This window comes from Cajanus cajan, chromosome 9 (assembly GCF_000230855.2).
Source record: "Cajanus cajan strain Asha chromosome 9, NIPB_CcT2T_4, whole genome shotgun sequence".
NCBI lineage: Eukaryota > Viridiplantae > Streptophyta > Magnoliopsida > Fabales > Fabaceae > Cajanus > Cajanus cajan.
Window position 1 is genome coordinate 7,308,583 of NC_138525.1, and position 144,179 is coordinate 7,452,761.

The 144,179-nt window shown below is 31.8% G+C and overlaps 10 protein-coding genes, 2 long non-coding RNA genes, 2 other non-coding genes and 1 pseudogene across 18 annotated transcripts; 9 read left to right on the forward strand and 6 right to left on the reverse strand.

Annotated features, from left to right (window-relative positions):
• Positions 1-5,910: 5,910 nt before the first annotated feature.
• On the reverse strand, positions 5,911-12,184 carry LOC109788032 (WD repeat and SOF domain-containing protein 1). The gene is made up of 17 exons (XM_020346667.3): positions 12,008-12,184; positions 11,809-11,898; positions 11,581-11,692; positions 10,613-10,640; positions 9,742-9,840; positions 9,580-9,643; positions 9,443-9,477; positions 9,268-9,342; positions 9,061-9,156; positions 7,963-8,026; positions 7,670-7,723; positions 7,407-7,492; positions 7,264-7,324; positions 7,109-7,173; positions 6,825-6,930; positions 6,428-6,516; positions 5,911-6,295 (listed from the first exon to the last, which is right to left on the reverse strand). The coding sequence occupies exons 1-17, from the start codon at positions 12,071-12,073 to the stop codon at positions 6,133-6,135; spliced, it is 1,353 nt and encodes a 450-aa protein (XP_020202256.2). The 5' UTR covers positions 12,074-12,184; the 3' UTR covers positions 5,911-6,132.
• A 5,304-nt stretch (positions 12,185-17,488) lies between these two features.
• Positions 17,489-23,667, forward strand: TOPP4 (type one serine/threonine protein phosphatase 4). Its single transcript, XM_020346672.3, has 4 exons — positions 17,489-17,864; positions 18,509-19,068; positions 19,169-19,391; positions 23,212-23,667. The coding sequence occupies exons 1-3, from the start codon at positions 17,666-17,668 to the stop codon at positions 19,355-19,357; spliced, it is 948 nt and encodes a 315-aa protein (XP_020202261.1). The 5' UTR covers positions 17,489-17,665; the 3' UTR covers positions 19,358-19,391; positions 23,212-23,667.
• Positions 23,668-25,570: 1,903 nt separating this feature from the next.
• Positions 25,571-32,723, forward strand: NEDD1 (Transducin/WD40 repeat-like superfamily protein). The gene is made up of 10 exons (XM_020346686.3): positions 25,571-25,940; positions 26,080-26,192; positions 27,652-27,912; positions 28,013-28,117; positions 28,437-28,502; positions 28,633-28,854; positions 30,062-30,622; positions 31,333-31,962; positions 32,119-32,289; positions 32,366-32,723. The coding sequence occupies exons 1-10, from the start codon at positions 25,787-25,789 to the stop codon at positions 32,471-32,473; spliced, it is 2,391 nt and encodes a 796-aa protein (XP_020202275.1). The 5' UTR covers positions 25,571-25,786; the 3' UTR covers positions 32,474-32,723.
• A 1,872-nt stretch (positions 32,724-34,595) lies between these two features.
• Positions 34,596-41,692, forward strand: DFB (DHFS-FPGS homolog B). 3 transcript variants are annotated; one of them, XM_020346684.3, is made up of 16 exons: positions 34,602-34,858; positions 34,993-35,138; positions 35,360-35,425; positions 35,653-35,762; positions 36,036-36,096; positions 37,181-37,264; positions 37,380-37,436; positions 37,589-37,649; positions 37,825-37,871; positions 37,990-38,067; positions 38,565-38,729; positions 38,809-39,105; positions 39,955-40,033; positions 40,283-40,435; positions 40,571-40,722; positions 41,251-41,692. In XM_020346684.3, exons 1-16 carry the CDS (start codon positions 34,846-34,848, stop codon positions 41,308-41,310), a joined length of 1,629 nt encoding a protein of 542 aa, XP_020202273.1. In that variant the 5' UTR covers positions 34,602-34,845; the 3' UTR covers positions 41,311-41,692. The 3 variants fall into 3 exon arrangements, 2 of the variants coding, with proteins under 2 accessions (XP_020202273.1, XP_082920200.1); XM_083064074.1 differs by having other exon boundaries at positions 34,603-35,138; XR_014429832.1 differs by lacking the exons at positions 40,571-40,722; positions 41,251-41,692 and having other exon boundaries at positions 34,596-35,138; positions 39,955-40,111; positions 40,283-40,422.
• Positions 41,693-42,560: 868 nt separating this feature from the next.
• Positions 42,561-42,633, forward strand: TRNAA-AGC (transfer RNA alanine (anticodon AGC)). Its single transcript has one exon. It is a non-coding gene; the product is annotated as a tRNA-Ala (tRNA).
• Positions 42,634-42,668: 35 nt separating this feature from the next.
• Positions 42,669-43,855, reverse strand: LOC109788050 (putative glycosyltransferase At5g03795). Its single transcript, XM_020346692.3, has one exon. The coding sequence runs from the start codon at positions 43,698-43,700 to the stop codon at positions 42,798-42,800; it is 903 nt and encodes a 300-aa protein (XP_020202281.1). The 5' UTR covers positions 43,701-43,855; the 3' UTR covers positions 42,669-42,797.
• Positions 43,828-43,901, forward strand: TRNAV-CAC (transfer RNA valine (anticodon CAC)). Its single transcript has one exon. It is a non-coding gene; the product is annotated as a tRNA-Val (tRNA).
• A 288-nt stretch (positions 43,902-44,189) lies between these two features.
• On the forward strand, positions 44,190-47,635 carry LOC109788040 (Integral membrane Yip1 family protein). Of its 2 annotated transcripts, XM_020346680.3 has the most exons (6): positions 44,190-44,483; positions 44,993-45,032; positions 45,148-45,231; positions 45,814-45,979; positions 46,297-46,570; positions 47,088-47,635. In XM_020346680.3, exons 1-6 carry the CDS (start codon positions 44,427-44,429, stop codon positions 47,277-47,279), a joined length of 813 nt encoding a protein of 270 aa, XP_020202269.1. In that variant the 5' UTR covers positions 44,190-44,426; the 3' UTR covers positions 47,280-47,635. The 2 variants fall into 2 exon arrangements, with proteins under 2 accessions (XP_020202269.1, XP_082920201.1); XM_083064075.1 differs by lacking the exon at positions 44,993-45,032.
• Positions 47,636-50,234: 2,599 nt separating this feature from the next.
• On the forward strand, positions 50,235-58,092 carry P5CS1 (delta1-pyrroline-5-carboxylate synthase 1). Its single transcript, XM_020346669.3, has 17 exons — positions 50,235-50,677; positions 50,831-50,992; positions 51,652-51,929; positions 52,367-52,517; positions 52,616-52,780; positions 52,867-52,944; positions 53,279-53,368; positions 54,271-54,357; positions 54,465-54,551; positions 54,637-54,733; positions 55,403-55,506; positions 55,598-55,673; positions 56,580-56,730; positions 56,899-56,967; positions 57,205-57,271; positions 57,352-57,422; positions 57,728-58,092. Exons 1-17 carry the CDS (start codon positions 50,339-50,341, stop codon positions 57,801-57,803), a joined length of 2,148 nt encoding a protein of 715 aa, XP_020202258.1. The 5' UTR covers positions 50,235-50,338; the 3' UTR covers positions 57,804-58,092.
• A 415-nt stretch (positions 58,093-58,507) lies between these two features.
• LOC109788035 (uncharacterized protein At2g39795, mitochondrial) lies at positions 58,508-59,852 on the reverse strand. The gene is made up of 3 exons (XM_020346670.2): positions 59,527-59,852; positions 59,068-59,405; positions 58,508-58,951 (listed from the first exon to the last, which is right to left on the reverse strand). Exons 1-3 carry the CDS (start codon positions 59,788-59,790, stop codon positions 58,792-58,794), a joined length of 762 nt encoding a protein of 253 aa, XP_020202259.1. The 5' UTR covers positions 59,791-59,852; the 3' UTR covers positions 58,508-58,791.
• Positions 59,853-69,655: 9,803 nt separating this feature from the next.
• Positions 69,656-70,349, reverse strand: LOC109788033 (uncharacterized). The gene is made up of 2 exons (XR_002238665.3): positions 69,911-70,349; positions 69,656-69,823 (listed from the first exon to the last, which is right to left on the reverse strand). It is a non-coding gene; the product is annotated as an uncharacterized LOC109788033 (long non-coding RNA).
• Positions 70,350-79,376: 9,027 nt separating this feature from the next.
• Positions 79,377-83,045, forward strand: LOC145951909 (CRM-domain containing factor CFM2, chloroplastic-like; annotated as a pseudogene). Its single transcript, XR_014429837.1, has 7 exons — positions 79,377-80,027; positions 80,544-81,012; positions 81,094-81,224; positions 81,801-81,921; positions 82,465-82,534; positions 82,634-82,729; positions 82,821-83,045. The product of XR_014429837.1 is annotated as a CRM-domain containing factor CFM2, chloroplastic-like (transcript).
• Positions 83,046-93,317: 10,272 nt separating this feature from the next.
• Positions 93,318-94,582, reverse strand: LOC145951727 (uncharacterized). Its single transcript, XR_014429610.1, has 2 exons — positions 94,514-94,582; positions 93,318-93,536 (listed from the first exon to the last, which is right to left on the reverse strand). It is a non-coding gene; the product is annotated as an uncharacterized LOC145951727 (long non-coding RNA).
• Positions 94,583-123,154: 28,572 nt separating this feature from the next.
• Positions 123,155-127,495, forward strand: HAG2 (histone acetyltransferase of the GNAT family 2). Its single transcript, XM_020382989.3, has 10 exons — positions 123,155-123,314; positions 123,401-123,442; positions 124,371-124,480; positions 124,592-124,660; positions 124,818-124,856; positions 124,938-125,014; positions 125,162-125,258; positions 126,104-126,185; positions 126,291-126,451; positions 126,575-127,495. The coding sequence occupies exons 1-10, from the start codon at positions 123,236-123,238 to the stop codon at positions 127,235-127,237; spliced, it is 1,419 nt and encodes a 472-aa protein (XP_020238578.1). The 5' UTR covers positions 123,155-123,235; the 3' UTR covers positions 127,238-127,495.
• A 1,192-nt stretch (positions 127,496-128,687) lies between these two features.
• Positions 128,688-132,142, reverse strand: LOC109793605 (mannose-1-phosphate guanylyltransferase 1). The gene is made up of 5 exons (XM_020353077.3): positions 131,984-132,142; positions 130,450-130,582; positions 130,052-130,114; positions 129,713-129,952; positions 128,688-129,614 (listed from the first exon to the last, which is right to left on the reverse strand). The coding sequence occupies exons 2-5, from the start codon at positions 130,558-130,560 to the stop codon at positions 128,943-128,945; spliced, it is 1,086 nt and encodes a 361-aa protein (XP_020208666.1). The 5' UTR covers positions 130,561-130,582; positions 131,984-132,142; the 3' UTR covers positions 128,688-128,942.
• Between the last annotated feature and the right edge of the window lie 12,037 nt (positions 132,143-144,179).

Consider the following 144,179-nt stretch of genomic DNA (forward strand, 5'->3'; position numbering starts at 1 on the left):
ACTCATTAAAAATATCGTGTATTTTAAGATAATAAATATTTACAAAGTTCCTTTATAATACTTTACGAACAATGTATTTATTATATTTTTTTTTATTAAAATAAGGATTTTCAATTGTCGAAATGCATTAGGTTCGACTTTTCTCTTAGGAAAAAAAGTCAACTAGCAATTATTAATATTTTATAAAGGTATCTTACAAAATACTTGTCACTCCGTTCCGCTTTTAGGAGTGATGTGAGCTTTTTATACACAAATTAGAAAATGCAATATAATTTCTATTTTTTTTAAATAGTTTTGAAGTTTTTGATTATATCATTTTTATTTTTTATTTGAAAATAAATAAATATTAATGGTGATATATAAATTAATTAAAGATTAAATAAGAAATAAAAATATAATTTTATCTTGAATTTTAAAAATGAAAAATAAATAAAATCAAAATTCTTCTAAAATTACTTTTACTTGAATTTCAAAATAATACATTATCATCAAAAATAATAACTAATCTTTATCAAAGATGATAAACTTATAAGTAAATATTTTATCTCCTAACATAATCTATTATATACCAAAAAAAATACAAATCTTACTATTTATGTCCATAATATTGGTATATTCCCATTAATTTAATTAATTAAATCATAAGACATCCCATTAGTTTAATTAATTAAATTATAAGTAATAAATTAAGATTATGAGTTTGCAAGTTTCACATTTTCTGTTGTCTTATCGCAAATGGTTTTTGGTAGTTCACTTAAATGGCAACTTGACTAACTTTTATCTTCTTTTCTTTTTTTTTTTTTCCAAATTCCATTCATACGCTGCGAATATAAATCGCTCTCCGTTTATTCCTTCTACCAAAGCAAACACTTTTGTTCTGTTTGTTTTCTTTATGACATGTCATTCAATAAGCAAAAAAATTAAAGAGTTTCCTTCACTATACACTATTCACACCTATTCAATAACTTAATTACAAGATATAGAAATTCATCCTCTTACATGGAAATTTATTTATGGTGCGTTTTGATGAAAAAATTTAAAATTTTAAATAATTTTAAATTTTAAAAATTGAATTATTTTAATTTTAATTTTTTTTATTTTTTAAATGATTCATTTGAATAAATTAATTTGAATTTTTAAATTCTTATTTTAAATATGGGAATTTATTTTTTACAATGGATAACATTGATTTTATATTCAACATTAGTAGACATAAGTAATAATGACTTATATCCCTTAATCAAGTTGTTTATAGTTCTAACATTAATCTTGAATATGAAATAAATTATGTTGAGAAGTGAATATTAATCTTGTAAGCGTTCACAATTTTCGAAAAAGATTAATCATTATTTTTAATAATAAATACTTCATATTAATATCACAGTGACCAATATATATATATATATATATAAAGATTTTAAGATTAAATTTTAGAAAAATAAATATTTAATAAATTTTGAAATTAATATTTAATAATTTAAGAAATATTTTAAATATTCAATAATTAAGAAATAGGAGAATAATAATAATAATATATATAAGTGAAATAAAAAATTTGAAATTCTATTATTTTAAGAAATTTTACAAATATTTAAATTAATTTTTTATTATAAAATTACTCCATTTCATATAACAAGAGGTTTAAATTGAGATGCTGCAAAGCGTTATATTATTTTGACTTAAAAATGAGCATAATTGTTGCGGGACTAAATTATAGCTGGGAAATTAATGAGCAATGCCAAAGGAAAATGCCCAAGTTGGCCAACCAAAAAAATCATTTTATTCCAAAGTTTGGATGGCCAAGAAATGCATATATGGGTATTCTTCATGCTGTAACTGACTTTTTAGCTTTACATCCAAGCAAACAATGCTAAAAAAAATCATAATAGTCGCATGTAGTTTTGTTCCAAATTAGTTGCTAATTTTTCAGAAAAGAATCTTTGCATGCTATCTATAAGCATTTGCCTGAAAAGCAAACCGATGTGTTAGCTTCATCTGTTATAGTAACTGCACCACATAAAAAGAATACAAAAGTAGAAAAGGAAAAGGGCTTCTCAGTCTCTGTGATCATTGTTGTAAAATTGTAAAAGGGGCACTGAAAATGAGGAACTTCAAAAGCCAGGACTAAAGAAAAAGCATTTTCCAACCATGCCTCCTTCCTTTTTCTGGTTCCATACATATATCATACAAGAACTTCGCTTTTGATCACCAACCTAATAATTGGACTGTGGTAACCAACAATCCTGTGACATTTCTCTTAGCCAGCGATATTACCATAAAGTTGGGACCAATTACATTGTGCCCAACACAACATAGAGAATTAATTTCCAGCAAAAGGACTAATTGGTGGAATGTCTTGGCACCTGGTCAATTTTTTTTATTTTATTTTTATAGACTACAAGTATCTTTTATAGGAAATAATTATATTTGGATTTAGATATGATCATTATGAGTGTAAAACTCTCTCTTCAAGTTGTTAATAGAATTATATATCTAAAACTTAAATTCAAAACTACTCATTAAGTTAAAATATGTATCCGTTGATTCACGTGTTTGTCGATCTTTCACATCTACTTTAATTTTTATTTCTAAAATTGACATGATTTGTTGGAGTATATAGTTTTTGTTTTTTCTAGAATGTTATTTTCATTAGAAAAATTAATAAAGAAACAAAAGTAGATAATGCCTTAGTCTCTTTCTCTCCGTTTGTTTACATGAGAAATAGGTGCAAGCATCAGGGTAAGCCAGGGAGAGATTTGGTGGTGGAAGATCAAATTATGTGACATAATTAAAATAGCACCCAAGACTAGGGCATGTGCCATTGGAGCTTCAAGAACGTTGGCAATTTTCACTTTTGAACCACCTGTTTCATAGGAATAAAGTGGATGTCTGTTTTTAATCTCAAAAGGGGATTGTCTGTCATCTTCAAACAGTTTTGTGGCCTATAAATTACTCCTCTGACCTAAAGTTTTGAAGCATATAAGATGAAACATATTATGTGGCAGCCTTAATGTTTCGTATGTAGCTACTATCTAGACAGAAAATGAGCAGATTAATATTAAAATGGAAGCAAAAGGGGAAATGAAGCCATTTCAGCCTCAAATCTCATCTTTAGATTTTCTGTACTTGAAAGAAATAATATCCGAGTCAGACCACATGTTGGGGAGCACCTTGAAGATACGTTTTCCCACTTTTTTCTACTTAAAATGGTAGCAGCATCTTGAAACTTCAAGAGGAGCTACCTTGTTCACAATGAAACTATATGCTCTCCCATGTCTTTTTTATTTTTTATTTGGAATGTCATTACTCATAATCCAATATCCATCGAAAATATGAAATCTTTAAAAAAAAAAAAAAAATTTCATAAAACATGCTTTTAGTCTTGCCAGCTTTTGCCAAGTACCCATTACTAACTAATTTTCACAGGCAATTTCAAACTATAATAACTTTTTTTTTATTATGAATATGATCTATACACTACCAAAGCTGATAATCAAAGACTAGTTTGTATTCATGAAATATAATTTCTATTAACCAAGTATTATTTTAACACAAATAAAAATCAAACATGAGAGTATCAATTCGACTCTTGTGTTTTAAGACAAATTTTATAATCACTATACCTAGATGTTTGATTAAACTATAAGAACTAAAAATGATTGAAAAATATAAATATAAGGACTAAAAAATCTATTTTAAAATATAATAAATAAAAAGTAAAGTAAGTAAAATTATTAAAAAAAAAAATTAATAGAAATGTATGTCGCTAAGTATGAAATATTAGATCTTAAAAGAATCAACTAATTGAATGTAAACATCTTTCAAGGGCCGTTCAATTATGACGGAATTGTTGACCAGAGTAAAAATTTGTGCTTCACAGTTTAGGAGTAACAATCAAATGCAAATCACATTTTCATTTTATTGGCATAATAACGTAAAGAAACAAGATACTTTTGTGACGTACCATATTGGAGTGTTTTTTTTTTTTTTCCCTTCTTGGTTGACATATGACCGAGACAAACATAAACTTGAAAAAATTGAAGTCAATGGCATATGATGGTGTTAACAGAATTTTGCTTTGTCAAATGAGCACAGAACTGAAAAAGAAGAAGATAATAAATTCATTACAAGAAGAATAGGGAAGTGAGAATAAAAAGGAAAGAAGGACGGAAAGCAGCGCATATATATGGACCAAAGCTGATGAGCTGCTTTGGTTTGAAGAATCATAAAGACTTGCAATTTCAATTTTGTTAAAGCAAATCTATTTTGGCAGAATCCCCTTTTTCAGTTTAGGTTTGGGCTATACTTTAGGAAGTCCCATTCTAAATTAATGGGTTATATACGAATTTCAATTAAAAATTCAAAAATATGTCATCTATCAATGAGAGAAGATTATATTCACTAATTAAACTATTAGTGGGTTGTCAAGGCTACCTTAACTCTACCATCTATTTTGAAGAATGTATACATATTTTAATGGCTCCGCATCTCATTTAATAAGCTTCTTATTAAATAAATAGTAGAATTTATTAAAATTTATAATGTTTAATAAATTTTGGTCAATAATAAAAAATATTAGAGAAAGTTAAAATAAATGTGTTAGCATTATTTTTTCTTTTAATCATTTTATAAATTTGTTTCTAATCGAATTTGTTATCTCTCAAACTCTTTCTTTTCCTAAGTTGTTATTAAATCAATGATGATAATGATTTTTCTCTTTAACAAAGTAACTTCTATTTCTTAATTTTTTTTTCTCTTCATTTCTTTTTTATGCACTTCTTCTTCCGATATTTTCTCTTCTATACTAAACATATTTTAAAAGACATGCTGATTTTTTATTTGTTGGATGCAATAAAATCAGGTACCTTGCCTAAAAATGTTTATATGCATGTATCTATAAATAAAATTCATCACGAATAATAAATAGATAGTTTATATTTGTAAGTGATTGATATGGATATTTTTTGTTTATTAATAAATGGAGCAGGGACGAATATTAATTACAAGTTTAAAAATTATCAATCATTTATTTTTAATATTTTATTTTTTAAATAATTTTAAATATTCATAAATACCCAAAATATTTATAAAATTTATAAATATCTACCAAACGAATACCTATGCAAATAAGACAGATATGGGACAAATTTTTATCTTATGGAACAAGTACAAATATTTTCCTATCCATATTTTCCTATCCACCTCATGAGATGCATTGCCATCCCTAGTGACAATGCTATTTTGAGTGAGTATAAATTTTTAGGAACATATTAATCCAATTTTGTTAACCTTTTTCTTACGTCATGTTGCATGGATGAAATGTGACTTTTACCTTGTTTGTTTAGATTCTACGGTTACATATTTGCATAAATTTTGCACACCATCACTAGAGATGGTAAAACGAACCATAATCGATTTAAACATGCCAACCCAAAAACCCTCGATTCAATTCCAACTTTTAAATGAAACCTAAACCCAATAAAAAGCCCTTTTTTTAGAATATCGCAAACTAAATCAAAATCGGATCATAATCAAGTTGGCCTTATAATAGTTCGTTTCTAATTCAAGCTCAAGATTTAAAATCCAAGTGATGTATATTCAGGTCAGCCCTACAAGTCCGTCCATTATGCCACCTCTAATCACAACGTTAAAATTACTTTAAATGCATATATTCATTCAAATTTGGAAAATCTAGTGTTAAAGTCTTAATTATAGCCTTCCCAACAAAATATAAATACTAAAGGGAAGGGAGGTGTTTAAAAATTGTAGTCTTAAATCAGTTGGAAGAAGCATCCAAAGAATTGGTATGTACCGTGAACAAGAAATACTACCAAAAGTGTAATCTGCCATTGAATCAAAAAATACAATAATTTGTTGCGCAAGGACATTAAGCAAAAGGAGAAACTGAAATCCAGAATAAACCAAAATTTCTTGCATTATAAGCTACTCGTTCCAACAATATGCTACGTACATAACAATATAGGATGCCAGACTATACTAAACATGCAACACAGCTATCCAAGCATAAAACTGTAAAAGCATGCATGCATGCATGCTGACATCAGTATAATAACACATGCCAACTCATAAATATTAGCTGGATCTTTTTTCAGGCACCGGCTGAGAAAAACCTTACTCAACTTCTTTGATAATTCTTCGTCTCCGTAATGGCTGTGTTTTGATACTCCCTGGAGCACTATGAGCTTTCCTCTTCTCTTCCTTCCTTCTCTTAGCATCCGCCATAACATGCATTAATTTGGAAGCTTTGTATATTGGTCTTGGCAAGTGCCTATGTCTGTTGAGAGCATAACAACAAAAAAGAAAAACAATAAGCACATGCCATGAACTGTTTTGCAAAAATATATAATTTATGACATAAATGCTTGTCAGGTATGGTTCCTAAAAATAATTGTTTGATGAATCTTACTTTGCAATGCGGCTAATTTCAGGGAGGTGCTTATATCGTTTCTTTATGGCCTCATGATACTCATGCTTCTTCCGTTCCCTTGGGAGAATCTGTAGCATAATCAATGAAACTCAATTAAACTCATATATTTTGGATCCACCAAGTTCTACTCCTAGAATAACCTTGTCATTTTGATACTTCAGGGATTTGGAACCATGAACAGAAAATATAGGTCTTCTTTTATACTAGATGGTGTCTAACTGTCTATCTCACTACTAAAATGACAGCCATGTTACGAGATACAGTAAGTAGATCCAAATTCATGACAAAATGGAAAAAATTATATAAACAAACATCGAGATTCATCCATTATTTGACTTGAATCTCAGCAACGCCAGAGGTAAGGAAGAAATCTTACAACTCCAAGTTGCTCTGATGCTTTTGCCTTCCAAAGCCTAAGGTTAGTGTCATCACTTCCTGAAATCACATAACTTCCATCGCCACTGAACTTGACACAAAATACCCTGCATAACAAAGGTAAAGTTCAGCCTACCATAAGATAATAGAAATCTTTCAGTGGTAAACTCCACAAAAACAGAAAAAAAGAATATTGTTACATGTCCAAGGTTTACATTGGTTCAGAAGTGACGTCAGTAATCAAACACAATAGTATGTTTGGTTTCATTTATAAATTATGCGAACCTTTGCATTCTCTTTGTATGATAAATCTCCTTGCTGTGACCACCATTAAACTGGAAAAGTCTCACCTACAAAAGAGAAATCACTACTAGATATGAAATCATTCTCTAAGTTAGACCAAACGTCAAATGATTAAAGACAAAATTCAAGGAACTAACCGTTCTATCATAAGATCCAGTGACAAACTCCCGTCCAGTTGGCGAGTAGTCAATATCCATCCTGTAGAATGAAACATGAAAATGTAGGTATGACAAATTCTAGATTTACCAAAAAGACAATATTTATAGAAAAATCATCTTACACTGCAGAAACATGATCTTTGTGTACACATTTAGCTTCATCTAACTTCCTAGCGTCATAGCTATAGCAGTTACCATCTTCATTTGCCTGCATGGCAATGAAATTTGTTATAAGAATATAAAAATATCACTATTGAATATTGATACTATTATACAACTATATAAAAAGACATCTCAACCCAACAATATCTCATGTTAGCCATAACCAAAACCCTAAAAGATAATAGCTTCAGAACCATCAGAAAAATTCATCCGATAAACTTACAGCTGTAAAATTTATGGGTTCCATTGGGTTCCAAGATATAGAATTGGTTTTGGTCTGCCATAATGAAGTAACGGTTAGTATAATCATGAACATATTTGGAGTCAAACGAAATGATAAAACATTTCAACAGTTAAAATGTTGTTGAGAAATGTGACAATGATAATAGTGTGCAATTAAAAAAGCAAATAAAATAATAGGTGGCTCATTTAACAATAAAATTGATGACTAGAAATAACAAAATCAAAAACTGCGGCCATGTGTCAAAATTTAAATTAATGATAAGAAGTAATTACCATCATTATCATTTTCCTCACTGGGGAAGCCATGCGTAAATCATACAGAATTATGCTCCGATCACTAAAATAAGAAAACAGGTTAAAATAACAGGTAATTCACACACACGAGAGAAGTACATTAAGCCTACTAAAAATTTTCCTGATTTATAAAGTGGATTAAAGTAAACATTATTTAAAATCTAAATAAGTAAAACATCAACAACAAAATGCATACCATAAGAAACATAAACTACTCCCCTTATTATATATTATTATGTTTAGCTAAAATATACTTTTAGTCTTTTATCTTATTTTTAAGATTCACTTTAGTTTTTTATTTTGGAACATGATTTTAAATTCTTTTTTGACTTATCTCCCTATCTAGTAAGCTTCTTAGAAAAGCAAGCCTTGAGTCATATAAATTATAAATAAAAGACTCTTAAGCTTCAAAGACAGAAAAACTCATTTAAAAAAAATCAGAATAAAGAATTTTCTCTCATTCTCTCTGTTTGGTCTCTCTCAAAATCTCACAGGATACTTACATGATTTTATTTTATAATAGTTTAGAGCATCTTAGATAATATCTTTCGAATAGTTCCCATATTTAAATTCCATGATGTGTTTCTTTATTTAATTAGGGGTACGAGTCATATAATTAAAGCTTAGAGCTCCGTCTTTTGGATTATATTCATCACGTCATTATACAAAATAATTTTATTTAGAATCTCTATTTCTCATTTCCTTCTTCCTTATAATTTCAACAAAAACCAAGAACTACTAAATTAAGATCAATGTCAAACTTGCAGTGAGTGGATTATCTCAAACTTAGGAGCGTATTTAAATTACAGTTTTAATCATGTTTGACAGTACCATGGCTTTAATCTAGGAAATGGAACATTGAGATGTGATACTAAAACAAGCAGGAATAGCAACTCACTAAAACAGTAGAAAAAATCAACAGTGGAGAAAAATACAAAATTTAATGAGATTGGCAAACAAACACTAAACAGGCAAAACAAAGAACAAAAAAAGACCAGGATATCTATTGGGGAAAAAAAAAACTAATCGTATCATGATCAATACTGTAGTGCTTGCCCTACAGGAAATCTCGCATACCTAGCTGAGGTGGCCAAGAGATTTGGTTCTCCAGGATTAAACCGGACAGAAATTACTGTATCTGACCCCCATTCAAAACTGTTTATCGGCTGAGACCTGCAGAAGGGTAGCAACAATAACATGAAATGGTGAAATAAAAATAAAATTAGAAAAGTCAATTGTGATTCTAGTAAAATAAGTAGAGCAAACAGAAATTGATATTAACACCTGTTGTGATTCCATATATCGACTTGAGCACCAGCTGTGGCAAAATGCTCACCATCCCACTGGTGATCAACACCCCTAAAATTAAAGAAAGTAAAACAATGTTCAGTGAACATAAAAATATAGTTAAATAACAGCTTCAATATCTACCTCTGGGATAATTCACTCCAAAACTTACCAAAATGCATTTTTCCAAACATGAACACTTGCTGGCTGTACAAAGCAAAAATAATTCATAAAATTGAGTTAATAGTATACCCACTGGAATAAAACCACAAAAGGCAACAGTAAAAAAATACCAGCACAATATTTCACCTCGGCAGTGCTCTTAGTTGAGTCATCTGACTCCATAGTAGTAGGAATATTCCAGAGTCTGATACTGAACACAAATTCGTTACATCAGAAAAATTAACTATCAAAGGCTAAATATGAGAGCTTGATATAATAGGGGAAAAGATTGAAAAGGTAGATTCTTACGTGCAATCAGTTCCACATGACACAAGAATGCGTCCATCTGTAGATGCTGTCAAGCCTCGTACAGCACCTTGGTGACCAGGAAACTGACAAACTGTTCGTCTTTTTTTTTTTTTCAAATATAGCGAGCAACAATGTAAGGTACATAGTAAAGTCCCAAATATTGTAACATGAAAAACCTGTTCTTTCTTAATATTTAGTTAAATAAGTTGATGCATAAGCCAATTAATAATCAATGTTTTTTCTTATGCATATAGTATATATATATATATATATGATGAATTATTAAATAATTTATTCATTTATAACTACCATTTTTCAGAAAGTCAATATACCATCAACCAGAGAAATAATAAGAAAATCTCAAGTCATATTTGATTCAGCAAACTAGGGATCATTCATAACTAATAAGACATAAATTATTACTTCTTTTGAGATAATATTGTCTATGTTCATCCATAAAATATAAACAGAAAGTTAAGAAAAAAGAGGCAGCTCAGGTGCTGTTAAATTTTGTTTCTTTTTATCTGTCATCTTAGATATTCAAGACAATATTAATTGTTGTATTTTCATATATGCCCTCTAACTAATTCTTAAATACTTTACACATTTATCATAAATGAGAGAGAAATAATAGTAAAGGTCGTACTAGGAAGTTAAAATAATTTTGATATAAACAAGGATATTAATTACATTCCTTAATTTGTGTTATCCCCTAATTGGTCACTGGACACATAAAAAAAACGGATGAAGTATTACATAGAAATGTTCTCCATTTCAAAGAGACTACAAAATATCATGTACTTGATTCAAGTTCCTGGCAGAATTTTTTTCATTTTGAGAAATAAAACAAAATAACAAAGAAATTTATTACCTTGCAGCTAAATCCCAAAGACGAATATCTGCAAACACAACAAAAACAAATGTTACAGGTTTCTTGATACGTACGCAACTCAACTCATCCAGCATTGTATGAAAATAACAATATACAGGGGATTGAACCTAATGTGCAACAGAAGGGTAATGCACTATACCTAACACTATATAGAAGGAAAATCAACGAAAAATTGAACCAAAATGAACCAAAAAAAAATGAGGGTGAAGTTACAAGACATGGATGAATAGCAAAAGCGAACGGATACAAAAGACATTTCCCATACAATTATTTCTTATCTCTTTAACATGGAAATATTTTATGAATGATTCTTGTATATGATGTATTGTGCAAAGAGAACCTTACTAGTTTAAACAACTATGTTTCATAATCAGCAACAGTTACACAGCAAGCATGAAAACATTTACTAGCATTTTTGCCACACATAACAAGAAGGGAGGCTTCAAAAAGTTAAAACAACTATAGTGTAACACTAACCAGCCCAAAAAAATTTGATAGAAGTTGGCCAAATTTTTACAAATATTAAAGGGTGGTTGTTGGATAGATAAGTCACAGTAATGTTGACTACTCAGTACTCATATATCCAAGAGTCAATATTCACTAATGATGTCAGTTGTCAACTCTCATGTTGCTAACTTATTATGACAGAAGAATTCTGGTTGTCTAGTATAGGATTTCACGAATCTATTTGAATAACAGTCTCCTCTTCTCAATAACATTTCTAGTCCTCCTGATCCAAAGTAACTACTTCCTGAATTTAAGATTAAGAATTCATAATCAACCCACCATATTTTGAAAATCCACAACATAGCAAAATAAATTTCCTCCTCTTCTCTTCCAACCTTCACCATCTCCAAACCAATACTACAATTCAGCCATTACTTCCTACAACTGCAAGCACACATAAAGCTGCAGGGGGCATAGCTAAATCAGGAAAAATGAAGTACCTCCATCCATTGAACCGGAGAATATCCCTTTCAACTGACTAGGGTTCTTCGCCATACACGAAACAGCGTCCACATGCCCATCCAGTGCTCCAATGAATGGTCTTGCAAAAATCTAACTCCTCAAATATTAAAAATAAACATAATAAGCAACACATAAACTTCAAATCCAATAAAAACACACTGATTGCTAAGCATAAAAAAACACACACACAAAAAAGGAAACCATGCCTTGTCCAACTTCACTGCATTAAGGGCACGCACATACTCCACCGCCTTCTCTTGAGGACGAAGGCTGGGATCGTAATTCCTGAACACCCTCTTTTCCGAACGAAAGGGGCAGCGTTAGAAAAAGCAAAAGTTTGTAAATTTGATTGAATTGAGCAATTAGGAGAACACAAGTAATGAAGGGTCGAGTGCTTTGAATCACCTGAAGGTCTTGACTTCGTTCTCGGGTGAACTCATCGACGGAACGTGATATGACTTTGACCTTCATTAGAAGCTGCGGAGAAAGAGACAGCACTCGCTTCAACCTCCGAATTAGACAGCACTCAAAAACCCTAGGATGATGACTGGTGGAAGCAATGCTCGAGGTAGAAAGGGTTTTACAAAATACAGCGTCTTGTTTTCGTTTCAGACACGGATACGGGTCTACCCGATTAGTCCGATCCGATTCACTAGGAAATTAAATATATCCGTAAAACCTCCATTTTGATTTCTAATTGTCTATAGTAAGGATAAAAAAAATAATTTTTAGTGAAATTAATTTAAAGTGACGTAATTTATATTTAAATTAATATTTTAGTATGTGTAAAATATATATATATATATATTGCAATAAATTATATATAAACTAAATATAATATTTGCATATATAAACTATATTTAAAATTTATATGAATAGATAATTTTAAATATTAAATTATATTTTAAATTTTATAATAAATAATTTATATTATAATAAAAAAAATATTAATAATTTATTTTAAAATATTAATATTTAATTTATAAATAATTTTGATAAAAAAAACTAAATTAGATAATAAATTAAAAATATTTATACGAGAAAAACACTTAAAATACTTTTACACAAAATAGTTTTTCATGTTTAATGTATAAAAGTTGATATTTAATTTTTTTAATATTTTAAAATTAGATTAAAATTGTTTTTTATTTCTGAAATTAAAAAAAAAGTAATCCTTGTAATTTAAAAAAAATTAATTTATAAGATCACAAATAATATATTTGAAAATAATAGTTAAGATAATTATACATCATCAACTTGTTTAATATTATATTTTTACTAATTGATGAATTTTGTACACAATATTTTTTATTGATTCATCGATAAAATATGAATATAATAACTTAAATATATATTTTTTTAAAATTAATAAACTAAAAAAAATTAATTTTAAATTTAAGAGACTAACAACATATTTAAACCAAATATTTTTATTATAAAAATGACTTATTAGTGAACATATAAAAATATTTATTCAATATATAAACTATTTTAACTCAAACTTCTTTATTTCTCCCTATAAAATTAAACATGTGAATTTACATTTACTTGTAATTTACCTAAAATTAGTTAATTAAATGAAATCAAACATGTGTTATATATGTTAACCAAAAAATGAAAATAACTATCAGTATAAAACAATAAATAAATCATACACAATAATTTATAATTAAATATATGTATAGAAAACATGAATAAAAATATTGTATTTGTTTGTAAAATAGTAACAAATATTATGTGGAAGAAGAAAAAAACAATTGTGGAGGTCAAGTTTGGTTAAAAAAAAAACTGGTTGGATTTTTCTTTTTTGAGGAAATGTTGAGGAAGGAAATTCTTTTATTTGGTTCACATGGACAAAATTTTTTAAAATCGATTTAATTTTATAATTTTAAAATTTAAAATAAATATAAAAATATTTTATATATTATACTATAAATATTTTAAAATCTCTCATTTCTTCTTTAAATTCTCATGAAGAGTTTTTCTTTTTTTTGAATTCAAGGGCTAAAAATCTGAAGAACTTAACATTAACTTAAATAAACAGCAGCAGAAGCATCTGTAAGTAACAACGGAGAAACAAAAGATGAAGGATATGAGAACATGAAAAAAGTGATAGTTTAGAGCTCCACTCCCTTATCTCTTTAACAAGGTCAAAGTATGGATGGGACTTGGAGCAACCTTCATTGGTTCACAAGTGTAACCGCTGTAGTGGAATCAAATTCCACTAATACCTTCTGCCTCAAGTTCCTACCAACCAGAATGCGCATTCCATGTAAAATCGCCCACAACTCAGACTCAAGAATAGAGCAGTAGCCTAATTTTCCAGGAGAATCACAGACCACTCCTCCACAACAAGCCATACTACCTTTATTGACAGCCCCATCACAATCTAATGGTGTTTTGATGCATGCATTGTTTGAGTTCATTCCTCTGCTGTTCTGTATGGTCACGGAATTTTGGAACTATAGTGGCTTTGATGGTGATAAAAATATGTTGGTTGCATATTGCCACTTTTGAATGATTAATTTTGTTTTGTATATTTGTTATAAAAAAAAATACCTTGGGAGTCTGCTGGACGACTATGCATGTTGTTTTGATGTTCTAGATGAACCGCTCTTTGTTTGAATTTTCTTGGCAATTTTGAGCATTTTTTTTTGTGAAATAATGGTGGGATTATGCTCCTTTATATATATGTTGGAATGTTTTCACGTGAAACAAAGTTGAATTGGTGGCTAGAATACGACTAAAGTATATGGCCAAAATATGACTTACTACGTATTAGATTGCACAATATGTATTCGGATGTCCATATGCATTAATTGTCACTGGTCTTGATTTGTTTAAAAAATATATATATAACCATTTTTTGGATAAATAAAAACATATGAAAAATTCGCGTCACTTTGTCAGGAACATATACTTTAAATTTGAAATAAACAAGTCTTTCTTGAATTAGTTTTTAGTTCAATTTTTTAAAACAAGATATTGAATTCGTGTATTAAAAAAACCGTAATTTAGATTTGGGAAGAGGCACCAAGGTTCAATACCGCTTAACATAATTGATAACCACTTGTTTTATTTAAATAAATTATTTATACTTTAGTAAAAAATAAACTATATCAAGAGAATAATATATATCTTGTGTGCTGATAAAGTAGATATGAATTATATTCATATAAAATTATATATAATTATAAGAAAAAAAAGTATTAAGGGATGCTTGAGAGAGGACAAGTTTTAGTTATAGAAGAATCTTAAGTTAAAAATATTAGTTTTTCATTTTTGCATGTATTTTAAAAAAATTATAGAAAATATTGTTTATTAAAATCATTTTTATCTTTTTTTTCACAAAATTGTTCTTGAAAATCCAATTTTTTTGACTTAGAGAAAAAATTTAATCATACAAAAAAATTATAGCATCATTTTTTAAAATATAATTTTAAAAATTAAAAATATAAAATATATAGTGAATTTATCTTTTTTTCAAAAAAATAAAGTTAAGATTCATCTTCTTCCAAAACATGTCTTTCTCTCACTCTCTCAGCCTTTTTTTTATTTTTATTTTTTTATTTTATGTGTTTCATTATTTCACCTTCTGAAGCTTAATAATATTATTAGAGCATGTCTTGTCCGTACATATTAATAGTATATGATAACACTTTTATTTTTTTAAATAAATAAAATAATATAAACTTATATCTTTTTTGTAAAGTATTTTTTTTGTTTTTTATTAAATTCTTATTTAAATAATTTTAACTATAAGTTATCAACTTTTTTAAATAGTTTAAGTTTTATTGAATATAAATATTATTATATGTAAAATTTATTTATATGTGTAATTAATTTTTTATTATCTTAAAATTAATTAGATAAAAAATTTGAATGTCATATTTATAATAAAATCTTAATAAAAAAATATTTCAAAAGAGATTGTTTTGATTAAATATATTTTTTAAAAAATAGTCATGTATTAAAAAATATTATTATAATTTATTAATTTCAAATCTATACCAACATTTCTAATAAGTTTTATACCAAAGAAATTTTAACTATTACCGCAAACTTTGTAATTCTTAAGAATTCTAAATCTAGGATAAGAAAAAAAAAATTCTCTAATCAAATATTTTAAAAAGAGGTTCTTCTATAGGTATTAGTAATCAACAAATTTGATTGATACTTTAGATTAATAAATGTTAAAAAAAAGTATTTAAAATTTAGTTTTTTAAATTTTTTTATAGGTTTGGTATTTTAGAAAAAAAGTCGAATTGACACGCATATGAGCATGAAGATCCTCTCTCTGGATTATCAGAAGATTTTTAATCATGCAAAAATATTGCTTGAAATCTGGATATGTTGGGTTCAACATTTATATTTTTAGAATTCTGAAACTATGTGTAGTGAATAAAATTATGAAAAGAAATAATGGTCTTGAATGAGTATTCTTGAGCTTCTTTTATGTTCTAGGGATTTTTCACAAAAAAACAACCTAGCTTCTGATCAATATTTTTGAACAAAAGATGATTTAGACATGTTTTTGAGGCTCCGTAACAACGAATATCACCTTTAGAAAATTAAAAATAAGTTACGTTACAAGCTACATCAATTAGTATATTATTTAAAGATTTTTATTACTTCATTTTGTTACAAAACCTGCTATTAAGTTGATTTTTTTATTATATAATTCATATATACAAAACTTTATACTATGAACTTAAATTTATTTAATTTTTCTCTGCTATATACCAAAATTGATATAATATATATTTTTAACATATACGAATAAAAATAAGAACTCTTTATTTATATAATTATTTAATTTCAATTATTTTTAACAAGAAAAATGGTAACATATAGTCATGAATATTAGTTGATTCGGTAGAATCATAAAAACCATATTAACATATTAATGGTACAACTATGAGTGTAATCGACTATTTTCTGTCATAATAATTTTTTTTACACTTGTAACAAATCAATTTTTTTTCAAAATAGTTATAAATATAACTTTTAATAGTTATTATAAAGAATTGATTAAGTTATCTTTTGATATTTTATCTTATTTTTTAATTTATTTTAGTTCATTATTTATTAAAATATTAATTTTAATCTTTTATCTTTTATATATTTAGATCAATTTGATATTTTAAAATAATGTATATATATTTTTAATTTTGTGACATAATTTTAAATTAATTAAAAATATGAAACTTATAATATTAGATTTAACTATATTAAAGTTATGAAATTCAACTAATATTTAAATTTAAAATATTTATATATATTAAAAATAATGTGAACAATAATATGTTTCAAAAAAATAAAAATAAAATTATATAAAATTATATTTTTGAATTTTGAATTATTTTTTAAACTTATTTTTATGTAATTTTTACTATATTTACAATATTTTATTTTAAATTTTAATTACATTCAATAGTTTTTATATAAATAAATTTAATGATACATATTTAAAGTTTTAAATCAATTAAAAGATAATTTAAAATTATGTTTTACAATTATTATTTCAAAATATTAAATTAATCTAAATTTAATAAATAAAAGACTAAAATAAATTTTTAAAAATAAATATAATAAATAAAATAAATGATAAAAATATATTTTATCCTAAAAAATTAACAACCAATCAATAATTACCATTAGTATAATTTTAAAAAATTGACAACTAAAAATAATTTTAAAATCTACGAGTTTACAAAAATATCCAATGGAATTAAAAAAATCAGTGCATAGGGTATTTGTTTTTTGTTTTGTTTTGTTTTGTTTTATTTTTTATTTTTAAGTAAAGAAGGGTAGTTGTTAATTGTTATGTTATCTGCTAAATAAATAAAAATAATAAGTAATAATAAATATATATGGGATGGTGAAAGAAAGGTAACAGTGAAGAGAGCAAAAAACACAGAGAGACAGAGTAACAGAGAGAGAAAGAACCAAACCAAGTAAAGCTCTTGGTTGGTTCACCCCTTTGCTTGCTACCGTCTGTTGTGTTTGCTCTTCAGAACCGCAGAGAAGAAGAAAAACAAGGTTTTGTTTTGATCGGCTGCGATGAGCTCACAGGGGACAGTGATTGATGAGGCTGTTCTTGATGACATAATCCGCCGCTTAACGGAGGTCCGATTGGCCCGACCCGGCAAGCAGGTTCAGCTCTCCGAGTCCGAGATCAAGCAACTCTGCGTCGCTTCCAGAGACATCTTCCTTCAACAGCCCAATTTGCTTGAACTTGAAGCCCCCATCAAGATTTGTGGTACCCTTTTCCCCTTCTCTCCTCTATTTACCTCCCTTTTCTGTTTAGGGTTTGAAAATGCTTCTGGGTGTCCTTTGTTTGTAGCAAGTTTGAACCTTTTAGTTTTGGGGTATCTTTGGCTGGTTCAAAGTAAATGTGGGTCATCCTTTGGTTTTAGGGCATGAATATTGTTTGTTAGCTTTTTTGTGGTGAGCCGTATATGTTTGATGTATAGACACCTTTTATCTTGGCTGCTGAGGAACTAACACATCCCTCTTCTTTTACCTGGACTAAGGACTGCCATGAAAACCACAAGGGGAGTTTGGTTTTTAACTGAACACAATGGCATTGAGTGATCCATGTGGCCAACTTCACTTAGTGGGAAAATATTTGAAAAAATTCAAGTCCTGCATTGACTACATATGACATTGATACCATCTTAGAATTTGGGTTTGAGTTTAACTCAATTGCAAAAGCTAGCACATGAGGTTAGGGTTGCACTCAAGTTATGTACATTGTATACTATTTTTGAGTCATATCACTAGTGGGACTTCCAACAGATAAGACATTTTGTTTTGTTTTTGTTTGTTAGCTTTTCTGTGTCATTTAACATTGCCTGTATTGTTATTTTATGGCATGGTTGAGATCTCTCTTTGCTTTTCCAGGTGACATTCATGGACAGTACAGTGATTTGTTAAGGCTATTTGAGTATGGGGGTTTGCCTCCTAATGCGAATTATCTCTTTTTAGGGGACTATGTGGACCGTGGGAAGCAGAGCTTAGAAACTATATGTCTTTTGCTTGCATATAAAATCAAATATCCAGAAAACTTTTTCCTGTTGAGGGGTAATCACGAGTGTGCTTCCATTAATAGGATTTATGGGTTTTATGATGAATGTAAGCGGAGGTTTAATGTGAGGCTTTGGAAAGCCTTTACCGACTCTTTTAACTGCCTTCCTGTGGCAGCCCTTATAGATGATAAAATATTGTGCATGCATGGTGGTCTTTCCCCTGAACTCACAAACTTGGATCAAATCAGGAATCTAATTCGTCCAACTGCAGTTCCGGACACCGGCTTGCTCTGTGATTTGCTTTGGTCTGATCCTGGTAGGGATGTGAAAGGTTGGGGTATGAATGACAGAGGAGTGTCCTACACCTTTGGCCCCGATAAGGTGGCTGAATTTTTGACAAAGCATGACTTGGACCTCATTTGTCGTGCTCATCAGGTCACTATATTTTCTTTTTCTGACAATACTCATTCAGCTTCTCTAAGAAGGGAAAACTTATGATACTTTACTGGAAACTTACTTTATAAATCTTGTGTAGGTTGTAGAGGATGGTTATGAATTCTTCGCCGATAGGCAACTTGTTACAATATTTTCAGCTCCAAACTACTGTGGCGAATTTGACAATGCTGGTGCAATGATGAGTGTGGATGATAACTTGATGTGCTCTTTTCAGATTCTTAAGCCTGCAGAGAAAAAAACAAAGTTTGTGATGTCAAACAAGATGTGATGGTTGGCACATCACTGTCACATAATTAACTAAGGTTTCGTTACTGTTGCTTTTATTTCATATGGTATAGTGCACTGGTTGAGCATACATCACTAACTGCACAATATCTTTCATACGAGATTTCTGGCTTTTGTGTTGTTATTCTGCTTTTATTTCTGAAAGGAGGGATGGTTCTTATATTTCCTGAAAATTGATCAATTACTTCTAAAAACAGAACAAGAAAGAGGATATTTCGATCATTTTTTATTTTTATAAAGGGTTTGTATTGATTTACTTATAATGATTGCACCTGTTAAAAACCAGACCTTTTTAATGGCAAGTATTGAACAAGAGTCAAACTATTAAAAAGCTCAAATTTCAGCTTAATATATAAGGTCTAGCTGTAGATTCGAATTTGATTTATCAAATAACAAATATCATTTTCAAAGCAAATCATATAACTGTTATTGCTGCATTGCCAGTGTCAATTTTTTATCTTATGATTTTGGGATCAAGTTTTGTTTTAGAAAATCCAGTTAAATGACTAAAATCTTTGCTTCAAGGCTCATTAGCATAGGACATTTGTGAAGTATCAAGTATGTATTAATTTATGAAGGTATTTTGAGACTCCTTAGATTTTGATAGTGACTGAAATCTGTGTTTAGTTTGTGTCATTAGTGTGTGTGTGTCTCTCTCTCTCTCTCTCTCTCTCTATATATATATATATATATATATATATATGGTGTAACTGTTTCTGGTCTTCACTTTTAGTGGATCATTATACCCTTGAGAAAAAAAAAACCTCTCATATTTTGTGAATAACCATTCACAACCACTCTTAAATTGTCTTTCTTTAATTTTTTAAATTTTTAAAAATTAAGAGGCACGAAGTGCCTCTTTTCCCTACTAGTTAAGAAAAACCTTATTTGCAAATAAATATTAGTTTGTGAGAATAACAGAGCTGGTAAAGGAGATAGTGAAGTGAGAGGTAGTTTGCTACTTGCGTAGTGTTTAAGAAGTTTTTGAGCATAAATATATAAAACTACCAAATAAATTGCTACTTGTCCTAACCAGGACACTATTTTATAAAATACTAAATAGATTACAAAAAGGTGAAATATATTGCTGGAGGGGCTGCAGGGCTGGAGAGAATCAAAATTCCCAGTTTTTATTGTCTACTTTGAAACTAACCAATCCCCCTAAGCATATACAATGAATTACAAAATGCTACTCTTGTTAGGTAAGCTAATGTAGACTGTGACCTACTTAAGTGCATGTGGTCTCTACCTATCCCATCCAAAACTGCCGGATTTTGTTGGAGGATGGTGCTTGATAGAATCCAAACCAAAGATAATTTGTTGAGAAGAAATATAGCCACTAGATCTAGCTTAGCTTGGCCACTTTGCAATGAATTTGATGAGAATTTGGTGCACTTTTTATTTACTTGCAAGGCATCTTATTCTATTTGGATGTATATTTATCGATGGAAGGTGTTTTGACAGTTTTACCATCGTGTCCCTCTACTCATTTTTGGCAACATTGTGCTAGGAGGAAAGATAAAGTCATGAGGCATGCTTGATGGGAAATATGGGTAGCGAGTGTGGTCCATTTGGAAGCATAAGAATGAAGTCATTTTCAAAAATAAAAATGCTGACATGACCTCTTTGCTGGATAATATCAAATTTGTCTCTTGGAGTTGGCTTAAAGCTGAGGAAAAGGAGTTTAAATGTAATTTTTTTTATTGGAAATCCAAGCCGTTGCTATGCATCAAGGTTGTCAGGAAGGTTATACGGCGGATGGCAGCAAGGACCTTTAAGTGTCATACTGCCATGGCGGACAAAATATATATATATATATATATATATATATATATAATATGATGCAAAAACAGAAAAATAACAAACACATTTATTAAAACCAACAATATAACAATCTAAAGTTCATGGCATTATAATCTAGTGATAGTCATCATAAAAAGACATAAATTCCTAACCAACAAAAGGATTAAATAGCCATCAAAACAAAGAAACAATGTTAAAAAACAGCAAAACATAATGACAATTCCTAAAATTATTTTGTTTAATCCTCCTCATCCTCATCAATGTCTGCATAATTAATTTCCATATGATGATGTTGGTCATTTAAAAATCCTTCAGCTTCTTCTCCATCTAAATGTATGAAATTAGCATTTGGCACTAATTCCTCCTCCTCACTGCTAGAATCTTCCGATGCCTCAACTTCTTCAACCCTTTTCCCTTGTTCTTTGAAGCTACTCCTTTGGCTCTTTTAGAAGGATTAGTAGATGTTCCTACTTGCCCCTCTCCACGTGCTCCTCTCCTTTTATGATGGAGGGAGAAGGTGCAGAATCTGGCGCAGAGGGAGAAGGAGAGAATCACATGCGGAAGGAGAAGGAGCAGAGTAGAATCTCGCGCGGAGGGAGGAGAGAATCACGCGCAGAGGGAGAAGAAGCGGATCAGAATCGCGCGTGCGTGGTGGTTGTGTCGAAAGCGGCGACGGCATAACTCGTCGGAGGAGGTGCACCATTGACGTTACATGGAGGAGACAGTTTTTCAAAACTTTAGGGTTAGGGTTTTGCCGCGAACCTATTCAGGAAAATGGAAAAAAAAATGGAATGCCCAAACCCAATAAAAAAACTGGGCCCAAACCCAAAATAATGGAAAAAAAGCCCAAAACGGGCGCCATGACCGCCGGAAACCACCACGCCATTATCACCATAACGGTCGCCATATGCAAAATGGCTGACTCGTGCCATACAGAGGCCAATCGACCATAACAGAATGCGGCCACCCCCGCCATGGTGCTGTTATGGCGCCGCCATAACCACCATTTAACAACACTGCTATGCATCTTTGGGCTTAGAATCTCACCAAGGATCCTCTCTATTTCTGGGGTGGCTTAGTCTCCTAATCTCAGACTCGTGTACTTATTATTGTAAGGTTGCCTTGTTTTTGTAGGGGAAAGAAGGATTATCACTCAATGGTTGGGCTTTGTGTTTGCATGTGTTTTATGGTGTTGGTTTGCAGGGTTTTTCTGGGATTTTTATCTCGGCATATGCATGTTTATTTGTATATCCTAAAATGCTTTATGCGTAAGTTTCCTTGTATATGTGTGTGTGTGTGTGACCAATCCCCCAAAGCATAAAAACAAAACTCAAGTGCAGTTCTTTTATTGTTGTTACTGCTATTTTCTAATCAAAGCTAGACTTTGGTACTGCCTACCAAGGTGAAACTCCCATTTTGATTGGAGAATAACATCAAAAGTATCTAAAAATTGCACCTAAGTTTTTTCCTAAGCATGAAATGAAAACGAGCATGTCTGATATCTACATTATTCATATTTAACAAAAAAAACAATGTTGTCAATTTTTGGCTATCTTATCAAACCGCCAGTGGTGTTTAATGATCAATGCTTTGCTTGTTCTGATGACTAATATATATAAGTGTTATTCCAAGCATTTCATGGAAATATATCAGCCCATTTGCCTTGACAGTTTGTAGGACATGCCAGAATCCTCTCTACAAACCTGGTGATAACTAGAAGCTGCTTTGTTCTGTGATTTTTCTGATATTTCCTATGCACTTTTGTTACTGTATGTGGTAAATGTAGTTTGTTTAAAGTTTTTCGTGGTCTGGAATATAACAACCAGATCGAACTGAACTATGCTTATGATACATTTTATCTGTAAATTGCTACATTTTTTAATTGTATATTGTATTCATCTGGTCCTAAGAGTAAAAGTTCCCTCACTTGGCCCCCATTATTGAATGCTAAAAGAAACCCCTTTCTTCTCTCTTTTCATGTTAGCATCTATTTTATTAACTTGTTCTGTCCTTTTTCCATTTACTCTGGTACAGATGTATTCACCTGGTTGAATTAAATCCTGAAGATTTAGATTGCTGCATGGTCTTAAGTTCTATTATCTATTCTGAGGTGACAACGATGGACGATCAAGTTTACTGCTACAATATCCAGTGAGGAATGAGCATAAGGTACTGGTTATATAGGATGTTAAGCACTGGTGGATGGCCATAAAAGCAAAGGTTTTCTTGTCTTTTTATGTTTCATAATTATTCTACAGCACAATATGTACATATATGTGTTGTAGATGATGATGCTATGGAAATGACCTTCTTTGCTCTGAAAAGCCCTCTTAGACTACAAATTTACATTGATAGAGCAATTTGCGTTGATGATTCTGTCCAATTTTATTTAGTTAGTAAAGGTGCAATTGCTGGATTTCATGGTTTGGTCTTGTTTTATGTGTGTTGATTACGCTTGAGGTTTAATTATTGAAAAATATTATTTGTTGATCTCCTTTTAGACAAAGATCAATTATTCAATTAATTTAGATTAACATTCAGCAATTAGTATATACAATTCTAATTCTTATGTATGCATGCGGTTGGTGATTCTTGTCCCTGCAAATAAAGGGTGAAATAAATGCATTTTGTTTTCTGTATCTCAAATTTGAAATGCGCATTAACATGCTGTTAAAATTGAAAAGAAGCCTCCAATGTTAAATGAAAGTTGAAATATTTATAGGTTTATTATAACATTAGAAGACTTTTTGTTTTGTACATTACGAACGAGAATGAGGCTGCTTGATGAATAGAGAATCGGTATAAAGAATAGCTCGCTACTAACGGTTATTTATAGGAAGTTTTTTTGGTAAATATATAATATTAGCATACAAATACGTTATTTATCTCAATAAAATGAGTGTTTGTCAGTCATGTAAGTTAAAAATTATTTAAGAGTAACACTTGTGATTTAAGAGTAATATTTGTGAAGATTTATTTAATTTTTTAATAAATAAACAAGTAGTTAAAAATTATTATATGAAGTAAAAACTAAAAATATTAGTTCTATATTTTTTTTACCTAAACTAAAATTAGGACTCAATGATTTTACAAAAAGTTAAAATTTATAAAAATTTATAATTTATGATCAATATATTTTAAAAATAGTGTAAAGGATGAGTTCAACATAGTATTTGATTAAAGGAAGAAGAAGAGCACGAGGAGTAAAATCCTTCTTCATTTAATTTGTATCCCCTCTACCTCTAATATTATAAGAATTTTAAAATATTTTTAATATAATATCTAAAAATATTCTTAGTTATGTTTTAAAATTTAAATTGTAAAAATATAAAAGTAATTTAATTTTTACATTTTTTCACAAATAATATATATATATATATATATATATATATATATATATTCTCTCTTTCATTAAAATTTTCATGCCCTCTTCTCAACCAAGTAATATTTTTTAACTTCTTCCTTTTTCTTTTCATTAAAATCAATTATCTCAATCAAACAAACTTGAAGCAAGTTATATATTTTTTTTTATTTCTTTAAATTGATTCCGTCAAAGAAATCAAATGTACCCAATTTGTATTGGATTAAAATTATTATGTGGAGTTATATTACTAACTTGTATTTAGAAGAATAATATGTAAATATATATTATTTTATTTCAATATTAATTTTGTAATTTTAATCTAAGGTCATTTTATTACAGATTAAATAATATTTTTATTTAATACATTAATTAGTCCATAAATTTTGTTTTATTTATTGAAATTTTTTACTTAGTATCTAAATTAAAAAAAATTGTAATTGAGTTTTTACTTTTTTTTTGCAAGTTAATTCTCGTAGTGTGCTCACAATTTGTAAAATTTAAAAGAATTTTTTTTTACATCCTCATTGGGAATTATATTAGAATTATTATATCATCTCATCATTGGTACATATTATAATTAATTCTTTGAAATTCTCTATTATTTTAAAACTCTTATTATGAAATTACGAGAAAGAATTAAAATCTTATAAACGTGAAAATAAAAATCACTCATTCAAAATTTACATATTATAAATTGACATGTAACTCTAAGGATTAAATTATAAAATTATAAAAATATTATAAGGTAAGTTATTTATTTTAAGGTATTTGTATATAATTAAAAATTAATTTATGTTTAGTTAAGTTATAGAAAATGTTTTTTTGAAACTTCATTTCTCTCTAATAGTTACCCATTATAAAATTTAAAAAATAATGATAAGGATTTTAAAAAGATCGATGTGGTGTAAAAAACAAGCAAAGGAAAAGATAAAATAATTATTAATTAACTAAATAAAAACAAAATAAAAAAAAGCAAGAGGTACGGCAATTAATTGGACAGTAGTAGAGTGATTGAGAGCGGAGGAGATGATGAAGAGTATATAAAGGCGCCCACTCTACTTTTTCTTCGTTCAAATTTTTCACTCTCTTTTTCTCTCTCTTTGTTTGAGGGGTTGTCGTAGGGTTTCTAATTCTCACTTTTGAAATCTAAATCGGGAATGTAACCCTCGCAAAAGCACTTCGCCTAAATTCCTCAAATTCCAATTCAAATTCAAATTCAAATTCGGTCCATTTCTGGATCCGTCAATGGCGTTGTTGGCGGCAAGTGGCGGCGACACCGTCAAACTGTTCGACGCCTCCGCCGTGAAGCCCGGTGTGTATACGCCCGGCGATCCTTGCGCCCTCACCTTCACCCCTTCTCCCGGTTCCCAAGTCAATTCAGTCAAGTGGAACCACACCAGTGAGTCCATCTCTCTCTCTCTCTCTCTCTCTCTCTCTCTATATATATATATATATATATATATATCTATTTTTCGCTTTCTAGGGTTTGCATTTCCTCAAATTTTCGTCGATTCGCGGTTAATTTCGGTTTTTCGCAGATTTGGTTGTGGCCAGTGCTGGAGACGATAAGAAGATCTCGTTGTGGCGCAAGAATGGCCAAAGCATGGGGACCATTCCCGTCGCCGGCACTGATAGTGGAGATAACATTGAGGTCGATTTTGGCACCTGCTTACTTATTTGATGTTTTGTTTACAGTAAATTTAAGTGAAGCAGCAATGAATTGACCCAAAATACGCACAATGTAGCAATGCACGTGTTCTTTAAGAGAGAAAAACTCAAAAGTCTTTTACACATCAGAAACTTCAAATGAGGACATGTCTTGACTAACCACACACCCTACTACCAAATATATCATAATGCATAAATGTCATCAGGGGAGCTTCTGATTTATAGGCTTGCTTGGATAAACTTCTCAATAAGCACTTTTGGAACATAAAAATAGGAAGGCAAATGAGATAAGTTTCTCCGTAAGTTAAAATTTATGCATAAATTATAAGCTAATTTGTAGAAACTCTTTCATATTAGCTTCTCCAAAAACTTATTTTCATGTTATGCCTAAGTTAGTTTTAGCTTATGAAGAAATTTATTTTATTTTATTTTATTTTTTTTCTTTCTAAAAGTGCTTATGGAAGAGCTAACTAACACAGAACTGATAATGAAGGATGAGTTATATTTGATCGCTTACTCTGACAATACTTGACTACTCCTAACTCTACTCATAACTGCCAATCTGATAGTTATTAGAGTAATATCTAACTAGTGGAAAGACGACCAGTTTGCATGTCTTCTTTTTTATATTATTTTTTCTTATTATATATTCAAAGTTTTATTAATTACAAAAAAAGTGTGAAAATTAAAAATGTAGTAAATATGAATAGGTATGAGAATAATGTGGGAGACTGAATAAGGAATGAGATTAAAGTATAGTAATGGGTGATTTATAGTGGCTAAAGGGTATATAGGTCCAAAAAAGTGAAAACAAGCTAGTATCACCTTTATTAGATGTATAGATATAGATTATGCAAGATTTAGCTTCTCTAAGGAGAGAATATTTATAGAGTGAAAGAGTGTGGATTTGTTAATGGATGATTTGAATCGAAGCATATTGTAAGCATAACCCACTTTAAATTAGTGGTGGATAGGCATTTGCTTTAGAGGAGCCAAATCTAATAATACATGACTGCATATGCCGGTTATTATCAGTTTCCATCAAAAGTTTGCTCAAATTTAAAAGCCTTGTCTCAGTTCTATTTTGCATAGACATTATCAACAATTCAACATAAACTTGGGTGTGAAATTCTTGGCATAAGTTTAATGATAATGTTAAGGGAAAAGATGACAAAAGAATCTCCTTCATTATTTGATTCAATTAACTGAGTTGAACTTTGATTGTGCATGGGGAGGATACTCTCCCGTCAAAGTTGACTCTTTGGCGTTTTTAGAAGAAGCAATAGTAGCAGGGAGACCCCTTTGTGTAATGATTTTATTTCTTCTTTAGTGGTCCTTATAGTTCATAATTTTGGCACAATCAATCAGACAATCCTTTTCTTTTTGTTCTTCTTGTGTTGCTTCATGCTGCTTTTTTTTCTTAATTTTTTTTTTCCGGGCAGGAATCTATAATGGCTATCAGCTTCAGTAACAAGGCATCCAGATATGTTTGTTCTGGAGGAACGGGTCAAATTGTAAGGATATGGGATTTACAAAGGAAACGCTGCATTAAATGGCTAAAGGGTCATACTAATACTGTAACAGGTGTGATGTACAATTGTAAGGATGAACATTTGGCTTCTATCAGCCTTAGTGGAGACCTAATGCTTCATAACCTCGCTTCTGGACAAAAGGCTGCTGAGCTCAAAGATCCCAATCAACAGGTTTTTCTGCTTTGTTGAACTTGAACATTCTGCTTCTTGGTGCTTGGCTTTGCTTGAGTGTGTATGGACTAATCTCCCATCTTTGAAATTGTAAGACCAGATGTTGAGAGTTCTTGATTATTCTCGAGTTAGTCGTCACCTTCTTGTGACTGCTGGTGACGATGGGACAGTACATTTGTGGGATACAACTGGTCGCAGCCCTAAGGTATGCAATATGCTTACTTTATAAGTACATATAGCATATGCTGCAAGCTTCTATGAAAAATGAACTTGATTGATAATAAATAATAATAAAGATTGAAGAATAACTTAAATTTCTAACATCTTTCTCTTAATACAACCTTCGTAATTATATGTCTTAGCAATCAGTTTGGTATTATTGTAGTTTAATGAATTAAATCTTTCTGTAGTAAGTTCCTCCTTTCTTGCCTTTTAATTTTTATTATTATTTCAAATAGATATTTTTTAGTTGACAGTATATATTTTCTTGTCTCTTTTTCTTTCATTGTTTTTTAAAAAAAAAGGTTTCATGGATAAAGCAGCATTCTGCACCAACTGCTGGTATTAGCTTCTCTTCATCCAATGACAAGGTTTCATTTTTCATTGATAGTTTAAATTTTGTAATATATATAGCGAGACTGTTTCATCCATCTGGGAACTTTTGTACCTTTCTTTGACTTACAATGATTTTGCTTTCTGGTTTCTTTCTGCAATCAACAGATCATTGCTAGTGTTGGCCTTGATAAAAAGTTATACATTTATGATTCTGGATCTAGAAGACCATCATCTTGCATTTCTTATGAAGCACCTTTCTCTTCGTTGGCCTTTAGAGATGATGGTTGGATGCTGGCTGCTGGAACTAGCAATGGGCGTGTGGCATTCTATGATATTCGTGGAAAACCACAACCTGTTGCTGTTCTTCATGCTTATGGTAGTTCAGAGGTAATTTTTAGCCTTATCTACAATGTTTTTGTCTACACCTGTGTGGTTTAATGTATTTAAGCCTGTCAAGTTACCATTCACTATTTGCCTCATCTGACAATGAGATAGCTGCATGGCAGTCAAAAATTGCTTGATGTGTTTTGCATCTAACACTAGCATGAACTCAAAGGATTGTGGGGTCCACTTTAAATTTCCACAATTACTTCAAATTAGTTTGTTCTTGATCCCAAATGGGGAAAGTAGGCATTATAATCTATACAAGATAATGCCTTCTTAGCAATGCCCCTAATGCTTTATATATGTATGATGCTGATAGCAAGGTACCTTATTTATGTCTGTTAATATGTATGATGTATAAAATTTATGAAGATCTCCCTCCATAATTCATTGAACACTAGATTTATATATTTGTGGTGCACAAATATGTTAAGAAAAGGGGGTATTGGAATTTATGTTGATGAGTAACGTATAAATATTTACTAAGAAGGTTTTTTTGGTCTGTTATGACCTACAACTAATACATGTTTCCTAATTTTTTTTGCTCACTTGACTTCATCTTTTCATTTGACTAGTGATTCTAGATATGTAACTATGTTCTGATGAGACAGAGGGAGTACTGTGATTTGTGATATTTTGGCACAGTGAGGTTTTTAAACCTATTGTAGCATATATTACTGAACTGAAGAAGAATTATGATATTTAGGATCTGTTTGGATAAATATCTCTATAAGTACTTCTAGGAGAAAAAAATAAGATAGAAAAATGAAATAAGTTTCTCCATAAGTTAAAATTAACTTATGCATAAGCTAATTTATAGAAGTTCTCATATTAGTTTCTCCAAAAATCTTATTTTTAACTTGTGTATCAACTAATTTTAGCTTATGGAATTTTTCCTTCCTTTTTTTGTTGTTGTTATTTTAGAAGTGTTTATGAAGAAATTTATCCAAATAGTTCCTTAAACAGATGGGAACATGTGTTGTTGTCTCTGTTTTTTGGATGATTATGCAAATGCAAAAACTAAACTCCAAGAGTCTTTGCAAGTAGGGAAAAGGTGTCCCTAAAGTCATTTAACAATAAATAATTCCACCTTTAACACAATATGACACTTTTTTCAAATGAAGCATTCATCACTCAACGTTAGCTCACTGATTTATGTTTGTAAAATTAATGTCCTCATTTTATTCTAAATTATTATAGCATGCAACAGGCTGTTTCAAGCTTATGCTGGCAAAGGTCTAAACCAGTTATTGTTGATGAAAGAAATTGCACTGCTGAGACTGCACTTGTGGGAGATACAGTTGAAGATTCAATACTTATGCCTGATCCTTTGCCTTCTGCAACTTCATCAAACCTTTCTCTATCTACATCAGTGTCAGTTACTAGGAACTCTGGTCGGCTGGGTGCCTCCTTTGATGCTTCTTCACTTACATCATCCGGCAGTGGTTTTACATCAAGCATGCTAAATGCATCTGCCGGAGAAGAAACTCCACAACGAAACCATTTATGGCCAGGTGGAACCCTGTCAAGGTTGCATGCTCCGCGTGGTAGTTATAACTTTAAGGATGACATGGAGGTATTCTCCCCTCTTGTGGATGTTCAACCATTAACACCCTCACTATGGGATGAAAATGGGATAAAGAAGGATAATTTATTTGCTGATAGGAAGCCTTTGTTGTTTCCGTCATCTAGTAGAAGATTTTCAAATTCTGAGGAAGGAATCAGTGATAATCCAATGTCTGATTGGAAATCTGGCTCAACTGCCAAGCAGGTTATTGTTTCTCCTGGCTCTTATTTTGAATTTAACTGCTCTGTGAAATACTGATCTATTAAGTATTAACCTTCAATTCTTAGTGAAATAATCTTTATTTCCTGCCATCCACCCGACTTGGTTCAACCTGCAGGGAAGGCATGCTACTTAAGATTATCTGTTATGTTTTCTAAATAGTTTCTTGAAATCATTCCCAAGGTTTTGATGTATCGTATGTAGCTTGGCTTGAATTCTGTGTTTTGCTTTCTTGGGGAAGTTTCATGTGTTAGAATAAACTGATATTTGAAATAATTTACTTTTCTTTGATTTGAATTGATTTAAAAATTAAATATCACGTTTGGGACTTGTTCAAAAAATGGGATATGAATTGATTTGGAAATCTATTATGCTTGGAACTTGTTAAAAAAGGATTTGATTTATTTTAAATATTTTTCATTTTTTTACTTTTCCGCAAGGTTAAAAAAAGTAGTTTAAAATAGTTTATTTATTTAAAATCAAATCAAATTCTAACAGTTCCCCATCATATTTGACGTAATTTACAAATTTAAAGTAATAAAATCCATGAGGTTTTAAAAGAAAAATCATTGCCTATGTATTAACATTTCAAACATAATGTTTGAAAAATAAATCAAATCCCTTTTTTTCATATCAAACACACTTGCTATTTGTTTATGACCAGGCAAATTTTGACTATTGCAATCTAATTGTAGGATATAACTCAATCTTCCTTTCCACTTGTTGGCTCAACTCCTCCTCCATCATCAAAGAATGAAGATTCTTCTATCACTCCTCCAGAAGCCTGGGGTGGTGAGCGGTTAAGTGATAAATATGCTTATACACGTCAGCCTGTTAGTGGACCATCTCGTTTAGGGATGTTGGCTTCTGGTGGTCAGACAGCAGGATCCATGTTATCTGGATTGCAAGATACATCCTCATCTGTGGGTGTTAGCTCATATACCAGTTCAAGCCTAAATTTTGCAAATTTACGCACCAAGGATGCCTCTACAAGCCAGGAGACTTCCTTTGGGTTTACTGATCACATGTTCTCTACTTCTTTGCCTTTGTCTAATATCAATACAAAATCCAGCCTTGGACAAGCAAACATTGATTCCCCAAAAATCCTTGATTCCCCAAGAATGTCATCTTTTTCTCGAAGATTTTCTACATATGCAGAAAGAATAAGCACTACATCTACCTTCAGCGATGGGGTGTCCCATTCAGTTGGCTCACCTAAGATTAAGAAATCAGGAGCAGAAACCAGAGAAGAACTTCTAAATAGCTTACTGTTGAAGTCTGATACATCTGGTCCCACAGAATCTGGCACATTACCACTGACAAGTGTATGTTAATTTACAAATTAATTAGTTCTGAGGAATGCATTGCATATATCGAGTAGAAAATTTTCTGATTCTTCATCCTAGAATATTTTTTTTCTGTGGTTTCATTGATATAGATAGTGCCCTAGTGTTCTTATTCATTTGTCAAATTTATGGTAGGGAGTAACCTCACAACAGAAAGCATCTCAGTCAGATGCACAAGGATCTTCATTTACACTTCAGCTTTTTCAACGGACCCTGGAAGAATCTCTGGATTCCTTTCAGAAATCCATACACGAGGATATGAGAAACCTTCATATTGAAATTTTAAGACAGTTTCATATGCAACAGGTGTGTATCCGGAACCAACCAGTGAAGGTGATTTTCATTTATTAATTCCTCTCTAATTAATTGTCTCATGCCACAGACGGAATTTTCATCTGTAATGAATTCTTTTATGGAGAACCAAGCTGAGTTGATGAAAGAAGTGATGTCTCTTCGTAAGGAAAACCAGCAGCTGAGACAAATGCTTTGATAGGGTGTGAATAAGCTTTGCGACATTTTTGTTTGGGAGGGTGCCTTTGTCCTATCTTGTGGGGTCTTTTGTTTCTTTTACAAACTAACAGTTGGTGTATGGCCTTCTGTCGTCATCTTGATTGCTTCTCTTAGTTTTAGTTGGTGGTGGTTGAAGAAAAATATCATGAGAGAATTGCTTTGTACTAATAGGGATTTGAAAATGTACAGGATGGTGATTTTTCCAATTACAGGAGCATTGTTGAGTGATCTATTTCATGTTAAAAAACCTCACAATTGTGGCTTTTCCATCGAAATTCATTGAAGAGTTAGGCCATAAGTTACATCACTTTTCGGAAACTCTGATTTTGTAATCAAATTATAGGACCGCTTTGTCAATGAAAGCTTAAACTGTGATTTAAACCAAGTAAAAATGTACCGGAAATTAGTAAATGAATTATTATAATAGCTGAGCTGATAATAAATCAATTTAAATTTAATTAATTTTCTTAATGAATTTTGTGTTCTGTCGCATTGATATTTTACTCCGCATTGTCATGTACTAACTACTGTTTTCACTGATTTTTTATTTTATTTTTAACTTCACATTCAATTGTGTGTCTATCAAATTTCGCATGCATTTTCTTTATACTGGAGTATGTTTTTATCTTGACTTGACCTCGAACCTAGAATTGCTTAATCATGATGATGGAAGACCATAATTGGATCTGAGTTATGGTAACTTTGGTCCCGAGGAATATAATGTCATTGCATATTTAACTAATTAAAAATTATCATAAATGTGATTTTTAAAATAGTTATTACAAAAGTCAATATTTTTCCAATATAGATTATTGTTCATAATTCAATGAGAATGTAAAATAATAATAATATATTTAAATTAAGTTTATAAAACAATTTTAAGAACTAATTTAATAATAGAAATCATAGAATTAACATTACTTGATCAGTGTTTATTCCTCCTTTAGAAAAAGTATTTATTCCAATGTTCTTTTCATACGGTAACGAACTGAATTCATTTCCTCTGTAATAAAGTTATTTATTTCGAAGTTAAAAAAAACCAATTCTTACATAGTTACATTTTCCGATAAAAGCACATACATTAATTATAATACAAATCCAAGATTGTAGTGTCCATATTAAATGTTTCAACTATATGTTGTAACGGTGCAATTTTTATATATATTATTATTATCACCATAAATTATCACGTATGATAAATTTATTATCATAAATATTTTAATTTAACCGGTCATTTCAAGTTCAAATATCTTAAAAAAATATTTAGAAGAAAAATTTGTTGTTTATAATATTCTTATTTAGTTCTAACAAACTTTTTTATAATAAAAAAAGTTCTTAATATTTTTTTTTCTTTATACACAATCTTACTAATATAAATATCTATCGTTTCTGGTAAAATGTTGCCTAAAGAAATAAAAATATTAAGAGTTTAATGTGTAATATTATCAAAATTAACAAACTTACCATAATAATTTACTATTAGATAGATCACGATATAAAAGGAAAAAAAAAAACTTTACACCATTTGGACTTATTTTTTTCTTCTCAAATATTAGTCTCAATCTTATTTAATTAATTAAAATATTTATTTTATTATCTATAACAATTAATAAAGAAATATTATGTTTTGATATTTATATATTTTTTATTCTTTTACTCCTCAACTAAGACGCATAACTAATTATTGTAAAATTAATTACACATTCTCTTATTTCACCATCTATTTCTTCTTCTTATTATGTTATTCTTTTAAATAATAAAGGGTGAACATTTCTCCCATTAATAATAAAAAAGGTATGTTTTGTATTAGTAAGAATTACAATCACAACAAAATTTAAAGACAATCCTATAAATATTATCTCAATGTTTCACCAACTTTTGGTGTGTTTTTCTAATCTTATCTTCTAATTAACTATCATTTACAAAAAAACTGTACAAAAATATTAATTAGCTAACTAAAAAAATATTATTCTCTTTTTATCACTATAATTAACAAAATACACAAAATGTCTAATTCTCACTAGTTCTAGTTCTATTGCAATTAATTTTTGGAGACTCTAAATCAAGAAGGATTCAAATCCTTGGTATCCATAAGCAACTGGGACAATACACTCTGCCGCAGGGTAGAGATAGCGTACATATCAGATGAAGCTATCTTTCTTTCCGAGTAATTCTCTCCAACGAAAGCAATTGGTCAAAACAAAATAAAAACAAAAATGGAATTAATCTAAGACTCTTACCACAAACGACAACTTTTTCTATCTCCTTTCAATCCTTCAATCTCAACCCCACAATCTCCATTCACTTACACAGACACTTTCTGTTTCATTCACAATTCAAACCTCAATCGCCATGTCTGAACAGGGTATTCCCCATTCATCTCTTTCTTTCTGGGGTGCTTCAACTCAGCTTCAAACTTCAATTTTGATAATGATTGTTTATTTCCAATTATGGGGTCTTTTTTTTTTTTTTTTTTCCTTTTCTTTTCTATTTTTGCAGAAGCTGGCAAAGGGTCTCCAAAAGCTTCGTCTTTGAGTCCCTATGAAGAAGCAATGGAGGCCTTGTCATCTTTGATCACTAGACGCACTCGTGCTGATGGAACCAACATGGGGGATCAATTTGACCTGTTGTTTGATTACCTAAAGGTAAAAAGTTTGTGAATTGGGTCGCTTTTTGATGTTCCTTGAGTGCTTTAGGTATTTGTTCTCTGATTAGAACTGAAGTTTTGTCTTAGGAATTTATGTTGATTTTTAATGGAAAATTTTATTATGTTTATTACTAAGATGAAACTAATATGAAAAGTACTTAAGCAACTGGATATAAGTTTTGTCTTATTAACATTGGTGTTCATTATGCAATCCTATAGATGCTAGATTTGGAGGAGCCGATTGCAAACATGAAGATTATCCATGTGGCTGGTACTAAAGGGAAGGTAGTTTTACTTAACTTTGGTGGTTGCTTGGAAATGAAGCTATCATATGAAGTTCAATTTGTTTCTTGCAATAGTGATTGCTACGTGGCTGGTGTTTTGTGGCCTATTTTAGTTTGAGATAACTGATAAGCCTGGATATGGATTTCTGATCTATGTTTATGGCATGATTAGTAATTCTGTGCTTATTGTAATGATGGAAATTGTTTTTCTGAACTATGGTTTCATAGGGATCTACATGCACCTTCGCAGAATCTATATTACGTAACTGTGGTTTTAGCACTGGACTCTTCACATCTCCTCACCTCATTGATATTCGAGAAAGATTTCGTTTAGATGGGTGGGTGCTTCATATTCATATGTTGATTTGTTTTTTGCCTTTTCCTATGTATTCATCTACTCATGTCTATTTCTTTTTGAGTTAATTTGATATTTTTAATGGAGTTTGAATTCTTTGATTTTTGTTATGTGTTTATCATCTGCTTTGTGCAGGGTGCATACTGATTGAGCATATGAATTCTGATTAGTTTCTTAATCGACTTGTTCTGCTACAAAATTATTCATCATATTGTGCCTTAAGTTGCAAAATAATTATAGTTCTCTGATTCTGCAGTATGGAAATCTGTGAAGAGAAATTTTTAGCATACTTCTGGTGGTGTTATGATAGACTAAAGGTATATTTCTGTGCATAAATATTTCATTTGGATTTATATGACCAAAGGTTTTGATGGGGTGGAAAACTAGGTCATCCTTTTTCTCATTTTTTGATTTTGAACCAGAGCCTAATCTCCTTGCTAGTATATTTGTATTACTGGTTTTTTTTTTCTTCCAATTATATCTTTATATGTCTGTAAATTAGTGCACCAGATTCTCTTCGAGTGACAAAAAGTATATTTTGTGCTAATTATGTTGGTAGTTTTGAAGCTATTCCGTTGTTCTCTTTTGAGTTATTGCATTGATTTCAGAAGAAAATAGTGATGGAAGAACAAATAATTGGTTGTGTTTTGTACCCTTGACAAGTTTTGTATACTGGTAAAGCATACACTAGAAGAGGGTCTTAAATGTTATATAACTAGAGAAAAAGAATGAAAGGTTTGTGAGTGTTGAGGCTCTATCAATTTGAATATCGTCCGGAACAAAAACTATATGGAAAATTTGAGAAAAACCCAGTTTTACTTAACAATATGGTGAGTCTATAAGAGTCACCTTCTATTCTGCAAACTCACATTTTTATGACATGATAATCAAACCCATGTCCATCCTCTTGTTTGAATGATGTGAGACTTTGCTTGCATCCCAACAATCCTCCCCTCAAACAAGCTTTTGGACATCACCCAAAAGGCCTCTCTACCAATGGAGACAAGTGTGTGTATATAAACACATGTCCATCTTCTTGTTTGAATGATGTGAGACTTTGCTTGCATCCCAACAAAGGACCATCCGAAAGGACCATCCGATGGTGGCCCCACAGAGCTCACTCAGGCTCTGATACCACTTGTTGTGCACTAGGGGAGTTACCACACATATACACATGTCTCTATATTGGTTAGATATTGACCGCTTTGAGCCAAAGCTCTCACGGTTTTGTTTTTGGACATCACCCAAATGGCTTCTCTCCCAATGGAGACAAGTGTGTGTATATAAACCCAGGTCCATCCTCTTGTTTGAAGGATGTGGGACTTTGCTTGCATCCCAACAAACTTGATGTGCTTGCTCATAGTAGTAATGTAACTGGTCTCTAATTTTGCTGGTGCACAGGAAAAAACTGATGACAATATTCCAATGCCTACATATTTTCGTTTCCTTGCTTTACTTGCCTTCAAGATATTTGCAGCAGAGCAGGTTTGATCCCTGTGCTTTAAATTTCTGCAAAAAATTGTTCTGTATATATACTATTTTTTTTTTGTGTACGTTGTTATTAATGAATAAAATAATTTTTGTGTATATTTTTATGCAGGTAGATGTTGCTATAATGGAGGTAGGATTAGGTGGCAAATATGATGCGACAAATGTGGTATGTTTAATTTTCATTTGATCGATAATATGTTGGTCTCTAACATAACAAGACTGCTTGAGTAATGAGCACTGAATCTTTGTATATGTATTGATATTTTCTATTAAGTTAATATCTAGGAACAAGCTCATGAAGACATGTTGATATTTCAGGTTCAGTCACCTATTGTGTGTGGAATAGCTTCCCTTGGGTATGATCACATGGAGATTCTTGGTTAGTTTTCTATTTTTCAATTCTACATAATCATCAATTTAATGCATGACTATTGTGTTTGAAAATATATGCTTTGAAAAAATACAAATGTTTCAGAATATGATTGAACATAATGTTGCTATGCCACTAATTTGTTCAGCAAGTTGGGTTTACTCATTCTGGATTTTGTTAACAGGGAATACTTTAGGAGAAATTGCCGGTGAGAAGGCTGGTGTCTTCAAGGTAATTTTTGGAGTAGAATAAGATCTTTTCAAGATTAAAAATCTTTTTTGATGCCTATCTGCAATGTGCACTTTCTTCCTGATAAATTCCTTTTATTTATTTGTTGCTTTGTTTCTAGAATCGGATTCCAGCTTTCACAGTGCCTCAACCTGATGAAGCAATGCATGTACTCGAAGAGAAGGCTTCTCAATTAAATGTAAGTTTGTTCTTTCATGAAGTTCTTTGGCTTCTTCTGAAATAAGTTTGAATGACTCGTCACTTGGCATAACTGTATAATATTGACATCAATATCAAGCAAAGGGAGCAATTTGGCACTATGTATGTTTGTTTAGGATTAAAAGTGCAAATGCACTATACCATGTGATGACTTGATAGCAATTTAAAATAATGTATCTCTGTACATTTATTTATTCTGTCAAAGGGTGTTGTACAATTAAAACTTCATTATTTAGAATTCTTTTTATTATCTTGGATAGAGAAAAGGGCCTTCAATGTGATTCAGCATGTCTTGTCATTCTCATACTGCATTTCATCAAGTTGTGTCTTCATGCTTTGTGTCCTTTTCCATGTGTCAATGATCTTCTGAAAGCCAGGGTATACATAACATTAAATCCAAGTAGGTTTTCTAGCTACCTTCATTGGAAATGTTTGACTCTTTAGTCCGATCAGCTAAGCAAATCATGCCAATTCCAGGTGCCTCTTCAAGTGGTAACTCCATTAGATGCCAAATTGCTAAATGGTTTAAAACTTGGTCTTGAAGGTGAGCACCAATATCTAAATGCAGGTCTTGCCACTGCACTGTGCTTTACATGGCTCAAAAGGACTGGGCATCTTGGAGACATTTATTTGGAACAAACTGTAAGTTTTAAAAGTAGCTCTTTTTACAGCTTGATCTTTTATACCTTATTGCTGAACTGATTCATCTACCTGCATGAAGGACACTTTGCCAGAGCAGTTCATAAAAGGGTTAACAAGTGCAAGTTTGCAAGGAAGGGCTCAGATTGTTCCTGACCAACACATTAAGAGTGAAAGATCAAATGAACTTGTTTTCTTTTTAGATGGGGCTCATAGTCCTGAAAGCATGGAAGTTTGTGCAAAGTGGTTTTCTCTAGCAATTAAAGAATACAACCCAGACCAAACCTTGTTTCATCAGCAACGTGATAATTCTAAGTTCTCATATGAAGTAGTGAAGACACACCATGGCGAGAGAGGATCCCAGATAAAATCCACTCCGGTAGAGTAAAAATTTAAAAATCTTACTTTAAGTAGCTTTGTAAGTTTAATCACATATTATAAGATGAAGTTGGATACGTCGCTGTAGTCTGTAAGATAAAGCTATGCAATGTCTGTTCTGTTGAGCAGGTTCCATCCACAGATGTTTTAGCTAAGAATAACTAATGTTTAGAAATATCTGATGGCCTCAGACTCGGATAGAAAATCACCATTGAAGGAGCCTGTCATGTGTTTAACCTTATCTTCAAGCATGTAGATTGGTCGAAATAGAAACCATAGAAATACAGATTATCAATTTCTTCAAACTTAGACCTTATATTTTTAAAGTATATAACTTGAGACAGGTTAATGATCTTATTGGTAAGCTTACTGCAATCTTCTATTTAGGTATCAATTTAAAGCTGGCTTTCACATTAACTAAATCACCCATGGGATGTTATGTATCTGAACATTTTGCTCTTCTACAAAAGAGTGATAGTTGCACCTATGCTATTCATGCTTGTTGTAAATTTAGGAAATTTGTACACTGTTCTTGGTTTATATTTGAGTTCTACCATTAAATTCGGTTGAATTATCAGAAGAAATGAGATGCAAATGTATGCAAAGCTTTGACACGAAACACCCAGTTTTCATGTTTTTGCTTGATATCTACTGATTCATTTTATCAAATGAACCTTGCATCAGATATCAAGATAATCATATGCCATTAGCTATGTTTTAATATATATACTTTTTTTTAATTAGAAGCTCATGGGATAGGAGTGGAACTGCTACTCATTCTTTTTTAATCAAAATGATGTTTCTTTTTTTCATGAGATTTTTTTAGTTGAATTAATTGAATTACTTGCAGATATTGCTGTTCAATTGTTTGACTGTACGAGATCCACAGTTGCTTCTTCCCCGCCTGATGAAAACGTGTGCCGATCATGGTCAGTAGTTTCTGGTTTATGCTAGAACTTGATTCCCCAATAATGACAGTCCAAGGATAATCAAAGAAAAATTAAAGAGTAAAGTTATTGATACTTGGCACCTAAGTTACTTTCTTCTCTATTAGTTCTGTGATTATTTATGTTTATTAGGGGGAAAAATAATGAAGAACATTTTTCCAGCGACAGTTTTTTCCCTGAAGAAAGTATTGTTGTCCACGCAATAAAGAAATAATTAAATTGAAATTGTAGGTGTTTACTTCAAGAAGGCGCTCTTCGTACCAAGTTTATCTGTGTTTAATAAAGTTGGACCCCAGGCTTATACGCTGACTGATTCCAAAGTTGATCTGTCGTGGCAGTTCAATCTTCAAAGAGTGTGGGAAAATCTAATGCAAGGCAGCAAAGGTATTGATTAATGACACATATTGTGTGTCCAAAATTCATACTTAATAATGTGATTATTCAAGATTGTTTTATAGGTATGGAATAGAATTATTATCATGACTTAAATAATATGTTTGATATCACTTGGCTTAACAGGTAAAGTTACAGACATTGTTACTGAAGAACTAAAAGATGATATGGAAATGAGTGCCAGTAATTGTGAACATAGTGCAGTGTTTTCGTCATTGCCATTGGCAATCAAATGGCTCAGGGATAGAGTGCATCAAAATCAGTCAGTTCGTTTTCAGGTAAAATAGATTACAACTAAGAATTGCAAATATCTGGTATCGTAAGATATATAATTGAAGGTTTGTTTGGATAAGTTTCTTCATAAACACTTCTATAAAAGAAAAATTAAAATAAACTTTTCTATAAACTAAAACAAGCTCATGCACAAATTAAAAATAAGATTTTAAAGAAGCTAATAGGAGACCCTAAACCCTAAACATAAGCTAATTTTAGATTATGCAGAAGTTTATTTCATTTTTTTCTTCTTATTTTTCTCTTATATAAGTGTTTCTGGAGAAATTTATCCAAACAAACCTTTAATGAATGTAATTAGTGATGATTGTAGTGAAATATCAAATTCTAATACAGTATAATGTTACATTCATTAGTTGTAAATATCTAGTACGACATAATCACAGCTTTCTATCTGTTTGCATTGTTGTATGTTTTGCTCACATTTTTCCCCCTAATTTTCTTGAAATATATATGCATCCTTTTTATTATTAGTATAGAAATTTGACTGCAAATTTGTGTCGCTGATGCATCAGGTCCTTGTGACCGGCTCTTTACATCTTGTTGGTGACGTGTTGAAATTAGTCAAGAAGTGATTCGTTGAGCAAATTGAAGTTTCCTTCAAGATAGGCTTCCATTCTGATGCTGAAACAGACTCCATAATTTGGCATAAAGATGAGTTTTCTCTGGCATTGACACAGTTCATTGCAGAGCTAGTTGTGCACTTTGGTTCGGAAAATCCAACAGTGTCGGTGTGCCATCAACATTCAACCATTGGTTCACTCTCAAAGATAGAGACTCTTCTAAAGAAATGTACATTTATTTGATACATTCAACCCATTGGTTCTTTGTCACTTTTTATTTTTATTTTTAATCTTTGTTTCTTATGTAACAATCCCCATATTCAAGGTTTTTGTAATAGGTCCAAACATTCGAAAATTAGTTTATAATATTTCAAAATTTCAAAAATAATAAGAACTCCACAACAAATACTTATTGGAAAAGAAAATTGGGAAGTAACATAATGATACTTCTTTTATTTATTGAAATTGATCTATATCCTTTAACTTTTGAAAAAAAAAAATAGATATTGTAGTTTACTTTAGATTTTTTTTTAAAAAAAATTCTCTTATCAGTGCATATTAAGATTTTAATTTTTTTAAATACCGGTAATTGTGGTTGATTAATTGCTATACCGTTTTCAACATAGTAACAGTCAATCGTATGTCATTTCTAGCCCAACAACTCATTTACTTCATCCTTTGGGTATTTTATTTTTACTATTACACATCATTTGTATATTTTATTTTTACAATTTTAAGTATCTCATTTCTTTAACTTAGTAATCCTATAAATTTTATTAAATATAGGTTTCAGAAATTATCACACATTCTTATATTTTATCAACATTAATTTACGGTATTTATTATCATTTAATAAAAATATATTTTATTAAAAAATAAGTTATGCAGTGTTTGTATAAGTAAGCACCTGGTGCTTAATAGCAACTGCAACAACTGTTATACGCCTAAATGCTTTTTAAGCACCATTCCTAATAAGAACTCCGATTAGACTCCCGTACGAACAAAAGCTGGATAAGCACTTAGTGGTTATTTAAGCATGATCGTAACATTTAAAATAAACATTACTATATTTGAAGTTTTTGTTTGATAAAAAGCAAAGATGTTAGGTTATTTGTAGAATACGTTTAAGTATTATTTAAATAATACTTAAATTGATTATTTATCCCTCTTATTTATATTCCTCGATTCAATTCTTTATTCTTTGCGTCACTTTTTTTTTTATAGCAATTATGAGACTGACCAAAACACTATTCATATGTCATGGGGATGTAGCTCAGATGGTAGAGCGCTCGCTTAGCATGCGAGAGGTACGGGGATCGATACCCCGCATCTCCAATTTTTATGTTTTTATATGTCACGGTTTGCCAAAGTTCACAAAGTATAAATTAATTCTAGATTGCTGGAAAAATAATTACATTTTTACTTAATGCATTATTCAAATTACTTATACAACAAATAGTTGAAGGCAGAAACAGTATTAAATTCAGTCACATGCAGGATTAATTGTATTGCATCCTCGCGTATCGGACGGTATGGCGTCTGAGCCACAACTGATACATGACGGTGTTGAACGCATCGAAGGGCAAAGGAGGCCGGTTCCACTGCAAGTGCCTACTCGCGCCCACACCCAATTCTCTCATTCGCCCGTGCCGTTCCCTCCACGTGTCACCCAACACACGCTCCACTCCTCGCTCACTTCTTACAAACACCGCCATCTCTCCCCACCTCAGCACATCCATAAACGGCATGTCGTTGACGGCTCCCTCCGAAACCACCACGGGCACGCACCCCAACCGCAGCGCCTCACCAATCCACGACGACGCGCCGTTTCCGTACTCCACAACGCAAAACTCCTCAGCGCTTGCGCGCACTCGCCTGGCGCGCGCGTGGGGAGAGGGTAGCGGGGGCAGCGTGACGTCCTTGTGAGGGATAAACTTGTCCTTTCGCGTGGGGAAGCACGAGATTTGGACCGCGTTTTTCTTCAGCTCCACGAGGATTCGGTCCGGCTCGTGGGGGGTTCCTTCGCACGAGAGGTAGAAGTGGTCCGCGCCCAGGGTGCGGTTCCAGTACGGGAGCTCGTTGCGGACGCGTGTTAGGTCACGCGCGAGAGCGCGCGTGGAGAGGCCCGTGGAGAAAGGCACGAAGAAAAGGTGTGCCTCCTCGGGATCTTGTGTCAGGTACGTGCTGTTCTGTAGTGAAGAATAGAACAGTGACTCCTCTGTGGTCGCGAATTTGAGTTCGGCCTCGTTTGACTTGTACGTAAAAACTTTGAAATTCTTAACCATTTTCTCGTAATTCTGGAACACTGTGTTGGGTGAGATGTACATGTAAGGAGAGGAATTGCTTTCTGCTTGTGCCGCTACGACGGAGTAGCATAATATCAATAATACAAACTGAAACATTGTAGTACAGTGTTATCAGACTTCGGGAATTGTGAGGTTGTTGAAGACAAAAAGAAGGCAACAAAGTCAACTTTAGTTGCACATGCATCATACATGAATATCCTTTGTTATGTATATGCATCAACATGTCTGGGTGGTGTAGTTGGTTATCACGCTAGTCTCACACACTAGAGGTCCCCGGTTCGAACCCGGGCTCAGACACAATAGAGCACATTTTTGTTAATTAATTTAATTTGGGTAAATACATGGGCCTCGCAAACTGATCCACGCTGAGCCCAATTTTTTTCATCATTTAATATCTCAACGCACATGCCATGCACTTGCGCTTTTGCTGGAAAGCTAAACAGAAAGATGCGGAGCCCATAGAGCGGGCCCATTCTCGTAGCCCAATCACGCGAGCTTCGTTGGAAAGAGAGGCCCGTGTAAGAGGTAAAGCAAAAACAATAAGATTATTAAACTATTAAATAAATGAAGAAATAGGTAAGTGTGTGGCCCGGCGAATTGAAATTGAAGGTGGGGTCCAATCCTGTGTATCAGGGAGCACGCTATTTTGTTTGCAGTCCTCGTGCCCGTTCCTTCCAAACGACGAAAAAGAAAAACATAAGGTTTCTTCTGCTATCTAGGGCTCGATTCCATTTCCGACTCGGAAGCCTTGAATGCTTCTTTGAACTATCGAGCTTTTGTTCTCGCGCGTTTTTTCTTCTTCTCTGCATTGTACCCTATTCGATGGAGGAGTCTTCTTACACCGGTCTTCCCACTAGCCACTTGCTCGGTTCAGTTCCTGTGAGCGAGCATCTTTCGTTTTTCCTTTTTTATTTGCGCTTTTCACTATTCGCTGCAATTATTGCTTCAATTCACTCCCTGCATGCTTGATAGTGTTATAAAAATTAATTTCGTAATGGATTTTTTTACGATTAAGTTAATTGGAGTGGAAATTTAGCGGCAATAGAAGTGTAATTGTTTGATTATAGAATGATAAAATAGAAAGAGCTGTAAAGTCATTTCTAAAATAAGTAGGAGAACTGTGAATTGTGTTAATTATGCTTGTGGTTTTAATTTTTTGACATTAATTTGATCTCGTTCACTCGTGGCTTTCTAATTCTTCATGTTTTGATTCCTTTTGATTTAAAAATTTAATGGTTCTTGTAATTAACGGCTAAAGTTATTCTATTGATGAACTTGTCTGACCTAAATTATTGTTCTGTGTTTCTTTTTTGTTAACAAGTTCTGTTGAATGTGTTCTAATTTGTTTCAATATTTTTGGTTCTTTATTTTACTTGTTTGGTGCTCAGGCTGTCATTACTGAAGAAAATAATACCACGAAACATGTGGGTATGGAGTTATAGCATTGAACTTTTTTTCTCATGTTGAGATGTATATTATTTCCTACTTTTAATGTTTAAGTTCCTCTAAACAAATTGCTTATGAGCATTAATGATGCATGTAGCCAACAATGCGAGTATGCAAATATTCCCTCCCAACAATGGAGGAGACAGAGGAAGAGGATATCAAACTCTTGGCAGTCCTACTGGTATGTTCTCAAATTCTTGTGATATTTGTTTCTTTGTCTGCTTTTTTCTCTCTTCCCTCCCTCTTTTTAACCTATTTAACAATATGTAGTCTATGGCTGCTTCCTCATGACATGACAATTGCAGGTGTCTCGTTTGGTTAAAAGGAATTTTATTGGCTAATTAATCATACTTATTAATTTTAGTTTTTGATTATTTTATATTTTCTTATGTTATTCAGTATGGCAAAGTAATCAATTTTTTTTTATCTTATTACATCAATCATCAATTTCCCTCCAAACAAGTTAAATAGAACACTATATCCTAACATCAAACATTTCTAAATTTTAATTATGGTTTTATTTAACTAATAATTGCATATCTTAAATGGTTCCCAAAGTTGAAACCAATTGCTTTTCTGAATTTTGAATTATCTAAAGATTTTAGTTTCATCTATCTTTGTCCAAGATGGCAAGATTCACACCCTTGATTGATTCTATAATCAGATTTGTGAATAGTGGATATTTGTATTTTCTGTTTTAATTGTCACTTGCTGATATATTAATGATGCCATTTATTATTCTCTTGTTTGTTCATCCATGTAGAAGCTTTCGAACAACAGCCGGCAAACAACTGGAGGGGAGTCTTTAGCATCTCATCTTACACACAGTATTTCAATGTAGATACGGATGTTGTACTGACCAGATTGATAAGTTCCTTGAATCCAGTTGCTGCAGACTTTTTCAGCAAGATAGATGCTAACCCTGATTTGTGCGTTATTTTTTGTACCCTAATGCTTTTATACTTTCAAATATCAATTATCAAAATAGAATACTCATTTGGATTACATACTGAAATATGGTACTTGGGGGGAATTTTAATTTAATTAAGCTGTTACCATGACATTTTGGGAAAATGCCTGTCATTTTTCTTCCAGACCATTTTCTCTTATTTCCTTTAGATATTTGAGTTAAAGGAGACATTTGCTGAACATAACTAGATTTTCAGCACCCTTCCCCAAAAAGCATAAATAGTGCATACTAATGGATATCTAATACTAATGGTGCGGTTTTTTTCTGTTGTTATAGATATGGGCTTGTATGGATCTCAACAACATTAGTTTTTGTGCTTGCCTCACTTGGAAATCTGGCCACGTACCTTATTCTCAAAAACTCAGAAAACAGTACTTCTTGGAGCTTTGATGTCAGCTATGTGAATGTGGCTGCATGCTCTATCTATGGCTATGCAATTGTGGTCCCATTGGCATACTACTTCTTCCTTCAGTATATGGGTTCAAATGCTAGCCTTATAAGGTTTTGGTGCATGTGGGGGTATTCCCTCACCATTTTCATCTTCTCCTCTGTAAGTTTCTGCTTTCTACAATGTTGTAAATTGTAAAATTATTTATACCTCAAATAATATTGCACAATTATTTATACCGCACATATGTTCAGTGTGGGGGATGTGGGCCTGAAGGGGAAATTGGCATTGACAGTGCCTAAACAAGGTGAGGTGCTCATCCTTTAAAGGTCAAATATCCTTCAGGCTCAAACTCACATCAATCATTATGCAAATACGACTTAGAAAGAAAGGCTTAGGTGGTAATAATATTGCAATGAATGAATCAAATTGTCCAATGAATTTTTTTCTCATTTCTATTCAGCATTTATAATATATCAGTATATCACAATATCCAGATTGATCTGGATAACCTTGACTTCTTTTCACATGTTTGTTGTTACCATAAATTACGATTTAAGTTCAAATTAAAATTTTTTCAGTTGTGATTGGAAATTACATCACTAGCTCACTAATTATGCTTTAATTTTGTGGAGTCTTTGACATTGCTATCTAATTCATTTTCTTGGGATATTTTCAGTTTCTGTTGATAATTCCTGTTGAGTTTCTTCGGTGGATTATAATACTCCTTACGGGTGTTGCCTCAGCAAGCTTTGTTGCCTTAAACCTGAGGTCTTACATAGAAGGCAATGAGCTTTCAGCGGCAATTATTGCAGCATTTATCCTGCAAATAGGTTTGGCAATCTTCATCAAGGCTTGGTTCTTTGCGTAGCTAAAATGCGTTGCAGCAGTGAAGAATAAGACCCAAGCACTATCATCATGAGCTCACTTCATTGGCTAACTTTGTTCAAGACGCGAGTGGAATTGTCTGAAGCATAATTGGTTTGTGTATTTTGGAGTTACTAGAATGGAATGGGAAAGAATTGCAGAGTAGTGCGATTTCTGTGTCAGCTGGGTCTGAGTGTTCGTAACATTTTGGCCTAAAGTCTTGTGGTAGACCCAATACTTTGGAAGGGGATGGTCAATCATGATTGTAGTATCTGCGTATGTTTGAGCTTCTTGCATATTTCTGTAAATATACTGCGTCAAGATAATCTTTTCTTTAATCGATTTTTTTTTTTTAAAGTAGCTGTTTTGCGTGAAGCCAAGGCAATTTCCTGTACTGGTGAATCAAATTTTGCTCATTTGATCTACTATTTGAAATTGACACTGTAAATTGTAATATCGCTCCTCCCATAACACGCTTGCATCATGTTATTTTTAGTTGGAATATGTACTAGGTGGAGCAGTTTAATAGAGGTCTAACTCAATTGATAGATGACAGCTTTTTGTGCATGTTTTTAGGAGGGACCAAAACTGCTTAATCTTAATAGATGGATTCAATCGACTCTTTTGGTTGAGTTTATTTAATTATTTTAAAAAAATATTTAAGGGTTTATTTGATTTTTTTTTATTGAGTAAATTACGAATTACTTTCTTAAGGTATAAGCTATTTTAATTTCATACATGAAATTATTTTGAAATATATGGTTTTTTTGAGGTTTGGGTTAAAAAAATATTAAATTCTATTAATTTCAATATCATCTAAATTATGTTTATGGTCACTCATTCTCAATAAATTGGGCTAAATTACTTATTTGACTCTAGAGTTGCATTCCAAAGTTTAATTGTCTTGACAGCTCGATAGAAAATGTTTGTATAATTTTTAAAATAACAAAATATTTCATCATAGTTAGTTTTTTTTTTTATATTTAATTTGAGGGTAATCATAACAATTGGATAATTAATTTATTATGCACATGATTTATAAATTATAAGACTTGGTCTGCAATGTTGGACGATTACACGAAATTTTAAATAGAAAAGGCTAACTTAAATTCAGAAGAGAAAGAAAGTAATTTAACCAAGAACATGCCGATGGAATTTTGCAAGTCAACTCATACCTAACCCTAGACAGCAAATACAATTAGGTGATAGGGCTCATAAAAAAAAATTGGGAATACAGCGATAAACCCAGCTGGAGTGTATATTATTAATTAATTTTTAATTTAGCTTATTTGAATTTTACAGTTTTGGTTGCAGGACAGCAAGATGGCTACAGCATATTTTTAATTCAGCCAACAAATCCAACATTATTTTATATTCTTACCTTTTATAACTATCGGATGGTTACGCAGTTGCAGAAGATCCACGTGCATTCAAATGACAAGTTGACATATACTTATAAAGTGTTTTTCACTCTTTATTTTTAGTAAAAAAGTTTTAAAATATTTTTAATTTGCATTTAAATAGGCACTAAGTATCACGTACTTGGTAATCTCTTTATCCAAAGATAATAGCTTATTTGTATTTTTTATAATTTTCAAAATAACAAAAAATAAACTATTATTTTAAAATAATTAATATTTTTTTCTTGAACAATAATATTTTTAGAGGATTTTCTTTAATAGAAACATTTTTAATAATTCTTACGAAAACATTTTTATAAATTTCTTTTACTTTTAAATTTTTAAATTAAACTTTAATATAAGTTTTAACTTATTAATAAAAAATACGTTTATATCATAATATAAATTATTTATCATAAATTTAAAATATAATTTATATATTAAAAATTAATTCTATTTACAAATTTTACTTATAATAATTTTAATATTAAAATATTTATTTATTACAAAGTTTAGTCATGTAAAATAAAATTTACTGACACGTTTTAGAATACCTGTATTTTAAAATGCTTATATTCATTCAATTTGTAGAAATTGGAAAATTAAGATATATACTATTAGTGAAATTTTTTTTATAATTATCAGCTAATTATAGATAGTAAAATTTTATAGAGAAAGAAAAAAATATATATTTTTACCCTTGGGAGGTGAATGAGAGAAACGCGGCAAGTTGTGATTGGGCCGCGCATTTCAATTGGATTCCATGGAGAGGATTTCAGGATTTGGATCATCCACCGCTTGAAATAGAGCTCTCAATGGGTTTGACTCGGTGAGCCAATCCGGTCCATCACAGGTTCAAGTTAGGTTGAGTTAAAATTTTTTTAAAAAATTTAATACAGGTTAAATTTAAATCCGACTCATCCGGGTTGAACTCGTAATGAGTCAGGTTGGCTCACCAACCCGTGTTTAATTTTTTTTAAAAAAAAATATAATAATTATTATATTATAATGCAGTCTAACATGAGACAATAATGATTTAATATTAGATTATGATTTGTAATTTTTATGATTTTGGGTTGTATTTAAAATTTAAGATGATTTTAAATTATATTTAAAATTTAAGATGATTTTGGATTATATTTATCTATTTGAGATTATTTAGATTTAATTTGATTGTATTTAAAATTATCATTTAATGTTTGAGATAAATGATTCATTTATGAATATCTTAATTAAGAATCTCATATTTTTAAAATAGGTTTAAATTTTTGGGCTTTAGTTGTATATTAAGAAAAAAAAATTATTTTTTTAAAGGTGAGCCAACACATTTAACCCACCAACCTGTGTAGACTAAATTTAATTTTTTTGAACTCACTAATAAAATATATAAGTTAAATTAGTCCACCAAATAGTCAAGCCACGATAGGCCGGGTCTGGGTAACAACAGCTATAGTTTGAAATAAAACCGCATGGTGTGCAGTTATAAATCTCACCCTTATAGTTAATAAATTTAATTCTAAAACATTAACTTATTACGTAATAGTAAAATAAAATCAATGGACAAAACTGTAGACCATTTCCATTTCCATTTCCATCTCCATTTCGTTTTGCATCTGCATTTCTGGTTGGAACGTTTACTCCACTGCAGCATCGGCACTTAGACATGGAGGTCTTGGATCCTTCTCGAAGCTTCATGAGAAACGTGAAGCGCGTGATCATCAAGGTCGGCACCGCCGTCGTGACTCGAGAAGAGGGAAGGTTAGCGGTTGGAAGATTAGGCGCTCTCTGCGAGCAGATTAAACAACTCAACTCTCTCGGATACGACATTATTCTCGTCTCCTCCGGCGCCGTCGGTATCGGCCGCCAACGACTCCGCTACCGCAAACTAATCAACAGCAGCTTCGCAGACCTTCAGAAACCCCAACTCGAACTCGACGGCAAGGCCTGCGCCGCCGTTGGACAGAACAGTCTCATGGCTCTCTACGACACTTTGTTCACTCAGGTCAATTACTGTTACATTCAGTTTTTAGATGCTTTAATTTGCGGTGGAGGAACTCAATTGTAATACGGCAATAACGCTAGAATTGTTTGAGTAACTGAATCTAGGTTTTGTTCAACTGTAATTTTTTTTGTTATTTTGGTTTCGCGGTTTCAGCTTGACGTGACGTCTGCTCAGCTTCTTGTGACGGACAACGATTTTCGAGATAAGGATTTCAGGAAGCAGCTTACCGAAACCGTGAAGTCGTTGTTGGCGCTCAAGGTTATTCCGGTGTTCAATGAGAACGATGCTGTCAGTACTCGGAAGGCTCCATATGAGGTTTGTTGACTACGAGCTTGACCTAATTTGTTTCGCGGAATCGATGAGTTTGAATTTGTTCTCTGTAGGTGACATGGCGTGATGTAGACTCTAGCTGCGAGAAATATAATTATTGTTGTGTTAGGCTTTAATGTTGATTCTGTATTCGAGGTTCTTTCTGCTGAATATTTAGTTGGAATTCTGTCCCCAAGCATAAGCATATGAGTGTAAATTTTTAATGACTAAATATCATTAATCTTAAAATATATGTATAAAAAAAAAGTGTTACTGTAATTTTTTTTTCTTCAATAAAACTCCAAAGAAATAAATACATCAGTAGATGTATAGCTGCAACTGTACGTGGTAGTTAATTATTTATGAAACAAGGGTATTTTAGTTTGGTAAGATTATTTTATCATGAAAACTAGTATAATTGATTGTTTCTAACATGATAAATAAAAAGAAACGGAGGGAATAACGACTTGTATAAGGGAAATTAGACTCGTTTTTTCTTCTTGATCAGAAGTTTTATTTGTTTCTTTGGAGGTCAACATTTTTCATTTAAACTTGATTATTTTCAACTTGGAAGTTTAGTTTGGAGTCTGCTACCTGGAATGATTACTATATTATTTCTATTTGTACCAATTTAATTAAGAGTCATTAACGTATTTCCTGTGCAGGATTCTTCTGGGATATTTTGGGATAATGATAGTTTATCTGCTTTATTGGCCTTGGAGTTAAAAGCCGACCTTCTTGTTTTGTTGAGTGATGTAGAAGGTCTTTATAGTGGCCCCCCGAGTGACCCACATTCAAAGCTTATTCATACATATATTAAGGAAAAGCATCAGAATGAAATTACTTTTGGCGACAAGTCTAGAGTGGGAAGAGGTGGAATGACAGCCAAAGTAAAAGCTGCTGTTCATGCAGCTGAAGCCGGCATTCCCGTTGTTATTACCAGGTGCGCTGTTACACTATATTGCTGGGAAAGATTTTTACTCTACTGTATTTACTATGTAGGTTTTAATGAAAGCATTTTTTATCAGTGCTGTTTTGATATCTAAACAAATTGTTTCATTAAACAACAAACAATTTTGGAAAATGGCAAATTTGTTTAAATTGCTTGCACTTGTTTCTTTACTCCTTATCCCTTCAATTTCTTCTCTGTATGTCTTTTTGACCACCATATGTTTTGAGGTCATAAATTTAAATGAAAATTTGTGTACATTCATATAGAATGAGAGAATCACTTATGAAACCCCTCCTTTTCTTTTCATTTGTTGTTCTACCCCAAGAACACCATGAGATCAAGTGTATTATAAGTACACTGACTGTATTGGATGATCATGTTTGCAAGTTGGTTTGTCCTTGTTATTATCATTTTTTTTCTCCTTACAGTGGTTTTGCAGCTGAAAATATCATTAATGTTCTCCAAGGACAACGTATAGGAACTCTCTTCCATAAAGATGCACATGAGTGGGTCCAAGTAAAAGAGGTTGATGCACGTGAGATGGCAGTTGCAGCCAGGGAATGCTCCAGAAGGCTGCAGGTGTCTTTTTTATCTTCACATTTACCAAATGTGTGAAAGATCATTGATATTATTGAGCTGTTAGTGAAGCATCCTAATATCTTAATTTTACTTTGCAGGCAATATCTTCAGAAGAAAGGAAACAAATTTTACTAAAAATAGCTGATGCCCTGGAAGCAAATGAAAATGTAATCAGGACTGAAAATGAAGCTGATGTTGCTATGGCACAAGAAGCAGGATATGAAAAATCCTTGGTGGCTAGGCTAGTCTTAAAACCTGGGAAGGCAAGAAAGTTCACTTCTAGAAGAAATTGTCCATATTTTAACAAATTGAAGAGTTTATGATGATACACAACTATGATAACTGACAGATTGCAAGCCTTGCAAACAACATGCGAATTATTGCCAACATGGAAGATCCAATTGGTCAAATATTAAAACGAACTGAGGTAATGGGAAGCTGATCTGGAAAAATATATTTTGTATTATGGTAGTTTCAAGACACGGTTGCTGAGGCCACTTTCTAAGTTGAATCACCTTCCTTTCTGCATAGTATTAACCGCATATTCCAATTTTACATCTTAATAGTAGATAAGGTAGACTTGTGTTATTCATGATTTTGTTTAATGTAAATTTCATGTAACTGTTGCTCTGTTCTAAACTATGTTGTTTGTAGTGTTTTTAAGTATGAACAAATTTCTTATGGACACTTGTAATTACACCAAAAAAAATTGTGGCAAAACATTGATCTGTAATGTTTCTGACAGCTATCATTTTATTTAGCTTTCAGATGGGCTAATTTTAGAAAAGACATCATCTCCTTTGGGAGTGCTCCTTATTGTTTTTGAATCACGCCCTGATGCTCTTGTACAGGTGAATTAAGCCTTTTTCATCTTTTCTATCTCTTTTCACATTTGGTTTAAACTTGGTTAAGTACTTACGTTTTGCCCAGAGGAAAACAAGTTCCCCTTTAATTTTGTACTGTGTTCTGCATTTATATTTATTTGTTATCCTTGTTTATTGCTGTTTAAACTATCAGTCTCTGAAGGAGTTAGGGAAGATCTATTTAGAGGTGCTACCAAATGAGAGAGTTTTCAAATGAGCTTTGATGATATCAAGGTCATGGGTATGAAAATTTAATGAGATTTATATGGTCCTTAGCAGCAAAGTAAGAGTTGAAAGGACCATGCGTTCCTCTACTTGGGGCATGCAAGCAAAAGAATTGAATATTTTATAGTACAGACATATGAGCTTTTTGTATTTTGATTCACCCTGTTAACCAGTTATAGTAGTTTTTTTTTTTTTTGCTGGCATGCAGTTTTCCATAATCTTGAAACTGTTGTTTCATTGACTTCACTGATATTTTTTTTAATCTGTTGATTATAATTTTTGATAACCATTACTTCCATCATTCCATGCCACCGATGATGTTGTTTCTCTTTGCTAATGTATTGCAACATGTTGGTATGCTGGTGTCATATATTTCTCATTTCATTTTGTTCCCATCCTTGAGGGGTATCATATTTTTTACTTATGTTTTCCTTTTCCTTTTATTTTTTTAAATTTGTGCATGTTTCTTTTTAACCTGTGTGAATAGTATGAATAGGTTTGTAATTTATTAAATGAATATAAAGTTCTACTGCTGATCACTATTGATCTGTAATGGATTGATGTTATGGTATGAATGAACTTCATGAGCTTAAAGCAGTTTGATTGATTATCTCTGTATTATAAGCTGTTTATCTACATTTTTAAGTGGTAGTTCTTATCAACAGATTGCTTCTCTGGCAATCCGAAGTGGGAATGGGCTTCTCTTGAAAGGTGGCAAGGAAGCTAAGCGGTCAAATGCAATTTTGCACAAGGTTTGGTTTCAAATAATTTCTGAACTATTCTTGCTTCATTTTATTTTGTTTGGTAGTCGCCATTAATAAATAATTTATGGAGGCAATTCTGCATCTCTGAGATGCAGGTAATTACAGAGGCCATACCAGATACTGTTGGTGGAAAACTTATAGGGCTTGTAACCACAAGGGAAGAAATCCCTGAGCTACTTAAGGTGAATTATCAGTGGAGCTCAATTTCAATTTTGTAAACTTAATTCACCTTAAACATTGGCTGGCACCTTTCTATTTAACTTTCAGCTGGATGACGTAATTGATCTGGTGATTCCAAGAGGCAGCAACAAACTTGTTTCTCAGATCAAGAGTTCCACTAAAATTCCTGTTTTAGGTCATGCTGGTAAGACCATTATGTTTATGGTTAAATGTAGGCTTAATTTCACTTTACTCTCTTTTGTTTGGACTCTGATTTTGGTCTCTCAAATATTTTCAAGTCAATTAAGTCTCAAATATTTTGGTCCCTTTAAACCCTAAATCCTTTATTTTTAAAATGAATCAAATTTGGTCCTGCTGCTATTTTTTTTTTTTCTTTCCTTCCAAGACCAACAGATTATCATTTTCTACTCAAAACTCATTCATTATTCAAAGCATCAAATTTCACGTAAAATTTGAAAATCTCATTTTTTTTTCTCCTTTAACATAATCTAATATCCTATAAAATCCTTCAGATGATATCAATCTTTTTTTCTAAGGATCTGACTTTTAAACTTTCTAAATAATTCAGTGTCATCGTAAATCCCTAAATATTTGGATTTAAAATAATAATTTGAGGGTTTTAGATGGAAAAAAATTGACAACAAGGCAATTTTACTTAATTTTGAAAATAGGATGCAGTTGGTTTGAACAAAACTTGAGAGATCAAAATTGCACACGTTCCAAACTAAATGAACAAAATGCAATTAAACCTTGAATATAATATACAAGCAGTGCATGATATGGTATGGAAAATCATATTACTATTTTTATTTTTATTTTTTTGGACTAATAAGATGCACTATTACTAATTCAGATGGAATTTGCCATGTCTATGTTGATAAGTCTGCTAATGTGGAAATGGCAAGGCGGATTGTACTGGATGCTAAAATAGATTATCCAGCAGCCTGCAATGCCATGGTAAACTAAATGTTCTCAATGACTCTACAAGATTGGTAAAGCCAGCAATGTCTGCTGTACATAATTTCTGTTTATAAATTTCTACTTTTAGGAAACACTTCTTATCCATAGGGATTTGATAGAGAAAGGTTGGCTCAATGATATTGTTGTTGACTTACGAAATGAAGGTATGATTTCTGGCCATCTTTTCCTCTTATTTCTGGATTTTTTCCAACTACATAGACTGCATATACTAGTAAGTTGTAAGCTTGTAATACCATAAAACTGAATTTTGTAAAAGAACAAATTGGGCACTCGAGTATGTTTTCTTCAAATGCCATGAATACATCCTCTAAGGCTGGTTGAAATTTATTGGGTTTCAATTTTTATTTAATGAGTTTCAGGTATAATTTCATGATTCACAATAAATATCAGCATTTAAAAATACAAGTGTCTTTGGAAGAGTGTGTTAAGAATGTATTGCTAGCACTTCTCTTGAATTCTTTATAGCTAGTTATGGTGAGAGGAAAAAATCAATGCAGCTTGTTTTTCATGGTGCTAATGCTAACTTCCTGTATCATTTTGGACATCATTACAGTTCTAGTTCTGGATCCAAGTTATTGTGGACAAATTCTACGTGATAATTGTACAGAGAAGCACATTTTAATATCTAATGTTTAGTGGCTTTGAGTTTGTCTACATATTATCTAACTGGTGAATATTTAAAAAATGAGCATTTCCCGGTTAACTCAAGCTTTCATGTTTCAAAATGATCTTAGTGATATTGAATTGTAAATGTTGATTAAGACTTAATATCTCAACACTGTTTGCTATTTTTATTTTTGTCGATTAAAAAATATTCAAGCAATTGAAATGATCTTTTTAGGCAATTTAGGAATGAAAGGCAACTCCAAGGTTTAGTCAGTTGTTCTTTTATGGACTTCAGTTTACATCCTTACTACTCTGATGAGTTGTTTGATTGGCATCATTTTTAACACAAACTTATGTAATTGGAGTTGAACGAGGTACATTACCAATTTTAAGGTGTTACCTTTTGTGGTTTTGGAATTACTAAATTATGTAAATTTATGCAGGCGTTATATTGTATGGAGGACCTAGGGCAAGTTCTCTGTTAAATATTCCACGAGCACATTCATTTCATCATGAGTACAGTTCGCTTGCTTGCACTGTTGAAATTGTGGATGATGTGTATGCAGCTATTGATCATATAAATCTTTATGGAAGGCATGTCACTGTTTTCTTCTTGATAGGAAATATGTTGAAATATATTTTGCTTTCTTGATAAGAAATATGTTGAAACATATTACTATATTTCTTCGCTGGTCTCCATGACATCTATAGTAGTGTGGTGAGCTTAGACGGAAAAGTGATACGCTTTCTCTTTTATGACAGTGCACATACTGATTCCATTATTGCAGAAGATAAGGAAGTAGCAAATGTGTTTCTACGCCAAGTAGACAGGTAATATTTGAAATATCGTGCTTCTTTTTGTTTAATGAGAAAAGAATCCTGGGAAACAAGATAAAAGATATTTCACTCAATTGTTGCTTTGCGGTGTCTCATTATTGTGTGTAGTTTAATTGGTGGTCTTTGACCAAGTTGCTCATTAGTACTAAGCAAACATTTCCTTTAAACTATAACTGCTTTCTCATAAGTGCAATGGCATTTATGTAAATGTTGCTCACCTTGTGTTGGCAGTGCTGCTGTTTTTCACAATGCAAGCACCAGATTCAGTGATGGGGCACGATTTGGACTAGGTGCAGAGGTATAATATTGTTTGCATTTTATAATCAATGTTACATTAAGGTTGTTGATTTAATATGTAATTCCGTTTTGGTTGAATAGGTTGGAATTAGTACGAGCAGGATTCATGCTCGAGGTCCAGTAGGAGTTGAGGGATTGTTAACAACAAGATGGTATGATCTTATTATGCCTATAAATAACTACAATAAAATATTTCAGTCCTTCATTTTCATCTTAAATATCATTAACTTGCTGCTACTCAATTACGGAAAGTAGCCAAACTATGATGCTGCATGTTTTTTATGGAATATATTTCATGAGACTACATAGTTCTAACCCATGTATGATTTATATCTTGAATGCAATCCCAACCAATATGATAATATAATCATGACCTTTTTATATAATAAAACCCCCAAGTTGTATGTGGTATATCCCTCGTGTTTTACTTGGTATCTTTTGTCTTTGGCATATGCAGGATACTAAAAGGAGGTGGACAAGTAGTAGATGGTGATAGAGGAATTGTCTACACCCACACAGACCTTGCAACTTAATTTGAATGGTCCTACTGCTTTACTTCCTTTTGCAGCCATTCGTTTGTTTTGGCAGTTGAAGATTACGGTGTAGAATTGTACCATTTAACAGAAACCGGGTAATTTGTATCATCTGCTGGTTCCTTTCCTTCAAGTGTTTTGTGTCAACAATTACAGTTCGTGATAGGATTTGTTCTTTAAGTTATTTCATGTGGGCATCAAACAGTAAAGATCCATATATCACTATATATGCTAGAAAATACAGAACATGTGAAGTCTCGGTAATGGAATCCATTTGTTGTTTTGTTAACGACAATTGAATATTTATAATTTCAATTTTTGAGATGTACAATGCTGTATTTTTGCATTCGAGAAGAAATAGCACCCCCACCCCCCAATTGGAATTGATTAAAGTTCGTATGCAAACCGACGGTGCATAACGTCCTAATGTGTAGTAATTTATTATACTTTGATTTAAAATAAAAATACAAAAAGCAATTACTAATTATAGTTGGAGGAAATTAATCGGTTATTTACCACCAACTTGAGAATTGGCACGTTTCTAAAAGAAATTTGCTCAAAATGGAAAGGAAAATAAGGATTCGTCGGCACCGTGGGACGCAACATACAGCAAATGCTTGTTTTTAGCTAAATCTCACGTAAATCCCGGCGTCAGGTGTTATTTTAATTTTTAACAAGGCACCACAGGAAAGGGAATAGATAAATAAAATCAATACAACACTTGGGTAAAACTTTATTTTTAACTGAACAACAGCAGTGCTAAAAACATTTAAAATAATGCTTTTAAATTTTATCCATGAAATTAACCAAGCATTTTTCAAACGTGAGCTACCTTCAATGACTAATAGGAGCTACAGCTAAACCACAATAACAAAATCTCTGGGTATTTTTTTTCCTTCGAATGCATACGCAAGTAATAAGACAAAAAATAAGTATTCTGCATCCTATCTTCAAACGACCGCGTAAGCACATAAAGAGATGTGTAAGCTCATGCTTGAACAAAGCTCTTGAGTTTTTGCAGCCATACCAAGTACTCTTTACTGTCCTTGTTGATCATGTACTCATGCAGGAAATTTGTTGTGCTGGGTTTGATTCCTCTGATTTCTAAATACTTGTGAAAAGACTTCTGTAGATTCTCATCCAAGTCCCTGCATAAGACATTAAAACAGAAGAAATTCAGTCAAACAAACAAGACCTTACCACAACAACAACTAAGTTTTAATTTATTTTTTTTCCAAAGAGTTGCACAGAAAGAATGGCGTACTGGAAATCTGGCCCCTCATAAGCTATTTGATCCTCAGCAAGATCAGGATTCTTAATAGACAAGCTGTCAATAACAATCTCATCAGGGTAACCCACACAGTTAAACTCTAGATAGGGTCCACCCCTCTTATAAACACTAACTGCAAGTGGAATGCTTGATTGAGAAGCTCTTTCACTCTCATTATCGTTATCTTCATCATTTTCTTCCCCAGTGACCAAATCAGGCATGTGAACCTCTACCTTAATTTCTTCATCTTGGTACGTCCTTTCAAGTGTTATAGTCTGCTGCCCGGGACTATCAACAATTTTAAAGGGAAAATTACTCGGAACCTCTTCAACCTATCAACAAATTCAACTTTCACCAAGTAAACCCTACTTATCACATTATAAAGAAAAAAATAACCATCATCATCGCTATTTATGAATTGGAAAAAAAAAAAAAAAAAAAAAAAGGACTTACTGCGCCGTGATCATCGGTGTCCTGGGCGCATTCGATTTCGGATTCGATGACTCGGAGAAGATTCTCATCGGAGGTTGGTTTCTTCTTGGAAGCTACAGAAGAAAAGTGAGACCTCGGAAAAAACGAATCCTTGTGATGGTGCTGGTTGATGACGGTGAGGAGCAAAGTACGATGACCCGGGCGGTTATTCTTCGTCAATTGACCCGCGACAGCAAGAGCCCTTGCAAAAGAACCCGACTTGCGAAGAATCGAGTTGAACGCCATTTCCCAACACACAAGGGTTTTACTAGGGTTTTACGATGTAAGAGGAGGCTTGGGATAATTTTCCACGCATTCAACTTTATATCACGTAACCTATTTTAAGGCCCAGCTTTTTAATCTGGGCCAGTGTTATGGGTCACCCCTAGAACGGCTATGGAAAAATTTTAATTTTCCAATTTAGGGGGGTGTTTGTAGCAAAATTTAGAAGCCTCGTGTTGAATTAGGAGGTGTTTGATATACTGGTATTTTTTTTTTCCATACATTAGAAAAATCATGATTGATGACAATCGTAAGAAATTCTTAATCAAATTTTTTTTTCAAAATATATATAATATTGCTTGTTATAAAAAATTATTATATTAAATTAAATAAATAAATAAGGTTAACGTAAAAATTTTATCACATTAAAAAAAATGAACTTGGAAATGTCAGGGACTATTTGGTTTGTGAAAATATTTTCTGTTTTTATTTTTTTTTTTAAATCATTTTCATTTTTAAATTTTGAAAATTAAAAAATATGTTTAGTTTTTGTTTTCTATTTTTCAAAAATAAAAATTTTGAAAATGTGTTTAGTTTAATAACTTTTAATATAATTATTATTATTTATTAGTACGAAAACGACACTTCATACCTCTGTCTTTATTTTTGAGAGATTTTAGAAGATGACCGTAAAAACTGAGATTTAAAAGTAGGTAACTGACTTTTTTTTGTTTATTGCAGCGAGTGAGTAATTTAAAAAATTATAAATAAGTATTATCAGTTTAAAGATAAACTAGTATTTTAGCATGATTATATATAATCAAAATTTATAATAAATTATATATAAATAAATATTTTAAACATAGAAATATATCTTAGATATGTGATAAATAATTTATATTATAATATAAAATTATTATTATTTATTAATTATTTACTTTAAAATATTAAATTTTAATTTTTAAATAAATATAATAAATAAAAATAAAATTAAATAAAAATTTAAAAAATTTAAAAAGAAAATGCTTAAAAACTCTTTCATTAAAAAAGATTAATAACATTATCAGGCAAGATGGTCGATTTTATTTAATATATAAAGATGAACATGTCAAATAAAAAAAATAAGAAAAAAGCAATTAATAAAATGTATTTGTTCATTAATAGGTATAAATTTTTAAAAGTAAATAAAAATATAACTAAGATTTTATTTTAAGAATCATAAAATAAAATATATAAATATAATAGTACAATTTATCTTTAAAAATGCATTTTACTGTGATACTGGTGCCAAAAAAAAAATGGAATGAAACTATGAGCAAATAAACAAATATAAGAATAAGTGTACTAAGTAGTGTTGCAAATAAACTGACAGAAAATTGACAAAGAACTTCACATGTAAACAGGAAAGGATCAAATAATTATAACTTGCCACCACCTTTTCATATGAGCGTTTTCGAAAACATCGAAAATGGTGTAATTTTGTTTTTAAAATATAGCTTCTTTTAAAAATATTTTCAGTGTTATTTTATGTTTTCTTTAAAAATGAAACAAAAAAATACCTAAACCAAACAAGCCCTAAATTCTACTTCTCCCATCAGAAACAATTTGATGAGAAATTTATGTAAAAAAAATTGTGTATCAATGGGCTCGTTAATCATACAAGACTTATCTATTAATATTGTAACAATAGACTTTTCTTAATTATGTATACTTTGATATATGTGATTAAGAAATGAATTTTTTGTTATTTGTTTATTTGTTTATTTTTAGTTTAACTGTGTAAGAGTTGGTTCGATGAGAGTTGAAATATATAAGGCGGATTTTGACAAATGAAATTCATAAGTTTATAACCCTAAAATTTTATAAAGAAGTTAAAGAGAAGTACTTTAGAGCTAATGAAGTCCGATCTTTGATATGATTCAACTAGAAAATCTATTTCTTCTCATAATCGTTAGTTGGTGTGGTAGAAGTTGAGATTCAAGCTGAAGAGTTGAAAATCTTAGAGAGAAGTCGTTGTAGATGAGTTTGGGGTTCTTGAATATCTTCCCTTCTTCCTTGCTTTATGGAGTAATTAAGGTAAAGGAAGCTTGTAGTTTGATTTTCTAAGTTGTGTATAGTGTTTTTGTCGTGTTGATTCATACTCTGGTAAGCATTAATGTTGAGATTAAGGATAAAACTTGGTGTTCTTGGTGAAGAATAAAGAAAGTAATGATCCTAATGCATTTGATGGTTGCATGTAGCATTTTATTTTGTTTTTGAGTTGTATGATGATAGTAAATGACTATTTTTGAGTTGCATCTATGAATCTTGTAGTCAGATGAGAGAATTTCTAGAGTTGTTATGTTATTCTTGAGTTGTGTTCATTTTTGGATCCATGTAATCGCTTAAAGTACACATGGGGGTCACTTAAAGAGAGCAAGTGAGGTCGTTCAAGTATTCTTTGATGGCTCACTTATAATGCTCATTTTGGATATTGATCTATGACGATGTATATGTATGATGATGATTCAAGTTGATCAATTTGAAAGTTAAAAATTGTGGAATGATGAATGTGGGAATGTTGTATAGTTGTGTAGCATTGAGAATGCTTAAGGCATTATGTTGAGTTGTGTTGTTTGACTTAGGAATAGACAAAAATGTTATTTAAAAGTTGAGTATCTCATTGTGAATATATGGTGTTGTGGTGCTCGACGAGCTCTATTATTGAAAACCCTTCTTGAGAAGTTAACTCTTGAAGTGGATTGTTAAGTCTCCTTTAGGACCTTAGTTGATGCAGTATGGGGACAAGGTTGAGTCATACTAACTATAAGTGACCGCAATATAGGAATTATATCAAACTATACTAATTATAAAGCGATTAAATGTTGATTCATATAGGGTCAAGTCGAGTCATATGTGTACAAAGTGACCAAACCGAGTAAGGTAAAAGGTTAGGGGTCAAAATCCCTAAGTATCGATAGGGACGTAGTATTTGGAGGGTGATCAATGAAATAATCTCATAAGAGACTTAGTTATTCATATTAAGGTCGTGGTAGGCTCAAAACCAAGTTGTCCTACCCTTACAAGAATACTAAACTTTCATAGTTTAAGTGGCAAAATCTAGGAAATTGTACGATATTGTAGATTTTTATCCAAATTAGTTGTTGATCTAGCTAATCTAAAAACATAATGTTGTTAGTTGATTTGATAGGATCAAGCCCTTAAACTCCTAATTTGTGTTGTAAAATATCTTTTAGTTGAATGTATAACAACACAATATCACAATTAAAACACTAGAAAAACACAATGTTGCATTATATATAAGATCATTTTTACTTTTTTGCTTGTTCTTTTTTAATTTTTTATAAAACTCTCTTTTGATTTTTAATTATATTAATTATATTTTCTCTAAAATATTATTATTTAATAAACAATTTTTTTAGGCAAAATATAATAAATGTTTAAAAGTATTTGGATAAAAACTCTCTATTTGGATTGGATAAGATATATAGACACGTAGATATTCCCCTCTTCCAAACATTAATTAATTAGGTGAAATATAATTAAGTGAAAAGAGAGAAAGTTAATTTTGTAAAAGTGGTTTAAATTATTGAGAAATTTAAGGGTGTAATTTAGTTGAAAGGATTTTATAATTAAGGACAAATGTAGTGATCAAGTTAATTTTGTAAAATTATTATTCTCTTCATCTATTATTTACTTTTTTTGGTTTGTATAACAAAATCTAAGAGGGGTGTATTGGATTAGGATTTTAAAGGACTTTTTTAGTTAAAAAAAATCCTGCAGATTTTAAAAGACTTTGCAGGATTTTCATGACTTTTAAGATTTTGCAGGATTCTACAAGACTTAAAATCAGGATTTTAATGGATTCTGTAAGACTTTTAAATCAGGATTTTAATGGATTCTGTGGGATTTTGTGAATTTTGTAGAATTTTCGTGGATTTTTGACATTTGATAAGATTTCAAAAACAATTTCATACATTCAAATTTAAAAAGAGTCAAAGACTAAAATAATAAAAAATAATAATGTCTAGATAAATAATAATAATAATAATTCTCCATAATATCTTATCCTCTTAAATAGTATTCACCCACATATCCATAACTATATTAGTCTTCCAAGCATTAACGTCTTTTCGCTCTTGCTCCTGGGTTTGAATAATAGGTTCAAAAGTATGATCTTCATTAATTGGTAACGTTAAAGATGAAGGTTCATCCACCGCTTCAATTGGAAATTCATCATAACGTCATTCTTTATGTAGAAAGTTATGTAGTGCTGCACATACTAACACAAGTTCTACTTGTGTCTTAAATAAAAATGGAGGTTTTGACTTAAAAATTGTGAACATTGATTTAAAAATACAAAATATTCTCTCGATCACATTCCTTAAAGATACATGACGAAGATTAAACAATTCTTTCTCATTTTCAGGGTCATTACCTTGACCTGCAAAATCTTGTAGATGATATCTTACACCTCAAAATGGAGCTAAAATTTGGCATCGATTAGGAAATCCACAATCCACAAAAAAAATATTTACCTAATTATATATGCAATATATATAATATTAGTATAATAATAATTATTATTATTATTTAAAGAATAAGCATTTAGATATAAAGAATATATATATATATATATATATATATATATATATTATTTTAGTTATATATTAAATGATAATTTTTAACGATATTTATAAATGTAAATTATTCTAACAAATATTTTAACAATATTTTCTCTTTTAAAAAATAAGCTAATGAAGACATAAATCCTAAACCTTAAAAAATTAGATATTGCAATGTCTTATGTTAATTTTTTTAAAATATAAAAAAGTCCTAATTTCACAATATAAAAAAAAATTCATAGTAAAAAAAATAAAATAATTGTTGAGTCATAAAAGGATGAGGGATAAGAGTAACAAACTTAAGGAAAGGAGAGAGATCGCAGTTTTTATGCTGAGAGGGTTCTTCCCCCAACTAAGATCCATTTTCATCTTTCACCTTTTTCTTTTCTTGACGTGTATTATAAAAAAATTACTACTTAAAATTTGAAATTTCAAGCATTTTTTTGTGTTATATAAAAAAAACAAATTCAAATACATAGAATAAAATAAAGCAAGTCAATTAAAGAAAACCAATAGAAAAATAGAGCAAGTCAATAACACTATTATTTACATATCAGAGTTTCACAAAATAGGGGAGTGGGATGAGAATAGTACTACAATATTATATATGAGCAATGAACAATAGTGCAGTATTATTAGCAGAGAAAAAATGGAGAAGACAAGAGCATAAAAAAAAGATGAAAAATTCACTTGAAAAATCTTGAAAAGTCACTTCAAACAATCCTTCAAAATCCGATGGGTTTGGATGAAATTGTTTTATGAATTTGGTATTTATAGATAACACTAGAAAGTCCTTCAAAATCCCTCTCACACAAAAATCTTTTAAAATCCTTATATTTTTAAATACCAATGGATTATTTTTAAGTTATAAAAAATCTCAAATGAATACCAATGAATTTTAATGAACTCTTTAAAAAATCTTGAAAATCCAGATTGAATACCACTAGATTGTTTTTAAGTGACATAAAATCCTGATTGAATACCAATGGACTTTTTTACTAAAAAAAAGTCTTTTAAAATCCTACAAAATCTTAAATCAATACACTCCCCTAAGACAATATTCACAACGACAGGAGAGTGTATTATGCAATATTTTTTACAAATTTCAAATTTCAAAATATAATAATTGAATTTAAAATAACCAATTAATGAATGCATAAATTCAAATACTCATTAATGACAATATTACAACTCATTATCCTTCCAACAATACTTAGTAATAAATGTTCATTTAAATTTCACTTTTTATTAAATGTTTCACCAGACATAGTACAACAATCTAAGTTAATCCTACATTTATTTCGTGTTATGACTCCAAGTTATCTTTTAAGTGCATTAAATATTTTATTCCTTAACAGATCGAACGAGAAAACATTCTCAAAAATTGGTAATACTGGAAAGTAAAATCAATGCGTTAGAGAGAGAGATAAAGATCTCAGAAATAACAGAAAAGCAAACAGGAGTTTTGAACATGTCGCATTGCTCTTATTCAACCACTATTTTTTGTCTCACCTAAACGAAATGATAATAAGTAGTTGTCAAGATTAGATAAAAGATGGACATCTTCATGCAAAACATTAAATGCTTGCATCAATGACTAATTTACTTTTTCTCTCTAATCTTGAAGAAAAGACAAACGAAGCAACTCAAAAAGAAAAATAAATATTCAACTCAAAGTTGTTGAAATGGTCATCTACTTCAAAACTACTATAAAATGATCAATCCACTACAAAAAAATACTTATTACCGACGGACTTTTTTCCACGGATAAATATCCATCTAAAAAATGACATTATCGATGGATTTTTCTGACGGATATTACCTACAGAATTTTTTCTTCTAAAATTTCAGATGAAGTTTACCCACGGATTTTTTTCATGGGTAAATTATGATGTTTTAGACAGATATTTCCCATGGATTATCTGTCTAAAAAATTGTTTGTAGAAAATAAAAAAAATTCATCAGTAACTTTAAAAATTTTAATGATAAAATATTAACAAATTAAATTCTTAAATACTTAACTAATTTTCTCATGCTAATTAATTTACCATACCAACTATTATATATATAAAATTTATAATTAAATGATAGTATAAAATAATAATTTACTATCAATATATTTAATATTATATAGTTAATTTTATTTAAATTGAGAAATATATAATTAGTGAAATGATATTGATGCATGATAGTCTAAAATTAAAAATAATTTCTTAATATTTATAATAATTTTACCAATTTTGAACTATATTTTTTTTTAATAAAACAAGATTATTATTTAATATAATTTTAAAATGATTTTTTTAAAATATTATCAATAATACTCATGAAATTACTGACGTTATTATTGACGGATGTATCCGTAGGTAATTATTTTTTATTAATAATTTATTTTAAAAATAATAAAATTAATTTATAAGTAATTATAATAAATAAAAATTAAATTAGATAATTACTCACGAATAGGTAATTATTTTTTATTAATAATTTATGTTAAAAATAATAAAATTAATTTATAAGTAATTATGATAAATAAAAATTAAATTAGATAATTACCCACGGATAAATTCGTGGGTAATTATTTTTTATTAATAATTTATGTTAAAAATAATAAAATTAATTTATAAGTAATTATAATAAATAAAAATTAAATTAGATAAATATCCATGGATGTATCCATGGGTAATTACCCACGAAATTATTCGTGGGTAATTACCGATGGATAAAACTGTGGGTAATTATTTTTTATTAATAATTTATGTTAAAAATAATAAAATTAATTTATAAGTAATAATGATAAATAAAAACTAAATTAGATAAAAAAAATTATAATATATATAAAATTCTTCTAGTTAAAGAAAAGTCTCTAAAAACGTTATGGCACAAGAAAGACATTTGTGCTTTATATATAGAAGTTAATTATTCTTTGATTAGTTACTAATTTTCATTTAATATATGTTTATACAAATTTTAAATATGATTTATTGATTTAACTATAATATTTAATTTTATATATAATTTATTATAAATTTTAATTATATGTAATAAAAATGTAACTTGTGAAATACACAGACTAAAATATTAATATTTTTTAATTTAGATAAAAATTATAGTATTATATTATATTGTAATTCTTGAAATATACTAGAATGAGAGGATCCAAAGATTGTACAAGTATGCGATTGTATAGTTGAAGATGACTTAAATGAATTAATTTGTACTATTTATACCAATGAGATGCATCTACTGTTTGGTTGTTTATTCCTTAAGAACTTTACAGTTAAGCGTGCTTGACATAGAGTAATTTAGGGATGGGTGACCTTCTGGGAAGTTTTCCAGAAAAATGCGCAAATGACGACAAGGCACGCTGTCTTGTGTTGATATGTGGGGTTTGTGGGGTCAATCTTTGATCCTAAAAGCGGACGAATATCTCAAAAAGGGTTACCCATAGAGGGTTCTGACCAACGAGGAGTTGTGTGAAGTGTTGTGGATTGGAACTGCTGAAATGTCAGATATGAGGGATGTTGCACTAAATAAGGATGTTATTTAATATAATTTCAAAATGATTTTTTAAAAATATTATCAACAATACCCACGGATAAAATTCGTGGGTTATTTCGTCAGAAAGTTACCCACGGATTATAATTCGTCGGTAAATATTTCATACGAGCAATTTACCAACAGATTATTTTCCGTCTGTAATCCATCGGAAATGAAGTGTTACCTACAGATTTTTTGAATTAACCACGGATTTTGGTCGTCTATAATTTTAAAATTTCTTGTAGTAATCTCCAAACAACAAAAAAGAGAGGAGGGGACAAGAAGAACAGAACTTGAAGTAACATAAATAAAAGATCAATACTTACTGAGAAATTTGTATACTACAAAGAAGTTCTTCAAATTCTTAGATCTTATATAGTTCTTTGTAAAATATTTTGTGCTTAAGTTTTATAGCATCACGTTTAGAAGAGACGAAACTATCTCTGTAACTCTTTTCAAATTCATTTGTAAGGGTGGAGCCTAGACAGGCTTGTTCAAAAGAATACTTAGTGTTTAAGCCTATAGATACTTGGTTGAAAATAATACTTGGTGATTTAGCTTAGAGAGGCTTGTTGAAAATAATACTTGATGATTTAGCCTGAAGAGGCTTTTTGAAAGGATACTTGGGTAGTTGCTTGAAGAGGCAAGACAAAGACTAAATAGGTTAAGTCAGAAGTGGTTTGTTGAAAGAATACTTGTATCTTGAAAAAGATAGTGGAACTCAATCTGGTTGGATTGAGAACTAGATGTAGTCTCTGTGATTGAGATGAACCAGTATAAAAGATTTGTGCTCTTTCATCTAATTACTTTCTAGTAATTCGTCTATCAAAACTTATACTACTTCACTGCACCTAAAAAATGCGAGTTTTTGATATATACTATTCAACTCTCCTTTTAGTGTGTATCTTTTTCTCTAACATATTGTATGAGGAGGAAACCCAATTTGTATCTATTTTTTAAAAATTTTGTATTCTATATAATTCTCCATTACTCTAATTGATAATATTAAGTAGTATGTATGTTTAATTTTGTGTGTTAAACTAATTTTGTGGATCTTGAATTGCCCATGAGTTCCCATGAGAATCTTAAGGGAATCCATTTTTGGTGATTGCATGAGAAGTTGATATGAGTATGTAATTATGTTCATTATATGTTTTAATTATAATTAATTTTATATAATTTGAATTCTTTGAGAATTTATGTGTCTATAATTTTTTGTAAGAAATCATTGTTTATAGAGCAAAGTGAAAAGGGATGTTAATTGCATGAATATGTGAAATTGAGGTTAGATTTGAGTAATTAATAGTATAATAGAACAGTATTAGCCTTTAATCTATGTTTTTTACCGATTGGATGGGAAAAAGAGAGTTTGGGTGTGAGTTGTGTTTTGTTTTGAAAATTTTTGGTAAGAATATACCTTGGTTTTATGCAATTTATTTATGTGTAATTAATGAAATTAAACTATGATTGTTAGGTTATAAAGTAGGCATTTGGGACTATAGTTTAAATTAAAGAATCACATAAAAATATTAAAGAATGATCGAGTTAGGCGAGTCAAAAGATGTCTGTAAAAAATGTGTGAAAGGAACGTAAGTAAAATGAAGCGAAATAATTGAAAAATGTCTATAAAAAAAGATGTTACTTATAACAAGTATTCATAAATATTATTTTACCTTTTCATTATTGAGTCTTGGACCTTTGAGATAGATGATAATAAAAAAGTATATCATCAAATTAAGCTCAAGATTGAAGTATTTCAATAAACACCTTTATTGGCTAAACATTGTTTCTCATAACAACCATTTCTTTAACATTCTTGTAACATTATTACTTGTTTTGACACTTTCTCAAGCAAGCATCCACCGCATGAACTGGAAGACGACCACGATCATCTAACAAGTAAAGTCAATTATTAAAACATGTAAAACATATATAATTAACTCAAATATAAAAAATAATTATAAAACTTTTAAAATTACCAATATTAATGTCAACCGGTTTGATCAAGTCACAACTACTAATACAATTGTAGATAGCATCGACAAACATTTTATGACAATGTTGTACTTCACAAAGTTTCACACACAATTTATATGGTCTATAAAGTGCACATTGTATTGCGCATCTAATTTTACATGTGGATAATTTAAAAGAGTCATAGTTTGACTCAACTTGCACAAGTGAATAATTGTATTTAGCTTGTGCGAAACAAAACATGGCGATGATCATAATCACAAACCCAGTAGTTTTCATCTCATTCTTTGCCATAACTATTTTTCAAATCTTTTATAAATGATCCCAAAATTTTGTATAGATGTTATGTTAAGTTCTTGTATCAGTGTTTCACAAAAAAGTAAACATCAATTTATAAGCATGGAATACACGCGTACTAAAATATGCACTTGTGGAGGAAGAATTTTTTTTTATGTATAAAAAATATATCATTACCATAAAATAAGAAATTTAATTTACTATCATAAAATAATCCTCCCCCAAATTAAAGACATTTTAGACAATTCTTTATATTGAGAATAATTTAAGTCCCACATTGACTAGAGACTAGGCAATTCAATAGTATATAAGTGGAAAACAACCTTTATCTTATAAGCCGATTTTGTAGGATTGAGTTAGACTTAAATCCACTATTCTAATATGGTATCAGAGTTATCCTAGATTCTTAAAAATGGACCACCTACCATTAATACATGCACCATGGGCATGAGGGGGTGTATTCAAGTCCCGAGCAAAGGGCTTAAATCCACTATTCTAAGATGGTATCAGAGTTATTCTAGATTCTTAAAAATGGACCACCTACCATTAATATATGCACCATGGGCATGAGGGGTGTATTCAAGTCCCGAGCAAAGGGCTTAAATCCACTATTCTAAGATGGTATCAGAGTTATCTTAGATTCTTAAAAATGGACCACCTACCATTAATACATGCACCATGGGCATGAGGGGGTGTATTCAAGTCCCGAGCAAAGGGCCACCTACCATTCATTGATACATGTACCATGAGTATGAGGGAGTGTATTCAAGTCCAGTCAATCCTAGATCAGTAAAAAAGGGCCACCTACCATTTATCCACATATCAAGCCCAATAGTATATAAGTGAAAAGCAACCCTCATCTTACAAGCCAGTTTTATAAGGTTTAGTTAGGCTTAAATCCACTATTCTAAGACTTTATATATATAGTTATTTTATGTTTCATTCATTAATAAATTATTATCTTTTGTGCTTATCATAAGACTTGGACATCCCGTATTGCTGAATAGAGCACCTACTGTCGGAAAATCCTCGGATAAAAACTCTTGTTATTTTAGTTAGGACCAACATATTTCCCCGGCGAACCTGTAAAAACTTCTGCTAAATTTTTTAAAAAATTTAGTCTCCTTTATAAGACTAATCTATTGTCTCAAATATTAATTTTTTTAAAAAAATTATATTATTAAAAAACTAATATTGTATCATAAAATATAATATTATATATATATATATATATATATTAAATTTAAGGACAAAACAACACTACCTAGATATAATCCCTAATCATGTATAATTAATTGTTAAAATATATTTCTATCCATTATTTAATTTGTTTATTGGTTATTAATTTTTTTGACAAGATAAATAATTTTTCTATTATCATGTAATATACATAAAATTATCATATATATATATATATATATATATATATTATAATTATGATATCAGTGATAAATTATATATTAATAATTTGTGAAACATTATCAAATATATCCACTCGATAATTAAAAATGATATTAAAAGATTTTAACTCAAGTGACTTGACACTTATGTTCTTTAGTTAAGAATTGAAAATTGATTCTCGTCTTGAATAGAGTCGCAATTAAAAATAGTACCATTTTATCTTTATAAAAATCAACTCGATGAAAAGAAATTATAATTCTCTATTAAAAAAAATAGCAATTACAAATAATAAATAAATAATTTCAAATTAATACTTTTACTTTTAAAATTTATAAATATGATATATAAATGTAAAATAGTCAATCAATAAATGTAATATTTTAAATACTCATTAATGCGTCATTAAAACCAATTACCTTTCACATGGAGTACAATACATAATAATAAAAGTATACTTAAAATTATTTTCTTATTAAATGTTATGCCAATTAATATATCATATTTTCTTTACTCATCACAGTTATAATAACAACACTATAATTAAAATGCAAGATTTTGTGTGTATTATCTTAATCCTACCATTATGATGGAGGACCATTCTTAGAGCTTCATGTGGGACCTATCACTAGGTCCATGACTAGGAGATTGGAAGAGGATAAGAGAGCTAACACCTTCAGAGACATGTTTCTTATGGCTATTAATTATTCTCCTAAGCCTTGTTAACGTTAAATTTATTATTCCTATTTTACCCTTATCTTTAATTTCCTATTTTACCCTTGTATTTTGGGTACCTTAGACATATGGTTTATTTTTCTTGTATTACCCTTGTATTTTGGGGTGTCTTAATCATAAGATTTATTTTTACTTATATTTTCCATTTTACCCTTGTATTATGAGGTGCCTTAGATTATAGGATTTTATTTTATAGCTATGGTATTTTATTAAGGATAGAAACTAGGCCTAGACATGTTTTTTGGTGGCATTGCATTTATTTTTGGACTTGACAAAGCTTAGGCCCAAGTGGAGGGCACCTAGGTTGCATAATCTTATAATGCACCTAGATGTAGCTTAACCAAACCCAAAGATTTCATCCTTGGCCACTGTAAACACCCAATTTCGTCCGGGGCACACAAACAAGGAAATAGACCTCCGTTGTGAAGGAAAGGAGCTCCCGAAGTGACTAAAATACCTAAAAGTGCTAGGCTAGAACGAAACGTTCCAATACCAGAACGGGTCGTTCCAAACAAGTCAAATTTGGAACGGACCATTTTGAAAAGGGCAACCCTGTGTTAATTTTTACTCTGGAACAGGCCGTTCCGTTTTCAGAATGGGCCGTTCCAGGGTGCGAAATTTGCACATAATGATTGGCCCAGAATGGGCCGTTCTAGCCCCTTCTGATTCCTATAAATAGAGGCCTTGGGCACAGTTCTCCTAGCGGCCAGAGAAATTTTGAATAAAACTCTTTTGAGCACGAAAATTTTCTATCTCTCTCCCTTCTATTGTATTTCTTGATATTTATGTCGCATCTCTATCTTCACTCTCCCTCCTATTGTATTTCTTGATATCTGTGAGGCATACTGTAGTGTGAAAGGTTGTCACAAATCACCTTCTCCATATTTGAAGATCCAATAAAGCTTGTTCAAGAGGTATTTCAGTCAATCTTCTTCTTTTCCTGTTATTTCTCATCTTTATCTCTTTTTTTGTTATAATAAACTTCATAATGTAGATATTTTAGGGTTAATCGCTTAATTTATATTTTAAGCATGTAAATAAACATTATTAAAGGGGATTTAATATTTAATCTATTAATTCTTATTACGTTATCTTCATCATAAGGTACCGATTTAGGGCGTTGTAGGGGTGCTTAATACCTTCCCTACATGTAATCAACCCCCGAACCCAATTCTGGATATCAAGGCCATTATTGGATCTTTAAAAACCTTTTCTTTTTCCAATATTTTGAGTAAAATATTGGTGGCGACTCCATGAACCTATTTTCAAAATCATTAATTAAGGATTAGTCTGGTGTCCGGGCATTCCTTAATTAATGAGACTTTTAAAAGGATGTCTAAACCATAGGTTGCAAGATCGAAAAATTTTCGGGTTGCGACAGATGACGACTCTGTTGGGGAAGTTTAAAGAGGGTCAGGCCCATTTAATTGATGAAGTTAACAAAATAAAAATAATAATTTAAATATTTTTCCCCTTTACTTTGTTTGCTTTATTTGATTGGCTTTAATATTTGTTTGCTTGTTTAAATTCAACATTTGTTTGGAATAAAAATTATACACAATCCTTTACACACAACAATTTCTCCTACACCCGGGGGCATGAAGGTAATAAACATAGGGAGTGATTGATGTACGACCGGCCCAAGTTTGGCCTTGGAGCCTGCGAGCCTTGTCGGAAATCACGCTCAAGGTGATAACCGGTTATTCTAGCCCGAAATACTGCGACAGACCTTAGAGTTTGTCATGTGACGGCGACAGAGATACTGGGTCCCTATAATGGGGGCACCTTGGGGGCCTTAAAGACCAGTGAGGTTAGAACCATCCAATACAATGCACTTTTCTCGACAGGGACCACAGACCAAGAATTTGAACATGATCGTTCGTGGGTATACGTTGATTGAGCATGTGTATGTGCATTTGTTTGTATTATTTTGTTCTAATAAGATGGATTGGAATTTTAAAATAAGCAAATAGATAATAAAGAAATAAAAATAATAATGATAAAAACTATATACCCTTTTGTTCATTCTTAGGTCATCATTCCATTAACATCATATAAGTAGTTTCTTTTTTAAAAAAAAAAATGAATAAAAGAAATCTCATCTTCATGCATCATTTCCCTTTAGACAATAGAAACATGATAAAGGTTAGGCAAAAAAAAATGACATGCATTCTAGATTAGCTCATTAATTTCATTCATTTTTATTTTATTAGCTAAGGAGGATTAGGTTGCAATACGTATAGAAAGTTAAGAAAAGTGAATGCTCTAATATATGACAATATCTGCGCTCTAAAGAAAAGCCCAAATCAAATTTAAAAAAAAAATACTATGGTTGGGCTCTTGCTTTGATATGTTTGTTGAAGTAAGTCTTCTTAGAATCTAATATAGATTATCGCTTAATACTGTCAAAATTTATTTGAGCATTCACAAATAAACAAATCAATAAGACTGATATTTATTATTCTCAACTTTCTCTACATTCTGCATTATATTCATTTAGAACATATCCCTCCTTGTAAAAGAATAAATAAGAATAAAAAGGGAAATTAACCTATGTGTGTTAATCGGAAGTAATGGAAGCAAGCCATGCATAAAGAGTTGAGGGTAAAGAACTTCACAATCATTAAGATGCCAACTCTTGCCCTAAGAGGATAAAGCCGTGTTGTGCAACCGTGAAATCCAAGTGGAATGGAAAAATGACTAGGAATGGATGGATCCACACTCCTAACGAGTTGTAAGCTAATAAAGAGAACCTAAGAAGGGCGAATCCCTCAAACACTAAGGCAAAGTGAATAGAGCTTTCTTGAAAGATGATTTCAATAAGAAAGAAACATTGCTTATTAAGAAGCTGCTAGAATGAAAACCCGCAAAGGGCATTCTAGTAAAAAAAAAAGAGTAATGTTTGTTCGAGCTAAAAATCGAGAGACAGCTTGGATGTTCCTCTTGAAAAGCAAGACTCCATAGAAAACTCTATCATCGCTTCTACCCATTCCTACTTCTTAGGAAAGGCTCAGGATATGAGTTGACAACACCTTCATGAGAGAAGAAGCCAAAGGACCTCCCTCTACACGAGAACTTCTGAATTGCCACATCCAAGCAAGTGTAGGACTAGCCCTACAGTTAGACAACTTAGGCCTCTCTAAGGGGCAACCTCCCTCTACTTCTTTGTGTACGAATCATGAACTTGGGGCATGCCCGGGCCCTCAAGCTATATTAAATGGGCACGTGTAAGTTAAAAATTCTATTTTAATACCATACACTTTTCTACTTCATTTCTCTTCTCCCTTTTATCTACTCTAAGTCTCATCAACAAACCTTAAATAAACAAGTACATTTGAAATAAAGACGTCATTAGAAACAATGGCTTAATACGCAATAAAAAACACATAAAGATCAATCAAATTGGGCATGACTTGTGGATAAAAGTCCAAATGAAATCAGTGCAAGGGGCATCCCCCTTTAATGAAGGAATGAAAGATGATCACAAATGCTGCAAAGACAAAAGCCTGGCAGGAAACCCACTAAGGGTGTTGCGCAAAAATTAGGGCAAGGTCCGCTAGGAGACCCACAAACAAAAAAGGTAGTCTAGGCAAAAGTGAGAATCAAAGAAAAAAGAAAATTTCCTCTAGGGAACACATCTCAAGTAACCTAGGCAAAAGTTAGGACAAAGCAGCATCCCGAGCTGAAAACCGAAAGGCGGCTTGAGAAGATCATTTAATCAATATGCAATCCCAAGTCATCGCTTAACTTTGAAGGAAATAATAAGCTAACGCGGAATATGATTTCCTCACTTTGAATGTGCTTGTTCATCAGCCTAAACCACTAGCCTACCTTGGCCAACCGTTCTTCTACAAACCATTTTGAAAAAAATCCTTTCTAACAAAACTTTTACAAAAAAAATATATGTATATATCCCCTTCCTATCATTCCTCTTGACCTACATGGCATTAAGATAAATTTGAGAGATACATGGAATATGCACAATGAACACTCACAAGGAAAAGATGGAGGTGTCCTAGAACAGAGTCTAGGTACACCTGATCTAAGGGTTAACATATCATATTCGGTACAAGCGAGAGGGCCGAACTACACAAACCTCAGGTTCAAAAAAAGAAACACTAAATTCGACACGTCTAAAAGGCTAACAATCCATGTCATTGATCAATGCGCATAGATTAATTTCTTGAAAGTAAAATCAATCTGCATTTAAGCATTAGCATAGAGGCGTCATTTGCATAGCATGCATAGGGCACAAGTGTGCACAAAAGGGTATAACTTCACTTTATAAAAAAAATATAATAATAATAATAATAAAAATTCAATCCATTCCTATCTTGCATTTTCATGTGCATCCATGCATCCATACTCACCATGGGGCATCCACAACCATCCATCAACAATCAAACAATCAATCATCAATGAATCAAAAGGACTTTGCAACAAGCGCCTGGAGAGGCATCACAATACTCACACGGCAAGGGCAACACTGGAATCCCTGCTAGCCATCCACTTCTCTGCCCACCAACACAGGGGCACATCAAACATCTCCTACCCATCCACCTAGGGGCAGCCTTTCATCCCACAACACCAACAAGAAAGGCCAAAAAGGAAATTAAAGGCATCACGACACACCTCCTGCCCAACATCCTTGGGGCAATATCTACCATAAGTCAAGCAAACCAATGAGGGCACCGACAGTTTCCTCAAAATACAACAAAGGTCTGGAGAGACTGTACTCGCATCCCAATCTGGTATACGACAAAGCCGTGAGGGAAAGGTCTGGAGAGATTGTACTCAAATCCTAATCCGGTATACGACAAAGCCATGAGGGAAAGGTCTAGAGAGACTGTACTCACATCCCAATCCGGTATACGACAAAGCCGTGAGGGAAAGCTCTGGAGAGACTATACTTGCATCCCAATCCGGTATATGACAGAGCCGTGAGGGAAAGGTTTGGAGAGACTGTACTCACATCCCAATCCGGTATACGACAAAGCCGTGAGGGAAAGGTCTGGAGAGACTGTAGTCATCTCCCAATCCGGTATACGACAAAGCCGTGAGGGAAGCTGAGCTACAAAAATACTCCCTCTTCAACAAGCTACAAATAAAAGAACGTACTATCACAAGAGAAACAATGGAGCATCTACTTGAAGATCGAAGATCAGGTGTATAGTTCGTCAGCCTTGTTACCCAATAGAGTATGCAACCAACACTCAACTTCTCTAAAGGGTGAGGATACGAGCAAATACACCTATCCAAGAGAAGGAACGTAGAAGTGCCATCACCAAAGAGACGAGGAGGAGACCCGGATGAAATGTCTACGTCTTTACTTGCCTTTGGAAAAGCAACACATAGCTATTCCAAAGGACAAGTAAAGAGGGGCAGCTGTAGACACCCAATTTCGTCCGGGGGCACACAAACAAGGAAATGGACCCCCGTTGTGAAGGAAAGGAGCTCCCGAAGCATAGAAACAACAAGACAGGACATCATAAGGCCTAAAGGCCAAATAAGGTGGTTTTAGTAGCCCGGAACGGGCTGTTCCAAAATCAGAACGGGCCGTTCCGAACCCCGGAACGGGCCGTTCCAATATCAGAACGAGCTGTTTCAATATCAGAATGGGCCATTCCAATGTGACTAAAATACCTAAAAGTGCTAGGCTAGAACGGGGCGTTCCAATACCAGAACGGGCCGTTCCAAACAAGTCAAATTTGGAACGGGCCGTTCTGGAAAGGGCAACCCTGTGTTAATTTTACTTTGGAAAGAGTCGTTCTATTTTCAGAACGAGTCGTTCCAGGGTGCGAAATTTGCACATAATGATTGGCCTAGAAAGGGCCGTTCCGAATCCAGAACAGGCTGTTCTGGCCCCTTCTGATTCCTATAAATAGAGACCTTGGGCACAGTTCTCCTGGCGGCTAGAGAAATTTCGAATAAGACTCTTTTGAGCACGAAAATTCTCTATCTCTCTCCCTTCTATTGTATTTCTTGAGATTTATGTCGCATCTCTATCTTCACTCTCCCTCTTATTGTATTTCTTGAGATCTGTGAGGCATACTGTAGTGTGAAAGGTTGCCACAAATCACCTTCTCCATATTTGAAGATCCAATAAAGCTTGTTCAAGAGGTATTTCAGTCAATCTTCTTCTTTTCCTTTTATTTCTCATCTTTATCTTTTTTTTTGTTATAATAAAATTCATAATATAGATATTTTAGGGTTAATCGCTTAATTTATATTTTAAGCATGTAAATAAAAATTATTAAAGGGGATTTAATATTTAATCTATTAATTCTTATTACGTTATCTTCATCATAGGGTACCGATTTAGGGCATTGTAGGGGTGCTTAATACCTTCCCTACACGTAATCGACCCCCGAACCCAATTCTGGTTAACCAGGCTATTATTGGATCTTTAAAAACCTTTTCTTTTTCTAATATTTTGAGTAAAATATTGGTGGCGACTCCATGAACCTATTTTCAAAACCATTAATTAAGGATTAGTCTGGTGTCCGGGCATTCCTTAATTAACACTAGTGCAAAAATTGGATTTAAAATCGGAGTTTTAAGATCGGTTACCTTGTAACCGATCTTAAAAGTGTCGCGGTGGCAATTTTGTAAATAATATGACACTTTTAAGATCGGTTCAAATTTAACCGATCTTAAAAGTACTTTTAAGATCGGTTATTTTATGACCGATCTTAAAAGGTATACATTTAAAATCGGTTCAAATATAACCGATTTTAAAAAGTATTTTTAAAATCAGTTACATTTTAACTGATTTTAAATCATGTCTTTTTTATTACTTTTAAAATCGGTTATAAAGAAACCGATTTTGTATACAACATTCAAAATCGGTTTCCTGGATAACCGATCTTAAAACGATAATCGATTTTCCTTTCTATGTTCCCTTTTACGTTTCAGCAATTTCGGCCTCACGTTTCAGCAATTTCGGCCTCCACTATCTCTGCTTTGTTCGTCCAGGTTCACAAAGAGGCAGCTGTCTGAAACTGTCCTGGATAACACTTGTAATCTCTCTGAATTCTCTGAAACCCTCCTAGCTCTTCCTCTCACTTCCTTCAATCCCCATTTCGCATTCGCACCGTCGCCTTCGCTTCTCTCCCAACCCCTAAACCTAACATCTCCGCACCCTGGCTCACCAAATCCCCCTCTCCCAAAACCCTCCCCGCCGACGACCCCCCTCCCCGCGCCGCCGCCAACAAGCCGCAGAACGCCGTCGAGAGAATCGTCCTCCGGCTACGCAACCTAGGTTTGCCCACGGAAGAAGACCAACAACAACAACAAGAAGAAGAAGAAGAAGAAGAAGAAAACGAATCTCCGGCGAGTAATCTGCCGCCGGTGACCGGAGATGAGAGGCTCGTCGAGCTGCTCCGGCGAGAGTGGGTTCGGCCGGACGCCGCGTTGGCGGCCGGGGACGACGAGGAGGGGGAGGGGACAATGCTGCCGTGGGAGAGGGAGGAGGAGAAGGAGGTGGTGGTGGTGAGTGATGGAGAAGAGGGTTTGAGGAGGTTGAGAAGAGAGGGGATGCGTGTGAGGGAGAGGGTTAGTGTCCCCAAGGCTGGACTCACTCAGGAGGTCATGGAGAAGATTCACAAGAGGTGGAGCAAGGAGGAGCTGGTGAGGCTCAAGTTTCATGAGGAGCTTGCAAGGGACATGAAGAAGGCTCATGACATTGTTGAGGTTCAATTTCTTGCACTTTCATGATAAACGCATAACATGGCTCTTGCAATTATTACTAGTTTGCAAATGATCCATGGACACCCTAGTGTCAATCTACACCTAGAAAGAGAGAGAAGAGTAAGAGAAGCTAGTATCTGATAAGTGATGTGATCTGATAAGAAGAGAGATATACAGATAAATGCATAGTGTTAGTTGAGTTTTCTTAGAATCAAGGTGTCAAAAAATATTACTCTTACTAGTTACTTCATTTCATTGTGAGAATTTTAAATCATTTTAACTTATGAGAGAAGTTTAAATCATATTATCTTTTTATTTTCTTTTCCTCTGATTACTTATTGAGAAGTTTCTCTAGATAGGACTTTGGTGAGTTGGAAGTTGCTTTGGAATGTGCATGTTTGTCTTCCATGTCAATGGAGTCAGTAGGTTGTTACATGCTACGTGATTCTGTGTATGTTGAATGTTTTGAATTTGTGTTGTGTTTGAGGAACACGTTGACTGATAGGATGTAGTGTGCAGCGTCGAACTGGAGGATTGGTTACGTGGAGGTCAGGAAGTGTTATGATGGTGTATCGTGGTATTGATTACCAAGGGCTTGACTCGCGGAAGGAAGTTGTTGAGAAGAAGAAAGGTGAGGGCTTTTTTGTGCCAGATGTATCGTCGGGAAGTTTGTTAAAAAGTGGAGACAGTAATGCAACCTCGTCTCTGGACAAGAGTGAGGTGGTTGTGAGGGAGCAAGAACAGCCTAAGAATGTGACAGAGGCGGAAGTAGAGTACAATGCACTGCTTGATGAATTAGGTCCTCGTTTTGTTGAATGGTGGGGCACGGGAATACTTCCTGTTGATGCTGATTTACTTCCCCGGACAGTTCCAGGTTACAAAACACCGTTTAGGCTTCTTCCTACAGGAATGCGTTCTCGGCTGACAAATGCAGAGATGACTAATTTAAGGAAGCTTGCAAAATCACTTCCTTGTCATTTTGCCTTAGGTAAGATTCATCTATTGCAAGATTTTGTTAAATTTATTTTTCTTTTTTACTTATACATGTTTTTTCTGAAACATAATGAAGGGAGAAATAGAAATCACCAAGGTCTGGCATGTGCTATCCTTAAGCTTTGGGAGAAAAGTTTAGTTGCTAAGATTGCTGTCAAACGTGGGATCCAGAACACGAACAATGAACTAATGTCTGAGGAGATTAAGGTTTGGTATTTGCAATTTCGCAATTATTTGCTTGTGCATTCATGCTTGTATCAAATATAGTGCATCGCATTCTCTAGAAGTGCTGACTGTTCAATTAAAAAATCACGATTGGATGTAAATTTATATTAATTTTTTTTGTTATAATCTGCTTGTCTTTTTAAGCTGCTGGCTATGTTATATTCAGTAAGTGTCACCACTCACTGCCAACCAGAATTATAATAATTTGTTTATGCATTTATCTTTGAGAGTTGGTTTTCCTTTTCTTATAATTTTATCAGCTAGGAATAATAATGTCTCACAATTAGCATGCCTTCTCCATTTTTAATTTTTACCCAAAACCTCATTCAACACTAGTTATTTTATTTTTTAATTTTATCTGAAAACAATTCTGTTACATTGAAGATATTAAACACGTTATCTGGGCTGGCTGCACTTAATGTGGTCAAATCTTCTTTTCTTTTTCTTTATCTGTGGTCATTTTATTGCTAAGACATGATAAGCTAAGAATAGAGAACTAGCTATTATTTCTTTCAATTTTAATTTCAGAAAAGTGATTTTTTCCCTGTTATGGTGCAGATGTTAACAGGAGGTACCTTGCTGCTAAGGAATAAATATTTCAGTTATATACCGTGGGAAAGACTTTGTTCCAACAAGTGTGGCTGCAGTTTTAGCTGAAAGAGAGGAATTGACAAAACAGGTACAGTAGAATACTTTCAAAATACTTTCTAAATTAACTCATATATTAGAAACAAACTTCTACCTTGTGTGAACAATTTTAAGAATAAAAAATTATAAAAAAAATTATAGCAGGTTTTGTAAGAGGAATTTAGTTATATGGGAGCTTAGGGAAGAGACAGATTTCCTATTGTCTAAGAAATGTTCCCATTTTGGTTAGTTAGTAAATAAAAGAAACAGATCATAAAATTAGAAAAAGAGAGAAAAATATAAATGTGATAAATAATTAATATGATTAAATAAGAAGATAAATAGAGAGAAAATAAAAAAAATCACTTAATTTATATTAACGGTTGGATTTTATATATCAATTCTTGTATGAATAAACAATTTAATAAATCCTTAAGAATATATGAATAAGGATAATAAGCTAATTACAAAAAAATATTACAAATAAACATACTTAATTTATTAGATAGGTAAATTGTTTAAAAATATCTAATTTCTTTTATTGATTATCATTACATTTGACTTTACACTAATCATGATGTCATTTTATCATTAGGGTCATGGAAGGATATCATATACTTAAGAGTTCAAAGATGAAGAAAAAAATGAGTTGGATCTCTCCTAAAGTAAGATTTTAATTCTAGCAATGATATTTTTTTTTAAGTAATTTAGTAATTTTTTTTAATTACTATTCTATTGAAATTGATTTTATATTCTTTTTGTAGTCTCATAAACAAAAAGGAAATTATGAGTGCGGATACTATGTAATGAAGACAATGCATACTATTATCGATTCACAAATAGTATCTAGGTGGACTGAAGTAAGTTTTACAATTTTGAAATTTTTTGTTTTAAGTTCTCATTCTATATATTTTATGAATTATTACTAATTATTTTAATTTTTCTTAACAGATATTTTTATAGATTGATCACCATTGCCGCTAGAAGACATAAACATCATTAGGGAGCAATGGGCCACATTTTTTATTGACCATTACTTTAACTGGTTTGGGCTTATGTTTTATAGTATTGCTTTAACTAGTTAGAACTTACATTTCATTGAGTAATGTAGTCCATTTATGTATTAGATGTATTTAAAACTATTCAATTATATATATATATGATTAACATTTATCATCTTGTCATTTGTATGCGATTTGTGCTTCATTGAGAAAATATTTTGAACTGTCTGGTTTTTCTGTAGGTTTTTTGTTCTGAGGCGCTCCCAAAACAAGTCAAATATACAAAAAAAAATCACTACTTTTAAGATCGGTTATGCTATAACCGATTTTAAAAGTAGACTTTTAAAATCGGTTGTTACATAACTGATTTTAAAAGTCTTGACTTTTAAGATCGGTTATAAAACAACCGATTTTAAAAGTCTTGACTTTTAAAATCGGTTATATAACAACCGATTTTAAAAGTAGACTTTTAAGATCGGTTGCTGTTATAACCGATTTTAAAAGTCAAGACTTTTAAGATCGGTTATAAATCAACCGATCTTAAAAGTCTACTTTTAAAATCGATTGATAACCGATCTTAAAAGTCTACCTTTTCAAAATCGGCTCTTTTAAGATCGGTTCCATAACCGATTTTAAAAGTCCAAAATAACCGATTTTAAAAGCCTTTTTTCCACTAGTGTAATGAGACTTTTAAAAGGATGTCTAAACCATAGGTCGCAAGATCAGAAATTTTCGGGTTGCGACAGCCACCAAGTAGCATCTAGGGTTATTTAGGTTTCATTTGAAGTGCATTTAGCTTGCATTACTCGGCCATGCACTCTCAAATGTAACCCTAAATGCATCATCCCTTCTATAAATACCCTAGACTAGCCTCCTTGTAAATACTTTGGATATTGAATATAGAGAGTGCCTTGTGCCTTTATATCTTTCCTTAGTCTTCTTGGCTAAATTCGGCCTAACATACCTATCTCCACCTTGAGAGAAAAATCCTAGAAGTGGTCTTCATCGCCCATGGAGTGAGCCAAACCTTAGAGTGTCCTCTCAAATCTTTCATCAAACACCTAACCTTCAACCTCCATTTCCATCATCCTTCCATAAACCATGTGTCTCTCTTGAAGAACTTGATCCAAGGAGTTAAGGTTTCCTCTACATTGATCATCACACACCCCATCCTTAGATCAGCTTTAATGATTTATTGATATATTATATCTAGCCCTTAATATAGAATCCAAATAACAATTCACAAATATTAATAAAAAGATTAATTTTTTTAAAGATCAATAAATATATCTTAAATTTTAATTTTTTTTTCAAAATTAACTCTAAATTAACGACACTTAATATATTTTTTAACATATTTTTATAAATACTTGTTCACTAATTACAAATTTATATTCCCTCATAAAATAACATATCACAATAAGTAAGCAATGAAATATTTTCACAATTTTTGCATTCCAATAACTTAAGAATGAGACTATTAGTATTTTTAAATACATGAGTTAAATGAATTACATTTGTTGAACTAAAAAAAATGTATTTAATAAGTATACTTTTGTTAAAAAAATATTGGAACATCATATATTGGTCTTACAAAAAGGGATCATTTAAAAAAAATAGTCCTATAATAAAACATGAGATAATAATTTATTAAATAAATGAAACATAAAATAACTAAAAATAAATGTCTAATATGTATTTAATTTAGGGGAGGGTTATTTTATGCTAGTAAATTAAATTTCTTATTTATGATAATAATATCATTTTATGCATATAAGAAAAACAATTTCCTCCAGGAGTCCAGTCCATGCTTTAGTATGCATGTACTTTTTGTCTATAAATTGATGTCTACTTTCTGTGAAACATCGGTACAAGAATTTAGCATTTATAAGTTTGTAAATATTTAAATAATAGTTATGAGAAAGAATGAGATAAAAATTATTGGGATTATGATTATGATCATGACAATGTTCTATTTCACTCAAGCTAAGAACAATCTTCCACTCGGGCAAGTTGAGCGAAACAATGATTCCTTTAGATCAATCATGTGTAAAATTCACTACATCAAAATTAATTTTTTTTGACAAATTAATTTATTATTTAACGGTCATATAAATGATCATTATTTTTTTTACCAGCATTTAAATAAAGGTTGGTGTATTCAGTGTCGCTAATACTATTACCGGCATTTATATAAAATGCTGGTAAAAAACTTATTTTTTTAGTGACAATTCTAGTAGTCATTTTAAAGGCTATTAAAAATTATTTTTTTTTTCAATTGTATCCTTTACTTTCTTATAATTTCCTTTTTTAAATTCATAACATATTTTTTTTATCTCATGTGGGATTTGTAAGATGAGGGTTATCTTTTATTTATATATTTTTTAATTTATAGAAATGTGAGATTTATAAGGTGAAAGTTGTTCTCTAATTATTTTATAACACTATTAAATTTGGTAATAATGGGTGATTTGATACCAATTTAGAATAGTGAATTAGGAATCAACCCTATAAAATGAACTTATAAAATGATAATTATTACTCACTTATATACTATTTAATTATTTTATCTCTAATCGATGTAGGACTTAAGTTTTTTCTAATAAATAATTGTCGCTAATACTAAACTTTAGTATAATATAAATACATTTTTAGTGACTATTATATATTAGTCATTAATATTTTTATATATGGCGGCAATTAAATTATTGTCATTAATAACAAATTTTGTTGTAGTGATTAGATGTGGAATAGGATGTAAAATTTATAAACCATATAAATTGTGTCTGAAACTTTGTCAAATACATTGCAATAGAAAGCCAATTGATACTGTCTACAATTGTATCATTAGTTGTGACTTGATAAAGTCTGCTAACATCAATATTGGTACAGTTTTAAAGGTTTTATAATTATTTTATTATATTATATTTTTCAACATGTTTTGATAATTGAGTTTACTTGTCAGGTGATCGTGGTCGTCTTTCAGCTCATGTGATGGATGCTTGTCTAAGAAAGTGTCAAAACAAATAATTAATAATATGTTGCAACGGATGCTTGTCTAAGAAAGTGTCAAAACAAATAATTAATAATATGTTGCAACAATGTTAAAGAAAAGATTGTTAGAGGAAACAATGTCCAGCCAATAAAGATGTTTGTTAAAATATTATTTGATCAATCTTGAGTCTAATTTGATGGCATACTTTTCTCTTATCACTTATCTTAAGGTCCAAGGCTCAACACTTAAAAGGTAAAATAATACTTTTGAAAATTTGCAATAAGTAAGATTTTTTTATTTATAAATATTTTCTTAATTATTTTCCTTTATTTTACTTATTGTTAGTCAAGTAGCCTCGTGTAACTTAAGAGGGGGGTGAATTAAGTTATCTAATTTTTCTTCTCTTTATTAGTTTTTCTAACTTTTTTCTTATAAAATCAATATCTTAAACAATTTGTATGTAATGATTCAAAAACTTCACAACAAAATTAAAAGTATAGGGATAGAGAATTGCAAACTTGATTTTATACTGGTTCGGCCAACCTTGCCTACATCCAGTCCTCAAGTCACCCACTTGAAATTTTTCACTATGCTTGTAACCTTTACAAGACTCAAATTCTCCAACACCTAGGAATTCTCTTTCCTCGTGTTGAGAATCACAGACCACCAAGGAGAACAACAATTTCCCCTTTACAGATCAATAGAAAAGATGAATGAAGTATAACAACTCTCTTTGAAGAGCGGATTTTACACTTGTTGATCTTAGTAGAACTCTTTAGATAATTTGCAAATGATTTTTTGGCCAAGTGATTGTAAAGATAGTTTTTCACAATTGAGTTCGTTACCTTTGTCTGAAAAATTATTAGTATTTATAGATGATTGTTTCATAGGTCATAACTTTTCGTGAAGAGTTGTGACTTTCTAAAATTTTCCAGAAAAATAGGCTCTAGTAATCGATTACAAGACTTGGTAATCGATTACAACGGTTTAGTTTCAAAATGATTGGAACGTTGTAAAGTTTAAATTCAAATTTTGAAATTTTCATCTTCTGGTAATCGATTACAGGGAATGGGTAATCGATTACCAGAGCACGTTTTAAAGAGTGACTTTAAACATATGAGATTCATCCTTTGGTAATCGATTACATGTAATGGTAATCGATTACCAGACTCTTAAAAACAATAATTGCCTTATTAAAACTTAAAATATTGAAAACCTTTATTTTCAAAACCTTATTAATATAAATCATATTTGGGTTTTCTTTGAAATTCTTTATTTTAAATGGCCAAGAACTTTATGCAATATTTCTAAAGATTTCTTTTTACATATTAAGCTAGGTTGACAAGACTTATCTAAAATATTTTGAGATTTTTGTTTCTTGGTCACCTTGCTTTAACTTGACCTCTTGTTTTCTTTAACTTCTTTGACATCATCAAAATCCTTTAGATACGTTCTTCCACACTTATGTTCCTTTCATACATTAACAAATATCCTTGCAAATCAAATTAATGATGATGACATGAATAAGTTATTAGGAAAATAAAAGAATATATATGAAAAAAATGTCAATAACCAAGATTTCAAGAGTTTTTTTAAAAAATTGTATGAGCACCGATACACACTTCACAAAAATCTAACTTTATTATTTCTTTTAATAAAAATACTCACCTTGTATAACATTAAGTCTAACAAATTGCATTTTAATGAGAAAAATGAGAAATTCAAGTAAAATAGTCTTTAGCACAAGTATCAATGTAGAAATTAATTTAAATTTGAGTTGCATGTCTTTATGAATTATTAGCAACTTTACTCCATTAATTAACTATTCCATTTAATATATCAATAAATAAATTATATTTAACAAACATAACATTCAAACATGTGGCTCACACGACTGCATGAAACAACTGATACAAAGTTGTTTCATTTTAATTATAATATCATCAAGTTTTAATATTAAATATTCAATTGTGTAAAGACTTAGCAAGTCACCACACTTATTATAATTCAACAACAATATAGTGAAAGCAAAAGCATCAAACACCTACCTAGGTTATGATGTAATAATGATGTAATAAGTAGGTAAATCTCATGTACAAAATTATATACGAAGGAAATAAAACTACAATTGTTACTATACATATATACTACATACAAAATAAATGGTCAATGTATATAAAATAAACCTAGTCGTTAATCAAGCATATATACAAGATCTAGCTACAGTAAAATAGCAAACAACCAAAAATGAAGCAATCTCTAGCATGACTCACCACCAATTGCACAAATTATCATGTTAATCTTATTCTACTCTTATACCAAATATGATGATTATAGTTTCAACCACAAGGAAAACACAAGGTAAACTTGTAAAAATACAGGTTCAAAACTAAGCATTTTTCAGTGATACAACACAATTAATTCATAACAACACCATCACACCACAATACAAAAACTCGCAACACCACAACAATCTCAATGCAAATAGCTTAATCAACTTCAACATATTCAACACAACAACATGTATAATTACATCTAATGCATTTTCATGCAAACCATCTATGGAGATCTCCTACAATAGGGTTGAGCAATTTAAGTGGTTAGACTCTACTGAACCATAACGGATGACCTATCTCAACCAAGTTAGCTAACAACTCAACTTGATTTCTCAAGTTCGCCACTTAAACTATGAAGTCTAATACTATTGTTAAGGTAGAACAATTTGGGTATAAGTCTACCACGAATTAGCTTGCATCATAAAGCCACTTGTAGAATTAGTCCATCGACTACCTTCCAAGTATTATGTGCCTTTGATATTAGGTTAAAAACTAAGTCCTGACTCGGTACTTTACTCAATTGGTCACTTTATACATGTATGATTTGACCTTAATCACACACAGATACCACATAAATCTTATAAGAGACAATTTACAATTTATCATTTAGTAGTCAACTCACATAGTAAAGGTTTTTCAACACTTGGACTCTTAGAGCACCACATCTCATATTCACATAATGAGATATTTAGTTTTTAAAGTCATCACTTACTCTCCTCTAGTTTTACGTATCTTAAATAGAACATGCATTTCAACCGCCTACCTAACAGCTCAATAACTTAGCAGCTTGAACAACTTAACAACATACAACTTTACAACTCAAAATCATTCAACTCACAACATTACAAAATGAATCATTAATTATCCATCAACTTTCAACATATAGATTCTCTATCATACATCATCACTTGTACAAACTCATTTATCATCATCCAACTATTCAAACCACTTAAAACAATCAACTTTCATCATGCAACTTACGCCCAACGCCACTCATAGGATGCCTGGAACCATTAAGGTAGTGGGCTTCTTGTCTCGCTCACGTCTAACACCAAACTACTTGCGCCTGACGTGGTTAAAGTAGAGAGTATCCCACTCTCTCATTCTTAGCATGACAACACCCATGCCCGACCAAACAAAGGGTTGTTGCTTGACTCACGTCTGATGTCACTCCATTAGCACCTGACATGAATCCAAGCAAAGATGAGTCTCTCTCCTCACATCTAACGTGATTCTAACTTGGGATGATTCTTTCTCCTTACTTTCGACGTCATCGGTCCTACGCTCAGCGTGAGTAAGACAAAGATCCTCTTTGGAGTCACGTTTGGCACCTTAAAGGTGTGCCCAACATGATATCAATTTTCACACTTATGCATAACCAAATTTCACCTAATCCACTTGAAAATCAACCATTCCAACCACATGCATTACCCAAACCAACATCTATGCATTCCAAACAACTTGTTCCTTTGTCAGGTAACTTATCCTATTTAACACTTCTCTTGGGCTGCAAGTCTTCTTGGTTCTTGCTACAGATCTCCTTGACTCCTTTCCTGGTCGGGAGGGTACCTACAAAGGTAGTCCGACGCTCAAGTAAGTATTTGGTTCAGAGCAATAAATGTAACAATACTGAATGATTATCATACATTTTCCTATCCCATTAAAGTGTATTTATAGTGACGTATTTGGGCTTGATGGACCTTTTGCTTTGGAAAATGGGTAATTAAGGTTTCTAAGTCTTAATTTGATCCTAATGTTGAATTGACGTGGATATTACCATTTAGTTTTCCTTCAAGTAACTTATGGTCCTTTTCACAGTGTCGGATACCCCTCCGACTGACCTTTGGGCCAAAGGGGTATTTGGCCTGGCTCTCGACCGAATCTCCTTCACATTCGTTAAGGCATCTCGGTTCTCCCTTTAGTGGGTGTTTCTTACTCGGCCTATGATAAAACCGAATGCAGGTGTTTGGTCTTGGTTTGGGGTTTCCCTTAGTGCCCTTTGGCCTGGCGAGGGGCCGAACAAGGTGTTTGTTTTAGGTGGTGGCCGAATGGGGTTTTCGGAGGTGGAATTTTCCCTTTCCTATACACAACTCAAAATCATTTTAATACAATAAGTGCAACCATCATAATCCATAAATCATTATGTCCCACTTTTTAGCAACCTCAAGGAAAGCCCACAACTTATCAACCTATGAATAGCTTGCAAAGAAACTCTACCATACTCACAACCACCACATGATTTTGAGTTCAATTGACACACAATTAAACAACCCAAGGTAATATAACTTACATGCATCATCAAGAAATTCAACACAAGCTTCCCTTACCTTTCATAGAATCGTATCAACAAGAGGAGAAGGGAAAGAAACTTCGTACATGATCTTCCACTCAACTACCTTGAATTAGCTACAAGGAGGAATAGAATGGTTTCTAAGATAGAGAAGAAAAGGTAAGAGGTCTACGCTAGTTTAGAGAACTTTTCACTAGTTTATCTCTAAAATCTTGAAAACTTAAGCTAAAAGACTTGAACTTAAGAAAATCTTTTTTATACCTTCTTGAGATGACTCCATTTATCTAAGTTTCAGTTATTCAAGGACTAACTTACTTTTAGGTTTCTCAATGACGACTAACATCAAAACAAAAAATATTCAAATAATTAATAAACAATCATACAAATTATGTTAAATAATCATAAGAGAAAGTTTTGTCGCCCATAAGTGATCTTATCTAGTTCAAGTAGGATCTTTTCCACCAAAAACTATGAAAAAATATTAAGTATTGCATTATAAGATTGTATTTATTTATTATATATGTGCATATTTTATATATATATATATATATATATATATATATATATATATATTATCGAAATTAATGGTCATATATAGTCGGTATAAAAAAAATTATATTCTCAATTAATAAAAAGTCATGATTTTGATTACTTTTATGATAATTACTTTAAAAGTCAACAAACTCACTACAATAGTTATGATTGGATGATCGTGGAAAACTAATTTACATAGTCCGTAACCTTTTTTTCTCTCACATGCATATATATATATATATATAGGGAGATATATCACATGACATTAATGTAACTTTAAGAATTATTATATCATTCAATAACTTTTCATTGAATAGTAACTTTAAGAATTATTACATCATTAAATAACTTTTCATTGGATAGTATTCTCAAAATTCACTGTTAAATAAAACTTTATTTCACTTAGATCATATATATATATATATATATATATATATATATATATATATATATTTAATTAATAAAAAAATTATTAAACATCTCATCCATATAAATCAAATTTAACGTAATACGTATTTATGAAAATATTCAAAAATATGAATAGTTTGGTATTTTTAGTGTTGTTCAATTTTAATAAAATTTGAGATATGTGTTATGTATCGGCTTGTTAGGTGATTACATTTTACAGTTCAACAACTAGCCACGAAAAGCATAATCTAATTACTTAGATTAACATATCAGCAACTCCTAGATATACATGCAACAATTCTTACATATGTATAGAAAATATGTTCTAAAAATCATAAAATTTCCTTCTTGAAACTACACCTCAAAATCTTGTAGATACATATATACACATATCTATAGTAATCCCAAGTGACACAACATGTAATCAACTAGTGGTATACAACCACCATTTCACAACATTACAACATGTTCAACTTTCAACACAACCAAGCAATCCATCAACATGTCAACATTTTTCTACTTGGACAACACAACAACATTGCAACTTATCTAAACAACATAACATATGAATAACAAAACAAAATCTACACATCATATGTATAACATAAATATTATATGCATTGCCATGCATTTAACTAAAAGTCACACAAGTGAGCAATTGATGTAGTTTGACCTTACCGAATCAACTAACAATGTGATTTTTTTATATAACTAAATCAACAACTAATTTAGATAAAATCCATAATAATAATAATACATATATATATATATATATAGATTAATTATAAAACTGGAGTTTCGTATCATTTTTATTTTTTCATTAATTTGGTTAACATTTAAATCGAAGAAGTTCTTACAAATTTACCGCTCTTTTTCTCTCTCTTTTTCTGCAAGACATATCACCTGTATAATTTTCTTGGCATACGATTTAATAATATAGTAATAATATAAAAAATATTTAAATACTACTCAGAATAATATTATTTTAAAACAGTATAACGATTGCAGTAATTAATTAATATATTTAAACAACATTGACATTGAACTTTGAGAAATAAGATATATCACGTTTACAATACACAATTAAATATAAGAGTAACATATTCTTATTCTAAATAATTTTATTGCTAACATATTCTCATTTATTTATAATTGAAATATGATAGTAATTTACATCAAGATATTAAAATACAAGTCTATTTATTTTAGAATTATCACCGCAATTTAAATTTAAAAAAAAAAAAATAGATTTCAATCTCTCTCCTCTTTCCTTCAAAAGAAAAATTAATTTTACCCTCCTCTCTCCTAAAAAAAATTTCAAAGAAAAAAAAAATTATGCGGTTTCTGCTCTCACATCTACAGCACTCGCTAGACACATTCACAGCCTAAACCTCCGAGTTGTCCGATTTGTGTGGCACTTCCCAGCGGCATGAATGTGTCTCAACTAAAACCACAAACACCCGACCCAACCATGGATGAACCCACATTGCTATTCCATGACACAGAACTGGACCTCAGCTTCACCTGCACCACCTATACCAGCAATTTCACCCTTAGCTTCAACTATTGCCTCTTCACTGCCTAAACAAAGTTATAAAATATACTTAACAATGTGACACCCTCTACCCCATCATCAATTCACAATTAAATAATAAGAAAGATTTCTTTTTTTTTTTCTTTTTGGGTAAATAAAATCTTTCATAGTTTAATAACATCTTTCATGTATAAAACAATTGTTTCAAATATTATAAGGTAGAAGATTCACATTCGTAACTCATCAATCATAAAAAGTCAACATATAAGTATTAAGATTCAAGAAATCATATAAAGGAAAATATAGATTAATTCCAGCAAAGGTGGCAGAGCCTCCTAGTTAAGAATTAATTTATAACTTTGAAATCATATAATAAAATAGTATAATAAAGATGTACATTTTGGTCTTTTCTCAGGAACGTTCAAAATTACATAAGAAGAGAAAATTAAAGCTTTTTAATATAATAACATCCAAAATAAACCTAGCTATGCCCGACGTCACATCCTATCAGAGCATGCCCCACTGAAGCCTTTAAGCCTCATCACCAACATCCCCATGATGCTGATCATCTGCAACATAATTTAAAACATATACAAAAATAACAAGGGAGTGAGAAACATCTCACTCAGTTTCAGGTGAAGAATAAAGGTTAGATAGCACCCACACACACAACAAATATAAGTCGCATGTAAACAATACACATACATCATCAATATTACAAATACATTCATTTATCATGCAATGATGTCATGGACTCATCTTATAAATGCATGCATGTGGCGCCATACGGAAGTTTCACATACCATCACTGGTGACCCAAAGGTACACCTGGTTACATCACTGGTGACCCTAAGGTACACCTGGTTACATCACTGGTGACCCTAAGGTACACCTGGTTACAAGTTACATCACTGGTGACCCTAAGGTACACCTTGTTAGCATGTTACATCACTGGTGACCCTAAGGTACACCTTGTTAGCATGTTACATCACTGGTATGCGGCCTCAGCGGCACACCTGGAATAATATATGCGTATGATGCATGCCATACCATCATAATCTCATTGACTCAATATTTAACTTGTTACATAATTTCATTTATTACATCATGTCCTCATTTGTCATAGTCTCATAATCACATGTCTCAATAGTCCATTCATATGTCTCATGTCATTTGTCCATATTTCACAAGGTCGTGTCATCAATACTCCTCATAAGGTCCGCATAGGTATTCACAGAGATTCAGAGAGCATTCTTATTCATATTAAAACTCATGTATTATTAACATTAATTTCATATTCATTTATTACTTCAACAAAGAAAAAGGTAGAATAAATAGAAAATCAGACAGAACAACGGCACTTTCAACAAAAGCAAAGTAGAGTAAATAGAAATTTAGACAGAACAACGGCACCTTCAACAAAAAGCAAAGTAGAGTAAATAGAAATTAAACAGAATAACGACAAAGGATTGGGGGCCAATCCGACAAACAACTATCCAACAATTATCCCCACACCCCTGAACGAGGTTCTCACTCCCCCCCTTACCTGGATAGGCGGAGTTGGAACTTGGGCAGGGTCTCCTCCTCTGGATCCCCTTTTTCTTCCCCTCTCTCTCTTTTTCTTTCTCTCTCTCCCTCTCTCTCCTCTTTCTCTCTCTCCTCTTTCTCTCTCTAAGATTATCACTTCTTGCTCAATATAAATTTTTCACCCCCCTGCCCCTATTTATAGGCCTCCTGGCGCAACCGGAACGGCCGTACTGATTTCGGAACGGCCCGTTCCGGATCCTTCAAACGTGGGCAAATTTCTCAACTGGAACGGCCCGTTCCAAAACCGGAACGCCCGTTCCCAAAAAGCAGAACGGCCCGTTCTGAAACCAGAACGGCCCGTTCTCAAACTCAGCAGAACAGCCCGTTCTCCCTCCGAAACGGCCCGTTCTCCTTGTTGGAACGGCCCGTTCTGGGCCCGTTCCCAACCTAAAATTTTAGCTTATTTTAAATGCTCAGAACGGCCCGTTCCACTTTCGGAACAGCCCGTTCCGAGTTACTCAAATACCCCTAATACCTTTATAAAATTACGAAAATGCCATCAATAATTACGAAAATGCCATTATTAATAAAAAATATCCTTTTAAGGAAATTGGGGTGTTACAATTCTCCCCTCCTTTTAGAAATTTCGTCCCCGAAATTTACCTGAAAACAAAAATAGATAAGTTTCTCGCATCTTGCTTTCTAACTCCCATGTAGCACTTTCTTCAAAATTTCCTTATTGATGTACAACTCTATCAATCTCTCCAAGAAATGTTTAATGTTAATAAGTTCAAGGTGAGCAGACCTGGTAAGCCTATCCATTAATCCAAATAAGATCAAATTTCTTAAGAATATCATACATAACTACAACTAAATCCATAGATACAGAATCTTATTTTCAAATTAGAACGTCTAAAGGTTGTATTAAATCTGAAAGTTTTTGGTGTTCTACCTTAGCTTTCTAACATACTAAGCAAGCATACACAAATTCCTCCACTTCCTCCGTCATCTTAGGCCACCAAAACATCTTCTTAAGATATTGATACATCTTAAGAACTCCTAGATGAATACTAAGACTGCTCTTATGACCTTCTTCCAAGATTGCTCTCTTAAGTTCTGGCACATTTGGAATATACAACCCATCCTTAAATCTCAACACTCCATCCACTCCAAATTTAAACTTACTTTCTACACCTTGATTCAACTTCTCTACTTCTCTTTAGACCATCATGTTTCCGCTGCGCCACTCTGATACATTTCAGTAACTCTTAAATAAATGCTAAAAATATTCTTATGTTCTTTCTCTAAGATCATCTTCCTTAATTTTGGGTTTACTAGGCACATAGATTATATCCTTGTATCCCGAAACACCATCAACTTCCACTTGTAAAAGGCTATTTATATTCCTACCAATCTTTTTCACTTGGGTCACTAAGAAAGAATCTAACTCCTGAGTCTTCTAATCTCATTATTAATCCTTTCAACATATTCAATTCAATGTTCCTAAGGGTGAGCTCACACATCATGCTTAAGTTTCTAATCTACTCAATCAAACTCAACCCTTATATCATCAAAATGATAGATAAATGCTCATCCTACTCAGGACATTTGTCACCATATTAGTTTAACTTGTATAATCTTCTCCAATGATTAGGCACCTAATTGTAAGTTCACTATGTACTCATACTCGGTCTTCAAGTCTTACCACTTTATTTATACTCCAAGAAAACTCTTATTCACTACCTTGTCCTATAATCTCATACCTGGCCACCAAAATGAATCGACTAATATGCTTATTCAATATCCTTTGAATAATCCATTCGTTAATCGAGTCATACATAGTCCCTTACTACTAGGAGTAATTTCACAAATCAAACTTAAATTCCTAACTTGAGCCAAAAGATATATCTCTTTGATCATAAAGAAAGATAAATATAGATATTTCCTATTCAAAACATCGACTGCTATAGGTTTACCCAGATAACAACTAAGATTAAAATCTTAATCCTTACAATTTCCAACTATCTCTCCTATCTCATATTCAATTCCTTCGGATCAAACAGATATTTAAGATCCTTATAATCACTAAATATCTCAATAATGTTTCTAAAATCTCAAGCGTAACTATTACAACTTCTAATTCAAGGTAATTTCTCTCATGAATTTTCTATTTCCTAGATGCTTAAAAACATAAGTTACTACCTTTGCATCAATAATCCACCCAAACCTGTCTTCAAAGTCATCACTATATCCCACATAAGACTTACTAGAGTCAGGTAATATTATCACTAGTCAATCTTGCCATAAGAGTTAGAACTACTCTTATACTTACTATCTCACATAAAGACAATACCCCTCATAGTGAATGTAGTCAAGGGCAATGCTATCCTAGAAATTCTTTCAATAAATCTCCAATAGTAAGCCTCATAAAACTTTTATTCTCCCTAACTTGCTTAGATATCTCTCTGCTTAAACATAACTTCTACCTAAGACAGATTCATGTTCACCTTAACTGAAATTTACAGGGACTAGAAAACTTAACATACAACCGTCTTGGATATATCTTCACCTTCAACTACAATATGATCATATCACATCCTAAGATCAATATCACTAACCATACAACATTCACCATTTGATCCCTAAGGTCTTCTATTCACATATCGACATACATGCACATCAAGTCATATTAGAATGCCTACTTTAAACCTTCATATATATCATCCATAAGCATGTACATGAACAACCTTTACCACATAGCATCATATAACCTTAAACAACCTCTCAATCTACACGAAAACACCTCAAAACATGTCAATTCTTATCCTTGCATTGCCTACTAACCCGAAAACATTATTATACAGACTAACTTCTATTTTTTAACAACTATCAAAGAAAACAACACATAAAGAGTTCTACTCATCCACGTGATATCAACCTATCACTAAGTGAATAGGCTACAACTCTTAGTGAGACATGAGATTTTAAAAAAAATCATTTTCTTAGCTAAAAAATTCAAAAATCACCATAGATATATTCAATGCTTACAACTATACCTCTGATTACCAAAGCAGCTATACTGGAGTTCTAGACCTCCGTTTTACCTGATTCCAATTCCATTAGAAAGATAACATCCAAGGCTACCACTTTCCTGAAGACTAACAAAAATTCTAATTTTGTCAGTATAGCACTTGTACTGTCACAACAAAACATCTCCTACACTAGACAACAATAGTGTATCAACATCTAAAACCACAAAAATACCTCAATCCTTCCAAACTTACTCCTTTCCACCTGAAATTCATATCAAAGTTTCCCACTACAAATCTAAACCAAATAACTCACCTATTCAGTACAAAAGGCTTAGAAAATAAAATTTTCATGCAACCATCAAACTCTAAAAAAATCATCAACACTTCAATCTCTCCTTAAGAATACCAAAACTCCAATTTTCAACATACCTCATCTTTGGATTCAATTGCTACAACTATAGCTTTCAAAAATTTCACCAATCATAAATTCTTAATACACTTTAAAATAAATCAATGTCTTACCCAAATCTAAGGCCTCAATAGTTCCCACAATATTAACAACATATTTCGTCTACCACTACTCGCACATATGCTTGCAACACAAGCGATATTACTCAACCACCATTTCTTACGTAAGTATCAAACAATTAAGCAATCATAAGAATGAAGAAGAAAGGTCATAATGGTATTAGCTGACACTATCATGACTATCATTCCTCTAATAATAAAAAAAAATAACTTAACAATATCAAACTTTACAATATCAACACAAGGAGAACATCATCATCATCATTATCAAAGCAAAACATCATCAAAGCAAAGCATCACCAAAGTATACAACAAACAAAACAATGTCAGAGTACACAACAGAATCTCGATAAGTCACGGCCGATTAGATCGACCTGCTCTGATACCACTAAATGTGACACCCTCTACCCCATCATCAATTCACAATTAAATAATAAGAAAGATTTCTTTTCTTTTCTTTTTGGGTAAATAAAATCTTTCATAGTTTAATAACATCTTTCATGTATAAAACAATTGTTTCAAATATTATAAGGTAGAAGATTCACATTCGTAACTCATCAATCATAAAAAGTCAACATATAAGTATTAAGATTCAAGAAATCATATAAAGGAAAATATAGATTAATTCCAGCAAAGGTGGCAGAGCCTCCTAGTTAGGAATTAATTTATAACTTTGAAATCATATAGTTGTAGACCCCTAAAATTGTCCGGGTCGGAAATAAAGCTTGAAGACTCTCGAAGACTGAAGGAAGATCAGCCAGAAGGACTCCTGGAAGGCCCTAGGAGGGTTCTCTGTAGGTCTAGAGGTCTTAGAATAGCTCAAAATAAGGAAGTGGAGGGAATGAAGCCCAATACGGCCGTACTGAACTTAATACGGCCGTATTGAAGCTTCAATACGGCCGCAGTGAACTCAATACGGCGTATTGAAGTTTCTGAAACTTCAATACGGCCGTACTGAAATCAATACGGCCGTATTGAAGCTTCAATACAGCCGTATTGAACTCAATACGGCCGTATTGAAATTTCTGAATTTCAATACGGCCGTATTGAACTCAATACGGCCGTATTGAAGTTCAAAAATTTCAATACGGCCGTATTGCTTCTGTAGGCCGTATTGCGCCTATTCCCTATAAATATGACGTCAATTGGACGTCATTCCACACTTTGATACTGAGTTTTGACTCCCTCCTTGAGTATTCTGGGGTTTTGGAGCAGTGTTCTGCCCTAGAAATCTCTCTAGAAGTCGATCCGACGAAGTTCTGGAATTCCGAGCACTTAGCTTGGAGATTCGAACCTAGTCGAAGGGAAATCCTCCGGATTTCCATAGTCAAAAGTTTTTAGGAAGGAGCGAGCGAGCTTGTAGAGCGAGGGAACGCCAAAAAGCTTCCCAGTTTTACTCAATATATAAAAGCACGCTTCAAGAGGTTTCTTCTTAAATCCTTCCTTTTACTGCTTTCTGTGTGCATATTTAAACTGTCATCATGTAGATAGTTAATTTATAATCGCTTATAATAAATAGGGGTAATTTAGTAATTTTACGCTATTATTTTAGAAATAATCTGTCATAGGGAACCCGAAAGGGGCGCTGTGGGGTGCTAACACCTTCCCCACGCGTAACCGACTCCCTTACCCGACTCTGGTTGTAATGACCAAAGTTGATTTATAAAATCAATTGCCTTATCCCTTTTTCCAATGTTTTGAGTAAAACATTGGTGGCGACTCCACGAACCCTCCTTTTGCGAAAACCACTAATCCATGGAGGGTCCCGCTTGGGATTAATATGGATTAGTGAGACTTTTAATAAATAAATTGGATAAGATCGACAAGGTCTCAGTTTGAGAACAAGTCGTTCTAATAATCCAATACATTTTCAAAACTAAAATAAAAGCGAGCTCGACCGTCTTCGCGACCGCCGAGGCCCGTTTGGGCCGGTGGCGACAGATGGCGACTCCACTGGGGAAGCCTCGAGAGTCAGTCCCATTTAGTGACAGATTATTTTTAACAAATAATAGTTAAAAATTACTTTATTACCCCTTGCTTGTATGATAACATGCTTTATATATTTGGCTTTAAATAACTGTTGTTTGTTTAAATTTCCGCAATTGTTTGAAATAAAAATTGCACACAAACCTTTGCACACAACAGTTCCCTCTATACCCGGGGGCATGAGTGGTAATCCATAGGGAGTGGATGTTAGTACGGCCGGTTGAATGGGTCTATAGGAGCCTACGAGACCGTTGTCGGAAAACATCACTCAAGGTGATAACCATGAACTTGAGTCCGACGGTGCGTTGGAGCTTTCCATCGACCTACGATGAGAGGAATTGGGTCCCTATAATGGGGGCACCTTGGGGGCCTTTGACCAAGTGAGAACAGTTAGATCCTCCTTGAATATGCACTTTTCTGCAGGAGACCCCTACCTCGTGATTCGCTCGTGACTGTTCGTGGATGAGTGAATTGTTTGTGTAAATGCTTATGTGCAATTGTTTGTGCATTAATAAATAACCTCGTGATAAGGTCTAAGAATAATTCCCATGCATGAAAATGTCATGACATGAGAGGAAAAACCAATGTGTGAAAATATAATAAAAGTAAGGAGCATAGGCATCATTATCAATAAAACCTCATGCATCCTCATCATCATTTATAGGTTCACTAATACCCTCTCGATGTGAATGAAAGAGACCCGTGACTATTGAGATTCTCCGTTGTGGAGAGATAATAGTCTAGGGAGGGTGATAAACTTTCATCTTAAAAAGGCAGCGCCTCAAAGATGAAAGATTATCAAGCTCACATCAAGAGTGTATTCATATCATAAACAAGCTAATTAGAATAAATATTCATTTTTAGAAAGTGGCTGGTCATCTCTCTGTCCTCACGCGCGCGCAGAAAATCAAGAAAATGGAAGCGCTGGGGGAGCAAAATAAGAAGCTCACAACCGAGCTCTCTCAGCTCAACAAGAAAATGGACGCGTTGGAGGAACGAAATAAGGAGCTTACAGCCGAGCTCTCACAGCTCAAAGAGCAAATGGCGCAAATGATGGAACTCATGCGTCACCACAACATACAAGGAGCTGAGCACAGTGACCATGAGTCCCATCATGTTGGAGGAAGAATGGAACAAGAGCTGAAAAGCGGGAAGCTAGCTAAACCTTCCCAATCATTTAAAGCTAAGAAGACCTTTGGGAAGAAGAAGGAGAGAGAAGTCAGTGCCATAACCATCTCTTCGTCTTCTTCCACTTCGAAGTCAGGAAAATCGCAATTCAAACCTGTGAAGAAGTTTGATAAACTTCCGACCACATATAGCGACATCCTGCCGAAGCTAGTGGAAGCACGTCTTCTAGCTTACGTTCCACTAAAGAAGATTGATCCACCATACCCCGATTGGTACAAACCACAAGACAAATGTCTATACCATTCGGGGGCATCGGGGCATTCAACGGAGAACTGCAGAGCTCTTAAATATAAGGTCCAAGACCTTATTGATGCCGGGTGGATCACTTTTGATTCGATAGCGCCCGACGTGAGCAAGAATCCTCGGCCAAAGCAGGATTAGAGAGAATAACAAGCCACGATAGGGCCCCTTCATATTTCTCTTTTAGGGACTCATGATCAGTACCCAAGATCATGAGAACCTTTTCATGTAAATAAGGGTTTTGTACAGTTTTACATACATATATCAATAAAGAGGCATTTTTCATACATTACTCTCTCTTTTGTTCTTTTCTCTCTTTCCTCATTAACATTAATAAATTCTAAACCTAAACAGAACCAATAAAATAATTATGTCTGTAATTGTTCGCTCTGACCGGGATCCGAAAGTTGAGGATAAACGGGTTGAGTTAGAGAGTGATGAGGAGACCATCTCTCCGGATCTGCAAAGACTGCTAAAACGAGAAGCTCGCTTACTCCAACTCGTCAAGAGAAATTGGAGACTGTGAATTTGGGGCATGGCCGAGAGATAAAAGAGGTCAACACTGGGACCCTTATCAGTGATGAAATAAGGACACATGTTTCCACTATGATTATAATAAAATCATTCTTTCTCATTGCTTCTTTTCTTGCTTATAATAAAATTCTAAACCACATTTTTTAACCCTGTTTGAATAAACATGAATGAGGTTAAAATCATCTTAATAATAATAAACCCACATCATTTTTATGTGGAAATGTGTGTGACAACTTGGAGCACCTCCCCTTGGCCTCGACAAGTGCCATCATGGATAAAAAGAAATCCTAAAAACAAAAAAGCTCGGCAGGAAACCCAAAAAGGGACTGCGCAAAAATAAGAGCAAAAAACCCGCTAGGAATCCCACGAAAGGGTGACCTAGGCAAAAGTTAGGGTTGCAAAAAATGAATAAAAACAAAAGTCCGCTAAAACGCCACAAAAGGGTGTTTTAGGCAAAAATAAGGACAATCAAAAAACAAAAGAAATCCATGATGGTACCATGAACCGAATTCAAAAAGAAAGGTTCAAGAGAAGCTATCCAAGTTGTCAAAATCACAACGTCAATAAACAAAGATTTTCTTAACTTCATAAGTGTTTAATCAAACAAGCCTAAACACATAAGCCCACCTTGGCCAAACATTCTTACAAAATCCATTTTTCAAAAATAAAATAATCCCCTCTAAAACACAAACTTTTGAAAATATATCCCTTCCTTCTTTTCTCTCTTGTCCCAAAAGATTTTGGAATAATCTAGTGGAAGCATGAAGAAATAAATCATCACTGATAATGGATCTAATCTGAACAACAAAATGGTGGAAGAACTGAGCCAAGAATTCAAGATCCAACACCACAACTCTTCCCCATATCGGCCAAAGATGAATGGGGCAGTCGAGGCAACCAAAAAGAACATCAAGAAAATAGTGCAAAAGATGGTTGTCTCATTTAAAGACTGACACGAGATATTACCCTTTGCTCTTCATGGTTATAGGACTTCAGAAGGCAGTTCTACCCGTCGAAGTCGAAAAACCTTATATAAGGGTAATCATGGAAGCAAAACTTTCCGAGGCAGAAAGGGTTCAAAGCCGATACGACCGGTTGAACCTTATCCAAGAGAAACGGCTGAACGCCATATGCCATGGTCAAGCCTATCAGAGGAAGATCAAAAAGGCTCTTGACAAGAAAGTCCACCCTCGAGTCTACCATGAGGGAGAGTTGGTAATGAAGAAATTACTACCAACTCAAAAGGACAAAATCGGAAAGTGGGCCCCAAATCACGAAGGACCGTATGTGGCAAAGCGAGCTTTCTCAAAAGGAGCATTAATCCTCATAGACATGGATGGAGAAGAACTTCGATACCCAGTCAACGCTGACGTGGTAAAGAAGTACTATGCTTGAAGACGTTGCTTGCATAGGCCCGCTAGGATGAAAACCCAAAAAGGGCATCCTAGGCAAAAGTTAGGGCAAAATAAAAAGCCTGCCAGTACAAGGGTACTAGGCAAAACAAAGGCAAATTTACCCCGTTAGGATACGTCCTAAGCAAAAGTTAGGGGCAAAAGAATAAGATATAAAAACAAAGCAAGCAACGATCACTTGAACCGAAAACCGAAAGGCGGTTCAAGTGATAATCTTCTAGAAGCAAGCGTCTTGCAGTATCTACACTCCTGGCTCAGGCATCTCACCCGAAACGATTAGGGGAACGGGAAGAGCGACAATTACAGATATAATTGTTTAAGCCAAAAATGTATAGCCTACCTTGGCCAGCCATTCTTCAGAAATTTCCTTCTGTATATCTTTCTGTAAAAACACTTGTGAATATCAATAAAAATATCCATTTGTTTCTTTTCTTTCTTGACCATGTGATTATGCCTCTGAATTGGTTTTTCATAAAAATTGTACGAAATTCCATTATTAATCGGTCAATAAAAGAAAATTGGAGGGGTTCCTGTAAAATCCATAATCTCCTGCATAAAGGCTCACAAAAATACTCCCTCGCGTCAATGACAGAAAGTCCTCCAAGAAGAAGAGGATAGGGAGAGCCACTCACTTTTCTAAATAAATGAACAAAAATAAAAAATTGTATTGCATTTGTGCATCACACACACATTAGTTGCACATTCAAAGACCTTATCATGAGGCAACCGCATAAAATAGAAAAATAGAAAATTGCTTGTGTATGACAGCAGCAAGCAAAATACAAAGATTCAGAAAATCAACAGCATCATACAGAATAACTGAGCCTGGAGAGGCTTGCCGAAAGAATACTCTCAAAATAACTGAGCCTGAAGAGGCTCGCCGAAATAATACTCTCTCAGAATAATTGAGCCTGGAGAGGCTTGCCGAAATAATACTCGTACAGAATAATTGAGCCTGGAGAGGCTTGTCGAAATAATACTCCTTTAGAATAATTGAGCCTGGAGAGGCTTGCCGAAATAATACTCCTACAAAATAACTGAGCCTGGAGAGGCTTGCCGAAATAATACTCTCTCATAATAACTGAATTTAATTTCTTTAGCACTTTTAATTTCTGTACAGCAAAAGCCAAAAACATAAAAAAGGCAAAATACAGAAAAAGCCAAATCAGAAGAAAAGGCAAAATACAGAAAAAGCCGAAAATAAAAAAGGCAAGGATATAGAAAATCCAACAAACAATTTGTACCGAATAACTAAGCCTGGAGAGGCTTACCAAAATAATACTCCACATCCTCCACAGTATGCAGAATAACTGAGCCTGGAGAGGCTCGCAGAAATAATACTCCCCAGAGGGAACCTCAGCTCAAGCTCACGGAAAAATCCCCAGCGAGAGCTATCAAAGCAAAATCGACGCAATCCCCAATGGAAGTGCGATCATCCAAACAGTATATACAAGTCAAAGGACTTAACACTTCCTCAGTGAAGATAGCTCTCCAACTCAAGTGTTGAGTGAGGCTAAGCCTGCAGAGGCTTCCTAAATAATACTCTGGGATACATAAGATCCCTCATTCCCCAATCGCCTACTCAGAGGCATCCCTGCAAAAAGAGAAAAATCAAAAATATCAATAAGTATTCCCCAAGCGGAATCTGGCACTCAGCCGAACACTGAACTTCAAATCCCCAGTCGCCTACACAAGAGGCACTCCTTCAAAAAGGAAAACCCAAAAAAAGAAAAAAAAAATCAATAACAATTCCCCAAGTGGAATTTGGCTTTTTAGCCAATCATTGAACGTCGAGCTGATACGCCTAACAGAAGAGGCTAATCAAAATCAACGACAGAATCCCCAGCGGATAACAGCCTACACAGAGGCGACAAAAATCAGAAAACCCAAAAGAGATACCCGAATAAAGATAACCGGGATACTCCACCAACGTCAAAGGACGTCAGCCAAACATAAGACATCGCTCAATTCAAGAAGAGCATCTGTGTCTACACCCCAAGGAAACAGAAATTCCTCAATGGGTACCAACAATGCAATGCAAGTTGGGGCACAGGAACCTATGAATGACTGCACATCCCCTAGACGGATCCCTGCGTTATCCAGCCCTCAGTGGCACCAAAATCAAACCGTCGAAGCAGCATCGTGGACTGTGGAGACAAAAATCATCTCAAATCCCTGGAGAGGGCAAACTCACATTGCCAATGTCGTCAAGAACACGGAGGCAGACCCTGGAGAGGGCAAACTCACCCTGGAGAGGGCAAGACTCACGCACAAGTCTGGAGAGGCGACGACTAATACTCACCCCCAGAGAGGGCAAACTCACCCTGGAGAGGGCAAACTCACCCTGGAGAGGGCAAGACTCACGCACAAGTCTGGAGAGGCGACGACTAATACTCACCCCGGAGAGGGCAAACTCACCCTGGAGAGGGCAAACTCACCCTGGAGAGGGCAAGACTCACGCACAAGTCTGGAGAGGCGACGACTAATACTCACCCCGGAGAGGGCAAACTCACCCTGGAGAGGGCAAACTCACCCTGGAGAGGGCAAGACTCACGCACAAGTCTGGAGAGGCGACGATTAATACTCACCCCGGAGAGGGCAAACTCACCCTGGAGAGGGCAAACTCACCCTGGAGAGGGCAAGACTCACGCACGAGCCTGGAGAGGCGACGACTAATACTCACCCTGGAGAGGGCAAACTCACCCTGGAGAGGGCAAGACTCACGCTACCAAAGTGACTAGAAGCGCGGAGGTATGCACCAACCTGGAGAGGCTACTCAACAATTTTCCCACCTGAAGACACTACAAGTCGGAAGGATGGCACATCACCCGGACAATTGGGTCAACTCCTTTACTTGTCAGCCGGTACACCAAAAGACCGTTTGACTAAGTAAAGGGGGGGCAGCTGTAGACCCCTAAAATTGTCCGGGTCGGAAATAAAGCTTGAAGACTCTCGAAGACTGAAGGAAGATCAGCCAGAAGGACTCCTGGAAGGCCCTAGGAGGGTTCTCTGTAGGTCTAGAGGTCTTAGAATAGCTCAAAATAAGGAAGTGGAGGGAATGAAGCCCAATACGGCCGTACTGAACTTAATACGGCCGTATTGAAGCTTCAATACGGCCGCAGTGAACTCAATACGGCGTATTGAAGTTTCTAAAACTTCAATACGGCCGTACTGAAATCAATACGGCCGTATTGAAGCTTCAATACAGCCGTATTGAACTCAATACGGCCGTATTGAAATTTCTGAATTTCAATACGGCCGTATTGAACTCAATACGGCCGTATTGAAGTTCAAAAATTTCAATACGGCTGTATTGCTTCTGTAGGCCGTATTGCGCCTATTCCCTATAAATATGACGTCAATTGGACGTCATTCCACACTTTGATACTGAGTTTTGACTCCCTCCTTGAGTATTCTGGGGTTTTTGAGCAGTGTTCTGCCCTAGAAATCTCTCTAGGAGTCGATCCGACGAAGTTCTGGAATTCCGAGCACTTAGCTTGGAGATTCGAACCTAGTCGAAGGGAAATCCTCCGGATTTCCATAGTCAAAAGTTTTTAGGAAGGAGCGAGCGAGCTTGTAGAGCGAGGGAACGCCAAAAAGCTTCCCAGTTTTACTCAATATATAAAAGCACGCTTCAAGAGGTTTCTTCTTAAATCCTTCCTTTTACTGCTTTCTGTGTGCATATTTAAACTGTCATCATGTAGATAGTTAATTTATAATCGCTTATAATAAATAGGGGTAATTTAGTAATTTTACGCTATTATTTTAGAAATAATCTGTCATAGGGAACCCGAAAGGGGCGCTGTGGGGTGCTAACACCTTCCCCACGCGTAACCGACTCCCTTACCCGACTCTGGTTGTAATGACCAAAGTTGATTTATAAAATCAATTGCCTTATCCCTTTTTCCAATGTTTTGAGTAAAACATTGGTGGCGACTCCACGAACCCTCCTTTTGCGAAAACCACTAATCCATGGAGGGTCCCGCTTGGGATTAATATGGATTAGTGAGACTTTTAATAAATAAATTGGATAAGATCGACAAGGTCTCAGTTTGAGAACAAGTCGTTCTAATAATCCAATACATTTTCAAAACTAAAATAAAAGCGAGCTCGACCGTCTTCGCGACCGCCGAGGCCCGTTTGGGCCGGTGGCGACAATAATAAAATAGTATAATAAAGATGTACATTTTGGTCTTTTCTCAGGAACGTTCAAAATTACATAAGAAGAGAAAATTAAAGCTTTTTAATATAATAACATCCAAAATAAACCTAGCTATGCCCGACGTCACATCCTATCAGAGCATGCCCCACTGAAGCCTTTAAGCCTCATCACCAACATCCCCATGATGCTGATCATCTGCAACATAATTTAAAACATATACAAAAATAACAAGGGAGTGAGAAACATCTCACTCAGTTTCAGGTGAAGAATAAAGGTTAGATAGCACCCACACACACACAACAAATATAAGTCGCATGTAAACAATACACATACATCATCAATATTACAAATACATTCATTTATCATGCAATGATGTCATGGACTCATCTTATAAATGCATGCATGTGGCGCCATACGGAAGTTTCACATATCATCACTAGTGACCCAAAGGTACACCTGGTTACATCACTGGTGACCCTAAGGTACACCTGGTTACATCACTGGTGACCCTAAGGTACACCTGGTTACAAGTTACATCACTGGTGACCCTAAGGTACACCTTGTTAGCATGTTACATCACTGGTGACCCTAAGGTACACCTTGTTAGCATGTTACATCACTGGTATGCGGCCTCAGCGGCACACCTGGAATAATATATGCGTATGATGCATGCCATACCATCATAATCTCATTGACTCAATATTTAACTTGTTACATAATTTCATTTATTACATCATGTCCTCATTTGTCATAGTCTCATAATCACATGTCTCAATAGTCCATTCATATGTCTCATGTCATTTGTCCATATTTCACAAGGTCGTGTCATCAATACTCCTCATAAGGTCCGCATAGGTATTCACAGAGATTCAGAGAGCATTCTTATTCATATTAAAACTCATGTATTATTAACATTAATTTCATATTCATTTATTACTTCAACAAAGAAAAAGGTAGAATAAATAGAAAATCAGACAGAACAACGGAACTTTCAACAAAAGCAAAGTAGAGTAAATAGAAATTTAGACAGAACAACGGCATCTTCAACAAAAAGCAAAGTAGAGTAAATAGAAATTAAACAGAATAACGACAAAGGATTGGGGGCCAATCCGACAAACAACTATCCAACAATTATCCCCACACCCCTGAGCGAGGTTCTCACTCCCCCCCTTACCTGGATAGGCGGAGTTGGAACTTGGGCAGGGTCTCCTCCTCTGGATCCCCTTTTTCTTCCCCTCTCTCTCTTTTTCTTTCTTTCTCTCTCTCTCTCTCTCTCCTCTTTCTCTCTCTCCTCTTTCTCTCTCTAAGATTATCACTTCTTGCTCAATATAAATTTTTCACCCCCCCTGCCCCTATTTATAGGCCTCCTGGCGCAACCGGAACGGCCGTACTGATTTTGGAACGGCCCGTTCCGGATCCTTCAAACGTGGGCAAATTTCTCAACTGGAACGGCCCGTTCCAAAACCGGAACGCCCGTTCCCAAAAAGCAGAACGGCCCGTTCTGAAACCAGAACGGCCCGTTCTCAAACTCAGTAGAACGGCCCGTTCTCCCTCCGAAACGGCCCGTTCTCCTTGTTGGAACGGCCCGTTCTGGGCCCGTTCCCAACCTAAAATTTTAGCTTATTTTAAATGCTCAGAACGACCCGTTCCATTTTCGGAACAGCCCGTTCCGAGTTACTCAAATACCCCTAATACCTTTATAAAATTACGAAAATGCCATCAATAATTACGAAAATGCCATTATTAATAAAAAATATCCTTTTAAGGAAATTGGGGTGTTACAAACAACATCGATAACAAAATAACGGAAAATAAAGGTGGCTCTCCAAAAGGCTATCACAATATTGAAAAATCTAACAAAGGTTTCTAGATAAAAGACAAACAAAGTTCCAACATGATAAACCTAAAGAAAGTTACAATCAAAGATATCGATGTTATAACTACCTATCATAACTTCTACACTTCACTGTCTAACTGCTATTACCAGAAAACATATATGCCTCTACCTAGAATTAGCCTACACCCAATGTTTGGATATACATGTCATAAAATAATTATTTCATAGACTTAAGCAATACATTAACATAATAAATGAGTAAATAATTATTGTTAAATTAATATTGTATCATAAAATGTTGAGTAAATTATGTTATCCTCAAAGGTATTATATTGTCATATCCTTTTATGTTAAAATATACAATTTAGTCTATATAAATTAATATCGTTAATGTAAATTATACTTCTCTCTCTAAGAAATGTAAGTATTATATTATCTATTCCTCGTATATTAAAATATTAAATAAATTACACAATTATTCCTTAGAGATACAAGTATTGTATTATAACTTTACTATTATATTAACTTAACATCAATAAAAAAAATAATCATTATAAGATTTTAAGAATACTAAAAAATTTAATTATTTATAAAAAAAATTATACTTTTAATTAATTATTCATCAAAAGTAAATTTTTTTAATTAAAATATATTTTAAAATGTTTTTAGTTCATTGTCATTTATGTACTAAATAAAAATATTAAAAATATATATATAATTAAATTTAAATTATTTTTTTAAAACAATAAGTAAAAAAATTATATAAAATAAATTACATATGTGACACCCTTTATCCCAACACATAAATAAATAATAAATACAAAAGATAATTTTTGAGTAAATAGAATTTTCTAAATCAAAATCATGTTTCAAACGACATAGGAGTAAAGGATTCACATCTATCTAACATAACTCCTAGCTCAAGTGCAAGAATTAAAAAAAAAATAATAAAGAAGGAAGAAACAAAATCAAAGTTTTCCAACATGAATGAAAACAATAGTCCTAAACTAGTCCTAACTAAACCCTAATGTCACATATCCTATTAGAGTGTAATACCCCGATTTTCATACTTTATATTAATAATATTTTAGAAGTTATTTCAGTATGTTAATGTATTTATTTTGGGATTTTTGGTACTATTTAAGTATCCATATGAGCACTATTTTATTATAAAACATGATTTGTAATTATTATTTTGATATTTAATATAATTATTTTAGAGATTTTGATATTATTTGATTAGTTATATGAGCCCTATTTTAATTATGGGACATGATTTGTAATTATATTTTCTTTAATTAGTGGAGTAAGAGTTATTTTTATGAAATGTATATTATTATTAATAATTATGTTTAAGTTATCTTATAAAAGGGAGAAAATGTGTGTCTAATATTAATATTAATATTATTATTATTATTTTATGAGAAAGGGAAGGAAGGATGTGTTGGTAAATGATTAGTTATTATTATTATTTATTTTATTAATTGAGAAAAAGGGGTTAAGGAAGTTATCAGAAGTTACTAGTTATTTTCACGTATTCACTTACGCTCATTCTTTTCTAACCCTCATTCTCTCTTACGCTCTGAAGAACAAGGAGACCTCGGAGAAGAAGACCGATCAGATTTCGCTTGTGCTTCATCCTCCACCACTACACCAAAATTAGTTTTTTGTGGCAATTAATTTATTCTTTAGCGGCCATATAAATGACCATTATTTTTTTTACCAGTATTTAAATAATGGCTGGTATATCCAGGGTCGCTAATACTATTACTGACATTTATATAAAATGTTGTTAAAGACCTATTAAATTGTCAGAAAAACTTGTTTTTTAGTAGCAATTCTAGTAGCCATTTTAAAGAATATTAAAAGTTATTTTTTTCAGTTGTCTCCTTTCCATCCATTTAGTGGCTATTATATATTAGCCATTAATAATTTTATTATACAATTAAATAACGATAATTAAATTAATGTCATTAAATAATTGTCATTAATAATAAATTTTGTTGTAGTGCACTCATCAAGGTAAGGGGGAGTGAGAAACCTCACTTGGGGGTGTGGGAATAACTGTTGGGTAGCAGGATTGGCCCCTAATTCCTTGTCTGATAGGAACAGACACTTCATGAAAGTTTTCTGTTTTACTTTCTGATTGTTCTATTGTGTTCCTTGTGTGATTCTGAGTGTGAATATGTGTTCAATTTCAAGAATAGATATGTTTTGATATGGATCAGAATGCTCTATGGGTTTCTATGGAAACCCTATGAGAAATAGATAAATTTTGAATATTTTCTGTTTTGCCTTCTAAGTTTTATGTTGTGTTCCTTAATGATTACTGAGCATGAATATATGTTTAATTTTGACTTTAGATATGTTTTTATATGAATTAGAGTACTCTATGGGTTCCTACGGAAAACCCTGTGAGAAACTAGCAAATTTTGAATGTTTTTTGTTTTGACTTCTAAGTTTTTTGTTGTGTTCCCTCATGATTACTAAGCATGAATGTATATTTATTTTTGAATTTGAATATGTTTTGATAGGGATTAGAGTGCTCTATGGGTTCCTACGGGAAACCCTGTGAGAAACAGACAAAATATGAATAATGTTTTCTGTTTTGATGTTTGAGTTTCTGTATGTCCCTTGATGTTGCTGAGTGTGAATATGTGTTTAATTTCAAAAACAGATAAGTTTTAAGTCATGTTTGAAAGTGCTAATGGTGTGAGAACTACCTTATTATTGTGTTAATGCAAGTGACGTGTTTCCTATGAGCATGATGAGGATGGGAATCTCTTATATGTGACCTTGTGACTATGAGTATGAGAAATGTGAAATGTGAACAAGTGACATGAGATCTGATGTGATATGATAAGTAAAGTGATGAGTCCATGAAGTGTGAATGTGTGTGACATGCATCATGTGCATCTATGTGACGGGTACGATATGGAGTACACTGTTAGGGAAGACCCTCTTTGTCTAACAGCTTGGGGGAGTCCTAGGGGATAGTGCAGTTTGGATGTCTCGATTCCGCCCATTTGTGAGCACGAGACGTAACTTGCGCAGCTTCGCTATCCGACCAGACCCTAGCAGTACATCCTCATAGTTGACAGTGTATGGGTAGCTCCCTACATGTACTCCTAGATTACCTTAGGTGTGTTGTTTAGGTAGCACAACCATTGATACATGATATGTGACTGGTGCCATATGCATGCATTTGTGAGTTGTTGAGTCCATGGAATCATTGCATAATGAGTGACTGTGTATGTGCTACTAATGTATGTATGACTTGTGTTACGCTTGATTAATGTGTGTTTTGTTATGATTTATGTGTTGCTTAACCGTTATTTTTACACCTTAACCTAAGTGAGATGTTTCTCACTCCCCTGTTTCTCTTTGTATGTGTTTAAAATTGTGTTGTAGGTGATCATCAGCATGAGGATGTTGGTGACGAGGCTTAAGCTTCAATTGGGCATGCTCTGATAGAATATGTGACATCGGGGCATAGTTAGGCTTAGTTTAGGATTTCATTATTGTTATTTTGCTTTGGAAAAACTCGTGTTCCATTTTCATGTAAATTCCGCATTTGACCATGATTTATGTTTACGAATGTGAATTCTTTGCTCTTATGTTAGTGGAACCATTGTTTTAATTCAAAAGATTTATTTACTCCAATAATATGTTTTCATAATTATTGTATATGTATGTTGGGGTAGAGGGTGTCACACAAAGCATGCCCAACTGAAGCTTAAGCCTTATCACCAACATCCTCATGCATAGGAAAACATACATAGAACAAACAAGAGAGTGAAAAACATCTCACTCGAGTTCAAGTGCAAAAATAAATGTTAGCTAACACACACAACAATCATAACACAAGGTACAAGTACAATCCATACATAGCCAATATCACACACACAAACCCTAACGTATTTTTATTTGTTAAGGAGAAAAAATATTTAATATTTACTTTTCTTAGAAGATGTTAGCGTAAAGAGTGTTTTAGTAAAAATATTTTTTATAATGAAAATTAACAAAAAAAAATTAAATGTGAATAAAGTGTCACATATTGAAATCTATAAAAATAAAAATAAAAAATAAAAAATAAAAAAAACAAGACCATAATTTTTAATATAAGAAAAGAAAACAATATAAAATCTATATCTCTCAAGAAAAAAATGTAATTTACTTTAAAATATAATATATATATATATATATATAATTAGTTTTGACATTTAAAAATATAATAAATAAATGTAAAATAATCAATCAAATAGGTGCAAGAATTTAAATACTCATTCATGCGCCATTAAAACCCATTAACCTTCCTAAAATACATAATGACAAATGTGTATTTAATTTTTTTATTAAATATCTCGCCAATTAATATTCTACATATAGTCTTTAATGCGGGATCCAAATAACAATTAACCAATACTCTATATAGACTTAATTATATATGTAAAATTATTATTATTATTATTATTATTATTATTATTATTATTATATATATATATATGAGGAGGGTTCAAACGACACCGGTGTAACTTTAACTAAGTGTTACACCGCTCAATAACTTTATATTAAATGTGAATTTTGTAAATCCAACCGTTAGATTGAAAGTTCATATCTCTTAGATCATATATATCAAATTTTATAATAATCTAAGATGATTTGATACTTCATTCTCATAAAACAAAATTGACGTAATATATACATTTCAAAATATACTAAAATATGAACACTTTGATTACCTTCAAGTTGTTGTTCAATTTTAACAAAATTTGACATATATGATCTAAGAGATATGAACTTTCCATCTAACGGTTGGATTTACAAAATTCACATTTAATATAAAGTTATTGAGCGGTGTAACACTTAGTAAAAGTTACACTGGTGTCGTTTGAACCCTCCTCTATATATATATATATATATATATATATATATATATATATAGAGGAGGGTTCAAACGACACCGGTGTAACTTTTACTAAGTGTTATATTAATTTTGAATTTTGAAAATCCAACCGTTAGATGGAAAGTTCATATCTCTTAGATCATATATCAAATTTTGTTAAATTTGAACAACAACTTGAAGGTAATCAAAGTGTTCATATTACATCAATTTTTTTTTATGAGAATGAAGTATCAAATCATCTTGGATTGATATAAAATTTTGTATATATGATCTAAGAGATACGAACTTTCAGTCTAACGGTTGGATTTTCAAAATTCACATTTAATAGAGTTATTGAGTGATGTAACACTTAGTAAAAGTTACACCGGTGTCGTTTGAACCCTCCTCATATATATTCATATGAAATATTAAGAAAACAAAATATTATATTATTCTTTTATCAACAAATATGTCTTAAATTTTTATTTATTTCCAAAATTAACCCTAAATTAATAACACTCTTGATATATTTTTATAAACAAAAATTAAAAGCACTAAAATGTTTGTGCACCAACTACAAATTTATATTCTCTCTTATAACATAGTCCTTCTAAACTATATATAATAAGAAGAAAAAAACTCAATTTCACACAAACTAAAAAATTAATTAAATATATTTAATTTTCATAATTTCATATAAAAATATATACTACATTTTTTAAGAATATTTTTGCATTAAAACACTAAGAACATTAAATAAAATTAACTTAACCAAAATATATTAATATTTTAGTCCAAAATTTAAGTCCTTTTTACTTATATATAAATAAAAAGAGAGTAACAATTCGTAATAAATGGATAATGTAATGTTTTCACAATTTTTGTGCACTTCAAGAACAAAAGAATAAGATTATTTGGTTATAGATAAATATTAATTAGGATAAATAAATAGTATAGAGCATGCATTCTAATTGGTTAGATGATATATGAACATTATTTAGGAAAGATAAGTAGTATAAGACTCCTTTAAAATAAATAAATAAATAAATATATATATATATATAGGACAAATTTATTATTAACTAAATTATTAACTACTTTTTTTAACTTTAGTGAATTAGGTAATTGAGTCTTATATTATAGGAATAAAGGTAGTATAAGCAAAAAAAAAAATTTAATTTTATGCATGTTAAGAAAATTAATTATCTGTATTAAATTTTACTTATCTTATAATATTTTCCTAAATTATCTTTTTTATAAATGTCAAAAGAAGTAATGCAATTGAAAGGTCATGCATTAAATGAATGATATTTTAGGGAGAATATCAATAAATGAGACAAAAATAGTTAAAATTTGCTTATATTTTAAGGAGAGTATACACCAATTAAGCCTAAATTATATTTTTAGTTCTTCAAATTTAGGGTAATTTTTTTTTTTGTTCTCCAAATTTAAAATTTATGTTTTAGTCCTTGTAACTTATATATATATATATATATATATATATATATATATATATATATATATATATATATAAAGAGGGATCCGTTTACTCAAGGAGTATGTCTAGATAGACTTATTTCGTTCAATAACTCATGTTTTACATCAAATTTCAATAATTTAACTGTTAAATTTAAAGTTCTTAATACATAAATCAAGTCTATAAATTTTTAAACATTTTAAAAATTATTTGATACTTTGTTTCATTAATTCAAAATGAAAGATAATCATAAAATTATTTTATACATTGATTTGAATTAATGAAACAAAATATAAAATATTTTCAAATTCTTAAAAATTTTGCAGATTTGATCTATGTATTAAGAACTTTAAATTCAATGGTTGAATCATTAAAATTTGATGTAGAACATGTGTTATTGAACGGAGTAAGTTTAGGTAGACTTACTCATATAGTAAACGGATCCCTCCTCTCTCTCTCTTTATATATATATATATATATATATATATATATATATATATACTATTTTAGTTCATTATCTTAGTTCCTCAAATTTTAAATTTGTCATTTTAGTCCCTCATGGTCAATGATAGCATAATTAACCGTAACAGATTAAAATAGTTGAGTAGTATTAGTTGGTTTAATATAATATTTTCACTAATAATGACAATAGTAATATGACATAATTGATAATGATAGATTAAAACTGTCTTACAATATTAGTTGATAATGATAGATTAAGACAATTGTATAGTGTTAGTTAGTCTAATTAATGTGATGTTTTCATCAATAATTACACTAGTCAAATAATTTTGTGTAACAGGTTAATTAATGACAGTTGAGCAAAGGGACTAATATATATATATATATATATATATATATATATATATATATATATATATATATTTATTGGGGGCTAAAAATGCATGCTTTGAATTTGAGGGATCAAAAAGGTGTATATAGAGACAAACAATTACTTTTTAAAATTATAGAGACTAAAAAGGTAAATTTTATATTTGAGGAACAAAATTAATTTTTTATATGTATTTTAAGGACTAAGAATAAAAGTTTTAAATTTTAGGGACAAAAAAAATACATACCTCAAATTTGAAGGACTAAAAACATAATTCGACCTTTTTTTAATAAGGAGTGTGGGAAAAATGATTTTTAAATTAAAAATGACTAAAAATAATTTTAAATAAATTAATGATGATAGAAAGAAAAAAAAGAGACAAGAATCTATAAGCTACTTCAATTAACTTATAAAAATAAGTTACAAGCCCCTAAAATAAACTCATACCAAATAAACTTATTTTGGTCAAAAAAGCTTATAAATTCTTCAAATGTCTTGTCAAAGACACTCATGTTAGGTTATTTTTATAAAAGAGACCAAACAAAATTTTAAATTTAAGTCTATAATAAGAATACAAAGTAATAATTTATTAAATAAATAAAGTATAAAATAACTAAAAAGAAATTGCCTAAAATGTCCTTAATTTGGGACAAGGTTATTTTATGTTGATAATATCTATTTTTACATTAAAAAAAATCTTCCACAAAGAATGCGCATTTTAGTACCAATGTATTTTACGTCTATAAATAGTTCATTACTTTCTGTGAAACACCATACAATAATTTAATATTTATACAAAATTTTGAGATAGTTTGTAAAGAAATAGAAAAGAACTATGACAAAGAATGAGATGAAAACTATTGGAATTGTGATTATGAGCATAACTATGTTTTGTTTAGTACAAGCTAGATACACTCCTCCACTTGTACAAGTTGAGCCAAAAATTAACTATTTTAGATTGATTAAATGTGATATTAAATGTCACTTAAAATGTTATATTCTCTTTCCATATGATAGATGTATGAGAAAATGTGAAGCAGCTTGTCATCATCGAATGTTTATCCACAATTGTATTCATAGTTGTGACTTGATCAAATTTACTCACATCAATACTGGTATAATTTTGAAGATTTTAAAATTATTTTTTACATTTGAGTTATTATATATATTTTTATATATTTTGATAATTGTCTTTACTTGTCAGATGATCGTGATCGTCTTCCAGCTCGTGTGGTGGATGCTTGCTTGAGGAAGTGTCAAAACAAGTAATAATATGTTACAATAATGTTTAAGAAATGGTTGTTAAAAGAAACTATTCAATCAGTAAAAGTTATTTAGTGAAATAATATTTGATTAATCTTAAACCTAATTTGTTGATATATTCTTCCCTTATCATTTATCTTATGGTTCAAGACTCAACATTGGTGAAATAATATATATCATAATAAGTAACATCTATTTTTTTTCTTCTAAATATTTCTTTTCAAGTATTTCCCTTCATTTTACTTATGTTCCGTTTATACACTAGCGAATGTGCTTGCAAATAAAATTAATGACAATGATATCCAGTGACGGATTCAGAAATTTTAGATTGTGGGAGTAATATTTATTTATATATTTGTAGTATTAAAAATTTTATATATAACTTTTAAAGGTATAAATATATATTATAATTATTTTTTACAAGTTTTTTATATCTACGATTACAATTAAAGATGAAAATAAATTAGGTCACACTAGATTTTATTATAATTTAGTTTGTTTGAACCTAACTTTCTTTAAAAATATATATCATAAGTATGACTTATTTATCTATCATAGAATTTTTTTTAAATATTTAGGTAGAACTACAATCATAAAGACTTATTTTATAATAATTTAACACTATTAAAAATATAAAAATAAATATGTTAAATTTTATAAAAATCAAGTTTAATTTATTTACGATATAAATATGTTTTTAATATCTAATGTATTCTTTTTTATGATAATTTATTTTAAAATATATCTTATAATAACAATTCTAAATGGAACATAAATCTTTTGATTTTTCTTATTTTGATTTTTTTAACCAATGTATACAATTTTACTATTTTAATTTTTCCAATCATCGTATACAATAAATAAAAAACACAAAAGATAAACATGCATGCTGCAAATTTTATTTTATAAAAAAATTATTTATTTTAATATATTATATTATATATGTGAAAATTAAGATATATATATATTATAATTAAACTTTTTTAAAAATTAATTTATTATTAAGAAATATTTTTTATCACATGAGAATTAATTTCCTTCAAAAATTTGACAAATATCAAATAAATAAACATTTTTTCTGAATCTATATTTTATACATATAATAATTTAAACATATATTTACTTTATTAGAATATAATTTTTATTTTTTAAAATATATTATTTTTTTAGATAAAAAATTATGTATATGTGAAATAGTAGTGAGGACAAGTACCCCCACTATTCCAAACATACATTCATCCACGATGATATGAATAAGTTATCAGAGCCAATAGAAAAATGTACGTGAAAAAATATCGCTATCAAAGTATCAAAAGTTAAAAAATATTATATGAGCTTGGAGACACACTCCACAAAAATTTAGCTATATTATTCCTTTTAATAAAATATTCACCTTGTATTAAACAAGCATAAGAAGTTTATTTTCATGAACTAAATGAGAAAGCCAAGTAAAATAGGCTTTGGCACAAGTACCAATGAAAAGATTAATTTAAATTTGAGTTGCACGTTTTTATTAATTATTAGGTCTTTCCTATGCTAATTAATTATTTTTAATAATAGATTGATAAATAAATCATATTTAAAAATATAATAATTTAATATAATTATAAGGTCAGTCTTAGGATACGAGAGTTCATCATATGCTTTTAGAATCAAATTTTATTAGTATTGAAATAATGTTTAACCAACAAAAATCATGTTTTATGACTTCAAATTAGTTATTGATTGTTAATTTTAGGATATTGTGTAGACTATATTATACGTCAAAAAAAAAAATTGAACATATGACTCACACAAGTGCATGAATCAACTGACATGAAATTCTTTCGACTTAACCAATGATATCAAGTTCGAATATTAGATATAGAGTTGTGTTAAATATTTGGAAGGAAAGATTTTGTTATGAATAAGTGACCCTCCCTTGCTTGTAACAACCCAATTTTTCGCTGGGCCTAGGGCCCAATTCGTTGCCCGGAACGGGTCGTTTCAAAAGTGAAACGGGTCGTTCCGGAATAAGAAAATGCTTAGAAAATGAAGTGGGAGAACGGGCCGTTCCAATTGGAGAACGGGCCGTTCTGGTTTGGAGAACGGGCCGTTCCGGAGGGAGAACGGACCGTTCCGGAGGGAGAACGGACTGTTCCGGAGGGAGAACGGGCCGTTCTGCTGGGTTTGAGAATGGGCCGTTCCGATTTTAGAACGGGCCGTTCCAGTTGAGAAATTTGCGTAGGTTTGAAGGGTCCAGAACGGGCGTTCCACTTTTGGAACGGGCCGTTCCGGTAGGTGAGCCTGAAATCCTATAAATAGCGCCCTTCACCTGTCATTTTCACACATCTCTCATTCTCTCTTCCTATTATCTTCTATTCCCTCTTCTTTCCCTCTTCTTCTCTCTGAAGACCAAGGGACATTTAGAGGAGGAGACCAAGAGATTCCTATTTTAGTTCAACTGCTGTCTGTCCAGGTACGGGGGAAAATGGAATTATTTATATGTAGAGTTGGGTAGAGGAAGAACCCTAATTTTATAATTATTTCTGTTTGGAGAATTCTTGGTTTTATGTGATTTTATATGAATTTAGGATTATGAATATATGATTTATTTGTAAAAATGATGCTCTGGGAGAGAGAACGAAATTATAGAAAAGTGCCTGTAAGCTATGTTTTGGAAAAATTGGAATATTTCTATTTGAGAAATTGATGATCCTAGTAGATTTTGTATGTGTTGAGGATTAGAAATACATATTTAATTTGTAAGAATGATGATCTGAGAAGGAGAACGAAACTGTAGAAAAGTGCCTGTGAGTTAGGTTTTGGAACAATTGGGGGTTTCACTGTTTGTGTTAAAATTATATTAAATTGATAATTCCATTGATTATTATATTAATTTATGAGTGTTATTATTGTATTGATTGATAAGAATTGATGATCTAGATGTGAATTGCTTGAGGGGTGTGTAAACCCTTATTTTGTTGGACTTATCTGTTGAGTATGTGATATGGAATTGTGTATGTAATGTGGAATTGTGATATGAGATGAGATGTTGTGTGGATATGAATGTGATTACGATGTGTTTCCTCACACTAATGACTAGAGATGGCACGACTCCTGGGTAGGTGGTGCTACAGGGAGGGCGTGACCCTAGCATGGTGTGGGATGAGTAAGACAGTTAACACACACCACTTATGTCGATTATGGCAGCCCTGTCATAGAGTTAATTGCAAGAGATTGTGTGGATTGCGATGTGATTGTGGTTCCTCACATCAATGACTAGGGATGGCACGACCCCTGGGTAAGTGATGCTACAGGGAGGGCGTGACCCTGGCATGGTGTGAGATGAGTGAGGCAATTAACCCGTATCACTTGTGTCAGTTGTGGCGTGGCCTTGGCATAGTGTTAATTGTATGATTGATGTGGATTGTGATGGATTGAGATATGGATGTGAAATGAGATTTATGGAATGTGAATAAGAGGTGAGTGTGAATTCTTGTACTGATAACCCGTATCACTTGTGTCAGATGTGACGAGGTCTTGGTATAGTGTTAATTGTAAGATTGGTGTGAATTATGAATGTGGAAATGATATTGTTAATTGTAAGATTTATGTGGATTGTAATGGATTGATGTATTTGTGAATAGAGATGTGAAGATGAGAAATGATTGATAAATTATGATATATATATATATATATATATATATGTTTGTAAATATTTTATTAAGTAATGAGTTATGATGAGATTATATTGTGGTGTGTTTGTGTGTACTTTGCATATAGATATTTTCTTTTATCACCGTATAAATTGTGAGTGTTTTAGGTGAGGAAGATCCGGCTACGAATGGTGTCTAGAACGCCAACAGTTTAATTGTGGGTATGCCCCGATAATGTGACATCGGGGCAGAGAATTTTTAGAATACGAAATGTATTTGTATATGGAGTTGAATCTTGTCTTTTGAAAACAATTTGTAAACTCTTAAGCTTTACTTTCCAAGTTTTATTTTTAATCATTTTGGATATTGAAGAACATTTGTGAAGATTTTTATGTGAACCCTTTTACCATTGTTGAAAAGAAAAAAAGATTTTATTCGTTAATTTTATTATTATAATTTATGTGTTGGGGTAGTAAGAGTGTCACATTCAATGAGGACTATATAAAAGAAAATCCTAAAATATTTAAATTTAAATATTTAATAATATAAAGGAATAAAATTTTAGCATAATTTTTTTATATTCAAACTAAGGATATTTAGATAATTTATTTTTAGTTATTTAATAAACTATATTAATATCCAAGACATTTAATAAAAAGTGGAATTTAAATGTACATTTATTACTATTAGATATTGTCGGAAGGATAATGAGTTTTAATGATGTTATTAATGAGTATTTGAATTCATGCATTCATTATTTTTAATTTGATTATTATGTTTTTGAATTTCAACTTTTAAAAATTAAAATCTTGTATAATATTCTTTTTTTCTCATAATAAATATTATCATAAATTTTATTGTACAAACAAAAAAAATATATATGAGGAAAATAATAATTTTATAAAACTAATTTTTTTTTTCAGAACTATATCGACAAATTACTCGATACATTGGGGGTAAACCTAATAAAAACTATGAATTATAACATATTAGTTAAAAAGGTCCAAATTGAATTGGTCTTTTAAATTGATAGTCAAGCCCAACCCTATGTGGATTACAACCCCAATACTTGTTGTGGCCCTCTTAGTTCGACCCATATATTTTTTTTTTCCTTTTTTTATTTTTCTTCAAAATTTAATGTTGACAATTATTATAATATATTTTTCCCTAAAAAAGTGCTATAGCATCTTCATAATAAACCATCTATACCAAATCAAAGGCAAGCAAAAAATCTCAAATAAGAACAAAAGGAAAAAAAAATCATTTTTATATGCATTTACTGTATAACTATTTTATTTGAAGAGAAAAAAAATTCATGTAAAAACTTCATGAGATAAAAAAGAACGATTACATTTCTCAATCCATAAAAAGAAATTTGATCAGAACAATTCACATCCTCACTAACCGTGAAGAAACCCAAGTATCTAACAACTTCTGTTTTACTATTACTACCATCCTAGTTGTCTTGATTTTCATTTTCAAGCATGCATGCATGCAGTTAAGGGTTTTATGATGCGGAGATTTTTTTCAAATCAAACTTTACATATTTAACAAATGTTATGGCCCAGGTATCAATTTGGGCCCACCGTTAATCGTTCGGCCCAATAAGGGTACCGGGAATTTTCCCTATTTAAAAGCCCTCGATTGTTCTCGTAATTTGATTTCCCGCTCTATAAACCCTAACTGCCACTGAGACTGATTTGAGCTGAGAGGAAAAGCAAGAGCGAATGGGGCAGAAGCAGCGGTCCAGTTCCGATGTCGACAACGAAGTAAAGAAACGACGCCGTGTCGGCTTCTCAGGCGTAGGTGAGTTTCATTTATTTTGTGTTCATTTCTTCAATTCATGATGGTGCTTCGACGTATATATGAATATTTTGGTCGCGTTTTTGTAGATGTTGGAGTTGAAGCCAAAGACTGCATCACAATCTATCTAGGTATGTTTACAATATGCGACAATTCTGCCATGCTGCTCTATAATTCTTGATTTGGAGGGTTGCAGTGTAACTGGATTATGATGGGATGGGGGAAGGTGGTTCCTCTGAAATTGGGTCGCTGACCTCGTTATTATGATAATGACTTGATTATGTCTTTTTTTTTTTTTTTTAATTCGGAAAAATCCAAATGCCTCATATAAAACCAAGATAGAGTATATAAGTGAGGAGGGAAGCCTTCTCCTTACAAGCTGTACATTCTAATACTTTTCGTTTTGACCTCCTTATCTGAGGCTTATGAGATGAGAGAGGTTTTGTAGGCATTAGAGGTAACCAGAACGATGTTAATTGTTAGATAACAGTATTTTAATTTATTCTTGTAATCAAAGCCATAGGATTTGTAAATAACAGTGATATTGATAATGGAAATGCATGTTTAGCTTCAAATTGAATTTTTGTTTATAATGTAATTGTTAGAGAAGATTTTTTTTAATATGAGCCACAGGATTTGTAAGTAATAATGATTATGGTAATGCGTGCTTTGCTTAAAATTGGATGTTTTGTTTATAATTTATGTATTTGAAAAGCTTATTTCGTACTTGTGCCTGTCATGTGCAGGTAGAAATTATTTGATTTATTGGGTTCTGTAGGCACTTTTTTTATGTATAGTGTAGATTGGATTGTGTCAGTGAGCAAGATTTCCTGGCTGTAGCTATTGTGTGCTGACTTGTTTTCAGGCAATAAGATTTCCCCGAGTCCTTATTTTACTAAGGACATGATCTTGTTAACCAGTTTCTGGTCAAGTTTGTTTAAGTGGTTTTTACTACGACCTAATTTTCTTGGGTGTTTATTTGAATATATTGTCAATATGCTGTGATTTGGCAATTGTGTTGCTTGCTTTGATATTTAGATGTCTGCCATTATTGTACAGTTTCAAGCAAGGAGGAATTCGATGCTCCAGAGAGTTTTGTCATTCATCCTGTGGATTTGAATAGCTTTTTTGATGACGATGGAAAAATTTATGGCTATGAGGGTTTGAAGGTGGGATTCATTTTAACAACTGGACATTTATTTTATTAGAAATAACTGTATTTGAATGTTTTATGGCGTGCGATGTCTTCTTTTTCAGCTTGTTTTGCATTTCTTTTGCAGATTACCATCCGGGTTAGCAGCATATCTTTTTATGCATACGCTGATATTACATTCCAGAGTTCAGCTGATGTAAGTTCTGAATTCATTTAGACTTTAGACTAATGGGAAAAATAACATGCATGTTATTCTTTTAGCTTATTGGTTAGTTCAGAATTGTCTTTTGTTATGCTTCAAGCATTATGATTTTGACACTTTTTTTTTTGAATTTTTTGTTCAATTGTTTAAGAGGGGCAAAGGAATCACAGATCTAAAATCTGCTCTACAGGTACGCATCAATATCTACTGGATGACCATTATGTTAGCACTTTTGTACTCGTGACATTGCAACTTGGTTTATTTTGTGCAGACAATTTTTGCTGAAACTCTTGTTGATAGCAAGGATGAATTCCTTCAAAAGTTTTTGATGGATAATGATTTTGTTAGGTATTGAGTCTTTACTATTCTATTCATTAGAAACAAAAACCATGTGCCATGCATAGTTCCTTTCCATTTTAATATACTACTTGAAATTTGATTTATAAAGTTGTAAGGGCTGTGGATACCAAATTGCCAATCTTAATTGATTTGCAGGACAACCATATCAAATGGAGAAGCTCTGAAGCACAAAGCTTTTAAGGGGAACATCTGTGATTCTAATCAGAATATGGATTCATCTACTCATGTTGAGGTTGTAATATACATTTAGGCTTAATGTATTGCAGTCTATGTAAAAGTTAGGCTACTTGAGTGTGAATGCCCGGCTTTTTTATTTACAAAAAATACATACTATCATAAATGTTGCATCTCCAACTTCTCTTTGTTTTGTATAATTATCTAACTAAATTACTGTTTTGATACATGGAAAGATTGTAACTGTGAGAGCTCTGTTATGCACTATACTTTTCTTTTTAGCATTTCTATGCCAATGTTCAGATGTCCACTGTGCTAGTTGGATGCATTTACCTTGATTATCTGAAAAAAGGCATATTATTATTAATTGCCTTTTTCCAAATTTCTAGTGCAGTCGTGTGTTTCCAGTAAATTCTGTTTCCCTATGCATTGGAGGAGAGGAGTTTATGGTTTACTCACTGTTAGATTAGGCTAGAATGATTTTGGTTAAATGAATTTTGGAAACACAAGTAGGTTGATACCCACTTTTATGGGGTTTATCACCCTCATTTTATTGTTAAATTTAGATACTTCTTTTCCAAAAATTTATCCAAGAAATCATGTATGTATGTGAGACTTGCAAATGGTGTAGCATGTTCTGGTCAACCAATGACGAAATGCAGTGTGGAAATCTGATACTTATTTTAACAACCTTCGTTTACATGAAAAATCAGCCAAGGGATTTTTTCCCTTTTTCCTTTTTGTTAAAAAATGTTACTGCAACAAGTTTGTATTTTGTCTTTATTTTCCTTTTTTGTTTTTTTTGCACAGGTGTCTCCCTTTAATTTATTTTTTATTTTTTGCATATGCATATTTTAGGGATATATTCTGAAATTGAATACCATTTTTATGTATATGGAACAGGTTGTTCGGTTGTTGGCAGGAAAAATGGCTACTGGACAACTTTACAGTCATCTAATACCCCTTACACTTCTTCTTGTTGATGGTAATTCTCACTTGTTTTGCTACTTGGTGTACCCTTAATATATGCGATGTTTAGATTGCATGCTGTTGTATTGTTTTGTTTTAATCGATTATGTTTTCCATGTAGGTAGCAGTCCTATTGATGTTACTGATCCGCATTGGGAGTTGTATCTTGTGATTCAGAAGAAAACTGATCAGCAAGGGGAGATCCAATTTAGGTTGATTGGTTTTACTGCTGTTTATCGATTTTTCCACTATCCCGATGATTCCCGACTGCGACTAAGCCAGGTTTGTTATTATACTGAACATTTAGTAAATGCTGATATACTCTTGATCAGTTTTAACATGCCTTTTTAAATACTCGAGTGCTTCTTTTTGCCACCTTTTGATGGGAACTTCTGTTGATGGCAGATACTGGTATTGCCTCCTTACCAGCACAAGGGCTATGGTCGATTCCTTCTAGAGGTCCTATATGATGTTGCTATATCTGAAAATGTTTTTGACTTCACAGTAGAAGAGCCATTAGATCACTTCCAACATGTCCGCACTTGTGTAGACACACTTCGCCTGCTTCGTTTTGATCCAATTCAGAATATAGTTACTAAAGCTGTTTCACTTCTAAAGCAAGGAAAGTTATCAAAGAAAACACATTGTCCTCGACTCCTGCCACCTCCCAGTGCTATTGAGGATGTAAGGAAAAGTCTGAAAATTAACAAACAGCAATTTCTCCAGTGTTGGGAGGTTTTGATCTACATTGGTTTTAATCCTGTTGACAAGAACATGGAGAACTTTGTTAGTATTATTTCCAACCGTGTGAAGTATGATATCTTAGGGAAAGATTCTGGGACATCTGGGAAACAACTTATTGAAGTACCAAGTGATGTTGATCAGGAGTTGTCATTTGTCATGTTCAAATCAGAGGCCAACGACACTAGTGCTGTGCATATGGATGACAATCAAGCTAATCAAGAAGAGCAACTCCAGAAATTAGTTCAGGAAAAGGTGAAAGAAATACAGCTGATTGCGGAAAAGGTAACCATGCATCTTGGGAGCTCAGGCGTGGCTGTTAATTAAATTTGTCCTCGAGATGGCATGGGATGACAAGGCCGTGCATCTATGATATTGTGATTGTTTTCCTGTGGACCAATAGGAGTTCGTATTTCTGGACAATCACCCAGTAATGTATTTGGGTTCTTTCCTCTAAGCTGGTTTTTTAGATTTTCTTATCGTGATCTGAAGGAATCAGTGATCAATTAAGCTGTAATTACTGAAACTAAACCACACAGCAAAGTTGATTGAATGATATTCAGTGGGTATTGTCTACTTCTAATACGTCCTGCTCGTACTGTTTTTGACGTGCACTATTATATCCAAAAGATGTGGTTTATAGTTTCAGTTCTTGCTCGAGTTTAATTCTTAGTTGACCATGTCGGTAGGTTTGACCTGGTACAACCCAAACTGGAAAATTCATATGAATTCATTTAGCTTCAATATCATTCTAGTATGTTTGTCTCAACTTTTTAAAATCAAAGGGACAAGAGGTAGGGAGATGTGAAGGTCTGTAGTTTATTTTTGAAAGTTATTTTACCGTATTATTGTAGTTTTAAGAAAATAAAGTTATTTCTTTCCCCTTTTTATATAAAAAAAAGTTTTAATTTTTTAAGTTTTGTTTTTTAATAAATGTGTAAGGCTTAACCGAACACATGTTTGAATTTGATAATTTATAGATTTTTTTTTTAAAAAAAAGGCTTTGATTAAGGAATATCTTTTTTATAGCGTATTTTACACAAAAAAATATATTAAACTAGAAATAACATTTTGATTGTAATTTGTTGAATAAATTGGCCAAAGTCCGCTGAACCACAGGTTTCCCTTGTTTATGTAATACATTTTTTATTTTATTTTTATGAAATGTAATACATTTTACCCCCTTGGATAGAAACAGAATGTATTGTATATATTACACTTGTTGAATTGTCGAAAACAAGAAGTAATCTAAAGATCTAAGAATATATTATAATAAAATCAATAGGTAATAGTATTGAGAATTTGGAATTTATTATTCTATCACAAAACCCTCTAACAACCTCAATCAAGCTAATGCATCAAATTGAAGCTTTCAATAATTTCTTTTCATTGGTTAAGACGAATCTATCTTAACTTTCTGAGAAATTACGGGGAAAAATCATTACTTTATTAATACACCATGCATACAATTATTTCCAACGACATCTTCCTATTGATAGGAAAATATCCAAAAAAAAAAATTTGTGTTGACCCTTCTGTCACATGGTCCTGCTGCCAGGAGAAAAAGGAATAATATAACAGATCAACATCCACACTCGTTCGATCCCACTATATGGGAATATACCTGTTTATGACAATGGCTTACCAACTAACCTAATTGTCATATTTGTAGCAATATTAGATTTGCCCAAATAAGATATAGATTAAAATACGTCAATGGTTGTACACCAAAAAAAATAAAATACGTCAATGGTTTCTTGTTAGTGATTGCAATGGCTGGAGAAAAACAACTAACCAATAATTTATTTCTATACATACTGAAAATACACAACTTCACAGACCAGACTTGCGCCCTTTACAAAGATTCTGACCCTTTCAACAATGAAATGGCGTCACTCATTCTAATGAACTTACTTGCAAAGAAAAGAAATGGGATGAAGTAAAAAGAAAAACAAGAAACGGACAAACATATTTCAGACACAATAATTTGCTACCTCCTCACCAAATGATACCAAATTGAACACCATTGAACTCACATGACAATCTCTGGTTTCAGAATATTTGACTTGATCTCCTTGTGGGGCAAAACCACACCACCATTGCTGTAAATTTCATCACACACATGGACATCTTCTCCAAGGATGGTCATATTCTCCACTCGAGCCCATTGCCCAACAGTGGAATGCCATCCAATAATACTGCTGGATATGCAAGCATGCTTCTTAATCCGGACTCCTCGCATTACTGTGCAGCGTGAGAGTCTAACACCTGGCTCAATAATGCAGCCAGGACCAATAGCAACATCAGGTCCAATGAGACATCCCTCACCAATATTGGCTGTCTCATCCACAATGACATTCCCTACAATGTGAGTACCACTGGCCAACTTAGAAGATGACTTTTTCCTCAATGAGTCCAGGTAAAGCCTCAGGCCACTAATATAATCCCTCGGCTGTCCAATGTCCATCCAGAATCCTGGCAGGACCATTGCAAATAGCTTTTTCTCTGCAGCAATCTTTGGAAACACCTCTTTCTCAATAGAAGTGGGCCTTAGTTCAATTCGATCCAAAACAGATGGGTTTAACAGGTAAATTCCAGCATTGATTTTGTTACCAACAAACAATTTGGGTTTTTCAACAAATTTATCAACCTGCCCTGTGGTCTCTTCCATCACAACCACACCGTATTTTGATGGCTCGTCAACCTACAAAAGTAGATGAAAAATGATATTAGATTCTCCAACTTGTATGTATAGTCTCACATGTCAACAACGGGATTTTATTTTTTTGTCAAATCGGTTACCTTTGTCACCATTATGGAAGCCTCTCCTCCATGGCCTTTATGGAATTCAATCATTTCTTTAAGTGGGTATTCACTGATAACATCACTGTTGAGAACAAAAAAGGGCTCTCCAGATTTATCAATCAGCTTATCTCTGGCAAGTGCCAGGGGACCTGCTGTTCCGAGTGGTTCAGTTTCTTGAGAACATGTGATCTTGATGCCAAGCTTTGTTTCAAAATCCTTCAAGAAATTCAACATAACCTGCAGGAGCATTAGCCAAAGTACAAATGGAGAAACATCAGCCACATAAATCTATTTAAGCATTGACTAGAACAATGTCATAAGGAGAGACATCTTTACCTCTGGTTGGTAGTTGATGGCTAGCACCACCTCAGTAACTCCAATGGCCTTAAGGGCCTCTATCTGAAAAACAAGCCAAATCAAAAGGTAAATCAGTAGGATAGTCAATTATGTCATATTTAAGGAAATAGACACAAAGGATACAATTTAAATACATACTCATACAGTATGAACACACATAAAGTAGTTTCTTTTTATCACAATATATCTAGAATAAATAAATCAGAGTTTTCTATTCTAATAAATTTTTTATAGATCTATGTTATATAGAAAGGAGGGCATCAAATGTTGCATGGAAATGGGACTCAAAAAGAAAGCAAACCCCTAATTCCTTTCTATAAATAATGGATGTAAACCTTCTACAAAAAAAGAGAAGAAAAGGGCTTAAATAGCTTTACCTGATGCAGAATCATGGGCTTGTTAGCAAAATCAACAAGAGGCTTAGGGAAACTGAGTGTCAGTGGCCTCAACCTTGTTCCAAAGCCCCCAACCAGAATCAGTGCCTTCATTGTGATAAAACCTTCACTTTTCCTGTAAATTTATAAATTAGAAGCAGATCAAGATAAGCAAACAGAGAATACGGTCTGAAATATGAGCAGATAGAATCCACTGTGTCCTATAAATATCAGTGCCAGGAAAGAAAGAAAGAACTAGCACAGAACACCTAAATGAACAACTGGCAAATGAGTTGAACCTGAGCTGACATGTAATCTATTGAGTGTGACACAGATTCATTTGCGTGTCACAATGCAAACCATAAGCTAGAACTTGAAAGTTAAAACACACAGAAATTTTTAAGCCATATATGAAAAACAAAGGCAAAATCCAGCTATATATGGCTCATGTTTTTAATGAGAATTGCAAGTAGTTGAGGTATAATGCAGGTTGCTCGAACTATGGAGTTGAGTGTGACACAAACTATTTACGTGTCACTACGCTAACCATAAGCTAGAACTTGAAAGTAAAAGCACACGAATGTTTTAACCATATATGAAAAAACAACGACAAATCAAGCGCTATATTCAACTCAAGTTTCTAATGAGAGTGACAAAATGGTTTCAATGCAAGCTGCTCCATAGATGGCATCAAATATATACTCAAATCATGGTTTGTGCAAAAATTATTTGGTATTCAGTAAGCAGCTAAAGTATTCATGTAGAGATTTTAATAATGGGACAATTTTTCATATAGAGATTTTATTAAGAAAGAAAATCCACTTTAGAATCCTTGAAGTGAAAACATTGCTTTAATTCAATCAAATACACTTCAGCTAACGATATTAGGTTAGAATCTATGATCTCATACATAGTACCCCTCACCACTAAGCCGATCCTAGTGGTTTGTTGGCAACTCTATCAACAACATTTGAAACCAAATGCAAATGAAACAAAACTTCAAAGTTAAAATTCGTAATATAAATGAAACAAAGGATGCAATGAGATCACATAAATTGGACAGAACAACAAGTAGTATTGCACGACATATATTGTGCTACTGAATAGTTTATTTTATCCAACTTCTTTGCAAATTAAAACCTCTTGCTCCTCCACTCCACATTACTCTAATTCTTTATTACATATCATTTAATTCCTCTGTTTCAGCTTGAGTCAGAAATTTCACAAATCCATGAAAACTCAAGTAAAATTACAGAATAGAGAAATCAATTAAACACAAAGCTAAAGACAGAAAAAGAAAAAACAAAAGAGAGAGACAGAGCAAAGGACTTCGGCAACACGCAACAACAGATCTGAGTAGCACACTGAAATATCTAACAGAAATCAAAATCAGAGCAAATTCAACAACGAAAAAAAAAAAAACTCACGAGCACGAACATTGCGACTAAATAATCGGAATTCGAAAACAACATGCATTGATTTATTATTAAAACAGAACAAAGCGAAACGGCAATGGCATTGTTGGAATCTGAATTACCTTTGGATCCGCGATGATAAAAAACGAACTGAGTCGACCCCAACCCGGACCGAGTCAACGCGGCGAGTCGGAATCCACAGCTAGAATAGAAGAACAACCCCCGATTGCGTCTCCTCGATCTTCCTCTTTATATAACACGCACGCCAACAATAAAATTACTCTCTCATCTATCATTTATTTTAAAGTTTAACTATTTTCTATGCTAAAATGACAAACTTATCTTACGTTTCAATATATGATTGGTAGATGATATGTCAATGCATGCATTATTTCTCTCAATTTAATCACTTTTTATTGAATAAAGATCATTTGTTATATTAGTTTACCAAATTAAAAAATTAAAATAAAATTTTAAAAACAAATTATAATTACATTCGTTCAAAAAAAAATTAAATGCATAATTAAAATGATAATATCTATATATATTTAAAGATTTAAGTAATAGTAAATAATTAAGTTTAGATACTTGTTTAATAGTCTAAGTATTTATTTGATATTTGATATTCTAAATATTAATAAACGATGACCAAAATCACTATTTACTTGTTATTATTTTAGACTTTAATTAATCCTATGGGCGTTGGTGGAGTTTCCCTTTTTTTATTTTTTTGGTGTCGGTGGCTTCCTCGGTTGTTTCGGATCTTGGCCACTTGTTCTTTTTGTGTTATTTTCAATCTTCTTCTAGTTTTACGTTATTTTCGTAATTGTAACCTTTTAGTTTTACTTTACTTGCTTATCATTATGTTTGTACAGCACAAGCAACCAAAATTTGCGCCTTCTTCTTCACTTCTATGCTCTCTAGTACGCCATATGATTAGTGTTGTACCATGTGATCGAAGTTTCCTTTCTTTTTATTCTTTAATTTCCATTTTTTTATATGTATATTTAGATGGATAGTGTTTATTTAGATTTTATCCTATCATCTATTAACTAATTATCACAATAACAAAATAATTTAGTGATAGATTTCATCACAATTTAGTGATGTGATAATGTTGTTTAAAATTTAAATAATGTCCAAAGGTTAAGTATCTATTTAGGATAAATTAGACGTGTATAAGTTGTGATCATTGAGATTAACATGGTGGTTAAGAAAAAAAAAGTCGAATACAAATTTAGATTTAATGTTGATTGTGATTATTTTTGTATTTTTTTTACTTTTAAAAATTAAAATTTTGTGTAATTTAAATTCAAAATTTTGAAATTTATTTTATCTTTAATTTTTTCCTTTTTTAGTTTAATAGAAATTAATATTTTAATCAAACTACGTAGTTAAAATTGGATTAAGACTAAAGATAAGTCGTTTTTTTTTACCCATTCTCAGAGTGATTTTCTTTCTCTGGTGTTTGCCTTAACTTCTAGAATAATGATTCTTTTTGATTCTATACACATCATGGTGTTAGTTTTGTATCTGGTTTTTTGACTACTGAACTTGTTTGATTATTAGATGACATTTTATGGTCCTTATTTTGTAATGGTAGTAGACATTACAATCTGGTGATTACCTTTTGTATGGACTACGTTAGCTTTTGTTTAGGTAACTTTGTATTTTGTAATGGGTTGGGATACCCCTTATACTCCCCTTAATTTATTTTGCTTATAAAAAAAAATACTAAAGATTTATTATATAACTAAATTTTATAATAAATTAAATTTTACATAAAAATTGTATATATATATATATATATATATAAACATATAAATTCTTTTTTAATTTAAGAAAAAAAATTATATTATTATAGTATAGGATTATTTTTAATTATCAATAATTTATTTTAAAAATATTAAAATTTTAATTCATAAATAAAATATTATAAATAATTTTTTTGAATTGGCTAAGAAGGTTAAAGAATCTATAAAAGTTTGATAATTTTTTTGGCTAAATTATATTTTTTTTATCTTTAATCTTATTCGTTAGATTTATTTTTGTTTCTTATATTTTAAAATATTTATTTTAATTTTTTATCTTTTATATTTGGATTAATTTGATCTTTTTAAAATAATTAATTTTTAATTTTGTAACACAATTTTAAACTGATTTTAGACAAAAAAAAAACTTATACAATCAAATGCAACTATATAAAAATTACGACATTCAATTGACATTTGAATCCATAAATGCTATAAACATAATGAAAATTATGCAAAAAAATATGTCTCGTAAGAAACTAAAAAACAATATGAAATTTTGAATTCTCAATTACCTTTTGAACTTATTTTTATATAACTTTTATCATGCCTGTAATACTTTTTTATTTAAATTTTAGTTGTATTCAACAATTTTCATATAAATGAATCTAATAAGACAAGGTCAAATCTTGAATCAGTAAAAAAAAAAATATAAAATCATGTCTCAAAATTGAAAATAATAATTACTTTTAAAGGATCAAATTGGTCAAATTTAAGAGATAAAATATCAAAATAAATATTTTTAAATATAAAAAACCAAAATAAATATAAAAAAAATAAGATAAATGATCAATAGTATAATTTAACATATTTTCAAATGTATTTTTGTTTGAGATTATTATTTAACAAATATTTAAATTATAATCAACTCTTATATATTAAATATGAAATTTTCTATCTTGTGCGATAACAGATTTTTCTTTCACAAAAGCGTTTCTAATCTTTTTTAACTTTTTACTTAATTAAATTTAAATTTATCATATTTATTTATAAATTAAATTTTAATATTTTTAAAGTTCTTTTAACTTTTTATCTAATTTAATTTTTATTTATCATATATTTTTATAAATTAAATTTTAATAATTTTATACTATAATATAAACTATTTATTATAAATCTATAATAAATTTATATTTTTAAAAATATCTATTTATTTAAAATTTAAATATAATTTATATATTAAAAGATAATATTTATTTATATAATTTATTATAATAAATCTTTAACCTTGTAATTGATAGACTAAAATATTAGTTTATTATATTATAAAAGATTAATCTCTTCCATTCTTTTTAAGAGGAATTTATTTGAGGATAAAACTATTATCTACCGTTAAACCCCACCTTTATACCATAAAAAAAAACTTAATCTTTATCATACACTTAATTTTATTTTATTTTTACTCTATATTGATTTTCATATAAGAGAAATACTTACCATCATCAATCTAGATAAAATTGAATTAATCTCTCTTAAAGTCATTTTAGTTTGAAGGAATGGAAGATAAAAGAGGTGAGAAATTTTAATAAAAGGGATAGGAAGGAAGGAGAAGAGTGAAGAATGATGAATTTTAATAGAAGGGGATGAAAGAGAGAGGATAAGTTAAAAATTTTGTTTGGTAAAATGGAGAAAAAACAATTCTTTTCTTGTTTGGTTTACAAGGGATTATAAAAATCAAATTACTTTTATATTCTTATAATTTTAAAATTTAAAATATAAATAAGGATATTTTGGATATTAGACTAAAAGTGTTTTAAAATTCATTCTTTCCCCCTCCAAATCCTCCAATATTAGAGGATAGCTAATATTTTCAAAAGGTTCATTAATTTTAATATTTTTAATATTATTAAAATTTCAAATTAATGCAATCCATATTTTTGGGCCTATAAATTAAGGTTTATTTTCTCTAAAAAAACCACGACAAAAATTAGAATCTATAAAAAATTGTTAGATAATTTGTGAAGTTTTAGAAAAGAGATACAACAAATAATAAAATAAAACCTGCTCCATTTGTGTTTATGGTCCAAACTATGTTAAATTATACACAAATCGAAAATAAACTTTCATTTTGTGCAAGTTGAACATAAAAATGGCTATTTTAAAGGATTCAGATGTAATGTCAAATGTGATGTACAATGTATATTTTGTAAGCACCGAAATAATTATGTGAGAAAATATTAAACAAAATGTTATCGGATGTTTACCAATACTATTTACAATTGTATCACTAATTGTGACTTGATCAAGTTTTTTTTTTTGTTCGTCCTTGGAGTATCCACTGTCGATAGCGGCGACTAATCTTCTCGTTACGTTGGAGGCACCTCAAAGGGTAGGATAGTTGACCCCAAGATTTAACGCGGTTACATACACAAGACAAGGTTCGAATCTCTGACCTTGCTTAAGCGTGGATCAACCCCTACTGCTGAACTACACGCTTGGGGTTTGTGACTTGATCAAGTTTATCCACGCGGTATGATTAAAATTTTATAATTTCTCTATAATTGAGTTAATTATTTTACATGTTTTTGATAATTATCTCTACTTATCAGATAATCGTGATTGTCTTCTAATTCCTATGGTAGATCATTGCTTGCAAATGTATTAGAATAAGTAATAATACACGTAACAAGAATATTCAAGAAAAACTTATTAATTAGATAAAATAACATTGGTCAATAAAAGTTGTTAGATGAAATAATATTTAGCTAATCTTAATTATGATATGATGGTATACTTATTTGTTATTATCGCACTTTGTCAACGTTCAAAACTCAACATAAAAAAGGTGAAACAATATACATATATAATTATAATAAATAAATATAAAACCTTTTTATATTACTATTAGATTATTATCAAATTGTTATTTAATAAGTTTTTTTTTATAATAATTATGTTAAAAATAATTTAAAATATAATTTTGATTAGTTGATAGTTTAAATTTTTTAAGCTTACATTACATCTCAATTAACTCTTCATAACTTAAAATTTTAAAAATAGAACCTATGTACTAATAGATTTTTTTATACTTTTTATATGCTTAATAATTTGACTAATTTTATATTTGATAAATTGATATATTATTTAATGATATTGGATAATCAATTTTACTAATAATATTAAAGAATTTAAAACCTTGATGGTAAAAAAAGAATTTATAACCTTAACTTGAGAAAATTAATGCAAATGTCTTTAAAATAAAAGCCAAAATAATTTATAAATTTTAGAAATATGAAGTGATAAATAGCAGTAAATCTTATCACGTAACTCAAATTTATAATATAAAATGATAATTAATAATTTGAAATATGTAAAATATGATTAATAATTGATATAAGTGAACTTAAAATTCCATCTGTTCATGTTATTTGACCAATGTGAAATTGGATATGATTTTTGGTAGAAAGTTGCAAGTAAAATTGTACCATAAATAGATAACAGCTGCCTCCGACCTACACGTGGCGCAGATAAGCTGTCATGGTGTATTATTAATTATTAATTATTAAAAATGCTTCTGTTACGAAGCCAACATTGCTCTTATTCCGATCAAGTAACTTGTCCCATATGCCACCAATTAATTCAGTGCCAGAGCATCCACTTCCAAAATTGGACACTCCAATTGCATGATGTTATGTAACTCCTACGTTATAAATATTAAATAAATTAATGTTTAAACATTGCATATCACGTGTATAGAAAACGATTGGGTGTAATGTATAACAAGTATTGCTACTCTTTAGATTATGATGAATCTTTTTATTTATTTACTTTAAAAAAAATATAATTTAACATTCTCTTTCTATATGCAATGACAGGAAAAACGATAGAAGTTAAACATTATATACACACTTACATGTACTAAAGAATCAATAAATTAAAAAATTTCTCTAAAATTATAGTAGAAGTGTATTAATAATATATTATGTGAGACCCCGGTTATTCTTTTCCTTTTCTTCCCCGAACACTCAACTCCCTTTCACTTTCAAAACTCTCTCATTCACTCCTTCTTCTCACATTTCTGATTCACTCTCTTTGCTTGATTTCAAGGTGTTGAGTAGGTGATTTTCTTTCGGAACCGTGCCGTGCGGAGCTTCCCATTCTTCCACTTCTCTTCTCCATTTCTTCCTCTTCCCGTAGCTCGGAATCTTTGCCCGAGGTAAGGGAAGTTAGTCTTCTTGTTGTGGATTTGGCTGAAATGAGTCTAAGAACTCATGTGGTTGCTTGTGATTGCAGATTCTTGGCTGTTTGGGTGATACATTGAGTTTTTGGGGACCTTGGGGTTTTGAGAAAATTCTTGGTTTTTATTTGATTGTAGATGCATGTGTAAAAAGAGGTTGTTTTTGAACTCTTGGATGAAAATGTGGTACTTTGGTTGGATTGCATGTGCTGGAAAGTGGGTTTTTGCAGGTTTGGGGCAAATTTTCGAGCTTGGTAAGGTTGCTGTTGAGCTTCGCGCTGGGCGCGTGGCCACCAGGGGACCCCATTTGACCAAGCTCGCCGGGCGCAATGATGAGTGCGCTGGGCGTGCTTGAGAATGTGGGTCTCTAGCTGGCCCGCACTGGGCGTGACTTGGACCGCGCTGGACGCGATACCAGTTGTAGCATGATTTTGGGTTCCTGACTCTGCGCTGAGCGTGACCCTTGTCACGCTGGGCGTGAGACTCCTTGGGAGTCTCTGCCTTGTGGGAGCTGGGCGCAATTTGAATTGCGCTGGGCGCGAGACCAAGGGAGGTCTCTGCCTTCCCCGCGCTGGGCGCGGGTTTGGGCACGCTGGGCGCGTGAGGCTCCATGGAGTCTCTGCCTGGCATGCGCTGGGCGCAATGGGTATTGCGCCAGGCGCGGGTGAGCCTTGGGCTCTCTGGCTGGGTCCCGCCGGGCGCGGGCATGCTTGCGCTGGGCGTGCTAGCCCCCTAGTGCTCTCTGGTTGCACTGCGCTGGGCACAACCACGAGTGCGCCGGGCGCGGAGATGAGATTTGACTATATGTTGGTTAATGTTGTTTTATGCTGAGTTGAGTTGAAATGGATGAATATAATGTGATGACTAGTAGATAATGTTGGTTGATTGATGTTGAGTTGTAAAGTTGAGTTGTGTTGTAAGTTGATATGTTGAGTTGTAAAGTTGTGTTGTGTTGTAAGTTGATATGTTGAGTTGTAAAGTTGAGTTGTGTTGTAAGTTGATATGTTGAGTTGTGTTGTAAGTTGATATGTTGAGTTGTAAAGTTGTGTTGTGTTGTAAGTTGATATGTTGAGTTGTAAAGTTGAGTTGTGTTGTAAGTTGATATGTTGAGTTGTAAAGTTGAGTTGTGTTGTAAGTTGATATGTTGAGTTGTAAAGTTGTGTTGTGTTGTAAGTTGATATGTTGAGTTGTAAAGTTGAGTTGTGTTGTAAGTTGATATGTTGAGTTGTAAAGTTGAGTTGTGTTGTAAGTTGATATGTTGAGTTGTAAAGTTGAGTTGTGTTGTAAGTTGATATGTTGAGTTGTAAAAGTTGTGTTGTGTTTTATGTTGATATGAGTTGTTGTAGGCCATAAGGGCTGAGTTGTTGTAGGCCATAAAGGCTGAGTTGTTGTAGGCCATAAGGGCTGAGTTGTTGTAGGCCTTAAGGGCTGAGTTGTTGTAGGCCATAAAGGTTGAGTTGTTGTAGGCCATAACGACTGAGTTGTTGTAGGAGATCTCCGAGATGATATGCGTGACGACGCATTATTTGCTAATTGCTGGTTTGTTATGTAACGATGAGATGTAGACTGACGATGTGTTGATAGTTGAAGTTGTTTCTGATTACTTAAATCTTGCTATACGTTGTCTTTTTATACTAGCTTACCCTTTGTTGTTTCCATGTGGTTGGACTGCTATGATCGTACTATGTACGGGAGCAGAGCAGGGATAGGTGTGTGGCTTGTGGTGAGTCTGCAGCTGGCAGGCGGAGCTAATCTTAGTTGCTGTTGTATTGTTTCAGCTACTTGGTGTAGCGATTGATGATGTAATTTGTTTTGTTTGGTTGTTTTGGCACACTCTAACTCCGGTCGGATTGAGACTTTGTATATATTTATATTCTAGATCCTATATTTATATACTCGTTCTTTCTGTCTGGTGTTTTCGGTGTACAGAGGCGTGTGTAGTGACCAATCGGGTCGTTACATATTACACATTAAACTTGATTGTAGTTTTTTATTTTTAATTTTTCCATAAATGCTTTAAGAACGTTTATTATAAACTTTTTTTACATAAGAGAAGGTTTTGACCCTTTGACAAACACCGTCCAACAAAAGTTATTTTGATAGTAGCTACCTCACCTAATTGATTTTGATTAAGAGGCAATTACCAAAACTAGTATGCCGCAAGATCAAGATCCAGCTACTGCGATGTCAGCCATAAGATTAGCATAAATACTAGGTTGAATTAATTATGGAGAATATGCGATAACTGTTTATGTCTATCAACCTTGAATGGAAGGTGGAGCAATAACATTTGGGGCAATTTATTTGCCTACCCATTTTTTTTTTCCTTAAAAATTTTATTGTCTCTACAAATTTTGTTTTATAAGCTACTCATCATATCACTTTCAAATTAATGGTCTAAGAAGGCCTTATTAAAAGCCATTGACTGTGAAATTGGAGAAATACCAGAAATATGGATTTTCTATGAGACCTAATTGACTGTTAGGCCCTGCTTCGCTTTCTTTCATGGAATAATTCCTACTTATTATGTTTTGTTTTCCACCCAAAAAAATAAGGAAAAACCACTTTTACAGATTTTTGCATTTGCGGATGAAAATTTGAAAATATATAAGGAGAAAAGTTAACCATGCCATTCTACTTTTGTTGCTATTTTTTATAAAACAAAAGGCCTCTTTTTATTTTGGTTAAGAAAGAAAACTATTGGCCCAAAAAAATGATGGGAGAGGAAGTCTCATCAGAGGATAGTGTTTCTGTAGTCCCTGTCAATCTTGGGGGCCTATACAATTGAAAGAGTCCATGCCAAAAAAAGGAAAGAAAAGTAGAAAACGTTAATTTCGTCAACATGGTATATTTGAATTTGATCACATGATTCTAAAGAAAAAAGAATTTGGTCCAAACAGAAAATGGCGCGCTTGATTCGATTAATTTATATCTGGTTGAATGATTCTAAAAGTTGATTCAGGTAAATGTGTAATGGTAGTAAAAGCTTTCTTGTTTATAATGTTGTTGAGATACATCTCTCCATATAGCACATATTGATATAATATTAATTTTATATTAGTGTGATATATTATTATGAATTTTTCAATATGATAGGTAAAAATATATACTTTATCACTATTTATAACATTCTACAATTAAAAAATTGCAAAGAAGATAAATTATTAATATTAATATTTTTTTTATTGATATCTGTAAAGAATTAAGGAGATACAAACTTATAACTTACTAGTTACGAAAAATGGCTCTATAAATATCATCATCATCATCCTATTTTTAAAAAAATATAAAATAACATTAAAATTAAATATAATTATATTCTAATATTTTAAAATCAACCTATTAAATTCTTCGATCATTTGATTTTATTTCTGTTGAATCTCTTTAGTTGCAATTTATCTTTGTCATGGAATCCATTTACAAATTTGTTTGTGAGGGTTGCAGAAGTTGTGGCGGAATGTAAAGGGGGCGCAGCAGGAGAGAACACGAACAACGAATATGACACCTGTTTGAGTCACTTTGAGAGCTTGAGGCAGGGACGGGATTTTTTTTATTTTTTTTAATCACTAAATAAATAAAACTAATGATAACTAATAAAATATTAATTCAATAAAAAAATATTATATATTTCACAAAATAATTTCTTTTTGGTTATTTTTAGATTTTCTTCATTTGCGAAATATTAAAACATAGCAAAAGTCTGCAATTTTTCTAAATAATAGTAAAATCAAAGCTTAATGTAGCAAGAAGGATTAGATGAGAACTAACCTATAAACAATTAAATGTATTTTTTACAATGAAAAAATAAATATAATATAATATGATTAATAAATATGATATATTAGTTATAAATGTCCATGCAAAAGTCAAAAAATATTTTACTTTGAATAATAGTTAATACATTCTTTAAGTTTTCATATTCAGTAAAAACACTTTATTGCAATCAATTATTGAAATATTTTTATAATTAGGTTTAAAATCAAGATTTAATATTTTGTTCACGGTCTAAACTCCTTCAAATTTAATATAACTATAAAGAAAATCATGTTTGATAATACATTTACTAAATGCATTTCTATAAGTCTTAGGATCAAATTTTCATTGTTTCAATAAACTAGATTTGTTATTTAACATGACCACACCATTTGAGTACTTAGAAGATCTAATATATTTAATAATATGATATCTTAATTGATTAGTACTTGAAACACAAGTGGAGGAATGCTCATAACAATTAATCCTATCTCTAAGGGGACGTTTGATATTTTTTTTTCATATTCAGGAATCATGATTCCTGAAAATATTCGGTGAAATAAACTTATTCTCCTCCTCCTCCTCCTATTTTAAATTTATTGTTTTGTATTGCTTTATACCCTTCTTAAGTAAGTGATGCATAAATAACATTTTTTTGGAATTTTGTTTTAATCTATTGTTGCAAGCAAAATTGCAATAGGACGGTAAAAATTGAAATAAAATGTTGTTGTCACTAATATTTATTTTTTAGAAAATTTTGGTAAAAACCTCTTGAAGAAAATGAAAGTTTTTGAAACCAAATTTTGTATTTGGAAATTGATTACACGTAAAGAATGTATTAGTTTCTTACGATGTCCGTTTTAAGACGACTACTTTTAATTAAATTTACAAAATAAATAATAATTTAAAGTTATTTATTTTTCACCTAAAAAAATAAAATTATTTAGCCTTTGTTTGCATATTAATTTTTTTTTCTTCAGATTTTACATTGAACAAACTTTTTTATTTTAAGAAAAGAAGAGAACTATTATTTTTTATTTTTTGAGTCGACAAAAATGAATTCTTGTTCCTACATATCATCGAGTACAATAAAAAATTCAGACTTACCTAATTCTTTAGGTAGAAAAATATTTATAAGTTAATATTTTTAATTTTATTAGTTATTTAAAAATTTATTTCAATAATCAAATAAGAAGAATATCTAAAATGGTTATAACTTTTAACCTTAAGTTGTCACAATAATCAAATAATAAAAAAGAGTTTCAAGATGATTACCACTAATATTTATTTTAGAAGTTATTTTTGACAAACAAAAAGAAGATTAAAAATAAATATCGCTTCCAATTTTAGAGAATTATTAAATAAGATTTTCGTAATAATGAAAAGAAATTAAAAAATAACTATCTTTCATAACCTATTAGTCTTTATATCTTAGAAGATATTTGATTTTAATTACACAATGTATTATATTACCTAATCAATTTCTTAACGTTACAAACATATTTATTGCGAATAAATTAGCAAAATCTGATCGGTTAACGGTTAATAGAAATTCATGTTATTCATTTATATCAAGATGTTAATATAAACCAATAAACCCCCATGAAGCCAACACACGTGCAGTACATAACCTTGAAGCCAAACATCGCGACTAAAACAATAAAATCGACCTTTCATAAATCGAAAATAATAAATATCTAGAAAAAAAAAACACATAGATTAATTAAAGCTTATGAATCTTATTAAGTATATATAGTACAACGTTGGACCAAGGTCCTATATTGATTCAAAAAGCATTAGATGTATCACTTGAGACTACACATATATAGTAAATGTTATAAATCAAGAAGGAAGCCAGATTATGAGTTAAGGGTTACACGTCTAATGGGTTATCCAAATCAAAAATAAATTAAAGAAGTCGAAAAGCCCTTCACTTATGATCACACCATCCTCTGTTGGAAAGAGTATGCCTACACGGTTAAATTATTTTTTTATATTTTTAATTTTTATGTATTTGTGTTATTATGTTTAACTAAATTAATATTTAATTATAATAATTAAATTATTTTTTAAGTTGTAAAAAGTGAAATGCAAATAAAAAATTATAAAAATGTAAATTACTTGTAAAAACTATCTATTAAAATAAAATTTATAAAAATATAATATGACTTATTTGGAAATGAGTTGACATGATAGGTCCTATTTAAAGTGAAATAAGAATTCTAATGAATTATTTATAAAAAAAACTACTATAAATATGAAGCAATAAAAACATTTTTTGAAAATTTAGTTTTTTTTTTATATATATTTTTAATTGTAAATCTGATTTGTGTATTTTGTAATATATAATTCACTTATTTGTAATGAAATTTTTTGTTGTATTTTTCCTTTTTCTTTCGGTATTTAGTATTTTTTTTGTGAAGAAATTCAGTTATATTGCATCTATAATATTAATATTTGTAATTAAAATTTTGGTTGAGCAACATTTAAATGTTGTATTTGTTATGATTTATTTACATTTTTTTTATTAAATGAAACAATTAATTAGTGTAGTAGATTGCTAATAATAAATAAAAT

Bases quoted from the DNA above. Each gene is read 5' to 3' on its own strand.
- TOPP4 (XM_020346672.3), top strand. From the start codon at position 17,666: ATGAGCTCACAGGGGACAGTGATTGATGAGGCTGTTCTTGATGACATA. The intron at 17,865-18,508 runs GTACCCTTTTCC...TTGCTTTTCCAG, and splicing joins AGCCCCCATCAAGATTTGTG to GTGACATTCATGGACAGTAC. The intron at 19,069-19,168 runs GTCACTATATTT...AATCTTGTGTAG, and splicing joins TCATTTGTCGTGCTCATCAG to GTTGTAGAGGATGGTTATGA.
- P5CS1 (XM_020346669.3), top strand. From the start codon at position 50,339: ATGGAGGTCTTGGATCCTTCTCGAAGCTTCATGAGAAACGTGAAGCGC. The intron at 54,358-54,464 runs GTTTGGTTTCAA...TCTGAGATGCAG, and splicing joins CAAATGCAATTTTGCACAAG to GTAATTACAGAGGCCATACC. The intron at 57,272-57,351 runs GTATAATATTGT...TTGGTTGAATAG, and splicing joins GATTTGGACTAGGTGCAGAG to GTTGGAATTAGTACGAGCAG.
- LOC109788035 (XM_020346670.2), bottom strand. From the start codon at position 59,790: ATGGCGTTCAACTCGATTCTTCGCAAGTCGGGTTCTTTTGCAAGGGCT. The intron at 59,406-59,526 runs GTAAGTCCTTTT...ATTTGTTGATAG, and splicing joins ACACCGATGATCACGGCGCA to GTTGAAGAGGTTCCGAGTAA. The intron at 58,952-59,067 runs GTACGCCATTCT...TGTCTTATGCAG, and splicing joins TATGAGGGGCCAGATTTCCA to GGACTTGGATGAGAATCTAC.
- LOC109793605 (XM_020353077.3), bottom strand. From the start codon at position 130,560: ATGAAGGCACTGATTCTGGTTGGGGGCTTTGGAACAAGGTTGAGGCCA. The intron at 130,115-130,449 runs GTAAAGCTATTT...CTTGTTTTTCAG, and splicing joins AGCCCATGATTCTGCATCAG to ATAGAGGCCCTTAAGGCCAT. The intron at 129,615-129,712 runs GTAACCGATTTG...CTACTTTTGTAG, and splicing joins CTTCCATAATGGTGACAAAG to GTTGACGAGCCATCAAAATA.
- NEDD1 (XM_020346686.3), top strand. From the start codon at position 25,787: ATGGCGTTGTTGGCGGCAAGTGGCGGCGACACCGTCAAACTGTTCGAC. The intron at 28,503-28,632 runs GTTTCATTTTTC...TGCAATCAACAG, and splicing joins TCTCTTCATCCAATGACAAG to ATCATTGCTAGTGTTGGCCT. The intron at 32,290-32,365 runs GTGTGTATCCGG...CTCATGCCACAG, and splicing joins GACAGTTTCATATGCAACAG to ACGGAATTTTCATCTGTAAT.
- LOC109788040 (XM_020346680.3), top strand. From the start codon at position 44,427: ATGGAGGAGTCTTCTTACACCGGTCTTCCCACTAGCCACTTGCTCGGT. The intron at 44,484-44,992 runs GTGAGCGAGCAT...TTTGGTGCTCAG, and splicing joins ACTTGCTCGGTTCAGTTCCT to GCTGTCATTACTGAAGAAAA. The intron at 46,571-47,087 runs GTAAGTTTCTGC...GGATATTTTCAG, and splicing joins CCATTTTCATCTTCTCCTCT to TTTCTGTTGATAATTCCTGT.
- HAG2 (XM_020382989.3), top strand. From the start codon at position 123,236: ATGGGGCAGAAGCAGCGGTCCAGTTCCGATGTCGACAACGAAGTAAAG. The intron at 124,481-124,591 runs GTGGGATTCATT...TTTCTTTTGCAG, and splicing joins ATGGCTATGAGGGTTTGAAG to ATTACCATCCGGGTTAGCAG. The intron at 124,661-124,817 runs GTAAGTTCTGAA...CAATTGTTTAAG, and splicing joins CATTCCAGAGTTCAGCTGAT to AGGGGCAAAGGAATCACAGA.
- LOC109788050 (XM_020346692.3), bottom strand. From the start codon at position 43,700: ATGTTTCAGTTTGTATTATTGATATTATGCTACTCCGTCGTAGCGGCA.
- LOC109788032 (XM_020346667.3), bottom strand. From the start codon at position 12,073: ATGAAGGTCAAAGTCATATCACGTTCCGTCGATGAGTTCACCCGAGAA. The intron at 9,841-10,612 runs GTAATAAATTTC...AAAAAAAAAAAG, and splicing joins CTTTGGGATTTAGCTGCAAG to ACGAACAGTTTGTCAGTTTC. The intron at 6,517-6,824 runs GTAAGATTTCTT...ATTATGCTACAG, and splicing joins CATCAGAGCAACTTGGAGTT to ATTCTCCCAAGGGAACGGAA.
- DFB (XM_083064074.1), top strand. From the start codon at position 34,944: ATGGGGTCTTTTTTTTTTTTTTTTTTCCTTTTCTTTTCTATTTTTGCA. The intron at 38,068-38,564 runs GTAAGTTTGTTC...TGCCAATTCCAG, and splicing joins AGAAGGCTTCTCAATTAAAT to GTGCCTCTTCAAGTGGTAAC. The intron at 40,723-41,250 runs GTAAAATAGATT...CTGATGCATCAG, and splicing joins ATCAGTCAGTTCGTTTTCAG to GTCCTTGTGACCGGCTCTTT.